We start from the raw sequence: 144,179 nt of genomic DNA on the forward strand, positions 1-144,179 counted from the left end.
AAAAGCACTTGAACACAACACACTGGTAAATACCAGTTCACAAGTGGAAAATATCATCTTTTCCATAGCACGTGAAGGCAGCATTAATACGTAGTATTAATACGTAATTTTCAAAGATAGAAAACGTATATTTTATAGATAAATGGAAGATCCCTTAACCCCACTCCCAAACCTAAACATAACGTTACCCATTTTATACAGAATATAAAAAGGACAAAACGAACAGAGATGTGTGGGAAATGGCAATTTTATTAACAATATAGCATTAAAAGATTTTTTAGCAGCTAATCCCACTCCTACCCCTAAACCTACCCATAACAATTTCTTAAAAACTACATAGGCTACAATTATGAAGAAAAATTACAACATACGTGTAATCACAATAATTTATTTATTGCGAACATGTCAAAACCGGTACCAAAAGTCGTTCACATGACGATGTGTTGCAGACACAGTCCTCTCTTTCAGTATAATAGTTTTGAATGAGGTACAGAGCAGAATTTAAGTTATTAATCCAAGAAAATGTTAATCCCGCTTCGCTCTGTGTGAAGGGCAGGCGCGCGCGCTTCTCCATTTCAAATGTAGTTTACCGACTGAAATACGGCATGTCGCAATCTGTGGCGAGAGCCAATGAGCGTTTGATATCACTGCCGTAAAACATGTCGTAACGCTTCTTGAGGGCGCAATTTTTGAATTTGAATTCATCACGAACGCGGAATTTGACGGTTACGGACTGCGCTGCTGATAGCCTGTGAAATGGAGATGAAGATATCACTCACTGGATAAAGGGCTGAATTTGGATCTCTTTCTTGCAAACGTATGGATTCTAAAGATTTGGATTATCAAGCTAATAAAATTTATGTCTTTTGTGAATTTATGTTGGGTTTTGGTGTATTATTGTTCTATTGGAGAAAACGCATTTTGTGTCTCACTGTAAATAAACTAAATATTACAAAATGGTTAAACGATTAAATAAGGTATTTTTAAGGTTCTAACGTGTATTCTTGTGTAACTGCATGTAAGCTAATCCTCCGAAACGAGTTTGCAGCAGAAGGCACGAACAGAGCGAATGGTTATTAGCCTATTTCTTGAGTAAACTGCATTTAATAATAATAAATGCGACTGAAAACGTAATTGATAAGACATTTGAATGCAAAAGAGTCAAAACATTAATGCCACGATTTTAATATGCATAAATACGAATACGTACAAATATGTACGTCGGTAGAGTTGTTCATACGTAAATAATTTACGTTTTTTTGCTGTTTATACGTAAATATTTTACGTTTTAGAGCTGTAAATACGTCAGTATTATACGTTTCTGTATGTATAAAACGTAAGTAAATGTACGTATGGTAGAATTACACTTTACGTAAAAATACACACGTATTCTCATGAGATCACGTTGGCCAGAAAGAATACTTGTGTTGCCTTGTTGAGCAATGTAATAACGTTGCACTACATTGCTCTTTATATAAATATATAAAACTATATGTGCAAGACAGACCCAGCATGCGAGAGGCAAGTGAATCAATGGTTTCAGTTTTAGTAGGGGAGCGCGGGGCACAACCTAACGCGGGGTTAGTTGTAACACTCTTGTTTTAAATACTTCCGCACATGCTTGGATGACGGAACTTTGTTTATTTACTAGTTGCCATATCAACACTATATAGAAAAAAAAATCCGCCAAAATTATAATTTTTTTTTGGAAGATATCCATATTAAACCATAGCAAAAGTAAATTTCTTACTTAAGTTAATTTTTCATCTCTATTTTTTGTGTTTATTTAAAATAAGACAAATCTAATATTATTTTAATCTCCAAGATGTTATTTAACAGTTGAGATAGTTCTTTAATGCTTCGCTAACTAGCAGAAGACACTAGCGGGGTTTAAATCCCAGTTGTGCAGGCGGGGGCATGTTGTAACACTGCGTTACAATGTGCCCCTATTAGAAATATGCTATTATATTCTATACTTTTATTAATTTTATTGAGAAAACGTGAGAAAAAGGTGAATAAAGACTGAGAGTCAATGTCCAGAAATTACTAATTATTTATTTGTTTTGAATTATGTTGTATAGCTGTGTTTTCATGTGTTCGTAGTCAAAACTCAAAAATGAGTTTCTATTTAATTATTAAAAATTGCCATTATTTTATATGAAAAAGTTTTTTAATTGTAGTTTATTTAGAAAATATTTTAGTTTGTTTTGTATATTTTTTTTATTAGATCAGATAACATTTTAAGCTGTCATATGTTATGTTACAATGTGCCCCAAACATGTTACAATGTACCCCACCTATGGGGCATGTTGTCACATTTCACTTCCATTCTTTCGGGGTATATCAAGAAAAAAGTATATACTGTATTAATAAAACAAAAACACATAATTGTACTAGACATGTGGGAAATTAATGTGGGAAAAAATAAATACTTTGAACCATAAGTAGATTTACACAAACTGAGAAAGTCAAAAAGCGTTAGGTTGTGCCCCGCTCTCCCCTATATCTCTGAAAAGGACAGATAAGAGTACCGTCAGTCAATGAGCACTGCCGGTTCGCTTGAACCACTTCCAGTACTGTGAACAACAAATCAGAAGTGCAGCACTGCCTGCACAAACACCAGGGCGCAGTGTTTTTTTATTTTTTTATTTTTTAGACTGCTTACAAGCATAGTTTGTAGTAGACAACACATGGTAGCATATGTCACCATTCATTCCTCAAGTCTGTGGAAGCATGCGGTTGGTTTGCGCCAAGCTAATCTGGAGGGAATATCTCAAAGAAAAAACATAGGACACTGCCTTGTCCAAATTTCTCTCCCATCTACCAAATCCCTCTCCTTTCCCCCTGATTCAAGTTCACTAAGAATGCCTATATACCACATATGATGTATCTTGTGAATCTATTTGTTTTTTTCCTTTTCATGTTTAGTATCATTTTAAATGTCTCAGTCGATTGATAAAATGTTCTCAATTTCAAAGTAGTTGAATACAATGGATATTTAAAATGTAATGATGTTTTATTAACAAAGCCTTGACAGTCTTTTCTACATCCCATCATAATCTTTATTTGTCATTATACAAAAGAGCACAACGAAATTATATGCAATCCTATTCAGCGCAGAAATCAATCTCCCACTTTACAAATAATAATTCTATATGTGCAAAAAAAAAAAAAAAAAAAAAACATTTCTCCAATGTAACAAATTTTACAAAATAAATGAGAATGATAAACAGTAGAGGCCTGATGAAAGTAATAATAGAATAGAATAGAATAGAATAGAATAGAATAGAATAGAATAGAATAGAATAGAATGGGGCATTTATATAGCGCTTTCATATGTACTACTGTACACCCAAAGCGCTTTACAATCATATCAGGGGATCTTTACTCACTCACCGCCAGTGTGCAGCATCCACTTGGATGATGCGACGGCAGCCACAGTACAACGGCGCCAGTGCGCTCACCACACACCAGATATAGGTGGAGAGAGGAGAGAGAGTGATAGAGCCAATTCAATGTAAGGGGATTATTAGGAGGCCATGATTGTAAGGGCCAATGGTGGAATGTGGCCAGGACACCGGGGTTACACCCCTACTCTTTGCTGATGAAAGTAATAGTTCAGAAAAGTGACTGTGTCTTTGTTTTGATGGTACAACTAGTCAATTCATGTACATCAGTGAGATGAATTAAGTGTTTGTGTGTTAAACATATCACGCAACGATTTTTGTTGCATAATTTTAGCAAGACGGCTGAATGCTACAAGAAGGATTTAAATAGAAATAAAGAACAAAATTAAAACAAGGAAAAGCAAATTCCATTTTTGCACTTCAAAAATAAACTCTGAATGAGCACCACCTAGTGGTATCTATCATGATGAGGCACAAAGTCACTTTCCAGAAGATTCACAATCTTAGAAACATCACAAGAAACAGTGGAGGACAAACCTCTTCCACAAGGACTAATTAATCCACAGCCAAAGGCACTTATTATAACTCCAGTTGTTATAACTTATATATTACTGCTTTTGATGTTTCTTATTTGTTGCTTTGCATACAGGCATTCATTAATCAATGTTACCAACAAAGCATTTATCATGTTAAACAGTTCAAACATTAAGAAAATTTAGAGCATTATAAAAGCACAAGTGCTGATTTACGTCAATGTGAATAATCCTGCAGTAGATACGTGTTGATCTTGTAGGGATCTTCACAAGTCACGTGATCTCCCTCTTTCTCCATCTGTGAGAAAACATCCAATTACAGAATGTAACAAGAGAAAGCATTGTTCCATCACATTTGCACCATTGTTGTAGAAACTAGATGTACCGCATCGCGGTACAAAATATGACCGCCGCTCAGGCCTGCACTGGCTTTCCACAAAAATAAATGACGTGGAGTAATTTGGCTGTATTGCGTGTTTATGTATATACCTAAAAAAAGTAGTAGTATGTGCATGTGTGTGTGTGTGTGTGTGTGTGTGTGTTTGTGTATGTGTATGTCTGTGTGTGTGTGTGTCTGTGCGTGTATGTATGTGTGCGTACATGTGTGCGTGTGTGTGTTTGTGTGTGTGTGTCTGTGCATGTGGATTTGTATGTGTGTGTATGGGTGTGTGTCTGTGCGTGTGGATGTCAGTGTGTGTGCATGCTTGCGTTTGTTTGTATTCCTGCATGTGTGTGTGTGACAGTATCATCCTAAACCAGCAACACTTCGCTCAACAGCACCATCTACAGGCCGATGAGTGTACAGTCACTAAATGTGCACATAAATGAATTTATTTTATACCCCCCCATGGATGAAATTCTACGAAACTTAGCAGAGGATACCCCCAGAGGATGTCAAGTTAATCATACACATGAAATATGGTGCAGTTCTGAACATCTCCACTGAAGATAGGGGCGATTAAAGCAGAATAATATTGCATTTTCATTTTTTATGGGAGGGGCGCAAATCACAAATGAGTGATTATGGGCTAGGTTGATGTGGGCCCTTAAGAGCAACATACCATAAAAATTTCTTCATCCTCACAGCAAATTTGAAAGTGTTAAATTAACACTCATAGTGAGAAAATTAACACTTTTTCGGGGTTTATATAGGTCCACACTAAATAGAGTTAAACTAACACTTTAAATAGTGTTACTTTTTTTACACTTGCTTAGTGTAAAAACAACACTGTAAGTGTTCACCGTTAACACCATTAGTGTTCCCCTACCTCATTTACACCAAGATAGTGTGGAAACTACACTAGGTGTCTCAATATCTTAACACCAATAGATTTATTTCCACACTAATACAGTGTTCATTCAAAACCCTGATTAAGGTCATTCAATTTCACTAAAAATCTGTGCCTTCAATTAAATAAGTCAACAGGCTGTATCAGTTTGAAATTTTATTTTCAACACAGATGTAACAATTATACCAACACAAAAGTACAACATTTTCACCATCATCTGACCCATATACACTGCAGATCAAAAGGCCTGTAGAACTTCAAAGCTGTTGGCTTTTACAAGTTCACCCAACTCACAATATCTCTGTACTTTAAATGCATGACGTTCTGAAAAATGTTTTGTGAAAAGTTTATCGACAATAAAATAGACAGTGCTGCCAATGAAAAGTAACTTCAGAATCTGACTGAAAACAGGAATTTCATTCTCACATTGCATTGAGGTCTTGTCTATATTCTGTCCCATCTATTTGGACCCAGTCCATGAAATGAATGCTTGTCTGTTTGGGATTCTGTTCCTGCCAACTTTTCACCATTGTCAACTGCATTCCAACAAATGTTTTCATTGGTCCACACTCAACTTGACTCAATGATGTTGTTTCCCAAAGATTGACAACTGATGACTAAAGAATTTCAAAAACATTCCCAAATCTGTCAGTGTATTCTTAAAAACTCGCTCGAAACTTGCACTTACGGTTCAATTTTGCGAACACAGGCTGGATAATGCACCATAATGTGTGGTCTGCAGGAAGGTAAAGTTGACCAGGGCTTCCGCGTAGGACAAGTTGAAGACAGTGAACTTTCAAAAGTTCAAAGGCACTCAAGAAGTTGGTTTCAGAGCAAGGGATAAGGCACTTGTCCACAATGACGTAAAAGTGGTCGATCCTGCCCTTTGATCCTTCCTGATCCAAGTATATGGCTGGTGGCACTCCCTCACACTGAGATGGCCTTCAATACTGGTGCAGGACTGAAAAAAAATATTAAACAAGAAAAAAAACGAATTACAAGGTGAAATGATAAATGCATTAAACCTGGTGCTCTTAACTTGATCACATTCAAATGAACAAATAATAGAATTAAAATCAATTAAAAACAAAACAAAAAAAACTATATGACAAACCTTAACCTTATATGTGCCTGACAAAACCAGTTGGTATCATGCTTTGTGTATTACAGTGAAAGGTAATGTCATAAAAAGTAATCCCTTATTCAACAAACCTGTTTTTGATCTTCACCTCATTATGTAAGAGCTCCATTAACTAAACTAAAGGGTTAGTTCACTCAAAAATCCTGTCATTTACACACACTCAGGTTGTACCAAACCTGAATAAATGGGCCGCTTTGGGCAGCCATTGACTTCCATAGTAGGAAAAAAAAAATACTATTAGAGTCAATGGCTGCCCAAAGCGGCCCATTTACAAACTTTCTTTAAAATACCTTCCTTTGTGTTCAGCAGTACAAAGCGAGGGGAGAATTTTTTGAGCAAACTATCCTTAAGTGTGTCAGGTCAGAGAGACAAAATGTGCAGAGGGTTCAGTCCCAATGACCATGAATGAAAACCACTGCATTTTAGGGTTTATAACCCAAATCTTAATTTAAATATTAACAATGACTTTGCAACAGTAATGTGAGTTTACCTTATGGAAATGCACAAGTCTGTCAATAGCCTCTGTTGGACTGATCTTAGTCGTCTTTCTCTCTGGAGGCGGTGGCAGGAGATACAACAGCAGCAGGACAGATGAGTGAAATGGGACAGCGACTCCAAGCAAACACGTTTTGGGATCTTCCTTGAACAAGTTAAGGCACCAGGAGATGAACCCTTTTCCGCATCGTAGAAATGCTCCTGTGAAAAAGACGAGAACACTTTTTGCAAAATCTGAATAGTCATTACATAAATAGATAATAGAAACTGTTATTACATGCCACAAAAAAGGAGTATATAACTTCATGATTGTTTCAAATACACCTATACAAAAGATTCTTACATAGCCCTTTGTTGAAAACGGGTCTCTCTGGTTAGGGAAGAGAGAAATAATGCCCAAAGCATAAGTTTCCCACTGTTTACGGGTGGGGATCCTCCTGCAATATAAAAAAAATATATATATGGTTAATGGTAACTTAACTTTGTCTACATCAAGTGACACATCTGTGTGTATTTCTTGCATCTGTGCATTGAAGTCTTACCCATGAATCTCTGTCATGTGACAATCAACAACTTTAACAAGCTGACGTCTGGTGTGATGCTTTAAATGTTTAGTTGTCTGGTATTCGTCAAGCACTTCCTCACCACCAGATTTTTTTCCCAGTGCATCTTGGACAGTCTGATTAAACATGACCACAATACAGATGAACACATGAAGACTACTTAAATGGTGAAAATTATTATATGGACAAGTTAACCATAATGAAAAACATGCATACATACCCGTTTTGCTTTTACAGCGTCCATGTTAAAACTGTTGCTGACCATTGCTGTTTGATTTTGCATTGCTCTCTCCAACTCTTCATGGTCAGTTGAAGAGTGTGAAAGAGTGTCAGTGCATGTGCTGGGAGTTGAGGATCTTATGGGTGAAAACTCTTGACAGAGAAAAGCAAAACACCATTTTAATGTTTTCTCTGAAGGCATTCAATCAAACACGGCTTTGTCTAAATGTTTTTTACTTCTAAAGCAAGAATTTTCCATCACAAATCAAATTAAAGGGTTAGTTTAACAAAACTAAAAATGATGTCATTAATCACCCTCATTACTTCCAAACCCATAAAGACAGATTGAGATATCTTGATGAAATCAGAGCTTTCTGAACCATTCATAGGCAGCAACATCACTGCAAATTCAAGGCCTAGTGCTGCGCTGTCCTTTACTATGTGGATAGCGACTTTACTATCTGGGCCTTGGTGGTAATTACATTGCTGCCCATGGATGGTTCAGAAAGCTCTTGGATTTCATCAAAAATGTCTTCATTTGTGTTCTGAAGATTAACGAAGGTCTTACGGGTTTGGAACGACATGAGGGTGAATAATTACTGACATTTTAATTTTTTGGGTGAACTAACACTTTAAAATAAAATAGTAAAAATAACTATACACCCTTGTAAGTTCTCATTCTCATGCTCTTAACTGAAAAGTAATTTTAACAATAGCATGAAAAAAATAACGCACTAAGAATGAACAATACTTCTACAGCATTTGTTAATTTTAATCTCAACATTTGCTAATACATTATAAAAATCAAAAATTGTATCTGTTAACATGAATGCACTATGAACTAAAATGAACAAACAAACAGTTCTACTTTTATTAACTAATACTAAAGTTAATTAATGTTAGTTAACACATTAATGTTAACAAATGAGACCTTGTTGTAAAGTGTTAATATACCTCAAGCATATTTCTATATGACTAACGTTAAGTACATTTCTAAGTAGCACAAGCTTCTTAACTTACCTTCATTGAGAAAATCTTGTAATGTACAATCACTGAGCAATTTCACAAATTTCTTTACTCCTTGATGGTACTGAGCTTTTACCAGCATGATGAAAGCTGTTGGTCAAGAAAGATGCAGATTATGACATTGTTAATATTAAAGCAGTTCAAGCGAGCCACTGTTGTCACCCTACAAATGTTAACTAACATAACTAACATAAACTATGCAACTCTTACCTCAGTTTGCCAACGAACAATCAAAACGGCCTCGAGATCCAATCGGTGGTCTGTCGTGTTATCTGAAAGGAAATAACGTTACTCAGGCAATGTTTAAAAACGTAATATTATTCTGAATGGTGAGAAATGTAAACTAAACATGAAAATTGGTAAAAAATAAACTGGTTATAAACTATTATACCTGTTTGAACGCTCCTCTCCTCGTGGTCGTCCGCCATTAAACAAAAAGGAAATAATGTGCAAGGACCGGAAATTGGATCAACTCATCACCAGTGTAAATTATGTCAACTCGCTGTAATGACGCTGACTCTGACCACTGATTTACTCTGCAAGTGTTGATGCCATTCAAATCAACACCAGAATCAACACTTTTTAACTCTGAAAAATTAACACCATAAAAACAACTCTAAACTACACTGGATATTTTGCTGTGCTCGGTGCCACGGTTCAGGTAGTTATTTAGGAAAAACTGCATTTTTTGGTTTTGGGGGGGCCCAGCGCGGGGGGGAGGGAGGGGGGGGGGGGGGCATAGTGGCCCCCGGGACCAAACGAAATTTTTCCGTAGAAGTCTAGTGGGGCTACATGCCCACCAAATTTCATGTTCCCCGGTGTTTCGGTGTCCCTGGTATCGTTGACGAAAAATTTACGGGGGCCCCAGCGCAGGGGGGGAAGTGGCCCCCGGGGACCAAACGAAATTTTTCCGTAAAAGTCTAGTAGACCAACATACCATAAAAATGTCTTCATCCTCGGTGCCACGGTTCAGGTAGTTATTTAGGAAAAACTGCATTTTTTGGGGCTACATGCCCACCAAATTTCATGTTCCCCGGTGTTTCGGTGTCCCTGGTATCGTTGACGAAAAACAATCCCTATACCTTTGACAATCCCTATATGACCGCTTTCGCTAGCTACGCTAGCGGCGGTCATAATAATAGATAATATACGTCCAGGTTATTAATTGCAGAATGATGTCAAGACAGTGTGATCGGACGATCTTGTGTCACCCTGAAGGTTTTTATTATTATTATTATTTTTTTTAGGGGTACATTATTCTGCTTAGCTACAGTACTTGCCACATAAGTTAAAAAATGGATACAAAATACTGATTTGAATAGCACTTTAGTTTAGGGTCCAATTGTCACTATTAAAGTTGCTTATTAGTATGCATATTACTAGGATATTGGCTGTTATTATTAGTATTTATAAAACACATATTAATGCCTTATTCTGCATGACCTTATTCTACATCCCTTAATACTTACCAATACCTAAACTTAACAACTACCTTAATAACTATTAATAAGCAGTGATTAGGAGTTTATTGAGGTGAATTTGTAGTTAATATTAGTTAAAAATGAGAATTAGACCCTAATCTAAAATGTGACCAAATATTTTATTAGCTCTTTAAACGGAAAGCTTCCGTGAAGAAAAAAACTAGCACGCATTTTTAACTCTATTAAAAATAAATTAGTAAATGTTGAGACTGACCAATCAGAATCAAGCATTTCGGAGATCTGCGTAACGGTTTCTTTGTTGTATAAATAAATGACCAGAATGAAGCCACATCACACACAAACACAGTTCAGAGTTCGGTTTGGTATCTTACCTCATCCATGTACTTTCCACAGAAGATCGTTCAACTTGTTTTTCTTATTGGCTGCTATGGAAAAGTCACACATAAATAAACAGAAATTTGGCACAATAAAGGTGATAGTTTTTCTCTCACTATAGTATCAGTAGGTGATACTTTCTCTTTCTGGAGCTCCTGCAGTGACAGTTATTCACACCAACACCAGAAGCCAGAAGAAGAAGAAGAACAGCAACACTTAATCCTGCTACAGCTGAAGATGGACCTGAACCTGGAACAGAGGAAGACAGACAGACATCAGAGTGAATCTGACAGTCTGAACTTTTACAAACTCATGAAATAAAAGCAGGAGATTGTTGTGACAATTGTGTCACTCTGATGTGGCAGTGGAAGTGATAGAGACGATTATATTTTAATATTGAGTCAAAACTCACTTTTTTCAAACAGACTCAATGAATACATTTATTGGGTCGATGTAAAAGTTTCACTGCATTTTAAAATTGGTCAAGACACTGAATGATTAAATGATACTCACCAGTGACAGAAACACTGAAGTTCCTAAACCTGCTGTTGCTTTGTTGATAAGTTGTAGCAAAGGCTACCTTGAAAGATGATAAGGGCTGGTTTCAGGTGTGTTTAGCAGTGTAGGTGTGTCAGTCAGAACATGACAGAGATGTAAGAAATCAACTTGAACTGGTTTATTATGTCAAGTATGTGAAGATGAACATCAGAAGGGGGAGCCAACCACTAACATACACCTTAATAAAGAACTTGCAGGGACGTAGAAGGAGGCTTGTGTGGACTGCAATGGGCTTTAGGTACGTTATGGGTGACAGTGAGTCATTTGGGCCTCCTCAGGGGAAATCCAGGGGGTTTAAAGAGTTCCGAGGAGATAATAGTTGGTGTGAGTCCTTGGAATAGTGTCAAGCGAGCAAGCAATCATTGAGATGTGGGAACAAGAGGCACATATGGTCAAAGAAATGGAGTAATGTCATTGCTTAAATGAGTTTGTGCCAAGTCTTGATCTGATGGTAGTGTAACATACGAATTGTGCTGGTGTTTTGATGTGGTTTCCCTGTAACAGACAAAGAGCAGCACTCTAATAACAACAACACTATTACACATTATACGTCAGCAGTCTTACATATGCCACATTATCATAGCATTAATATACAAACTATTGACACCTCCCCTCATACATGAACATAATAATGCATGAACACAAGATATAATGTCGTATTGACAAGCATAATACTTATGTGACTCACAATTATATCCATCGTTTAACTGTTATTATTTATCAACATGAATTATTTTAACATTATAAACATTATCTATGAACACTGTTGTTACAACCCCCGAGAGTCTAGGGGGTACAGGGGTCTAACATTTAAAAAGAAATAAATAGGAGTGGTGTGCTGTACAACGAATCACAAGTCCATAGGAATACCGTGCAATAAACTGATACATTTATTCAGTACAAAAAGGTTATATAGGTAAGAGTGAATCAAAAACACCCACAAAGAATATAAATATATGTACAGTGGTTATTTACATGATTTTGTAGGATCAACAATACTACAAGGAGGAAGAGGGGACACGGGCAGCGCCAAAGAAAAGAAAATAACAAAACCAAACATAGTCTAACTTTTAAATAACCTCTAAACCTAACTTAGAAAAATTAAGAAAGAAAAGAAAGAAGTCTTCAGCATCCGTGACGCCCTAACTGATTTTCACTGACTACTCCAAAACCGAAAGTACATGGGGTGGCAGTGGCACTCACCCCTAACCTAATGAACTAACACAAATTGAAACCCTTACGTGTTGCAGTGTATGTCACGTGACATTTTACCTGTCTGCCTCTTCCAGGCCTAGTAACATACAGTGTGAACACTGTACAAACTATGTTACAAAGGGGAAGAAACGAATTCAAAAATTGATTTTAACATGTACTCAAGTCAAGCAACACAAACAAAAGGGTTTACAACAATAAACAGCAGGATAATGTGGGAAAATAACAGACATCGACAAAAAGCAGTGTCTCTACAGAGAGGTCTGGCGTGCTCTTTTATCTTAGGTGGTCTTTTCCCATCGGCGATAGATAGACGTCAGCGTCTGATGAAGATTGTCAGACTATTGGACCAATCGGGTACCTACGAAAGTGAAAGTAAACAAGAAATGCGGGGAGAGAAACAAAGAGAAACAAAGAAAAACACGCACATGCAACACAAGGATGTAACAACTGTAGATCGACATATGTTATGAGATAGCACAGATGAATTGGCATCGTGCCTATAGAGAGCCTAAGTCCCTCCCCTTCCGGTCGACCACCATGGGACCTTAGTTCGGAAAAATATTGTATGGTAGGCAATGGCGAGAGACAACAAATATTTTGATCTCGTTTGAATTGTGCCCTGATTTACACATATGATGTTTGTCAATTTAAAATATGCATTTTAAAGTCAAGAGAGTCGCAGCTTGATGTAAAACTGCTGAGGTATAAGACTGTGAAAATACGTAATTATAAAGACTACAAACCCAGAAGGCGCACATGCGACGTCATACCTTTTCTCGCAATGAATGAAGCTAACTTTACTGAAGCTAACGTCTGACATTTTTAAGTCTAACATTATAATCGTAACGTTACGCCGTCATGCCTGAGTGTTTTGAGCCAGAATACACACATACGAGCAACGGATCGTATGTAGAAGCGGTCGAAGTCTCGGACGTGGAGCTCTCGTTTATAAACTGTCTATTGGAGCTCTCGGCATCTCGAAAACACCGCGCTGATATTGATTCTCGTTTTAGTTATCCTTTTTTATCCAAAGTCTGCTTGCCATGGTCCATAATGTTTGAACGAAACAACATTGTTTCGTAACAAGAAGTAACAAGAGGCGAAACTCCGTTGCAGTTTTGACAACAGCCACTAGGTGGCGCTTCGGTAGCGCGGCCGCCATTTTGGACTGAACCAACGGCTTTACCGTTAGCACAACTACTGTACAGCATTAACATTATGTCTGGAAATAATGGGAAACAAAGAAAACAGTGTTCTGCCATCAGCTGCAACAACTACCAGTGTACAACCAATCAACTAGCATTTCATAGATTCCCCAAAGATCCAGAGAGGTAAAGTAGAAAAGGTTTTATTAACTTTAAAGTGAGCTAACGTCAACGATAACAGGTGCTGTAACGTTAATGTAAGCTATCCCATAACCGCAGTAACAGTTTGCTAATGTTATGTATTTGGTCGAAATGGTCAAGACTCGAAATGGCTTTTTAAATCGCATACTTTCAGAGATATATGAACATCTAACCTGGCAAATGACCGCTTTATTAATTCATTGTTATCACTAAATTAACCCTTTAACTGACACCTTTTTTTTCGCATAAACATGAAAATCACTATCCAAACTTAAATGGTTGTAATTCAAGAATGCTTTGGAATTTAGACCTATGGTTGGTCTTGTTTTAATTTGTCAGATTATTGTTGAAGTGAAATAAATTATGAAAGTGAAACAGAAAAAAGTTATATAAGTTTGAGTTTATTAAAATGTACAAATTTAAAAATATAATTATTTATATTTTATATAAAATATATATATATATAACAAAATATATTTTACTCTAGAACTGCAAGAAAATGAAAGCAAAAAAATCTGAACAAGTTGTGTTCCACATTTTAGGTTGATATGTTGATATCTCGCTCCCTCACCCTTTCTGCCGTGCTCTAACGTTCCACGGTTTGGAGCTGCGCGCTCTTGCTCGCTCGCTCTAGATTCCAGGTGATTTTAGCTAATTTGCGGGCATCAGGAAGCCGCTATCAATATGCGGGAGACTCCCGGATCTTCCGGGAGACATGGGATGTCTGCTCTAGAGATATTAAAAACTAGAAACTACTTTTTAGTGCATTTTAACCGCTTTTGAATTTGAACCGGTATCGTTCAATTCTATGACAGCTGTGTTGCGTTCAGTCCAAGATGGCGGAGCTGCAGCTCTGCGCATGGTTGAGTTTGTTGCAATGGAACGTTCTATTGAGTTTCGCCTCTTGGTACTTCTATACTCTTTGATCAGAGGGCTCTGCTCAGAGCTCTTGTTACCATGGCAGTACGAGCGGAAACCATAGGCGGAAACCAGGGACAACGCGGATATGACGCCATTGACTGCGACAAAACGGAAATAAAGACACGGTCCGTGTCTTCGAATTAAAATATTAATTTCTCTGGATTTAGAAGTTAATTGGAACTGTCGGGATAATGTAAATACACAACTTTAAAAAATATATAACATAGATATAGTGATTTTTTTATATTTTTAAAGCAAAAAAAATACATATTGTGCCTTTAATTTAGTAGATAAATTTAATTTAAAACTTAAGCAGAGTAGACCAATCACAACAGACTGGGCCATCTGACCAATCAGAGCAGAGTAAACCATTCACAACAGACTGGGCCATCTGACCAATCAGAGCAGAGTAAACCATTCACAACAGACTGAACCATCTGACCAATCAGAGCAGAGTAAACCATTCACAACAGACTGAACCATCTGACCAATCAGAGCAGAGTAGACCAATCACAACAGACTGAGCCCTCTGACCAATCAGAGCAGAGTAGACCTGACCAATCACAACAGACTGAACCATCTGACCAATCAGAGCAGAGTAGACCAACCACAACAGACTGGGTTTAGAGAGAATGAATGAACAGTTTTCAGCCTCTTTGAGAAATTATGTAATGTTCAATGTTCCTGTGTTTTTTGACATTGGATGCTTGTGAATCTATTGTAGGAGACTCCAAAACAAAACAATATAGAAACCTTTAAAATAGCATAATAGGGCACTTTAAGCAATACAATTTGCAGAATGACAGTACATTTAATTTCATGACATTTTTAATGTATTTTTACAGTATTGTATTCTACAGGCCTCATTTTCGTGGAATATGAATGTAGTTTCATCTGTTGGATAGAGAGTGTGTGCATGAGCAAAGGTGTCAAGTAACAAAGTACAAATAATTTGTTACCTTACTTAAGTAGAAATTTTGGGTATCTGTACTTTACTGGAGTAATTATTCTTCAGCCAACTTTTTACTTCTACTCCTTACATTTTAAAAATAGCCTCGTTACTCCTCTTTCATTTCGCCTTGTTTTCATTCCGGCTTGTCAAAAAAACGTTGCCCTCAGATTCCTGCATCTAAGCTTGGATGTACATTTACATTCCAATAAAGGTTTGATAACATGCCTCTGAAGTTGGACTTTTTGCATCATTACAATACTTATAGGCAACTAGTCATCATATCTTCCGCTCCATGAAACACATTACTGCTCAGTATGGTTCTTTAATGTATTTGCATTGTACTAAAATTTTTCAACATTGACATTTTATAATAACATTATAGTCATTATGGCCTTTATAAAAATGTTTTTTTGAGGAGGTGATGGGATAGTGCACTAAAGGCCCCTGTGGCGCGGCCTAAGCTTTTGTCCTTAATGGCATTTTTTTTTTCCTTCCATTACTTTTACTGATACATATAGCAACAGTTTTAATGTGAAATAAAGTAAATACAGAATCAGTGAATGCTAATGTCTGACAAAAAACTCTCTGTGATATCTGTGAATGTGAAATATTGATATACTGTACATCATACAGTATACTATGGGTATGTGAAAAGAAAAGATTGATGTTCAGCAGCATATGCATCTCTCTATATTTCCATGATTTGCATATTAATGCAGTGAGCTTGCAGATAAGCAAGTTTCAGTAGAAGTTATTTCCAGCTCTAGTTTCCCCTATTCTTGTTTTTTTTTTTAATTGTTTTTTATATATCATATGTTGGTCTGTCAATGACAAAAACAAGTGAATAATTTTAAGAATGTATGTATGCACAAGGTTTACAAGGTTTAATTAAAAACATTTTCTATTATCATAGAGCTTAAGCTTTGTTGCAACCGCTAGCGTGTATCATGACAAAAGCTAACCACCATCATCATGTCATGTGACTGATGCTCTATATTAAAACTTCCTTCAGCAGACTGTGAAAAACACATGATTATCTGACACTATTAAAAGCCTCCAAGAAACATTACTGCTTTTATATAGTCATTAATGTAAAGAGATGCTTTTTGGCAGCAAAAGTTTATAATTACAGTCTTTTTTAAGGCTATGCTAACCAGCTAAACCGTGAGCCCCTGTTGATATGGACGGTTCTTTGAGCCCTGCTCAGGGATTGATACAGTAGTGGTTAAAAGTGATGTCTGGAGGGATGTTTGCACAATATTTGCTTTCAATAACACTTCAGGATGTAGCCTTTGAATTGAGACACAGCTAATGTGCTCATCAGCCCCGCTCACACCGCCAGCGACACGCAGCAACAAAGCAACATGATCTCATTCATTTCAGTGGAGAGCTGTCGATTTACATGAGCAAAAGGATGTAAGCGTGTCCAGAGATGTGAGAAAGTTGAGATATGCTTAACTTTCTGCAAATGAAGAGCAACTGGCAGTTTAATGATAGTTACAAACAGCTTGAGGAAGCAAAATGTAGTATGTTTGTCTTTAAAATGCTAAAGAGGTATGGGACTAATCTAAGAAAAAACAGTCAACGATCAAGCCACAATAGACAAACACTTTTTTCAGAGCATGATTTTGTAAATGCTTGTTCCTTCTCTGGCTGCAGTAACTTATACACCAAATGTTTCCTGTATTTGTAACAAAGTGGCCAGGAGGAATATTGCACCATTTTTCTATGAAAATCTTTCAGGAATATTATTATATTGGCTAAAATAGGCAACTTCAGAAGGTGATTTTTTTTTCTGTTTAATGTAAAAGTTAATTTACTCTCGTGCTTCGTCCATCCACAGAATATCATCGGCTTCTTTTGTGGTGTCCTTCCTTGCTGTTTTAGTTCAGAGATAACCAGATTTTCCATCAGAGATTAAGTCTTTCACTAACACTTTAGCTGAAGATTCTTCTTAACATTGAGCATTAGCCGCTATTTCATCATAAGAGCAGAAGCAGTGCTGAACTTCCTCCATTTATAGACATATTACAGTGGACTGATCAACATCAAGGTTTTTAGAGAAATGTCTAGAGAACTTCTTTAAGAATCCATCTTAATTTATTTTGAATAGAAAACTGAACTGCAACTTATCCATTCTTGATAGGACAGATTTCTGTTCAGTTAACTTTTAAGTCAAGATACTTTAACCAACATGTGCTGTAAACATTTACAAAATATTTTCAGTGAAGTCATGAAATACATGTATTTATTTGTTGTTGTGACTGCAGATCAGATTCAATTCTGTTTCTGGTTTATGCAGAAATTGAGTAGTAAATGAGATTACTAAATTAATGTAGTCCAAACAATAGTGTGAGTGGTCATAAACGATATTGATATCATCAATGCGACGACACACATCTCAACAAAAACATGACAGACTGTGGTTTAGGAGAAAAAAACAAAAAAAAAAACCCAACAGACACAGACTGACACAGACTGAAGCAGTTTTCACATCAGTTGACTCTCTACACGACTCTTAAACATTTCCTCTTTTCTAAACTGATGAAGAAAATGTTTTGCTCATTCGTTTTTTGCTGTTTGTGTTTTTGGCATCTGGTTGGTGAGTTCGAAACATTTTTTTATAGTTTCAATTGTACCAGAATCATGAATCAAACTAAGATATCACTGTGTTTGCTTAGTTTTACTGGCATCTTACTGTAATTATTGAAATCTGAAGTCTTAGTGTTATAAACGTCCCTCGGTTGTTTCCATCTGAAGGAACAAAGTTCTGCAATATAAATAATGGGATTCTCAAACCAGAGACCAGAGAAACCAGAGAAGAGAATAGGCAAAATTTTAAACAAAAATGTACTTTTCTATTTTCCAAAAGCTTAATGTATAACGCAGGATAACTTGCTTTGATTTATATCAGTTTGATCAGGTAATGTACAGTATGTGTGTTTGTAAGAGGACTGTATACTGTAATACTGTTCATTCAGAACCTCTAGAGATTCCGTGAAACGTGTCTTACTTTGATTACTATAATAACTGATCATTATAAATGATGATCTGAAAGATCGTTCTATTGTGTTTTGATGAACACTGAAAAGGCTGTTAGCTCATGTGTTGATACAATAAATGTGAGAGATTAAACATGTACTAACAAAAGCACAACAGCAGAAGAACTAGTTTGTTGTAATTTTAGAGATTTGAAACGTTGCCCCTATAGTGAAAAAGGTACAATTCAGAGATCTGTGTTTTGATTTAGTAAATTGATTTTTGGGCATCAAACACAGAAGGTGTTCATATATAAGATCATGACTGATGATGAGGGTAGGTCTATATTTTTGCAAATCCTCACAATCCTTTATGTATGTCGTGAATGTCCGAGCTTTATGTACCCAAAACAGATCTGTCACCGCTGTCGTATTTTGCCTTGTAACGGCTGCCTGTGGCTTGATTTCACTTCTGATGCTTAAGTTCAACAAGAGACGATGCTAAAGGTATACCAGCTTAAATACTCACTTTTATTTGAAAGGATCTCACTTGACCGCAGTGTCAGAGTCTCACTTTAATATCAAATCCAAAACAAATGTCTGTGATCATTTCACAAGCTAAAGTTAAAACTTGATTAAACCAATGTTAAAGGGATAGTTCACTTTGAAATTAAATTTTGGTATGTTTTAGCTTACCTGAAGGGCATCCAAGATGTAGGTGTCTTTTTTTTCGCAGTAGTTTCAATTTTGATATTTTTAGGTCAAACCGTTCTTGTCTGTTAGTCATATAATGCAGGTATATGGATACTGACTCAAAGAGCTTGCACAAAGTCCAAAATAAAACAGTTCCCCTAGATGTCGCCTTGGTTACTGCAGTTCATTGGAACGAAACCGTAGCCAAGCGACATCTAGTGTATATATCTATACCCGCCGAGCCCTCAGATCATTTGGACACGGCTGTGTTATAAGAGCTAAAAACTATATAAATACTGTTCGTTTTCTCACACAAACCGCTCGTTTCGTGTCTTAGGCCATCAATGTGTACTTACGATGGGGAATTGTTTAATTTGGACGATGGGGAACTGTTTTATTTTGGACTTTGTGCAAGCTCTTTGAGTCAGTATCCATATACCTGCATTATATGACTAACAGACAAGAACGGTTTGACCTAAAAATATCAAAATTGAAACTACTGCAGAAAAAAAGACACCTACATCTTGGATGCCCTTCAGGTAAGCTAAAACATACCAAAATTTAATTTCAAAGTGAACTATCCCTTTAAGATATTTATTTAAACATTAACAAGAACTTCGACGTGTGACTGAGAAACTCTCTCTGTTCTCCAGTGTTTGCTGATGCAGTGAAGAACTTTTCAGTGAAGGAGGGAGATTCAGTCACTCTAGAATCTGGTGTCACTCAAATACAGACACATGATCTGATAAGATGGTGGTTTGAACCTTTAAACACTAAAATAGCTGAAATTGATAAAGATGCTGGAATCTTCAAAACATCTGATGTTCCTGATGGGAGATTCAGAGACAGACTGAAGCTGGATCATCAGACTGGATCTCTGACCATCACAAACACCAGAACCACAGACTCTGGAGAATATAAAGTGACCATCAGTCGCAGCGGGGAAAAGGCCACAATCATATTCAATGTTACTGTATATGGTGAGTCACAATTACAGGTGTGCTTCTGTATACTATTTATTAGTAAAACTGATTTTAAGGGCACTACTCATATTTCCTTTAAAAAATATGAAAATGTAATATGGTTTAAAATAACTATTTACATAAGTTTTAGAATACTTAATGGAGTCATGAACTGTTTTATAATGTTGCCTGGGGTGCACTTATAATGTTAGTATGATTTTTACATCAAAAATTGAACGCTCTGTTTGAAGAAATGTGTCTGTGTGAGACTTCAGTGTAAACACCCACTGCTGTGATTGGCTGACAGCTTTGCTTATGAAATATCTGGAACTCTCTCAAAAACTTTTAGCATGTTTTTTACTATTACAGCTAACTAATTGTGAAAAGTGTTGTTAATAGCATTATATTTAGATCCAATTCTGAAGCATTATATGTAGATAGTGGCATTTTAGCCGATCATCAGAGATAGAAAGAGTAATAAAATATTGTACTTAAGTAAAAGTAAAATTGCTTAAATTAAAATTGAAAATGCTCATTAGGCGTTCTCTCAGAGCATCTTTGGAAATGTCAATGTATTCATGTCCTGTTTGTGAGATGCTGAAACACCATGAGTCGCGTAGCCTACTTGAGAATGTATATGAAATGGCGGCTTTATGCGAGTTCACACTGCACGATCTTATAGCCTTAGTCACGAATAATGCAAGATGGAAAGCAATATTGGCATTGAATATTGATTTATAGGCTACAGTTTTTTACCAGAACTTGAATGTGTGACTGAGAAACTGTCTTTCTCCAGTGTTTGCTGATGCAGATGCAGTGAAGATCGTTTCAGTGTCAGTGATGGAGGGAGATTCAGTCACTCTAAACTCTAGTCCTACTAAAATACAGACACATGATGTAATACCGTGGATGTTTGGACCTCAAGGGACTAAAATAGCTTATGTTGGGGATACAAGCTTCTACACATACGATGATGTTCCTGATGGGAGATTCAGAGACAGACTGAAGCTGGATCATCAAACTGGATCTCTGAACATCACAAACACCAGAACCACAGACTCTGGAGAATATAATGTATTCATCAAAGGCAAAACAACAGACACCAAATACAGATTCATTGTTACTGTCTATGGTGAGTAGAGAATAACAGGAATGCTTGTTCTGTCAACTCTTTATTAGTAAAACTAATGTTAAGATGGGGTTCTTACCTGTTTTAAAACTATGATGATTGGCCTTTAGTTCAAAAACACTTGATGGACCTCTATCCCACATCTTTCAAGAACAAATGCAAATACATGAAAATATAACACTGTAATTTGGGGTTTACAATCCCAAGCTGGTGGTCTCTAAGGCATGAAAGTTCAATGTGTTTGAAGTTTGTCCTTATATAATATCTCTGAAGGAATTGCACAAAATATATAATACTTTTTACTTAAAATGAAATGTTGAACTCTGTTTTAGCTAAATTTGGGTTAATTATATAGCATTTTTCTCAGTAGCATGATTATTGAGTTTAGCTATAAGAACAAAATGGCTGATGAGATGAGAGTATATAACAGTAAGATCAGGCCTTTTCATCATTTATCTTAGATAAGACAGTGGGATTTACAGACATAAACCTGCCACATTCATTCATTAATGTGTTGATTTATCGATACTTAGGCTATAACTTAAGATGCCAGACATGATGAATGAGCTCATGTCATCTCATGTTTTTAAAACTGTTTTATTTAATTTTTTTCTTGTGTGGAGCAGAAAATTAGATTTTTTAATTCACGATCTAAGTCAGCTTGTTGAAAATCTTAATTTATTTTATTTGTTTCATTATTTTCTCCAGAAGGCCACGCCCCCTGTTGTGATTCAGTTAAGGCTGTGCTGCGATTGGTCGCTACTGCGCTGATGGGCGTGGCTTCTGCGGCTGCTGTTGTTCTCCTGGTCAATGACGACAGAGGCAGAGCTTCAAGATGTAAAACGGAGAAAACAGAAGAAATATCATAAAAATGGTGGCATATATTGGATTTTTAATGGTAATTAAAATATGTGTGGTCTAATTGTTTAGTGATGGCAAAACGAAGCTTTGCTTTCCTATTATCTCCATCTGAGGCTAAAACTGAATATTCTTTAATATTTCATTTTATTCTTTAAATCAACCCATTTTAATTTCCTTTCATAAATGCATGCAGCAACTCCACAAATACAAATGTACAAATATTTGTCACACTGATAAATCACTAGAGTTTAACTGATACCGAACTGATATACAGCTGTGATCATAAATATGCCTATATTATAACTAAAGGGGAGTCATAATAAGAATAAACTATGAATTCAGATTCAGAATGAATGACGGTTGAATAAAAACACATTTACAGCATTTAACAGTTTATTTCATAAAACAGTGTAAATGTACACATCATAACACATGGGAGCAAATACAGTGTAAGAGATCAAGAATCCTGAATATATTTTTTTTTTTTTTTTTTTTTTCTCCATAAGGATTTCACTCAAATAGTTAAAAGAAATTAACCAAACAACCAACCTTCAATATGAATCAGTACAAAGTTTGGTATAAAGCAAAAAAACAAAACACAAAAACTAAAACAATGCATGCACTGAGACAAAAATGCATTTGCCCACCTATCTAACTTTAGGAAAGAAGGTGAATAAGCCCTATTTCTAAAAACGGTGGAGTGTTCCTTTAAATTGACTTTGCCACAAGCAGAGAATCAGAACCAAATATTTATTGTGCACAAGTTTTATGAACTAAATCACGAACCCATAGCTTACCTAAACAAAACACATACACACAATCATACAGTGACTAAAAAATTGGAACAGAACAGAGGAATGAACCTAAGGGTCATTTAAACATGAAAAAAAGCAACCATCATATGAAATATATTACAAAAATGTATGTCACAAACAACAAATAAATATTTTAGACCAATGCTCGCTGGATGGAGAAAGAGGAAACATAGATGCATGCTACGTCCGCTTCTCCATTGAATACATGCCAGGACAGACTGGTAAAGTTCAAGGCTGTTGATATGGGAGATGAATGAGATGATTGAAAGGAGAGAAACATCGGGGAACTGCATGTTATATGCAAAGTGGAATCCTTTGAAACATCTCCATGCAGTCACATAGGATTGGATGGTTCTGGGTGAAACTGAGCTGGCCGGCCGGCCGGGACTGAATCTGCAGCGAGGCTTACTGAGGGCCTGCTGCGGAAGTCTGATGCTGTAGGGAGGCCTGTTCCTTCGCGTGAACACTGAAGAGGCGGCATTGTCCGAGACGGGAGCGTGGTTCATAATTAGTCATAGCATATTTCCAGTATGTGCCTCAGGCTTGCATAGTTCCTCTACTCACTCATCAATCCTCGGTAGTCCTTGGCAAACTTTGACAGTTGGTTGAACCATTCGTCATCAACCCGGTTTGAGTCAGTTCAATTAATGGCTCGAACGGTTCCTTCCCTAGAACTGGCTGAAAAGAACATTTTGTTCAAGTATTGGCCATCACTAGGATAGTTCCTTGTCTGGTATTGTTTGTATCAAGTATTCTGTTTCTCCTGCACGTTTATGTTGCTGATTAAAGGTAGGGTAGGTAGGAATTGTCTAAAAAACTTATTTTCCAAATTTGTTTAAATTTTATTTATACATCAATACATAATTAAAATGTAAGTACTCTGAAAAAGAAAGTATAAAAATCGAGTGTCTGTAGACCTCTCACGACTGTTTTAAAGACAGCTCATTATTTCCATTCATTCCACCCCCTCCCTTCTGGGCTCCATCCAAAGCCACGCCCCCAAAACACATGAACGCGCGACTCCGACCGCTGAGCTGAAGACGCATTATTTACCTGAGACGAGCAGAGAGGAAGGAGCGCAGTGCATGTAGTGACATCAAGTCAGAATCACATGTAATAAAAAAAAATCTAATGCTAATTGCTTATGAATATAAACAAATAAGATGTATTTTAGTACTCACTATCAAGCTAGCATATTGATTTTGGTAAAGTTTAAATTTAAAATATATATTTTTTGATTCGCTAACGAGCTAGTTATATAAGCTAAAAACAGGTTGCATTGAAACATGTTTTTCCATTACCATCAGTACATAACTTATATGGTGTTCTGCATGTAGGGGTGGGAGATATTGACAAAAATGAATATCTCGATATTTTTTTTCCAATATCTAGATATCGATATTCAGGCGATATTTTTGCCATCCTTCAAAGAAATGTGTGCAAACTGGCAAAGAAGGTCCAGTTGGTCTTTTGACTTGCTGCATTTGACCTATATTATTGTAGGCTATAGAAAAAAACAATAAAGGAGCTAACTAAACAGAATCTGTGGCAGCCCCTACTTTTTCCACTTACAAAAAAAAACTTAACTAGGCACTTCTTGCAACAGTGATTATTAAATCAAACAACAATATTGTTGATGATCAATTCAAAGTAAAAAAAAAACATTTTCAAAACGGTATAAATCCATCCATTTTTCCCCAAAACGTTATAAATCCATCAATTGTTTTTCCAAAAATGTATGGTTTGTCTTTTAAAAAAAGTCTTTTGTCTTTTATTTTTCGTGTTTGCATTTATGAGGAAAAAACAATATTAGGCTACTTGACAGTTCTCCATCATGGACGCGAGCGCTCTGATAGCGGCACTAAGACTTTCAAACTTTCACAGAGACCTCAAAACAGAAAGCACAAAGCCTTTATTTAAAACGAATTTCGTTTTGTATTAATTGTATCTTAATTTTAATATTTTTTTCATTAACCAATTTCCTGGATTAAATACATATGTAGCCTAAATATAGGCTATCAATCACAACACAAGGTGCTTGAACTGGAGATTATATCATCGTGAACCGAAACGTAGCCTCGCCTCACAGGCCTAAAAAATGTGAAATATATTTACAGAAATCTGGTTCTAAACAAAACCATCCAAAACAAAATAAAACTATGTAGCCTAATAAATGTGCATTTCTCCGGTGCGTTCACTAGCCTACTGCGAAGTTCGCGAGTCAATAGCCTATCGTCAACTTCATCTTTGCAGCCGACACAGAAATTAATAAACAATTAAAATGTCTTATTGCAATATTTTACATATTCATAATCATTACTTTTGCTGGTTCTTTGAGGCAGCTTTTTAGGTTTATGGCGTTTTGGAAAAGAGCTCTTCACGTGGCTACAAACACCGTTTCACCAAGGCACAGCGGCCCTTCAGCACATAAGAACAAAAAGAGAAAAAGCACGGACTTACTAATTACGAAACTTTGATGAGGTTGAACTGGTGAAACAGTCACAAATTCCTCTGCAACTCAAACCTTCTCAGTATGAGTTATGAAGGAAGAGAACAGCATTACAGTTTTCAGCGCGTCCTCCTTTGATTGCTGTGTTGTGACTGGAAAAGTGCGTGCAGGAGCACATGCGCAAAACGTAGGTTTGTAAAATGTACTTTTGTAAAATAAAAATAATTTTAGGGCGAAGCAGAGGAGGTCGTGCAAGAGCCCGTGGCGTGCAACTAGAGTCCGAGGAAGTAGAGGCCGAGGACGGGGTGGTCGCTGGAAAGCCACGCCTGACACACGTTTTATTTCTTTGTTTATCCAAAGACTTTTTGTTCATTACCTTTTCTTGTACTGTCTTCTTTTTTTTGCCTTGTTTGCCTTCGCTAACTGCATATGCCGGTAATGTGAATTTTGATTGCTCTTTCTCTGCCATTGTTTTGCTATTCCTAGGTTCCGTGCCTCTTGAATTCCTCAAATCAAACGTGCGCGCGCAAGTGGGCAGATCCCGTGGCAAAAGGGTGGTTGCCATGGTTGCGAGAGAGAGTGACAGTCGCCTAAGCCAATCCTTTGTTTCGTCCCGAATGGAAATAATGAGCTGTGTTTAATGCAGATTAAACGGTCTAGAGTCACTTGATTTTTATACTCTTTTTTTTCAGAGTACTTACATTTTAATTATGTATTGATATATATAGAAAGTTTAAACAAATTTGGAAAAAAGTTTTTTATAAATTCCTACCTACCCTGCCTTTAAAGCTCTCTGTTTATTTCTGATTCATGTGTGTGAATAGACTGCACATGACAATGAGAAACTCTCATTTAAAATATTTGTGAACATTCTGAATATTTGTGATTTATTAAACTTTGACCCCTGAAATCTTATTATTGCATCAAGTTGGTTATCAACTATAAACATCCAACAAATAAAAAATAAATGACTTGGCAGAAAAAATATTTCATCTTAATGTTTTATATATATATTGAAATTTGCTGTTCTGAACCACTTTAATTACATCACAAATATTTTATAAAGACAATTATCAAAAAGACAGTATACTTATACTTTATCTCTAAATAATGCTGCAGTTACTTTTATATTTTTATTTATTTAATTTGTGAAGTTGCTTTGTGTTTGTTTTGACTGTCTCACCTGTGAAGTTCTGCTTCCATGTGGAAAAAAAAACTTTTTTGGTGTACATTTATCACACCATGACTGAAAAAAATATATTTACAAATCTTTTAAAACTTTTTTACAGAGTAAATCTCATTTTCCTCTTGTTATATTAGCTGTATGTAATACTTGCCATTTTGCTTGTTTCTAGGTGTTAAGTCCTGCGGCGACAGTAATGACTAGCAGACCAACAGCAACACATATTCCTGATGCAGCTGAAGACAAACCTGAATCTGGAACAGATGAAGAGAAACAGACATTAGTCTATCTAAAGAGAAATCAGTCATCAATTTGACCTATTTACAACTTTCTGCTTCGGTTATTGGTTTTAAAATAAATGGCATGGTAAATCTTTAATGATAATGGTCAAACATCATTAAAGTAGGGACACACCTAAACAACACCAAAGAACTAGCACTGATAAAAGCCAACTGTGTTGTCACCTCATGTTGCCTGCGTCACAGAATGAAATATGTACTTGAACACACCGAAAGGACTGCAGGCGACTGTCAACAAGCAGCAAGCTTGTTCTGTGCCTGCGTGTAAAAGATATAACTCTCTATTAAGCAGATATTTTAATCTATATCCGTTATTAAAAAATGGAAAGTGAAACTAACACTGCAGGTGCAGCGCTTGTCTGAAAGATGAAGATGAGACAACAATACAAGGGTATTTAATGAAAACATAAACTCAGGTAATCTACAAAGCTCAACAGAATTGCACTTTGAATTGCCATAATGTGAAATTAATTCCTTTCTATGTAAAGCATTTTGAAAAACGTTTTTAATTTTCTTTGCTTTTGGGATTATTTTTATTCCTTTCCATGTAAAGCACTTTTCACTGCCTTGCCAACAGTGTACACAAACAACAAACAACAACTGAAGAGTGAACAAGGAGGAACTTAAATAGATAATGAACTAAATGATAATCAGCTGTGACAATTAATCTGTGTCCATGGAAACTAATGATTGGTGGGAAACTAAGACAAATGCTTGCTTGGCTTGCTCAGTTGGGGAAATTTAATTTAATATTCAACAATATTATTGATCTGCCTGCTTTAACACCATTACATGAGAACTGAACTGAGCAGGACGATGACATTGCGGTTTTGTCCAGAGCGGCTATATATAGTGTTGTCAAAAGACCCGGTACTTCGGTACCAAGTCTCGTAATAGAAGCGGCTCGCTCGTTTTTCCATGCGCGCCTATGTACATGGATGCATAGCAACGACAGACGCCACGGGAGAACAAGCGCTTGTGGAAAGGAGAAAGCGCTGCGAACTGCGCTCTCCATGATGACGAGGAAGTATTAGCAAATAACACGTTTTATCTCCTGTATAGTTTGGTAACGCTACAATAAGATACCATTCATTAACATCACTTAATGCGTTATCTAACATAACACATTGGGTCTCATTCATGAAACACGAGCAGAACAAATTTTTGTGTAAATCGTGTGTAAAGTGGTTCTGGCGTAAATTTTCAGATTCATTATAATGTTCGTATTTTCCAAATGTTAGTTGGGACGAAATAAATCTACACCTGCTCCCAGCCACGCGTAAATAGTGCGTTTAACATCCGAACGTTTTGCTCATTAATAAGACTGCATTTTAATTCACCTTAATCGGGTACATATTTACACAGCATTTTGAAAAAATATTATATATATGTAGTGGGATTGCCCCTTTAAGGATAGTGGCATGGCCCCTTTAAAAATAGTGCCCAGATTGCCTAAAGTGCCTAAAGAGATTTGGTACGTCAGGTAATCATGTAGCTATATAAACACAGGTGAGATTTGGTTTCTTCATGACCATATGCTGATGTGGCTTGCTGGTGTAGGTCCTGTATCTCCTTCACTCCTCAAGAAAGGTATGTTCTGTTAAATTGAAGGATCAAAGATGGGAGGGAATTATACATTTAGAATATGGGTGTTTGTGGGGATTTCATTTAATTCACTTCTTTGATTAATTTGCTTGTTTGGTATAATTTTAGATTAGTTGGGTGTGTCCATGCATTGTTAGTGAGTGTCCTGCACAGGAAAGGTAATTTTATTTTTCCCTTACTTTATTTGTGTGATTTAAATGTGAGGAGTGGGGAGGGAGAAAAGACCAAACAAAAATATTTATTTGTCTTGCAGAAGTTGCCAGCTGCTGCTTTGCTGCTGTTTAAATAGCGTGTCCAGTTTTGGGACGCGGGATTTGCATTTGTGCAGGTGTTTGCACGGAATGTCTTCAGTTGCTCGTGCCTGTGCCGCGCTCACGTGGTTGTATTTAACACATGAGCGAGCATCGTCAGTTCGCTATTATTTATACCACGCCCGCGTGGTTCATTGAACGTCTTCAGCCGTTATTCCCATTACAACTCTCGCGATTGCATTGAAGATCCTCGTCTGCACAACGCTCACGTTGTAACGCGCTGTACATCCGTGGCCTTGTTTCTGGCGCCACACTTTTCACTGGTGAAAGTACAGTGGGTTGTATATCAATGCATTGTCTGTGTATTTCGTGTAAGTGTGTGTGTGTAATGTTTAATTGAAATTGTTTTTCCTTTTGGTGTGCTTCATTTCTTTATTGTATTGTTATGATTTTTGTTATTGGGTTTTGATTATTACCCAACTTATTTATTTTGTTTGTATGTATCAGTTTTTTTCTTGCTCTACATTGATACTGCTTGAATACAGATCTGGTAACTTTGGTTTCTTTTGGTTGGTTGTATTTATTTGTCTTGCTCTACATTTAATGCTGCTCCCATACAGAGCCGATTAACTTTGGTTCATTTGATTGGTGTTGAGTGGGTTTAAATTATTTGATTTCTGGTTTGGTTGGTTTGAAGTGCTTGTGATTTGTATTTATTTTTGGTTTAGTTTGAGTAGCAAAATATTTTAGCAAGGAAAGAAACCACCTTGTTCAATTTGTATTTTATTTTTTTTTGTGATATCTTGTTTTTTTGTTTTGTGTGCTTGACCAGCGTATGGCCCCATGCAAATTGACCAGAACGAAGCCCATTGGGCTGACTTATTAAAGTGTCTTTTTATCATGAATGTTGAGCTCAGCTGTTTTAGTGTTTAATTGATAGATAAAATTGTAGACTGTGGTATTGTCTCTGCTTGTCCTTTTCATTTATTTGAAAGCCTGTTATTGAGGAGGCTTGAAAATTTGGTGTCTTATTAGTGAGCTGATACTCTCATATGGTCACATATAGTAATTACATGCGTTTTTTCTTTTTACTTTTATTATGAGAGCCAGTAATAGCATAAACGGAACACTTTAATCAAATAATTCTTTCAATAGGGCCTCCTCCAGTTTGAATACGATTTTTTTTCGAAGTGAACTAATTAGTTTTTTGCAGTCAAGCTTCATGTCGAACCATTTTCTTTTCACTTCTGGGACTGTTCGATTAACAGATGAAACTCCATTAACTGCATCTGTAATGTGCTGCCAATCTTCCTTTTTTTTTTTTTTTAGGACCTGATACGCCACTATGTAAGCTTGAAAATAAAATGTGGCGTTTTGAATGAACTTCTGATAATAAAACTTAAATTTCTGCATCTGAGAAATTTCTCCTCTTCATTTGCTTTTAAGAAGACATGTTGAAATCCTTCGTTTGGTGTCATAATAGGTGTGTTCGACATCGGCTGCGGCTGGATGCAACCGATCGGCGAGAGTAGCCGCGTGCAGGCGGGGAGGAGCTGCAAACGGAGACGTGAAGTCGGACACTTTCTGGTTCCCGTAGTGGCCGCTCACGTGGTGTTCGCATACTTTACCACAGCTGAAGTGAAATAAATGCAGTACTGCCAATTTGTGCCAAATAATACACAGATGTTTCAGAGACATTTTAATTCAATTCTTTACTGCTTCATACAGCGTCTGTTTGAACAAGAATAAAGTTCATCATACTATCAATGAAGTGGAGTCTACGTTTTTTAAGCAGTTTTAATTTGATAAACATGACACAATATAACATGACAACGACATGAAAAGAGTGTTCACTGTTATAATAAACTGATTTGAGAGCTTTAGAGGAACTAAAGGTTTTCGAATAAACACGAAACACACGTGATCGTTGTCATGCGGTGAATCCGGCCAATCGTGGAACAGCTGTGTCGTCATCAGAGCTCCTGCAGCCCAGTGCAGCCGCTCTTGAGAAGCTGCACTGGCTGAGTTCTCCGGCTACTCTCGAATTGCTCTCGCGGTACTTTGATGGCATACGTCACAGTCACTTGGCGTCGGCGCTGTATCAAGTCGGACAAAATTTCTAACCGGCATGCACTGCTTTAAGTCAGCCGCCGATCGGTCTGCGCAGAGCTGCATGAAGTCGAACAAGCCTAATATGATGCCCATATGTTGTCAGTCGGATTTAATGGGCGGGATTTATGGTAATTGAGAATGAGCGTGCACACGCGTCCCATTTACGACTGATTGGAATTCGAATTCACACACGCACACGCACACACACGCGCGCACACGGATCCCTAAAGATTCTGAGAATCCTCTCAGAGAGCTCCTAACTTAACCTAAAAATTCCTTGCCAGGAGTTTTAGCTTAGAAGTGATTCCAGAACATTTTCAGTGAACTCTGAGCAAGGAATGGATGGAAAATCCTATCTTAGTGAGGATGTGTGGTTGACACCGTTGCTAGGTATGAGTCATCATTTCAAAAGCCATGATTGGTTGATCCTACAAGTTTGATGAAAATGAACTTTTGGTAATAATGTGCAAAGGATGTACCCTCAAATCAATAAACATAATTATACACTCTAATCTTAGGCAGACTGTAATTGTAAATAATATTTCACATTCAAGAAAATATCTGGAAAATTAATAGTAAGCTGTAGGGGTTATAGCCTAACATTAGAATCTAAAATATGTGAAAACTTAAGCTCATTACACCCTGTTCAAATAATGATTTGTGTCTTATTTGCTCATATTAATATCCTAGCTGGCATATTTTGTACTTTCACTCCCATATGGACCCCATTGAAAACAAGATGGCCTATCTCAAGGGGCTGTCCTTAATGAAGTAGAAATTGCAACTGTCATCCAGTGTTTGCAGGACATCTCTCCTGCCTCCTCTGTTGGCCATTTTGTGCAGCTGCTTAGGGGAACTCCTAAGCCACTAAAAGTCCTCTTCCCTGCTCTTAGCAGATCTCGCTTTAGGAGCCCTTTTAAGCGCTAGGAATCTTGAGGAATAGCTTTTATATTAACTGGGATTTTCGTGTCACTTTTAGGGGAAATTCTAAGAAAACGTCATGACTCTGAGAATTTTCTTAGAATTTGGCCGCTAGGAGCCACTTTTTGCACAAAAATTCTTTAGGGATACGGGCCCTGATGTTTACGAAGTATTTGTGAATCAGGAGAAGAGTTTTCGGGAAGGTCTCTTTACGCGCAAATCACTCACATATTTATTCGTAAATTTACGAATGTTTCATGAATGAGACCCATTGAGTGAACAATATATTTTTACAACATTAATTAATGTTTGTGAATGTTATTTAATTCAAACACTTGATTGGTCATGTTTGTTCACTTCATTCATTGTGCATTAAATAATGTTAACAGAAATAATGTTAACTTTTGATTTTAAAAATGTATTTTTAAATTAACCCCAAGGAGAATACTTGCGACAATTATATAATTGTTTATTGTTAGGTCATTTTATCTAATGTTATCTAACAAATGGAATCTTATTGTAAAGTGTTTTTAATACTACAGTTTCCATCTTTGTAACTGTCAAGTCAAGTCAACTTTATTTATATAGCGCTTTTCACAATACAGATTGTATCAAAGCAGCTTCACAGTATTAAATAAAATAGTACATCAGTGTTTGTTTCTAGTGTAAAACGTCCACGTTTGGTAATGCTGATCATACTATTGTATTGTTGTATTGTTGATTGATTAATTAAATTAAGTATCCCCAACTGAGCAAGCCAAAGGCAACAGTGGCAAGGAACCGAAAAACTCCATCAGGTGACCTAATGGAGAAAAAAAAAAAAAAACCTTGGGAGAACCCAGGCTCAGTCGGGGGCCAGTTCTCCTCTGGCGTTTATGAACTAACTATGATATACACTTTAATATAATTATGTAAATTTAATCTAAATTAAGCTTTGGTACCGAAATTGGTACCGAGAACCATGGATTTTCACTGGTATTGGTAGCGAATACTGAAATTTTGGCACCGTGACAACACTAGCTATATACAGTGCCTTGCGAAAGTATTCGGCCCCCTTGAACTTTTCGACCTTTTGCCACATTTCAGGCTTCAAACATAAAGATATAAAACTGTAATTTTTTGTGAAGAATCAACAACAAGTGGGACACAATCATGAAGTGGAATGAAATTTATTGGATATTTCAAACTTTTTTAACAAATAAAAAACTGAAAAATTGGGCGTGCAAAATTATTTAGCCCCTTTACTTTCAGTGCAGCAAACTCTCTCCAGAAGTTCAGTGAGGATCTCTGAGTGATCCAATGGTGACCTAAATGACTAATGATGATAAATAGAATCCACCTGTGTGTAATCAAGTGTTCGTATAAATGCACCTGCTCTGTGATAGTCTCAGAGGTCCGTTTAAAGCACAGAGAGCATCATGAAGAACAAGGAACACACCAGGCAGGTCCGAGATACTGTTGTGGAGAAGTTTAAAGCCGGATTTGGATACAAAAAGATTTCCCAAGCTTTAAACATCCCAAGGAGCACTGTGCAAGCAATAATATTGAAATGGAAGGAGTATCAGACCACTGCAAATCTACCAAGACCCGGCCGTCCCTCTAAACTTTCAGCTCATACAAGGAGAAGACTGATCAGAGATGCAGCCAAGAGGCCCATGATCACTCTGGATGAACTGCAGAGATCTACAACTGAGGTGGGAGACTCTGTCCATAGGACAACAATCAGTCGTATACTGCACAAATCTGGCCTTTATGGAAGAGTGGCAAGAAGAAAGCCATTTCTTAAAGATATCCATAAAAAGTGTCGTTTAAAGTTTGCCACAAGCCACCTGGGAGACACACCAAACATGTGGAAGAAGGTGCTCTGGTCAGATGAAACCAAAATCGAACTTTTTGGCAACAATGCAAAACGTTATGTTTGGCGTAAAAGCAACACAGCTCATCACCCTGAACACACCATCCCCACTGTCAAACATGGTGGTGGCAGCATCATGGTTTGGGCCTGCTTTTCTTCAGCAGGGACAGGGAAGATGGTTAAAATTGATGGGAAGATGGATGGAGCCAAATACAGGACCATTCTTGAAGAAAACCTGATGGAGTCTGCAAAAGACCTGAGACTGGGACGGAGATTTGTCTTCCAACAAGACAATGATCCAAAACATAAAGCAAAATCTACAATGGAATGGTTCACAAATAAACATATCCAGGTGTTAGAATGGCCAAGTCAAAGTCCAGATCTGAATCCAATCGAGAATCTGTGGAAAGAACTGAAAACTGCTGTTCACAAACGCTCTCCATCCAACCTCACTGAGCTCGAGCTGTTTTGCAAGGAGGAATGGGCAAAAATTTCAGTCTCTAGATGTGCAAAACTGATAGAGACATACCCCAAGCGACTTACAGCTGTAATCGCAGCAAAAGGTGGCGCTACAAAGTATTAACTTAAGGGGGCTAAATAATTTTGCACGCCCAATTTTTCAGTTTTTTTATTTGTTAAAAAAGTTTGAAATATCCAATAAATTTCTTTCCACTTCATGATTGTGTCCCACTTGTTGTTGATTCTTCACAAATTACAGTTTTATATCTTTATGTTTGAAGCCTGAAATGTGGCAAAAGGTCGAAAAGTTCAAGGGGGCCGAATACTTTCGCAAGGCACTGTATATAAATTAACTAAAATGAATAACTTTTTTACAACAAAAATGAACCATCACTGAACTTACTTAAAGGAGAAGTTCACTTTTAAAATGAAAATTCTGTCATCATATACTCACCCTCATGTTGTTTCAAAGCTGTATGAATTTCTTTCTTCTGCTGAACAGAAAGGAAGATATTTAGAAGAATATCAGTAACCAGACAGTTTTGGGTCCCATTGACTTCCATAGTAGGAAAAAAATATACTATGGAAGTCAATGGGACCCAAAACTGTCTGGTTACTGATATTCTTCTAAATATCGTCCTTTCTGTTCAGCAGAAGAAAGAAATTCATACAGGTTTGAAACAACATGAGGGTGAGTATATTATGACAGAATTTTCATTTTAAAAGTGAACTTCTCCTTTAAGTCAGACTGTGATGCTATTTTCTTCTAGAAACAAACTTTTTTGCATTATTTTCCTGTTCTCTCTGTAAAGCTGCTCTGGAACAATCTGTATTGTAAAAAGCAATATATAACTAAAGGTGACTTGACTTGAAAGGAAAACATGTGACTGAGAAAAAACAAACTAAAAGTCTATGAAAATTAAACTAATAGAACAGAACTGTGACATCTGACATCGTCTCCATCTCCGTCGGTTGTCACCCAGATGTCGACTCCGCCGTGGGCTGTCGTCCCAACTGCGCTCTTGGTCTCATCCATCAGATCATTCATGCCACCATCTCCTCCTTGGCAACTACCTCCATCTGCTCCTCCCTGGTCGTTATTATCCAATCATCTGCCAGTCTGCCTGCCCTTTTTTTTTCAGCCCTTCACCCACTCCTTTTACTATCCCTGAGCCATCTTCTCCTCAGTTACGCCGGTAGGTCACGCCTTCCGGGAGGGGGCGTAATGTCACGGTTCTGTTCTGTTAGTTTAATTTTTATAGACTTCTAATTTGGGTTTTCTCAATCACATGTTCTGCTTTAAGTCAAGTCACCTTTAGCCTTGTGGAGCCCCAAGACTGGGGGTTCTCTGGTGAAGCCGAGGGTGAGAGGAGCCAAAGTGGCACCGATATGTTGACGGGTCGAAGGAGAGCAAAGGAATCGGTGGTTGGAGGCGGAGACGAAAGATTCTCTCTCTTAGAATAGAAAGATTCTAAGGCGCAGCTGGAGAGTGCACAAACTGAGGCTTGACCACATCGCAAGGTGTTACAGGGGAAGGCGAAGGACTGAAAGCATAAAACAGCATAAGCAAAAACTAAAACATGTTTGTTTTTGATTATTATCTCTATCGCGGTCATGCTCACGTACAATGGCAGTTCTTTATCATCATGAAAGTTTATCATCTGCAAGCGTTTTAAAGCCATATCAATCTAAACTTCTGGGGCCGTATTCACAAAGAATTTTAAGGCTAAAAGTAGCTCCTAACTGGCGAATTTAGGAGCAACTCCTAAAAATAATGGGCGCGTCACTCGTAACTTTAGGACTCATAATTTTTTTTTTACTAAGACTAAGAGTAATTCACGAAGCATTTTAGCCCTAAAAGTAGCACCTAAGCCTGGGACAGCTTAAAAGAAGTCGAGAGGACTCCTAACTCACTAAGACCTATTCACAAACCGCTTTTTGTGGCATTTCACGTCGCGATGTTTTGAAATGCGTATGCGGCGGCTACAGGAGCTTCCAATCGCGAGGGAACAATTTTGCATTGTAGGCATAACTAGGGATGCAATAACGCCACCAACAACTCATTGCTACTCATTGCATGTAAACTAATTGTAACGTTTCATTGTGAATCAAATTAAAATGTTCTTCTCTTTGCAAACGTGCTCGTGCATGAGTAATGATGTCATCCATAGCAATGAAGACTCACTCTTAGTTTAGGAGTTGTCATTTTTCTTTACTAAGAGTAGGTCTGAAAGGTGTTGTGAATAACTGGGGGCAGTCATGGCCTAGTGGTTGGGGAGTTGGACTGGTAACCCAAAGGTTGCTGGTTCGATTCCAGAACCGGTGGGAAATGACTGAGGTGCCCTTGAGCAAGGCACCTAACCCCTAATCGCTCCCCAGGCGCCACACAAAGGCTGCCCGCTGCTCTGGGTGTGTGTATCCACGTTTGCAGTGTGTGTGTGTGTGTTAACTACTCACTACTCTGCTCCTAATGTGTGTGCATTAACTTGGATGGGTTAAATGCAGAGGTCAAATTCCAAGTATGGGTTACCATACTTGGCCGTCACGTGTCACTTTCACTTTCACTTTTAAGAAAAAACTCCTAGCTAAAATCTTTTAGTGCGATTTAGGAGTACTCCTAGTGGGAAGATAATGCTTTGTGAATACGGCTCCTGATGTATAATTTTCTGAGCGCACATCTGAAGCACACACATGAGCATTAAACACATCCCGTGAGCATTAAACTAAGTTCTCTTTCACATGCTATTGTGCTGAAACTGTCAAGTACACACAAGGTTGTCAAAAATTAAGAGTAGCGTCAGTTCTGGCAGGTCATGTTAGTCAAGCTCACATCACATCAGCTGACTCTCAGGTGTGTACCTGAATCAGACTAAAATTCTCTAATTATGTTGTACATTAAAATGAACTAATTATATCTGCAATACATTCATGTTGGTTCTGTTCTGTTTACCCTAAGGGGGGTTATTGCTGCTCTTATCCATGCTAGGCTGCAAGGATGCGCAGGGAGTTCTCGCCCAGAACAGAACCATACCGCCAATCCTAAATGTATGTCAATCGAATTTGACCATAGTGGTCTTGACAGAAAACACACAACATTCACAAACACGTCCATGTGTGTGAATGTAAACAGCAAGTAAAGAAATCGCATGTGTATATTAGATCTGTGTATTAAAGTGAGAGCAGTGTACTATACAGTGCCTACTGCTATATATGCTGTTAATATGTATCAAACAACAAAAGACAAATAGAAAATCCCTCACTGCTCTAGGCTGAATAACTTTAGTAGCTATTAATTAAGTAGTTAATTAAAATACATTTCTCAATTGAATGCTGCTGTTAAATACTCTGGTGAGGAGATAAACAGGGCAGGGTCTATGCTAATATTGTGTGTTCACACCAAAAGCGAAACGCATATTCGCATCGTGTTACACGCTCTAGATTACCCGAGGGATGTTTCTTGTTTTTCGCGTCACTTGCCATGCTCATAAAAACATTGTGCGATTAGGAGTGTCTTCACTACATGCCAATAGGACAGAGTCCGTCAGCAGTCGTGGGCATGGTGTGACGTCACACTGCTAGAATCTGCAAACACTTGTTCTGAGACACTACTTATGATTTATGGGGATTAAAAAGGACGAGTGGGTGGACTTTTACCATTATAGGGTTGTTGTGTCAACACACATTTATGTTCAAACACCATGTAAAAGTGAATTTTTCATAATAGGTCCCCTTTAAGAAAGCCTAATAAAAGCATCTGATCATAGTGATGTGGATATGTTTGCACGAGCTCTGCAATTTGGCACTCCATTAAATCACGTCACATTTGTTTTAACACAGCACTTTATACAATAGATTGCTCATTATACTTCTGGATGTACTCCTGCAGACTTGTTGCACATGGTACAAACATGGTAAAACAGAAATCTGTCATTATATCTTTTGCTTTTTAGCCACTGAGGTAATCTAGACTGATAAAAACGTTTAAGACTTGATTTTCCTGCTAAGACAAAAGCTGAGATAAAACTCACCCTACAATAAAGCAATAAAACGCACCTGGACAGAAGATCTCAAAGACAGAGCACAGGACATTGCCTTGTCCAAACATTTCTCCTTCCTTATCTCTGTATCCCCCTCTCCCTCCACCCTTACTCCCCCCTGAGTCGTCACTAAAAGTTCACTAAGAAACTACATTCAACATATTATGTATCTTTTGAATCTATTGTTTTTTTTTTCCTTTTTATGTTTGGTATCATTTGAAATATCGCAGTGCGATTGGTAAAATGTTCTTAATTTAGAATTTAGAAATAAAAAGATTGAAAACTTAGGAGAATCCTGTTCTCCTCTTTGGGTGATGTCTCTTCAAGATATCTGATAATTCTCCCCTCTCCCCCAAACCCAGGTGTCACCCCCTGGGGTACATGAATTAACCAAAACAACTCTAAGAAATATTTGTACAAGCCTTTTGTTCTGGTCTGTGCATATAAGGGTAAGTGGCAGAGCAGTCTTGGGGAAACTGTAACCAGAAAAAAACCCTATGCTCGCACTCGGAAAACACTCACACACTGTGTGTCTTTGTCAGGAACATTTCTTACTCTTAGAGTCATTTTTGAGCAATTGATGGTATGTATTTATTATTTCTGAATTGGATTTTAATTGTTTACTTGTGGAATTGACATGATACATTTTTACCTAACAAATAAAATGTTATATTTGAACTACTCTGCATTATTCTGAAATCATTATTAGTAGTAGATTAATGTGTAGTCTGGTGTTTCCGCAAAGCTACTCCAGGATAGATCAAACCGAAGGCACTAATGAATGGAGCATGGGGCACATCATTAAGGAGACCTTCTTATTTCTGACTATCACTGACTTAGCACGTTGCTATTTTGTGACTTGAAAAATTACACCTTTTGTTATGAGTCAGCAGTGAGCCACCACTTAAGTGTCAAATAGTTCGCACTGCATCCTCTGACTATTTCAGAACTGGCTAGTTTTTGATTGTGAGTGCACAATCGCGACGTGACTCCTCAAAGCGACAACGGGTCCCTTAATGGACGAATAATTGAAAATATGGTATGGGATACCCAGAATAATCAAAGATCTAAGTTAATAAGAAATGAATTATCTAATAAGACACACAATCTAAATTTGATTATCATTTGAAATTGGAGTCAGATTAAGCGTAAAGCTAAAGTAATATTGAAACTAAATTCTAATAAATGAAGTGAACTTCACGGGAGCGCTGAAAAGACATACACGCATTATACCTTCGCCCAGACCGTTGGATTCCGTCATTGGGCCAATGGGTGGCCTTTACAACATTATTATTTAGATGTTTATAATAATAATAATAATACATTTATTTTTCATAGCGCTTTTCATGACACTCAAAGACGCTTTACAGTTAATTGGTATACATTGAAAGAAAAATTAAAACAAAAAACAAACAATGTATATAGACAGGGTTACATGGATAACACAAGAAAATAAGAAGAAACTAAAAAAAAACACATAGGACCAAGGGCAAGCAGAAGCAAAGCAAGAGAGGAGGCGATGTTAGGGATGACGATGAAGAACTGGAACAGTCTGTTAACAGGGAAAAGCAAGCTCAAAGAGGTGAGTTTTGAGTGCCTGTTTGAAGGATGTTAAGGTGCTTGACTGTTTGATGTGGTCGGGGAGGGCGTTCCAGAGGGTAGGTGCAGCAGCGGAGAAGGCTCTGTCTCCCCAGGTCCGGCGCTTAGTTCTGATGGTCTTGAGTGTGTCAGCACCAACGGACCTGAGGAGGTGCGTGTGAGTGTGGCGGGTTAGTAGGACGGAGAGGTATGAAGGGGCAAGGTTGTTAAGGGCTTTGTATGTGAGGAGAAGTATTTTGAAGTTGATCCTGTATTTGACTGGGAGCCAGTGGAGGTTATAGAGGACAGGGGTGATATGATCACGGCAGCGGGTGGAGGTGAGTAGGCGGGCAGCTGAGTTCTGTACATATTGAAGTTTATGGATGGTTTTGTTTGGTAGTCCGTAAAGAATGCTGTTGCAATAGTCCAATCTGGAGGAGATAAGGGCATGGATGAGTGTTTTAGCTCTAGTAGCCGTGCAATGTTACGAAGGTGAAAGAAGGCAATTTTGGTGATGTGGTTGACGTGTGGTACAAAGGATAGGGTAGGATCAAAGATGGTTCCAAGGTTACGGATGTAGGTGGAAGTGGTGACATTGGAGCCGTCGATGTTGAGGGAAAAGGTCTGGGCATGTTGAGTGAGGGAGTTAGGACCAATTATGAGAATCTCTGATTTATTGCAGTTGAGTTGGAGAAAGTTTTCTTCCATCCATGATTTAATGTCAGTGAGGCAGGCTGTAAGGGTTGAGTGGGTGGAGGCTGTGATGGTCTTTGAGGAGAGATAGAGTTGGGTGTCATCAGCATAGCAGTGGAAGTGGAGACCATGTTGACGGAGGATCTGTCCAAGGGGGAGCATGTACAGGATGAAGAGGAGGGGCCCAAGAACTGAACCCTGGAGGACACCATGAGTGACTTGAGTGGTAGAAGACGTGCAGTTGTTTATAGAGATATAATGTTGTCTGTCAGAGAGATACGAGGTGAACCAGGTTAGGACGGAGCCAGTTATTCCAATTAGGTGCTGAAGGCGTGAAAGGAGGATGGAGTGTTTGATGGTGTCAAAGGCTGTACTGAGGTCTAGGAGGATGAGGATGGTGAGGAGACCAGAGTCGGCAGCAAGCAGAATGTCGTTGGTGATTTTGAGGAGGGCAGTTTCGGTGCTGTGTTTAGAGCGGAAGCCAGATTGGAATGGTTCATATAGATTATTGGAGTTGAGGTATGTTTGAAGTTGAGTTGCAACAGCGCGCTCCAGGATTTTTGACAGAAATGGGAGGTTTGAGATGGGACGGTAACTGTTGGGAATGTCTGGGTCCAAACTTGATACTTCAGTTTCAGTGATTGGAGAGAATGAAGAGAGAGAGTGGGATGGAGGGGAGGGTGGTGGAGGTCCAGGGGTTGGGTAGGGGGTGCTATGGGGCTATTGGCTTTGAGGAGGCGGAGTTGGTTAGTGTACCAAGGGGCGGAGTGTGTGAAGGAGACAGATTTGGTTTTAAGGGGGGCGATGGTATTGAGACAGGATGAAAGTACATCATTGTAGGCATTGACAAGCACAATTGGGGATGTGTTTAGGGGGTCAATGGATTTTGCAATGGTGGTTGTCAATATGGAGGAGAAAGATGTGGTGTCAATGGATTTGAGGTTCCTGAATGTTATCGTGCGTTTTTGCTTGGTGGGTGGAGATGGGATGTCGATGTCAATGGTAATCGCCAGGTGGTCGGAAATGGTGAGGTCAGTTTGGGTTATATTGTTAATGGTGGTACCAGATGAACAAATCAGGTCAAGAGTGTGTCCTTTTTTGTGGGTGGGAAAATCAATATGTTGGCTGATATTGAAAAAGTGTAAGATGTCCAGGAAATCGGTGGTTGTTTTGGAGTCAGTGGAGTCAATATGGATGTTGAAGTCACCTAACAGAAGAATAGATGGTGATATGGCACAGAGTTGGGATAGAAATTCAGATAGATCAGAGAGGAATGCAGGGTTTGTTTTGGGGGGGCGGTAGATGGTTGCAATGACCAGGGGTTTAGTGCCAGACAGTTTGAATGATAAGTGCTCAAATGAAGCAGGAGTGGGGATGGGTACTGTGGTCGTTTTGATATCATGTTTGTGTATTATTGCAATTCCGCCGCCGCGCCCCTCATGTCGTGGTTTGTCTATGTATGTAAATCCAGCTGGTGTAGTTTGGTTGAGAGAGAAGTATTCAAGTGGTTTTTGCCAAGTTTCGGTTAAGCAGAGGAAATCCAGATTATTGTCCAAAATAAATTCACTGAGAATGGAGCCTTTGTTGCTGAGAGAGCGGGTGTTAAAAAGGGCTAATCTGAGGAGTGGTTGGTTTTGTATAATCTGATCGGATTTGACTAGTGTTTGTAGGCAGGCGGAGCGCACGTGCTGTTTGTTGTGATGACGTAAGCACGAAGCGACAGGGCGAGCACTGGACCAGATGGACGGAATGTTGTGGTTGAACCCCGAGTAAACAATCTTTCTACGGGAGCTTCGATGGATGTAGCGGGGGCGACATAGAAGACAGAGTTTTTTGATGGTGGAAATACAGAATGGAGATATTGGGGTATTCAGCTTGTACAGTTGTAATATAGAGTATGTAAATGACATAGTTAGCTGGTGAGGGTGAAGACTACAGTCACACGTTAGCTGATGGGACAGTTTCGACACGACAGGTCAGTCGGCAAAACTGACTGAAAGCCACGGTGGACGAAGCTTGGTGAACGTGGATGATGAGCAGAGGAGACGGGGATTGAGAGGTCGACTGTGTAAGCCACTGTCAAGTAGCCAAGCCGAAGCCAAAACTGTCGTTCGGTAACGTTATCTAGCCGCCTACTGACTTGGTAGCGGCTAGCAGATTCTAACTGGAGGCAGCAGTCCCAGGCAACGAAGCCTAACTGCACCCGGACAGCAGCAGGCTGTCCAGGGGTCTACCTCGCAGTAGCAGTGCTGGAGAAGAAGATGAAGTGGTGAGGAAATCCAGGTTGTAAGCGTCAGGCAAGCAGCGGGCGATTTAAAATGGCGATAGCTGAGCCAGCTAGCGTTTCCCGTTGAGAAGGGCAAAAGTTTGTGGAGTTACCCAGAGATGAGCTGCCAGTAGCGGTGATGTTACAATGGAGAAATCCGGATGGCAGCAACGTGAGTGCTGGTGGTGTTGGTCAATGGTAGAAGCCGTTGAAGCTGATGACAGGTAAGTTGACATCCAAATTGATATAATCCATGTACAGATGGAGAGGTACTGGATTACAGTTGACAATCGTGGTCAGTAAAGTTGAAACGATAATGCCAGTTTTAGTATAGGGATAGACTTTTAGACGGAGAAGCGGTGAACAAACAACGCCAGCGTCCTCTCACGCCCAGAGTTGCAGTGATAATTTGTTTGATAATTCAGTGATCTAGTCATAGTCTCATAAATAACTAAGCGTTTTTAAAATGCATGTATATTTGCATATAGGCTACGTGTGTGTGTGTGTGTGTGTGTGTGTATAATGCATAAACAACTATAGTCTATATATACATGATTGAGATTATCATACAAACCCGATTCCAAAAAAGTTGGGACACTGTACAAATTGTGAGTAAAAAAGGAATGGAATAATTTACAAATCTCATAAACTTATATTTTATTCACAATAGAATATAGATAACATATCAAATGTTGAAAGTGAGACATTTTGAAATGTCATGCCAAATATTGGCTCATTTTGGATTTCATGAGAGCTACACATTCCAAAAAAGTTGGGACAGGTAGCAATAAGAGGCCGGAAAAGTTAAATGTACATATAAGTAAAAAGCTGGAGGACCAATTAGGACCAAACTTATTAGGTCAATTGGCAACATGATTGGGTATAAAAAGAGCCTCTCAGAGTGACAGTGTCTCTCAGAAGTCAAGATGGGCAGAGAATCACCAATTCCCCCAATGCTGCGGCGAAAAATAGTGGAGCAATATCAGAAAGGAGTTTCTCAGAGAAAAATTGCAAAGAGTTTGAAGTTATCATCATCTACAGTGCATAATATCATCCAAAGATTCAGAGAATCTGGAACAATCTCTGTGCGTAAGGGTCAAGGCCGGAAAACCATACTGGATGCCCGTGATCTTCTGGCCCTTGCATCACATCCACTGCATCACATACAGGAATGCTACTGTAATGGAAAATCACAACATGGGCTCAGGAATACTTCCAGAAAACATTGTCGGTGAACACAATCCACCGTGCCATTCGCCGTTGCCAGCTAAAACTCTATAGGTCAAAAAAGAAGCCATATCTAAACAGGATCTAGAAGCGCAGGCGTTTTCTCTGGGCCAAGGCTCATTAAAAATGGACTGTGGCAAAGTGGAAAACTGTTCTGTGGACAGACGAATCAAAATGTGAAGTTCTTTTTGGAAAACTGGGACGCCATGTCATCCAGACTAAAGAGGACAAGGACAACCCAAGTTGTTATCAGCGCTCAGTTCAGAAGCCTGCATCTCTGATGGTATGGGGTTGCATGAGTGCGTGTGGCATGGGCAGCTTACACATCTGTGGCACCATCAATGCTGAAAGGTATATCCAAGTTCTAGAACAACATATGCTCCCATCCAGACGTCGTCTCTTTCAGGGAAGACCTTGCATTTTCCAACATGACAATGCCAGACCATATACTGCATCAATTACAATATCATGGCTGCGCAGAAGAAGAATCCGGGTACTGAAATGGCCAGCCTGCAGTCCAGATCTTTCACCCATAGAATACAATAATTGGTGCATCATAAAGAGTTATGATTTGCATCATAGTTGAGCAACTAGAAGCCTGTATTAGACAAGAATGGGACAACATTCCTATTCCTAAACTTGAGCAACTTGTCTTCTCAGTCCCCAGACGCTTGCAGACTGTTATAAAAAGAAGAGGGGATGCCACACAGTGGTAAACATGGCCTTGTCCCAACTTTTTTGAGATGTGTAGATGCCATGAAATTTAAAATCAACTTATTTTTACCTTAAAATGATACATTTACTCAGTTTAAACATTTGATATGTCATTTATGTTGTATTCTGAATAAAATATTGGAATTTGAATCTTCCACATCCTTGCATTCTGTTTTTATTCACAATTTCTACAGTGTCCCAACTTTTTTGGAATCGGGTTTGTAAGTATGTTTTAATATTGAGTGAACACAAATTTTCAAACAGTCCACAATGAAAGTCTTTATTGCCTCGATTTAGAGGTTTTGAACAGTGCTTAATGACTAAATGATACTCACGATTGACAGTAATACTGAATCTCCTGATGCTGTTGGAGCTGATGCTGAAGAATTGCTGGTTGCTGCTGCAGCTGTTGGTGATCTCTAGTTTATAGAGTCCAGAGTCTGTGATTCTGATGTTATTGATGCTGAGAGATCCAGTCTGATGATCCAGCTTCATACTGTCTTTAAATCTCCGAGGAGATCTCCATATTACTGGACCTCCACTGATATAAGCGATGCGACTGCCATTAAAATACCACATCATCAAATAATTTATGTCTACTATTACACCAGTTTCTAATATGACATATTCTCCCACTTTCACTGACTTCATCTTCACTTCATCCTTCTCTACAGCAGACACTCCTGAAATACAAATGAAGAGTTACATGTAGGTTCTTTCTGTAAAAAAACAAATCAAAATCAAAAAGAGAAAATCAGGAGAAACAAAATCAGCACATGAATATACTGTAATCTGTCGGAATACTAGGTTCTGACTAACTAGAATAGTGGCTAAAACAGTTTAATATTCCAGTCAGGTTTAATTAACGTTCAACATTAATCTCTTTGTCCCATCACAGAAAAATTCATGCACACATAAACTTGTCAACGCTGCTCTACGACTTTTATCAATAAAACAGCTATCAATTTCATTTCTCAGCAATGAGGTGGTCGCTATTTTGGAAGTAATTAAACATCAAAAATCAATGAAAGATTTTACTTGTTTCATAAAATTAAATTAAAAAAGATTGATTTATAAATAAGCTCTGCACCGCCTCTCTTCATCTTCATGCCTGACCCGATGTGACAAAAGGCCCTCATGTCCAGTGAAAAAAAAAAAAAAAATGTCATCAAAGAAAGTGGAACTGTTAGAGCAGAGGTTAAAAAAATGATTTACCTCAAAACTGAAGAATGTTGTAGATCTCAAGAGTTTTTTTCTGTAATTAATGCTATAAAGCATATAATCCTACAACTTCTGGAGCAGTGTTGGGAAGAACTTCCTTAAAAATATTTGATTACCACTGCAGAAATAATGACACAAGTGTGTTCAGCCCTAACTTCTGACTAATTTAAACCCCATGATCTCTTTTTTATTTAATTTAGTACATTGAGACATTAAACTGAATAAATTCCACTAAAGCCTGAAGAGGTGTTCTAAAAAAAATTATTGTTATGCTTTTAATAATTGAATAAATGACTCACCACGGATAGAAACTCTGAACATCTTTTTATTGATGCTGATGACCTCTAGATGATAGAGTCCAGAGTCTGTGTTTGTGATGTTTGTGATGGTCAGTGATCCAGTCTGATGATCCAGCTTCAGTCTGCCTCTGAATCTCTCAGTATCTTCATTACACTGAACATCTGTACAGATCTTACTCTGATCTCCATTTATTCGAGCGATGAGAATGCCATTAAAATACCACCTGATTTTGTCTTGTTGGTTTGCTTGAACACCAGTGTTTAGAGTGACTGAATCTCCCTCCATCACTGACACTGACACTTCATCTGTACCAGACACACCTCGAGAAGAAGAGAGAATAGTGTGAACATGAGTCTTTATATCATGGGTGATCTTTGATCTTACAACAATTTTTATTGTTATTTTGTTATTATTATTTTATTGTTATTTATTTATTTTGAGCTCAGATGCCTTCTCATGGCATAATGCCATATTAATTTTTATAGCAACTAAGATTTTATACCAAGTCCTTTTGAATAATTTTCTGAGCAATTAAGTAAACTCTCTCACTGGCACTCACTCACTCTCTCAAAAAGGGTTATGCATAAGCAGATCGAGAACAGGAACTGCTGTATAACTCTATTGAGAGTACTGGACTCAAAAAAGTTGCAAATTGCATTCAGATCTGTCTTCAGTTTTACATACATTTATGGGACACTCTTGTATCAATAACAGAACAACCTATTTTGATAATCAAAATTATGTTTTAACTAGGGGTGTCCATGGTTAACCGATTAACCGATTAACCGTTAAAAATTGCGTAACCGAGTGAAACATTTTGCTCGGTTAAGTGGCGTCAATGGCGTGCACTGAATTTAGTTGTAATACATTTTTGCACCACCAGAGACCGCTAGACCAGTTTTCTAATATGAAGCGGGCAAAGAAAGCGCGCGTCCGAGAGTGAAGGCTGTGCGAGAGTGAAGGCTGTGCGCGAGCGTGCGCGAGCCAGAAACAAACATAGTATCCGCGCCACTGATGGCAGCACAATAATATCTGTCTGCAGAGCCACAGCTTTACCCCAGCAGTTTTACCTCGAGCATGCGCAATTTCATCACAACAGTTTTACCCGCAGAGTCCGTTTACCGTTACATTAACCCATACAATTTGTATTATGCATTTCCTAAACATGTACTTGCTAATCAAACACTTTATCTGAACAAACTACTAATCTATAAAACACAATCGGTCTTCCGACCTTTTACTATTGTGTTGATATGCGCGAGGGAGAGAGAGCAATACAGCGCTCGTGTTGTTTGAAGGCGGTGAGAGTGCGCGCGCGCGGCCGGGGCTCTCTCACTGTTTGTTCTTGCGCCCTGTCCACTGATCTAAATAATTATACGACGACTTATTTGTTCCCTCGTTTTAATAAATCGTGGACACGTTGAACAAATTCCCTCCCTCATTTTGATTTAACGAATTACAACGTGGCCAAAAACAGTTTGATACTTAATTAGTGAATGCTAAAGACCTATTTTTTGTGAATTGGTGAATATTCAGGTGAATTATTTCGTGGCCACGAATTAATAATAATTATTAAACTGTTTTTCTTACCTGTGAAGATAGCTCTTCAGTGAAGGCCGACTATTCTCGTACAGCTTTTTATTCCTTTTTTTGGTGTGTGTGTGTGTGTGTGTGAACGGGTATTCAGGTGAATTGTTTCGTGGCCACGAATTAATAATACCTCCGCACGTTTTACAAGACCCTTCTCGATCGCAGCAGCAACGAGCACTTTGATCACTTGATTTAAAAAACAAAACATTTCAGCGCTAGATCGCCAAAAAAAAAAAAACGAACGAAATGAATGCTCTGCTAGTTAACTGGAGATGTTTTGTTTATTAAGTTGGCTTGAGAAAGCCAACTTACTGATATTGTACTTAAACTTATTATTATTAAGTTGGCTTGAGAGAGCCAACATATTGAAATCCTATTTAAACTTATTATTATTATTATTATTAAGTTGGCTTGAGAGAGCCAACATATTGAAATCCTATTTAAACTTATTATTATTATTATTCTTCTGAGCGGAAAAAAATCTGACTCAAACTCCTCCTAGAGCTTTAACTCTACATACTCCAAACTCGGCTCAGACACTCAAACTGATCTGACTCGAGTTGCTTTATCTTTTCAGACTGATCGGACTTACGGTTTTCCTAAAATTGACGATCAAAACTCGAAAAAACTCATTCAAAAACTCTCATTGACTTACATTGGGGAGTTCTAAAAAATTCAAACCGACAAAAATTTAAATCTAAACACCTTGAAGACTAAACCAAACTGCCGTTCTATATACTATATGAGCCATTGAGACTCATTTAAACTAATAAACTCTAAACTATAAACACTTATAAACTAATTAACTTATAAACTCATGAATTCATAAACTTATGAACTCTTAAACTCATAAATTAATAAACTCTGAACTCTTAATCTCATTTAAACTTATAAACTCTAAACTGATTTAAATGTATTAAAAGAACTCATACACTTATAAACTCATCAATTTATACACTTATAAACTCTAAACTCAGACACACACACTGAGTTTATGAGTGAGTGTGTGAGCGAGTTAGTGTGTGTGTGTGTGTGTGTGTGTGTGTGTGTGTGTGTGTTTGTGTGTGTGTGTGTGTGTGTGTGTGTGTGTGTTTGTGTGTGTGTGTCTATCTAACTTATTTATCTATCTGTCAAACTTCAAACTACTGTAAACTTCAAACCACTATAAACTTCTTAAGTTTAAATCTTCCAGCTCCCAAGCAACTCCATAGCAACCAAACTCGAGTACCCTAGCAACCGTTTTGTAAGACCTATATCTCTGTATCAGAACATCGTATAGAGATGAGGTTTGGCTCTTTTGACTCATGCTAGCAAACAGCACTTCCAACATACTACACATGCTAGCAGTGAATAGCTACATGCTAATAGTGATTAGTTAAGTGTTAAATCATGCCAAGATCATGCTAAGAACTCTATAAAAACTCCATAGTAACCATCTGTGACAACTACCAGCCACCTAGTAACACCATATCAACCACCTTTAATACCTTAGCAACCGCCTAGCAACACCATAGCAACCACCCATAACACCCTAGCAACCGCCTATCAACCACCCAGAACAGCCTAGCAACCACCCATAACACCCTAGCAACCGCCTAGCAACCACCCTAGCAACCACCCAAAAGACCCTAGCAACCACCTAGCAACCACCCAAAATATCCTAGCAACCACCCAAAAGACCCTAGCAACCATCAAAAATATCCTAGCAACCACCCAAAATACCCTAGCAACCGCCTAGCAACCACCCAAAAGACCCTAGCAACCACCCAAAATATCCTAGCAACCGCCTAGCAACTACCCAGAACACCCTAGCAACCGCCTAGCAACCACCCAGAACACCCTAGCAACCACCCAAATTACCCTAGCAACCACCCAAAAGACCCTAGCAACCACCCAAAATATCCTAGCAACCACCCAAAAGACCCTAGCAACCACCCAAAACACCCTAGCAACCGCCTAGCAACCACCCAAAAGACCCTAGCAACCACCCAAAAGACCCTAGCAACCACCCAAAATATCCTAGTAACCACCCAAAACACCCTAGCAACCGCCTAGCAACCACCCAAAACACCCTAGCAACCACCCAAAACACCCTAGCAACCGCCCAAAACACCCTAGCAACCGCCTAGCAACCACCCAAAATATCCTAGCAACCACCCAAAACAGCCTAGCAACCGCCTAGCAACCACCCAAAATACCCTAGCAACCACCCAAAAGACCCTAACAACCGCCTAGCAACCACCCAAAAGACCCTAGCAACCACCAAAAATATCCTAGCAACCACCCAGAACACCCTAGCAACCACCTAGCAACCACCCAAAAGACCCTAGCAACCACCAAAAACACCCTAGCAACCACCCAAAATACCCTAGCAACCGCCTAGCAACCACCCAGAATACCTTAGCAACCGCCTTGCAACACCATAGCGACCACCCATAACATCCTAACAACCGCCTAGCAAAAAACTTTCCGGTCCAAACTTTCTCAAGCCAACTTAAAGTTTGTCTCGACGAACTTTCGCATCTAGTTATTATTATTATTATTCCGAGACTAAAATTTCTATATGAAACTCGTCCTAGAGCTTTAACTCTACATACTCCAAACTCGGCTCAGACACTCAAACTGTTCTGACTCGCGTTGCTTTATCTTTTCAGACTGATCGGACTTACGGTTTTCCTACAAATGACGATCAAAACTCGGAAAAACTCCCATTGACTTACAATGGGGAGTTCTAAAAAATTCAAATCCAGATTCAAACTCACCAACCGACAAAAATTTAAATCTAAACACCTTGAAGACTAAACCAAACTGCCGTTCTATATATATTAGCCAATGAAACTCATTTAAACTAATAAACTCTAATCTCATACATTTATAAACTAATTAACTTAAATTTAATAGCTAATTAACTAATAAACTCATGAATTCATAGACTTATGAACTCTTAAACTCATAAATTAATAAACTCTGAACTCTAAACTCATTTAAACTTATAAACTCTAAACTCAAAAACTCGTACACATATAAACTCTAAACTCATAAACTCTGAGTGTGTGTGTGTGTGTCTGAGTGAGGTAGTCTGAGTGTGTGTGTGTGTGTGTGTGTGTGTGTGTGTGTGTGTGTGTGTGTGTGTTTGTGTGTATCTATCTAACTTATTTATATATCTATCATAAACTTCAAACTACTTTAAACTACTTTAAACTTCAAACCACTTTAAACTTCTTTAGTTTAATGCTTCCAGCTCCCAAGCAACTCCATAGCAACCAAACTTGAGTACCCTAGCAACCGTTTTGCAAGACCTATATCTCTGTATCAGAACATCGTATAGAGATGAGGTTTGGCTCTTTTGACTCATGCTTGCAAACAGCACTTCCAACATGCTACACATGCTAGCAGTGAATAGCTACATGCTAATAGCAATTAGTTAAGTGTTAAATCATGCCAAGATCATGCTAAGAACTCTATAAAAACTCCATAGTAACCATCTGTGACATCTACCAACCAGCTAGTAACACCATATCAACCGCCCTGAATACCATAGCAACCACCCAGAACACCCTAGCAACCGCCTAGCAACCACCCAGAACACCCTAGCAACCACCCAAAATACCCTAGCAACCACACAAAAGACCCTAGCAACCACCTAAAACACCCTAGCAACCGCCTAGCAACCACCCAAAAGACCCTAGCAACCACCCAAAACAGTCTAGCAACCACCCAGAACACCCTAGCCACCACCTAGCAACCACCCAGAATACCTTAGCAACCGCCTAGCAACACCATAGCAACCACCCATAACACCCTAGCAACTGCCTAGCAACCACCCAGAACACCCTAGCAACCACCCAAAATACCTTAGCAACCGCCTAGCAACACCATAGCAACCACCTATAACACCCTAGCAACTGCCTAGCAACCACCCAGAACACCCTAGCAACCACCCAAAAGACCCTAGCAACCGCCTAGCAACCACCCAAAAGACCCTAGCAACCACCTAAAATAACCTAGCAACCACCCAAAAGACCCTAGCAACCGCCTAGCAACCACCCAAAAGACCCTAGCAACCACCCAAAATATCCTAGCAACCACCTAGCAACCACCAATAATACCCTAGCAACCACCCAGAACACCCTAGCAACCACCCAAAATACCCTAGCAACCGCCTAGCAACCACCCAGAACACCCTAGCAACCACCCAAAATACCCTAGCAACTGCCTAGCAACACCATAGCAACCACCTATAACACCCTAGCAACTCCATAGCAACCACCCAGAACACCCTAGCAACCACCCAAAAGACCCTAGCAACCGCCTAGCAACCACCCAAAAGACCCTAGCAACCACCCAAAATATCCTAGCAACCACCCAAAAGACCCTAGCAACCGCCTAGCAACCACCCAAAATACCCTAGCAACCACCCAAAATATCCTAGCAACCGCCTAGCAACCACCCAAAACACCCTAGCAACCACCCAAAAACCCTAGCAACCGCCTAGCAACCACCCAAAAGACCCTAGCAACCGCCTAGCAACCACCCAAAACACCCTAGCAACCACCCAGAATACCCTAGCAACCGCCTAGCAACCACCCAAAATACCCTAGCAACCGCCTAGCAACACCATAGCGACCACCCATAACATCCTAGCAACCGCCTAGCAAAAAACATTCTGGTCCAAACTTTCTCAAGCCAACTTAAAGTTTGTCTCGACGAACTTTCGCATCTAGTTATTATTATTATTCTGAGACTAAAAATTTCTATATGTAACTCCTCCTAGAGCTTTAACTCTACATACTCCAAACTCGGCTCAGACACTCAAACTTTTCTGACTAAGTGTGCTATCTATTTTCAGACTGATCGGACTTACGGTTTTCCTAAAAATGACGATCAAAACTCGAAAAAACTCATTCAAAAACTCCCATTGACTTACATTGGGGAGTTCTAAAAAATTCAAACCGACAAAAATTTAAATCTAAACACCTTGAAGACTAAACCAAACTGCCGTTCTATATACTATATGAGCCATTGAGACTCATTTAAACAAATAAACTCATCCATCTATCTACTTCAAACTACTTTAAACTTTAAACTATCTATCTATCTCTTTTTAACTAATCCATCTTTCTTTCTAACTTATCCATCTTTCTTTCTAATTAATCTATCTTTCTTTCTAACTAATCCATCTTTCTTTCTTTCTTTCTTTCTTTCTAATCTATCTATCTTTCTTTCTAACTTATTCATCTTTCTTTCTCTCTAATTAATCTATCTTTCTCTCTAACTAATCCATCTTTCTTTCTTTCTTTCTTTCTTTCTTTCTTTCTTTCTTTCTAACTAACTAATATTTCCTTCATTCTTTCTAACTAATCTATCTTTCTTTCTTTCTTTCTTTCTTTCTAACTACTCTCTTTCTTTCTTTCTTTCTTTCTTTCTTTCTTTCTTTCTTTCTTTCTTTCTAACTAATCTTTCTTTCTAACCTTTTTATCTTTCTAACCTATCTTTCTTTCTTTCTTTCTAACTAATCTTTCCTTCATTCTTTTCTAACTGATCTTTCTTTCTTTCTTTCTTTCTTACTACTCTTTTTCTTTCTCTTTCTTTCTTTCTTTCTTTCTTTCTTTCTTTCTTTCTAACTTATCCATCTTTCTTTCTTTCTAATTAATCTATCTTTCTTTCTAACTAATCCATCTTTCTTTCTTTTGTTCTTTCTTTCTTTCTTTCTTTCTTTCTTTCTTTCTAACCTTTTTATCTTTCTAACCTATCTTTCTTTCTTTCTTACTAATCTTTCCTTCATTCTTTCTAACTAATCTTTCTCTTTCTTTCTTTCTTTCTTTTTCTTTCTTTCTTTCTTTCTTTCTTTCTTTCTTTCTTTCTTTCTTTCTAACTACTCTTTTTCTTTCTTTCTTTCTCTTTCTTTCTTTCTTTCTAACTTTCTTTCTAACTAACTAATCTTTCCTTCATTCTTTCTAACTAATCTTTCTCTCTTTCTTTCTTTCTAACTACTCTTTTTCTTTCTTTCTTTCTTTCTTTCTTTCTTTCTAACTAATCTTTCTTTCTAACCTTTTTATCTTTCTAACCTATCTTTCTTTCTTTCTAACTAACTAATCTTTCCTTCATTCTTTCTAACTAATCTTTTTCTTTCTTTCTTTCTTTCTTTCTTTCTTTCTTTCTTTCTTTCTTTCTTTCTAACTACTCTTTTTCTTTCTTTCTTTCTTTCTTTCTTTCTTTCTTTCTAACTTTCTTTCTAACTAACTAATCTTTCCTTCATTCTTTCTAACTAATCTTTCTCTCTTTCTTTCTTTCTAACTACTCTTTTTCTTTCTTTCTTTCTTTCTTTCTTTCTAACTAATCTTTCTTTCTAACCTTTTTATCTTTCTAACCTATCTTTCTTTCTTTCTAACTAACTAATCTTTCCTTCATTCTTTCTAACTAATCTTTTTCTTTCTTTCTTTCTTTCTTTCTTTCTTTCTTTCTTTCTTTCTTTCTTTCTTTCTAACTACTCTTTTTCTTTCTTTCTTTCTTTCTTTCTTTCTTTCTTTCTTTCTTTCTTTCGAACTAATCTTTCTTTCTAACCTTTTTATCTTTCTAACCTATCTTTCTTTCTTTCTTTGTGTTAAATAATGCCAAGATCATGCTAAGAACTCTATAAAAACTCCATAGTAACCATCTGTGACAACTAACCAACCACTCAAAATACTTTAAACTACTTTTAAATACTTTAAACTTCAAACTACTTTAAACTTCAAACTACTTCAAACTAATTTAAACTTCAAACTAATTTAAACTTCAAACTTCTTCAAACTTTCTGGTCCGACTTTATCAAGCCAACTTAAAGTTTGTCTCGACGAACTTTCGCATCTAGTTTGTATTGGTATTCCTGCCGCGAGATGTTTCAAAAGTGGTGGGGACAATACAATATCGACCTTAGAAAATAGTGGTGGGGTCGTGGGGATATGTGACTCACCCGCAAATTACGCCTATCTCGGGGTTGCGGCGCGCACACTATGGTTAACCGAGTATTAACCGCTAAGGGCCTCGGTTAACGGTTAATGAAAAACTTGAAAACGTGCAGCCCTAGTTTTAACTTACATGTTGCCAGAGCTGTTGGAGCATATTTTTAATTTTTAAATGAAATAAATCTGGGAAGAACTGTATATACTGTATTTTGTAAGATAACAGCCTTCCCCAACTCATTCTGACATCAATCAGGTGGTTCAAGCTGTTGTAAAATAATAAAGTAGAATCCAATATTGTTCATTGTCATAAATTCACACTAACAAAGTTGATTTTATTACACTAAAATCAAGTTAATATGTGTTTGTCCTCTAGACATTTGAAACAGTGTGTTTATGGACTAGCCTTCATGTCTGTCCATAACCCTGATTAATGTTTTTAATAAAGACAAGGAGGGATGAGTAAAAAAATAAATAAAAAAAAGGTGGTAATTTTACCATAAAACTGCCAAAAGCAGTTTTAACATAGTAAATAGTTTCTGGCATAATTAAAGGTATAGCGGAGGATCTTTCCGAATTTTAGATAAGAACCGCCCTCTCCACTTTTTGAAAAAATGCACATGCGCAACACCTGCTCCCGAGAGGGAACGCCTATTAAACGTGTGCGAGGTTCTCCTCGTGCACGCTCTGTTTACAAGTTGCTGTCGGCATCGCTCATACAAGATTACTTTACAAAAGAAGATTTGCACTTTTTCTCCAAATAGCATGCCAAACTTTACCTGTCGAGTAGAAACTTCGCGACTGAGGCATCAGTGGGAAGCCCAACCTGTGTTTTCAGCGCACGCCATCGTGTGAAACAATCTCCCAAAAACACTCTGATCTTGTTTCTCTCTTCTGAGGCCTTTCTCTTCTTCTCATACAGTTCGTACAAACTTTTTCTCTTGCGACCCTCAGACATTTTCAAAGGACCCGGTGAAACTGCGAGCTTCAATGAATGGCTTAGCTCTAGCTCACCACACATAAACACCTGAAAGTGCGCATGCGCAGAAAGCGAAAACTAAGGGACGAGCACGTACGACGGCCTTACGTAAACATATCACCAGAATGATTGACACTTAGGTGGACCAATAGTTTAGACTACCCACCCGGAAAAAGAAAATCCTCCGCTATACCTTTAATAAATTATAAATTCTATAGATTCTTAGAAATAAAATCGTCATTTAATATTGGATCTTTTCATCTAATACCACTTTACCACAGTTTGTAACAAATGATTCAATGTCAGTTTAGTTCAGTTATTTCTGATAACAATAATCAACTATATGCATTACACAACATCAAAGCTTCAGAAAGCTGTCCAGAGGGCACTGTACGTGCTGAAGAAGATCCAAGAACAAAAAGCATTTTTTCAGTTCTCCATTATTTACACATTCTGTCAACTGTCACTGCCACTCATTCAAGCACTGTTTGTCAGTCAATCTACATAGTCCTAAATTTAGCATAATGCTAAATGCTCGTTGTGTACCAGTCAGCATACATAGGCTACTCACCTCTAAACTTTCTAGCGATTTGCACTTTGCTTCTACATCAACTTTTGATTACTTTGAATAGATTTAAAACAATGCTTATGCAAAAATAAACAGATTCGATTGGAAATAAAATAATAGATATCATCCATGTTTAAAAAAGCGAATCAAAATAATAGGACCTTCATATTTCTCACCTGTCCTTCTTCAATTCGATCATGGTGACACGATAGCCTCAGAAAGCTGTCTAAAACTATCTGACACTTAAAACAGTTATTAACCTACGAAAGAATGTATGTATTTCTTTCGCGAGTGAAATGATCAACACCTCTCCTTCTTTTATACCGGAAAAGGGATTGTAACAAATAAATGTCTTACCATACACGAGCGAAACACACACTGTGAGGAAAACAAAGTAGAGCTTCATTTTCACTGCTGTCCTTCTGAAAAAAATAATGTAGATTTGGTTGACATAATAGCAATTATGTTCTCTTCACTACTACACAATCGATTACGGAAGTTAAAAGCGAAAGTATACATCTATTACAGCATTTGACCACTAGAGGAGCACACGATAAACGTGCCTGGATGTGCTTATAGGCAAACATCCCTTTTCTTTTGCTGAGGGACTGTTCGTTTTTTATTTAAGGGGCCACCGGAGGAGTTTTGATACCTGTTGTCAAAAAAGACATGACCCTCCCTTCGCCAGCAATAAATTTTTCTATGACCCTCCAAAATGATTGTGAAAAAAGGCATGACCCTCCCCGATAATTTATTGATTAGCCTACTTCTGTAGGCTACTGGTTTGCGCTTGGCAGATGTTCAGATAGCCATTGTTTGTTTGTTTTTAAACCATAAACTCTTGCTTTCTCATCTTACTAGGGCTGTAACGATAGACCAAATCTACGATTCGGTTCGTATCACGATTTTTGATTTTAGATTTGAAAAAAAAATCATGTTTTCGGTGCTGATGCGGTGTGACTCGTTCAACAAGTGGGTGGCGCTGCCAACAAAGCATCTAAAAGCTGTCACAAAGAACCGGCAAAAGTAATGATTATTAATATGTCAAATATAGCAAGGAGACATTTTGCCAGAGGAGAACTGGCCCCCGACTGAGCCTGGGTTTTCCCAAGGTTTTTTTTTTTCTCCATTAGGTCACCTGATGGAGTTTTAGGACACCATTAGGTCACTTGATGGAGTTTTTCGGTTCCTTGCCACTATTGCCTTTGGCTTGCTCAGTTGGGGATATTTTGGGGATATTTAATTTTATTTTATCAATCAATAAATTCAGAAACAAACCTTGTTGTATTATTTTAATTTAATACTGTGAAGCTGCTTTGATACAGTATTGTGAAAAGCGCTATACAAATATACCTGACTTGACATTTTAATTGTTTATTAATAAACAAGTGTTTTCTGTGTCGACTGCAAAGATGAAGTTGACGATGCGTCGCGCGATCTTCTCAGAACGCGCCAGAGAGAAATGCACATTTCATAAGCAGAAAGCAGTCTGTTTTCCTTCGTTTTGAATTGTTCTGTTTAAAAGTAGACATTTCAAGCTTTCTATATTTCTCAGGTCTGTGAGGCAAGTAGCATAGCCTACCTTACGCTGAACCTTTCGGTTAATTTATGAGACAAGAGTCCAGTTCACTCGCCCGCGCCTCCGTGTCATGATTATCTATTTTCTACTATATTTACTTCTTATTTATTAAATCCAGATGAAACATTGATTAAAATTAAGATACAATTAATAAAAAAACGAAATTCACTTTAAAGAGAGGCTTTGTGCTTTCTGTTTGAGGTCTCTGTGAAATTTTTAAAGTCACTTTCAGAGCAGTCATGTCCGTAATGGAGAACTGTCACGCCTGTAACATTTTTTTTTTTTTTCTCACATAAATGCGAACACGAAAAATAAAATAAAAATAATATTTTATGTTCTGTGGAGGCCGATCTTTATTCATCCGGTGGGTATATATCTTTTGGTTTGCACAGTGTAATTCATAGAATTACTAAAAAATATTTGGTAACACTTTATATTACGACCCGCAAACAACTTCGTAAGTAAACCGAAATTATGGTGTACGTTTCTGTAATTATAGTGTACTTCCGTGTAGGTATAAGGGAACAATATGTTAAGTTTTGGGTAATAAAGGGGTAACAAGCAGATATACAACCTGCAAAGAACTTCGTAAGTAAACCGAAATTACGGTGTACGTTTCTGTAATTATAGTGTACCTCCGTGTAGGTATAAGGGAACAATATGTTAAGTTTTGGGTAATAAAGGGGTACAACCAGATATACAAGCAAATTATTTATAATGTAATTATTTTAAAACGAACAGGTACCTATTCTGTTAATATATTCCAGGCAAAAATTGTACGTCTGTTGTATATAAAAGCTTTTATCACATTTCTGGAAAAATATGTTCTTGTGCAATGTAGTTACAGGGTAATTTTGACATCTGTGGGTTGTAAATTATATATATATTTTTATCATACTGTGCTTACATACAGCCATATATATATATATATATATATATATATATATATATATATATGGCTGTATGTAAGCACAGTATGATAAAAATTTAATCTGAAACAATTTTTTAAACAGCTGATTTCGAAAAACATTGGCAATGCTATTTATTGGCTTTTCTTACTAAACTACTTAACATTTAGCCCCCCAAAAAAAAATTCTGCTATGACTTTAATTTAGAACGTTCCATGTAGTACTTAGTACTTACCTTATCACATTGTATGCAATGCCACTTAAATGTCAGGGCAAATTTACTGTGTAATTAAAAATTTTTTTTTATTTTTTTTATAAGAGTAGCTTACCTTTCTCTGTAATTACTGTGCAAATAGTGTTGTTTCGTATTGTTACATAGTAAGTAGTGTTTGTTACCCGTTTCAACTGTGAATTTACAGGGTAAGTGTAACTCCTGCGGGCTGTAAATTAAAGTGGCGCTTGTTACCCCCTTGTTCTGTGTATTTACAGGGTAAGTGTAACTCCTGCGGGCTGTAAATTAAAGTGGCGCTTGTTACCCCCTTGTTCTGTGTATTTACAGGGTAAGTGTAACTCCTGCGGGCTGTAAATTAAAGTGGCGCTTGTTACCCCCTTGTTCTGTGTAGTTACAGGGTAAGTGTAACTCCTGCGGGCTGTAAATTAAAGTGGCGCTTGTTACCCCCTTGTTCTGTGTAGTTACAGGGTAAGTGTAACTCCTGCGGGCTGTAAATTAAAGTGGCGCTTGTTACCCCCTTGTTCTGTGTAGTTACAGGGTAAGTGTAACTCCTGCGGGTTGTAAATTAAAGTGGCGCTTGTTACCCCCTTGTTCTGTGTAGTTACAGGGTAAGTGCAGTAAATATACAATAAAGGATCCAATTTAATTTCTGACTTTTATTTTACAAAAACATTTCAAAACACTTTTTCATCTTAATAAAACATTGTCTTTTCTACAGTATACTCAAACAACAAAGTAACACATTATACCCCCCAACCCCTTTATTTGCTTCTCTTGCTTTTCTTCTTCTTTCTTTTCTTGCTCTTCTTTTTCTTAACTTCCACTGGGGACTCTGAAGTTGAGGAGTTGATGGAGTCCCATTGGTCTTGCTGCACAGCAAAAATATGAATATACAGTATATACATGCTCTTAGCAAGCTACACCTTCAATTTTAAGTTGTCGAACAATCCTCCACTCTAAAACATTTTGTGACACCTGATATTACTGTAGTAACTGTAATTTTGAAGAAAACACATTTTGGTGAAGTTTGAGGCAGATCATGGGGGGGTTGTGATATTTTATAGTGATAATGACTGTAGTGCAGCAGAAAATGTTTTTAAAAAAGGCATAGTTCTGACAGCAACAAAAAAACAAAAAAGCATGAAACACAAACATGAGGGCTGTGCCACTATAGGAACAGCATATCTTTGTGTCATTGCAGATGGGACAGCAGACTTCATCTTTTCAATTTCCTTTTTCAAAAAATCACACTCATCTTTGAGCAAGGTGATCTCTGCTTTAAGAGTGATAATCTTATCTTTGAAAGAAAGAAAGAAAGAAAGAAAGAAAGAAAGAAAGAAAGAAAGAAAGGTTAGACGTTTAAATTTTACTCCTGCCCTACTCCAGGGCTTATACTTGTGACCACTTTCCTATTTTTTAAAACATCAAATTGAAGAACTAAACATCACTGGTACTGTACATTATAAATGCACTTGTTAAAGGATTAGTTCACCCCAAAATGAAAATTTACAACGGACAACGGTAACAAACATTGGTCACCATCGTTAAGTCCAAATCAATGCAGTTTCAAAAGTATTTTAAGTGTTTAAACGGGCTGTACGCGATCACAGCTGAAGAAGAGGTTGTTATCTAGCGAAACGATAGGTCATTTAAAAAAAAGGAATATATAATTTATAGACTTTTTACCTTCAATAGTTCGGATTGAGCTGATCAACAAACGAACAGGGAACTACGTCATCACGTTGAAAGGTCACGCCTGCGCCGGCAATACTATTTGAACTACTAATGCGCCTTTCACACAGGACGCGGTATGCGCGGCGCTTGCCGCTGGGTTCAGCGTTGCCCTTCAGATACAACGCGATTTTATATACTTTAATATCTGAATCAAAACAAGAATCATGAAGTCAGCTCTTTTTTAGAATAAAACATTTATTCAAACATTAAACCTGAAACTAAAAAACAAATTATATATATACACACTACTAGCCGTTCATCCATTTTGATTTCCGTGCTTGTTTGGATCCCCCGATTCTATTGGCCGCGCTGGTAATCGTCACAGAGCGCAGCGGCAAAAGTTGAACTATTTTGAACTTTGACCGCGGCGTGCGCGTGAGCACGCCAATGATGCGCACCGCTGCGCTTGCGCTTTGGTCGACGCAGCAACAAAACGTCCTTGCGCGGCGCAGGCCATTGAAATGAATGGGTTTTATAGCGCAGCGCCGCGCATACCGCGTCCTGTGTGAAAGGCCCATAACTTATTCATATTCATCAGAATGTTATTCATATACTATTCATATTTATATTCACTGAATACTATTTCTATATATATAATCGCAAACAATACTATTTGAATTATCCTCCTACGTACGGTCGCATTGTAAACAGTGGGGCGGTACTTCGGCCGGCGCAGGCGTGACCTTTCAACGTGATGACGTAGTTCCCTGTCCGTTTGTTGATCAGCTCAATCCGAACTATTGAACTATTGAACTATTGCCACAGCCCTCAGGTTTGTGTTTCATGCTTTTTTGTTGCTGTCAGAACAACTATGCCTTTTTAAAAAACATTTTCTGCTGCACTACAGTCATTATCACTATAAAATATCACAACCCCCCCATGATCTGACTCAAACTTCACCAAAATGTGTTTTCTTCAAAATTACAGTTACTACAGTAATATCAGGTGGCACAAAATGTTTAGAGTGGAGGATTGTTCGACAACTTAAAATTGAAGGTGTAGCTTGCTAAGAGCATGTATATACTGTATATTCATATTTTTGCAGTGCAGCAAGACCAATGGGACTCCATCAACTCCTCAACTTCAGAGTCCCCAGTGGAAGTTAAGAAAAAGAAGAGCAAGAAAAGAAAGAAGAAGAAAAGCAAGGGACGCAAATAAAGGGAAGGGGGGGGGGGGGGGGGGGGGGGGTATAATGTGTTACTTTGTTGTTTGAGTATACTGTAGAAAAGACAATGTTTTATTAAGATGAAAAAATGTTTTGACATTTTTTTGTAAAATAAAAGTCAGAAATTAAATTGGATCCTTTATTGTATATTTACTGCACTTACCCTGTAACTACACAGAACAAGGGGGTAACAAGCGCCACTTTAATTTACAGCCCGCAGGAGTTACACTTACCCTGTAAATACACAGTTGAAACGGGTAACAAACACTACTTACTATGTAACAATACGAAACAACACTATTTGCACAGTAATTACAGAGAAAGGTACTCTTATTAAAAAAACTAAACAAAAAACTTTTAATTACACAGTAAATTTGCCCTGACATTTAAGTGTTATTGCAATACAATGTGATAAGGTAAGTACTAAGTACTACATGGTACGTTTTAAATTAAAATCATAGCAAAAACAAATTTTTTTGGCTTAACGTTAAGTAGTTTAGTAAGAAAAGCCAATAAATAGCATTGCCAAAAAGTTTAATATACAACCCACAGATGTCAAAATTACCCTGTAACTACATTGCACAAAGACATATTTTTCCAGAAATGTGATAAAAACTTTTATATACAACAGACGTACAATTTTTGCCTGGGATATATTAACAGAATAGGTATCTGTTAGTTTTAAAATAATTACATTATAAATAATTTGCTTGTATATCTGGTTGTACCCCTTTATTACCCAAAACTTAACATATTGTTCCCTTATACCTACACGGAGGTACACTATAATTACAGAAACGTACACCGTAATTTCGGTTTACTTACGAAGTTCTTTGCAGGTTGTATATCTGCTTGTTACCCCTTTATTACCCAAAACTTAACATATTGTTCCCTTATACCTACACGGAAGTACACTATAATTACAGAAACGTACACCGTAATTTCGGTTTACTTACGCAGTTGTTTGCGGGTCGTAATATAAAGTGTTACCAAATATTTTGCCACCTAAAAGTTAACGATTTTTTGTGTCACGTCACGTGTATTTCCCTCATATTAAATATAAAACGCATGTGTAGACTGATATTTTTCTAATGTCTTGACTCCTTTCAGACGTTTCAAAATATTGGTATTAAATGCATTTTCTGAGAATTTAGATTTCAAGTTTTGACTGCAAACGTCCATAACACTGGAATCGCCCAATTTTAACGAATTTATCCTCAACTAGTTTTTGTGGTGTTGGTCTACGTATTTTATTAGGCTATGTTAACTTAAATAATACTAATAATAATTTAAAGATGTGGTAGCCCTACATCTTACACATCGTGGAAACAAAATAAGAAAAGAAACTATAATATGGTAGTATCGCGCTACAGCGCACATTCTATCAGCTGCAGTTCTGCCCTCAGTCCCAATACTGTAAAACTCGACGACGTTCACATCACATGTTAATGCAGCGGTAGAGTTACACTCACAGACAGGACACTGTGCACTTATTCGCAATCACAAAAGTTCATTATTTGCTCGTGCTTTAAAGCTTTGCCGGGTAAACATTTCTTTGGCATTCTGTTCTGACCAACACAGTCACTTTTTCTAAGCGCGAACTGAAGTGAGTTTTGAACAGCGCCAAACTGGATTTTTGTTGGGTCAGACCCATCTTGATATCGAAGGGGGGCTGATAACGCGAGATCAACATGGAGCTAAATGGAAAAAAATAGCACCAAACAAGCCACTTTGAAATGTTGCTGTTTTCATGAATATAAAAGTTGGGTGACCCTAAAAAAAGTTGGATGACCCTCCCCTCAACAAAGAATAAAAACAGGGGCGTCATGCAAGCCACAATCTGAGACGTTGCAATTGTTTTCTGACGGGTGATATGGATCATGTTAGGAGGGGTCAGGGGGTTTCTCCCCCTGAAAATGTTTACATTCTGGCTGCTAAACATACCATTTCAATGCAGTTTGGGAGGGACAGAAATACCTTAACGGAGCTAGCAGCAACCCTCCTCTATCTGAGGACTAAGTTAAAGTATCTATTTTGTAAGTTGTAAAAGACAGGTTGATGAAAGAACTGTAAGCTCAAATTCAAAAGCTTTTGAAGTCTACTTCATTAAAGCATGTTTACACACACACTTACTGTACGCCTACTACACATGATTTTAAAAACAGTACCATTGCAGTTTTTATGTTATGATTTTAAATTGGTATGTGACCTAAGAACGATCTTACATTAAAGGTACATAAAGGTGCTGAGGTCTGACTTTGTGGTGCTCTGAAATTAAGTTATTTTAATATTAATATGTGATGAAGGACTTTGAAAGAAGTTTGACAGATTTCAGTGCTGAATAAGGTTAACACTACCCCGTTTATTTGAAAATGGTTAATATTTGACAGAAATGTAAAAAAGTAATCAACGATGCCTTGATAACGTTAGGCTGGATTTTGCAGTTAGCCTACAACAAATTTAACACCCTCGTTTCTATGAAACTGAAAACAATTGAACCAGCTGGAGACTTTGACACAAGACAAAACAGAACAGATGTTTCAAAACCGATCAGATAACGTTACTATGTCTTTGTATGGCAGTAACATTAGCCAACTAGTTTACGGTTAGACTAGGCTAGCTATCGATAACGTTACACTGACACAACTTAAGTTAATGCTCTGAATTCGCAGCTAATATCAAATCCATAACTTTTTGATCAAGTTAAAATTTCCAGGTCAACCACAAATAATCCCACTACCTTTTAATATCATCCGATAACTAATTCAATGCCGATTTGTTGCTTTGCCCACTACCACTTCAAGACCATCTGTAAAACATTGCCAGCTCAACGTGCGAGACGAGTGAGTTGCTTGAACATACACAGCAAAGATTCTAGAGCGCTACGCGCGTATATACGCTCTAGATTTGATACACAGACACCATATTAGGAAAAAGGGCTGATGCTGACCGATTTATTACACATCCAGAAGAATATATTTGAGTCGTTATAGGCTCTGGTATATTATGGAGCATAATAGGAATAAAGTTGTGACAAAAAAAAATTATCAGGGAGGAAAAATCTGAGGGGGCACTTTGAATGGGCATGACGCCACTGAATAAAAAGACATGACCCTCCCCTATTTTCCTCCGGTGGCCCCTTCCATATATACCGAATGGTCCCTTATATTTGAGTTTTTAATGTCCATTACCTTTTTATTTTTTAAAGAAAATAATACATTACCACATAACTGCAGTTTGTAACAATTACTACTTTATTTATTTTTATTTATTTATATATAATTTATTTAACCAGGTAAATACCATTGATATCACTATCTCTTCTTCCAGGGAGACCTGGTCAAGACGGCAGCACATAGAGTTTCACACAGAGATAATCATAAAAATCAGGACCCACCCCATCGGAGGGTTACCCCGATGCAATGAGCCTTACAATGTAATTTATTGAGTTGATTTATCTGCTTTTTAATATGGCTCTGGTCATTAGAGCTTTTTAGATTGATGGGTATATGGGTAGCTTTTTTATTTTTAATTTTTTTAGATAAGGTATAATCTGCGGTCTGGCCTTCATGGCTTACTATGGCAAGCCGTTTTAACATTTAATCCTTACTAGTCCCTATTTTCATGCTACTAGTATGCCTACTTATTTTTTAGAGATTAGTATCTATTCCATTAAGTGCTAGTACTTATTCATTAGCTACTAGTGCTTATTCATTAGCTACTAGTGCTTATTCTTTAGCTACTAGTGCTTATTCTTTAGGTACTAGTACCTATTAAAAATACACTAGTACTTATTCATTACAGTGCCTATTAAAGTCCCACTCCGATCATATTTTGAGCTATTTTTAAACATTCTCAGTGGTCTTTAAATGATGATTATGCCGTTTTTAGCCAAAATCACAAAACCTGTGCCGTTTTCTGGGACTTTGCTTCAGCAGAGCGGCAGTAGCTCATTAGCAATTCGCCTCTGCGTTGTGGGCGGAGCCGTTGGCACGGAGACGACCCTCCCCCTCGTTCACACCGCCGCCGATTTGAGCTTCCGAGAAAACGGAGGAGAAGCTGATCATCGCCGTTGCTGGGTTTCCTATCATTATCGGATTAATTGCAGTTTAACCATCAGAGTGAAAGTTTATCATTTGCATGTGTTTTTAAGTCCTGCCAGTTTAACAGGGCGCGCTTGACAGGGCATATAAGAACGCAGAGAGATGACAGAGAGAGAGAGAGCCTCGGCCGCGCGCGCGCACTCACTATTAATAATAATAAATAATAATGTGACCAAAACGGTTATACAAATGCTGTCATTATAAAAGGTTTCTAGTGTCAATGTATTGCTTGTTTATTTTGTTTACTTTTCATGGTGTGACACTTCTCTTCTCCCATGATCGAACATAGAATGCTGCTACGTCAGAGCGGCCAAAGCGTCAACAAGCTTCCTCGTACTTTTTGACAAGCGTCCTTGACAGGGCGGCCAGAGCTTCTTTGCCGCTCAAGTCGGCGGCGGTGTGAACGTACAGTTAGCATTGCAACCCGCTACCGCACATAGGTGTTGATCCGCCATCGTCTTCTCTACTCCTCAGAACCTGAGCCGCGCGGGCGGGGGCGGAGGGGAGTATGAGCTTGTGGCACCGCCCAGTGGAGTTACTACGTCACAACTCCAGTCTATTTTAGCTGGCATTTTAGCGTCTGCTACTGATTCACAGCCATTTGAATGCAGAAATACTCAGAAATACAACTTTGAACTTATTTTTCTCAAGATATGTCCTCTAACATCAGAAAAATGCCACAAGAACATGTTAACACCTAGAAAAACATGATTTTCATCGGAGTGGGTCTTTAAACTAGTACTAGTACTTATTCATTAGCTACTAGTGCTTATTCTTGTATGGCAAGCCGTATTAACATTTAATCTTTAAAACTTACTAGTATCTATTTTCATGCCACTAGTACTATTTTTTAGATACTAGTATCTATTCCATTAAGTACTAGTACTTATTCATTAGCTACTAGTACTTATTCAATAGATACTAGTACCTATTTATTAGATACTAGTATTTATTCCAAATGTTACTAGTAAGATTTTTTATTTTACTAGTAAGATTTTTAATTGAACTCTCCAGTGGCCGTTCTGACTGGTCATAACATAAGACGAGTAAAAAAGCAGTTGTGACTAGTAAAATAAGAATAGTTACTAGTAACAATTACAAAACATACTAGTATCTAATTAATAGGTACTAGTATGACTTAGTACTAGTTAGGGTTGGGTTCCGAAACCCGGTTCCAATAGGGAACCGGTTCCGACGTAAACGGTAGTAACCCGAATAAGAACAAAACTTTCGGTGCCTGACGTTTTTTACCGCCCCCTATAAAACATCTCGCGGCACGAATGATCCAATAATAAAACATCTCCAGTTAACCAGCAGAGCATTCATTTAGTTCGTTTGTTAAATAAGAGATGATCTAGCGCTGAAATGTGTTTTTTTAAATCAAGTGATCAAAGTGCTCGTTGCCGCTGCGATCAGTGGCGCGGATACAGTGTTTTCTCTTGGCTCCCGCACACCGCACTGTCTTCACTCGGACGCGCGCTTCAATACGTTGTGGAGATCGATCTATTTATGAGGCGCTGTCTATATGATTATGTGCGCGGAGAGTTTGTGTGTGCGTGCTCGCGTCTCAGATGAGTATGTGCGTGGAGAGTTTGTGTGTGTGTGTGTGTGTGTGTGTGTGTGCGCTTGCGTCTCAGATGAGTATGTGCGCGGAGAGTTCCGCGCGTCTCGTGTGTGTAGAGTTTGCGTGTGTGTGCGTGAGCATTGTGCATTTCATATGTATTAGTTTTGAGCATTCAGCAGTATACATGTACGTGTGACTGTATATGCAAGGGTTTCATATGTGCGTGAATGAAGTTTGATTTAAGCCCTAGACGGCGCCTCATATCTATTCGTTCTGGTGAAATCTCAAAATATAATGGACACAAAGTGTCCCTGCTTGATATACAACCACTGATGAGCATAATCGGTTTAAAAAAAAAAAAAAAAAAAAAAAAAACTACGAATGCGGATTAGAACCCAAAACCTCTGACACGCTTGACTAAAGTTCAAGTTCAGCTGCCAGTGTTCCTCTTCGGGTAAGTCTAGTATTTTAATGCCAACTGCAAATCTTGCATATCAAGTATGAAGTATATCAATATCAAGTATATTTATATGAGGCTATACTGTGTGTGTTAAATATTTCTGCTCAGTGTCAGATATTTCTCTGTTTTGTAAAAGTCATAATATGAGAAGACAAAATTTTGATCTTAACTCAAGTGTTTTGTGCTACATCAGTAGCCTTTTAAAGGGCACAATTTTTCATTTAATCAGAAAATCTTTTTCAGAAAATCACACACAATTTTTCATTTAATCAGAAATCAGAAAATCTTTTTCAGAAAATCTCACACACACACACACACACACACACACACACACACACACACACACACACACACACACACACACACACACACACACACACACACACACACACACACACACACACACACACACACCTTTGTGGGGACTCTCCATTGACTTAATGGTCTTTATACTGTACAAACTGTATATTCTATCTCCTTACACTAACCCTACCCCTAAACCTACCCATCACAGAAAACTTTCTGCATTTTTACATTTTCAAAAAAATATAATTTAGTATGTTTATTAACCCATTTCCCTCATGGGGACCGCTGGCTGGTCCCCACAATGGAGGTGATCTCAGGTTTTACCATCCTTGTGGAGACATTTGGTTCCCACAATGTAATATAAACCAAAACACACACACACACACACACACACACACACACACACACACACACACACACACACACACACACACACACACACACACACACACACAGAGAGGTATTTATTTATTTTTTGATAAAGTGTGTGCGGTTTAGTTTTCTTAAGTACCGTTTCAAGAACCGTTTAAGCACCGGAACCGTTTGAAAAATACCGAGTAGGTACTGGTATCGGATAAAACCCAACCAATACCCAACCCTAGTACTAGTATATAGTACTAGTATGTAAAAAATAAGTACTAGTACCTAATAAATAACTACTAGTATCTAATAAATACGTACTAGTCACAATTGGAATACATACTAGTCAGAACTGAATAGTTGATATCTGATTGACAAATCCCCATAGAAGTCAATGGCAAAAAAAAAAAAAGTCACTAGTAACAAAAGAATAGTTACTAGGCAGTATTGAAATAAGTACTAGAATCTAATGAATAAGTACTAGTAACTATTTAATAGGTACTAGTATCTAATGAATAAGTACTAGTATCTAATGAATAAGTACTAGTATCTAATAATAAATACTAATATCTAATGAATGAGTACTAGTATCTAATAATAAATACTAATATCTAATGAATAAGTACTAGTACCAATTTAATAGGTACTAGAATCTAATGAATAGGTACTAGTGTATTTTTAATAAGAACTACTATCTAATGAATAAGCACTACTGTATCTATCAAAGCAATGGAAAGTTTCAAAATGCTTTGTTTCTCCAACCACTAAACAAGACTGCCCAGGTGACTTTTTGAAAAGACAAGCACAGGGTCATTTATAATAAGTAGACTACTGTAGGCTATGTTAGTGAAGAAATGTCTTTGCACTCACACTGTGTCCCATTGTGAAAGACACTATAATATTTAGACAATGCCCCCTCAAGGACATCAGGACTGCCAGCATTGAATGACTGACGTTGCAATAAAAACATGTTTTGATTTTTCTCATGTTTTCCAGCTTCTCTCCCTGTTCCTGTCACCAGAAGAGACTCATCATCAGGATAGTCAAAATGTGAACATAACATCACTGAACTCTGTCAAACATGTGCAGGTACCTCAGTGGTCATGTGAGTTTTATTATTATTATTATTATTATTATTATTGCTAATTTAGAATGCATTAAAGAAAGTTGCTGTCAGAATAAGCTTGTTGAAAATCTAGTTTGTGTTTTAACATTGCTCAGTTTCTTCAGAAGGCCACGCCCCCTGCTGGGCTGCGATTGGTCGTCACTGCGCTGATCTTCTGGTCAATGACGTCAGAGCTGCAAGAGGTTAAACAGAAAACAGAAGAGATGTCATACATTTTGTAACATATATTGCAGTTTTAATCCGTAGCCTGATAATGTAATAATATACAGCCCTAAAACATATATGACACAATTACGACAATGACAATGATAGTTATCTAACTCTCTGACTCTGACACTACAACTGCTTCTACTACTCCTGACAACATCCACGAGGTGGCGCGTGTTTGTCATTAGTCATTTTCACATAAACAACACAAGCCTCGAATCGCGGCTTCATCTGGCACGCCCTTTTTTTCTCGACACAAGCTTCGACGCCTCGGTTCAAATGTTACATCAATGACAGAACGGGGAGGGGCCAGCAAGACGATGACGACGTCTATGCGATACACCGAAGCAGTTTGTTTAGTGTGAATTGATGGATTTTTTTCTAAATCGTTTACATAGATGGGCCTATTTGAGGTGTAAAGCAAATTTATCCGTGCAGCTTTTAGTGGGCAAGAATTATTGGAACGTTGGAGTGGTAAAAGAAGCACTGATGAATGATACACCACAAAAATCTATTAATTTTATTGTTCATTAAAAAAGAAAAAAGAAAAAAGGGGGTAAATAGTGTCAAATGAATCTAAATTATTTCTAATTTTACATTTTAGATAAACTTTCTAATGTTAATAAATGTAGAGAAACAGATAAACTTTACATAAAATGAACATAAAATTACCTAAAAAGCATTAGACTACCTACAAAAAAAAAAAAAAAAAAAAAAAAAAGAGTTTGAAATTCAGTTTATGCTGTGGAATCAAAACTGATATTGAGAATTGTGAAACCATGATATTGTTACTGTGAAGTATAGTTGAGATTTTGGTCATATCGCCCATCCATATTCTTTGCTAGAGAGCAGAAAAGGTTTCCACAGTTCGTCTCACTATAGTATCTGTAGGAGTATCTGTAGGTGATGCTTACCCTTTTTAGAGCTCCTGAGGCGACAGTGAAATCACACCAACTGAAGCTATAAACACCAGCAGAACAGCAGAAGATATTCCTGCTACAGCACCTGAAGATAGACCTGAACCTGGATCAGCTAAAGACAGACAGTCATTATTGTGCAAGTCAGTCTGACAGTGAGGTTTTAACATTTTCATTGGATTTATTCTCTAATATAGACATCATTACAGGTCCAAAGTGAAGGCATGAAGATTTATTCCTTTATTAAAGGGATTATTCATCCAAAATGTTTAATTCTGTCATCATTTACTCACCCTCATGTAGGTCTTTCTTTAGTTGCTCTAGTGGACAAAAAAAAGTTCTCTTTATTCTATTTGGAATATATTCCCTTTTTCAATAGTACATTGCAAATATACAAACACCTACAGTATGTCACTTTCATTGTTACAGTACTCTGCTACTTTTTGGAGATCCACTGGACTTTTACATCAGCCCTAAAAGTACTCTTTTTGTGAAGAAAAAGACGATAGGCCTACTTTAGAGTGTGTAGTAGGCGGAATTAACAAAGATAAATTAAGAAATTAAGTTTACTTAATTATTCAGTAAAACAATATGTTATTGTGAATATTATTGTTACTTGTTCAATGTTGTTTGTTGCTGTTATTTGATTGTGTCAGTGTATTATTCGCTGACTTTAGCTAGCTTCTTTGCACAAAGAACAACAGTGACGAAACTCGTTTGTCCGTTTAGGGCCACTGTAGACACGTTATGGCAAGCCTATTTAACATTTAATCATTTAAACCGACTAGTCTCTATTTTCATGCTACTAGTACTTATTTTTTAGATACTATCTATTCCATTAAGTACTAGTACTTATTCATTAGCTACTAGTGCTTATTCTTTAGCTATAGTGCCTATTCTTTAGATACTAGTGCTTATTATTTAGGTACTAGTACCTTTTTAAAGATACTAGTACTTATTCATTAGATACTAGTTCTTATTTATTAGACACTAGTACTTATTCATTAGTTACTAGTACTTATTATTAGATACTAGTACTTATTCATTACATACTAGTACTTATTCCAATAGTGACTAGTAACTATTCTTTTGTTACTATAGTAACAAAATTATTTTTTTTGCAGTTGACTTCTATGGGGATCTGTCATTCAGATATCAACTATTCAGTTCTGACTAGTATGTATTACAATTGTGACTAGTACATATATATTAGATACTAGTACATATTAAATAGATACCAGTACTTATTCATTAGCTACTAGTACTTATTCAATAGATACTAGTACTTATTCTTTAGATGCTAGTACTTATTCATTAGATACTAGTACCTATTAATAAGATACTAGTACTTATAAATTAGCTACTAGTACTTATTCAATAGATACTAGTACCAAAGGGTCATGAAACCCTAAACCAAATTTTCTGAGATTTTAACAGAGGTATACAGTAGGGCTGTTGGAACGAATTCCGAAATTCGAATATAATTCGAATATTAAAAAAATCAATACTATTCGAATGCTGAAGTTCCTATTCGAATATTGCTTTTTTATGTTTTTTTTTTTTTTTTAAATGCAATCTTGCCTTTCTCGCCGCCTTGGCACACACATGTGAAAATTAAATGCTTTTGTTTCGTCTGATAAACAATAAAGTTTTTGAATCGTAACACAATTGTGCACGTTATCCACGCTGTATCATCATAACAACTGTCAAAAGTCGCGGAGAGGAATGTTTCCACGGTAACGGAGATCAACAATTTGATTCTCAGTCCACACTACAACGTGAAAACGGCGTCTTCAAATATATCCACTTTGGAGTGCGTTTTCATTAATAAAAACGCCGTCTCATTGTGGACGGTAGGCCAAAACGGAGAGGAAAATATACGTTATTTTTTTTATGACAACTTACAACCTGACAAGCTAGGCGATCTGTCCGAGGAACCGCCGCTAAAACAGGCAAGAATTACTTATGTTCTGCCTCTCTCTCTCTCTCCTCATCACGGGGCTCAACTGCTACCAGATGTCCGCCAAAAGGCAATAACTACGGTGGCCGAGAGGTGCAAAACAAATCACAATTACAAAAACAAAATAACAATTCAGAAAACAAAATAACAATTCAGAAAACAAAATAACAATTCAGAAAACACAACGACAATTTAGAAAACAAAATAACAATTCAGAAAACACAACGACAATTCAGAAAACACAACGACAATTCAGAAAAAAACGGAAAAGGTAGGTATATTTTGAGAATGACGTACTTATCGCTGAATGGACGAGATACCTGTCAATCAAGCCAGAACCGGAATCAAGCGATACTGTCTGGAAGTACCGGTAGAAACAAATCGTACCCATCAACGTGCCATGGAGCAAAGTTCGGTCCCGTGGAGTGATAGGTACGCCTAACGAATCTACGACGTGTCCTTGTTCTGTCCCTGGTGGGTTGAGATCTTGCAGCAGCCGCATATGTCATCACGTTTAACACGCAACTTCTGCAGAAGTACTAACCACATTGTCCAGTAGCCGAACAACTGTCCTGGTCGACGCAGCTTTTAATGTCGTGGTATGTCGAAAAATGAAATAAAAGAGAGCATTGCAGTGATGGCTTCTTTGTTGGTGTATTTACTCAGAATGAAGCATAAGAGAATATGCATAACAAAAGCTCAAAACATACATTCTCAACATGTATATCACTTTTTTTTACAGTAATGACCGTTGTACACATAAGTGACTTTAAACATTCCATCACACTAGAAGGAAAAATATTATCAACAAGCTATTTAACACTCTCTGTGCAGTTCTCATGCTCTAGCTAGCCCCAAAATGACGTGTGGCAGCTTGTAGTGAGTAACACTCTAATCTCATGCTTTTTACAAACAAAATAAGACCGAAACAACATCATGTACTCTCATACACTCAAATAACATCGACATAGCATGACCAGTTATAATGACTAGCGGGCTATCGCGCTAATCGCGAAACACTCATGCTAACCATGTGCTCAGGCATACTAAACTCATGACACACTATTAATATAGTAAATATTATGTGGTATGTCGCCACTCGCCAGCATGTCCACAATCACGGCACATGAATGTCCTTCTTCAAAGTAAAGTTTAATGTGTTCTATTTTCGCATTATTGCATAGCAAAACAAAGTTGATCACAAATTTCTTGATTGACAGGTATCTCGTCCAATCAGTGATAAGTACGTCATTCTCAAAATATACCTATCTTTTCCGTTTTTTCTGAATTGTCGTTGTGTTTACTGAAATGTCGTTGTGTTTTCTGAATTGTCGTTGTGTTTTCTGAAATGTCGTTGTGTTTTCTGAATTGTCGTTGTGTTTTCTTAAATGTCGTTGTGTTTTCTGAATTGTTATTTTGTTTTCTAAATTGTCGTTGTGTTTTCTGAATTGTTATTTTGTTTTCTGAATTGTTATTTTGTTTTTGTAATTGTGATTTGTTTTGCACCTCTCGGCCACCGTAAATAACAGACAAACTGACGGTTTATCTGTGAAGATATGAGACCGATCAACATCATGCATTGGCGATCCATAAGACTGTGTAATGTCGTAAATATTAATAATAGGATGAATTTGAGCATTTAATATTCGAATATTATTCGAATATTAAATAAAATAAGGAATGGAATTCGAATAGTATTATAGAGGAAGATTGACAGCCCTATATACAGTATGTGTTGAACACCATTGAAGACAATGTAGCATCGTTAGATTTAATAGTAGGGGGAAAATTGTTAAATTTGAGTTTTTTTCCGCTATTTTTGTCTTCCGGGTTTAAAATCTTCATCGTGTCCCAGAGCACTATAGTACTTTGATGACTCATCGGTGTCTCATAATTATTCATGACTGAGTTTTCTTATCCAATGAGAAGACACTGCCTCTTAATTATTCATGACACCACGTGGAACTTTCCAATGACAGACATGTCAAACTGTGATATCACAGTAGATGACAGAGGCAATGATGGGACGCGTGTTTGTTTTTGTGTTGCAAAAGTTGCAGTGCATCTTTCCCCGCGATGCTGCCCGGGCTGGACTCTGACTGCGGGCGGTTGGTTGGCCATCAACCACGGACACATCTAATTCTAAACTATGTGTGTGTGTGTAGCAACCAATCAACGGGAGATTGGTGGACTTCAGCCTTGTACACCAATGCAGGTAGCGTCTTGCGAGTGATGCGGTCCCGAGGACTTTTCTATTGCTTCCGAGGTGTGTGTGTTAGTGATGGCCGGTTCGTGAACGAATCGTTCTTTTGAACCGGTTCTTTTTAGTGAACTGGTCGAACCAGTACACTAAATCGGACTGAATCGTTCGAAACAGTTCGCGTCTTGCGTCAGCGCTGATCCACAAGTTAAGTTACTCACTTTCGGACATGAGTCCTGACTGTCCCTTCGACTCAAAATAAACCAATATCCCGGAGTAGGCATATATGTTACTCCAGTAAATCCAACAGTTCACTGAACTGACATATGTTGTGCTGAGAGAAGTGATGAGCACGAGCAGATACTGAGCATGCGCGCACTACCGAACGTACAGGTACAGCGGTTCTCGGATCACCAGTACAGAACTGTGAACTGTTTCTTTCGGACGCGTTCGATACGGAGAACCGATGAGCTGATGAGCTGAGCATGCGTGCAATTTTTTCAGAGGGACGAAATGCATGTTTCTTAAGTATTTTATTGAACATCAAGAAGTGTAACAAAATAAAACATGTTAGAAACATGTTTATCACATAGGCTACTGCCTTTTCACTGTATTATTTTAAAGATTGGAAACAATGAATGGATTATAAAACTAAACATTTATTATTATACTAAAACATTATTTTCAGGAACAGATAATTTAATTTCTAAGTAAGGTGATATACGTTTTTGACGTAGCCTAAACTCTTTCCAAGGTTTTAAAGGGTGCAAATGTTTATAATGTGTTAATCAAAACATAACGTAGCCTATTAAACATACTGGAGACATGCATCGAGTTTTTAGTTTTGTCGACTGATTTAGCCTAAGGTTTCAGTAGTTTTCAGCTCACACACAGGCATGCTACGGTTCTCGAGTCAAGAACTGGTTGTTGCAGCAGTTCTCGGATCACCAGCACAGAACCGAGAACTGTTTCTTTCGGACACGTTCGATACGGAGAACCGATGAGCTGGAGAGACTGCGCATGCGTGATCGCACCGTCTCTGAACCGAACTTTCTTTTGGCCAACTGATGCTGTGTTTATATACTGTCTGTGCTGTGCTGTTACATGAGCACGGGTGATCCAATGACTTGAATGAGGGGCCGAATTCGGCGAAATGTAAGTTTATTTAATTGCAAATAAAATAAAAATGATGAAGACCAGTTTATTCACTTTAAGACATGTAAAACATCCGCGTTTGCGCATTGCCTTAGGCCTACTACAGGGTTCATTTTCAAAACGTAAATGTAAGAAACCTATCCAAGATGATTATGACGATGAGTACTGAAGTTATGATTACATATGCCTTTATTTGAATGTATATTTATACGCCCGGATGATAGAATTGACGTCATTACGTGATGACGTAAAAGAACTGGTGAACCGGTTTTTTGAACCGGTTCATTGAAACGAACTGTCCGAAAGAACCGGTTCGCGGAAAAGAACCGGACTTCCCATCACTAGTGTGTGTGTGTGTGTGTGTGTGTGTGTGTGTGTGTAAAATGTAACCCTGACCATTTTACTTGCCTTTTGTTAAATAATCACTCGTTATTAAAATTTAGATATTATGCTTAGTTTGTGCAAATTTCTATGTCATTGTCCATCTTTATTATGTGGGTTTAAGGGGGCGCGTAGGCTATGTACGGAACGTTTTTTTTTTTTTTTTAAGCGGAAAATGTATTATTTTCAAATATATGCATTTATAGTGTGTATATAAACAAATATATATTTTATAATGGCATAATTATACATATGCATGTACATTTATATGTTTTAATAAGGTGTCAGTGTATTTCATTAGATTTGAACTTTGCCAGCTATAAAAAAATCTAGCATTTCCTCGTTTTACTGCTGACTTTTAGTGACAGTCTTGTGTACTGCCGTGAGGTGCTACTGGATGCATCTAGGCCACTGACTTTGACCACACCCACACCCACACCCACTCCCCTCCCTTCTTCTCACAGCCACCATGCCCATTTAAAGGTGAACTAAGTAACTTTTTTACCTTAACTGAACAGCTTCGGAGTCATTGGACTGGTTATATTACTTATTTCGGGTTGAATGGTGGTCGTTTCGCACCCCCCTGGTGCCCGTGAGCGGAAAATACGCACTTGTAACTTTGAGCCGGCGGGCTGCCGGCCGCCGCGTCAGGAAGTCTCACGTGATATCAGGTCTCGCGATGTAAACAATTACTTTACGGCCAAAATAAATCTGCTAAAATGCTGTCATTATTGCGCTCCCTCACTCTGTTCGAACCCGAATGAAGAAGACGTTTTAAAGAATGTTCCATCTGCTTTGATGTTGTTGATCTACTAGCCTCTGGTGTCTGAGAATCACCAATGAGTTTTTACAACAGTGTTGTCAAATATCTATTCCGAAGCTGTGGGGGGAGCTCTAGAGAGAAACCTGCGAGCAAAAAGCGAGAATACAGCGAAGAAATCCCGAAGCTACTGAGTGCTGCTTTAAGTTGCATTTTTCAAAACGATTGTGAGCTAGACTTGAGCTGAAAGAGGGGGGTGTCATGACCCTTTAAATAGATACTAGTACTTATTCAATAGATACTAGTACTTATTCCTTAGATACTACTTATTCATAGTATCTTATTCATTAGATACTAGTATATATTAATTAGATACTAGTACTTATTTAATAGATACTAGTACTTATTTATTAGATACTAGTATTTATTCCAAATGTTACTAGTAAGATTTTTAATTGAACTCTCCAGTGGCCGTTCTGACTAGTCATAACATAAGCCGAGTAAAAAAGCAGTTGACTAGTAAAATAAAAAATCTTACTAGTAATATTCGGAATAAATTCTAGTATCTAATAAATAGGTATCTATTGAATAAGTACTAGTAGCTAATTTATAAGTAGTATCTAATTAATAGGTACTAGTATATAATGAATAAGTACTAGTATCTAAAGAATAAGTACTAGTATCTATTGAATAAGTACTAGTAGCTAATGAATAATACTAGTATCTACTAGTATCCATACACGTCGATGTAAGGACACTCGCGGTGTGTGTAGATAGAAATGCTGCCCTACAAAGGCAAAAGACCTTAAGTCGCTAGAGTGTGGAACTGAGAAAAATGACTTTAAAGATTTTTAGTTGTCTCGCCAAATTAATTATAGGTAGGACACTGGAAATCTGGCAAATAGATGTTTTAGTAATGGAAATTATATACATAAAAAAATCTTGAGCTCAAACTTGACTTTTGACCACTATTTTAAAGTTACTGTACTCTGCCTTTGTATTGTCAGCAAAAAGTGAGAAGTCATGCCAAGGCAAAAGGCAGTAACTTCCACATTATCAATATTTAGTTGCTGATCACCATTAACAAAATCATTATAGTAACACCTGTATAAAATCTAGTGATCATGGCATTTTTTTTGTATGATTTACAATTATTTATAGCCATCTACTTATTGCTATCCTGTGCTTTGGTTGCATTCTGATGGCATTATTAATACATTTGACATTACCTCCTATTAGTCCAGCGTTGACTCGACCGCGTTTAGGGCGGGGCTGAAGGCGAAGTTTTGGTACTCTGCCAGCTAGTTTGCCGAGCTTTAATTCTTGGTTGTATTCATCTGATATGGCAATGTGTAACGTTTTTCTGTCAACTCTGCATAATCCTTCGCGATCGATATTGCACATTTGTCGATGGAGCAGACCATACTAAATGTTCTGACCGCTCTGAGGACATCAGAAGTTAGAGCGACTGATGGCAGCTGTACAAAGTACACAGGCTACACCGTAATTTTAATTTTAATGGACATTAAAACAAAGGCAGATAACCGTACAATCTGGTAGGTAGCATTATTTGATTGAACACCGGCACAGTAACTTCATATTGACGCGCGGCTAAACAAAGGCAGAACACCGTAACTCGTACTTTGAGCGTTCCAAAACAAAGGCAAAGAGCCGTAACTGATGTTACGGTGTTCTGCCTTGGTTTCTCACGGGCTTTTGGAAGTTACTGTTAAGACAAATCATTATTTTTTCGATAAAAAAACGGAATTGATTCAAGATACTTATCCAGATGATAAAGAAGGTCTTGAATGTGCCAAAAATATAAATAACTCATTTTCGACCAAAAACGAAGTTACGGTCTTTTGCCTTTGCACGGCAGAATGGCTCATTCTAAGGTAATAAAAACATAACGGTTCATTCAGTACGATTTTTATACACCACTGAAAACATAGTTATGTATATGATATTGCATTTCTGTCAACAGATCCACCTAAATATTACAAAATGCACCTTTAAGACTGCTAACTCTATATAACAAATCAAAATCCCTACCACTATTTGGAAAGCTATAAACACAGACATGTAGAATAATGCAGTAAATTATTATCAAGCAAAATTCATATTCTCTCCTGCCTGATGGCCCTGTCACGGATCACACACAAAAGAGAGAGATCCAAGTGCAGTTAATTTATTGGGGTAATCCGTACTCACAATCAGTTCAGGCAAATGGTCAAAATCCAATAAGTCAATCCAAGAACATAAAACACGAACAAGAACAGGCAGCAAACAGGAACAGAAGTGTGAGGACATTAAACAAGGACTCCGTAAACAAACACTAACACAGACAGGGCATATATACACACAGAACTAACAAGGTGATGGGAACCAGCTGAGTGCAATAATCAGATAATTGACAAAACAGAATGCTGGGAAATGTAGTCTAATGTGAATGACACTGTGAGAACGAGGACCTCTAGTGAACCCCAGGGAAACACAACCAGACACTGTGACAGGCCCAGTATCTGAACCCAGAGCGATGTTTATAACTTTTTTTAACTCTCTTTTTCTACATGCTTCTAGATAATTCTGCAAACACAAATGTTTTGTAATTCACCAGACATTTAAATTTAATTCTCTCTTAAGATCTTAAAATTTGGTTTAAATTTCTAAAATTCTTAATTGGTTTGAGTTTTGTTGCTGTAATTAGAATTTTGAAGATGCTTTAATTCGATATTTAGTTTAATATTAGAACTAGACTGAATATATTAAACTTTAAATTTTGATGCTTAATTATAATACATACTGAATATTACATTAATAAGACCTTACATTTATATATATTTGAGTAATTGAAATGAAATTTATTGAATTGATTCTTTGTACTTATGTCAGTCATACATATTGTTTTGAAATCCTATACTGCTGACTACATTTAGAATTACTTTTATTGTTCATTTCAGTTTTTCAGTCTTGACTCAACTTAAGAAATGTCTATTTTAAAAGAACTTGAAAAGTAATATCTTTATTTAAAACTTACTTTTATAATAGTGTATTGTTCCCTTACTATCATGTAATTTATTGACCACTTGTTTTTCATTGTATTATTTCTAGATTGAATTTTGTAAAGTCTTAAAAGTTTCATAATACTGTTAGTGAGAAGTTAGTAAACATTGGTAACAGTAAATACATTGCATTTACTTTTTACAGGGGTGGATTCAAATGGAATGTTGTAATAAGATTTAGATTTTTCATAATCTTACAAAACACTAGAGAAACACTAAGAGAACATTAATATAATGAAAGAAAATATTTTTTGCATAACGTTCTTAGAATGTTATTATGAGAAAATGGAATGTTATAATAAACGTTCTTGTTTGAATAGCGTTCTTGGAACTGGAATTGGAATCTAATAACGTTTGAATAATGTGCTTATAACAAAACAAGAACATTAATACATTTTGAAAATTCTAAAAACATCCAGAAATAACATTTTTATAACTTAAGGGGAACGTTAAGGCAACGTAAAGTAAAACTGTTATCAGAATGGGTAAATTAAATTGAGTGACTCACCAGTGACAGACAGAATGACTACTTTTGAGGAGCTGTCCATGCCCAGGGTTTTTTTGATGATTTTTGTACTGTCACAAATGCCGACTTTGTCCAGTGTTTGGCTTTTACCTGATCTTTCGCTTCTGATAATCTTTCCTTCATAACGTCCAGCATGTTCAAGTCTGATGTTTTCGATGGTCATAAATCCGGTCTCATAGTCCACATCCAGTCTGTTTTTGAATCTTCCATCAGGACCATCGTATACACAGCTCGTACTGGGATCTCTATTGATCAGAGCTATGCGAGTGTCTTCATAATTCCACAGCACTGTATCCTGTGGCTGTTTTTCAATATCAGTGCGTAGCGTGAAAGACTCTCCCTCCACCGCTGACTCTTCATCTGTGACACCAAAAATACCTGGAGACACAAATATACAGTTAGGCTACTAGACTACTTTACTTTTTTTTGAGGACACTAAAGTATGAGATCCAAAAGGGTCTTATGCTCATCACGACTGATCAAAAATACAGTAAAAAGAGTATTATTGTGAAATATCAATACAATTTCAACTCTTTTCTATTTTTATGTATTTTACAGTTTTTCTCAATTGTTTACACAAAAACTGGTACTTGAGACATGACTACAACATGTAACTCATTCACCAATCCCCTGAACCAATTCTGCTAAACTACAAGCACAATTGCAGTTCTAAAACACACTTTTTTCAAAACACTGCACACAATTATCTGCTTTTGGCACAATTTTCATGCAGAAAATCTCTTGTTTTCACAAGGAAAACACTTGTCGTAGAAATTTTAAACTGTATATTAAACTAACCATGTCTCTAACATCTAACCTTACTTCTCTTTTCAGGCCTATGAGAACACTTTGAAACACAATGTACTAAAACATTCTGTCCTGTGTTTTTGGATATTGTATTTTTACCATACCCCTCTGACTTTGATAGTGTGATTTATTTAAAAATAAATAACACATTTGGGAAATGAAACAAGATGACTAAATTTGAACCTTGTGATTACAGTTTTTCTTGATTGTTTACACACATTTTCTGGTACTTGAGACACAATGACCACAACATGTAACTCATTCACCAACCCCCTGAACCAATTCTGCTGAACTACAAGCACAATTCCTGCTTTACACTCAAATTGCAGTTCTAAAACACACCTTTTTCAAAACACTACACACAATGCTCTGCTTTTGGCACAATTTTCATGCAGAAAATCTCTTGTTTTCACAAGGAACACACTGCCATTCAAATATGCACACTGACTCATCACATGGGCAAACACCCGTCACACAGTTTTACAATTAGCAATCAAAGCGTTATCATAAAAGGGCAACAGGTGAGCTCTTCAATGAGCAATGGATGCCAACATTGGATTTTTTTTTTTTTTATCACTGTAACTGTATACAGTAAATTCTTCTGTTGTTTTGTATGTAGACCACTGTATGTCCTACTTTGTGTTGGTTGGGATGTACACTGTGTACATTGTTTTTGTGGGAAAAAAAATATATATATTTGTTACTGTGTATTTGTGTGTTCTGAGTATAAAAACAATATTCTCAAATATTTTACAACACACTTATGTATGTACTGTCTGTAGAAAGTGTAACACTGAACAAAAAAAGGCCTAAATCATTATGATGAATGAGAAGAAGTGTTTTCCACTCATCATAGTGTTTTACATTGAGCACATTAGTGTTCAACTGGTTCTTATAAATGTCTATTCATATGATGGTTTGTGTATGTCATTTGATAACAAAATACCATTTTGAGAAGAAATAACATTGTTTTGAATGTAAAGTTTCATTTTGCAGGAGAATTGAGGGGTTTTGCCCATTGTGTGTGTGTTTTTGGATTTGTGTGTAGAGTTCTGAGAATATGAGGCATGCTTTCAGAAAAATGTGTGTAAACAATTGAGAAAAACTGTAAAACAAAGTTTGCTTTACCTGGTAACAGAAGGGTTTGTCTATGAAAACCAATCAAATTGTGGGGAAATTATGTAATGCAGCATGACATTTTTGCCATACCTCCTTATTCTATAAAAACTGTTGTATTCTTCTGTACTGTGGGATTCTCAATGGAATTTGTCTGAGATCCTCCGTCCTTGCTTCTTCTTGAAGGAGATTCTCTGAGAACTGCTCGAGAGATCCTCCGGCCGTGATTAAAGCATTTAAAGGACATTTGCTAAAGTCTGTTTGTAAATTATTCCTGCGCAGGAAGAAAGCTAGTTAGGGAAGCAAGTTAGTTAGGTAGACTATATATTACAGTTTTTCTCGATTGTTTACACACATTTTCTGAAAGCATGCCTCATATTCTCAGAACTCTACACACAAATCCAAAAAAACACACACAATGGGCAAAACCCCTCAATTCTCCTGCAAAATGAAACTTTACATTCAAAACAATGTTATTTCTTCTCAAAATGGTATTTTGTTTTCAAATGACACACACAAACCATCACATGAATTGACATTTATAAGAACCAGTTGAACACTAATGTGCTCAATGTAAAACACTATGATGAATGGAAAACACTTCTTCTCCATTCATCATAATGATTTAGGCCTTTTTTTGTTCAGTGTTACACTTACTACAGACAGTACATACATTAGTGTGTTGTAAAATATTTGAGAATATTGTTTTTATACTCAGAACACACAAATACACGGTAACAAATATATTTTATTTTTCCCACAAAAACAGTGTACATCCCAACCAACACAAAGCTGCACATACAGTGGTCTACATACAAAACAACAGAAGAATTGACTGTATACAGTCATATGACCTGTTGCCCTTTTATGCTAAAGCTCTGATTGCTAACTGTAGAACTGTGTGACGGGTGTTTGCCCATGTGAAGAGTCAGTGTGCATATTTGAATGGCAGTGTGTTCCCTGTGAAAACAAGAGATTTTCTGCATGAAAATTGTGCCAAAAGCAGAGAATTGTGTGTAATGTTTCGAAAAAGGTGTGTTTTAGAACTGCAATTTGAGTGTAAAGCAGGAATTGTGCTTGTAGTTCAGCAGAATTGGTTCAGGGGGTTGGTGAATGAGTTACATGTTGTGGTCATTGTGTCTCAAGTACCAGAAAATGTGTGTAAACAATCGAGAAAAACTGTAAGCGTCGATTGAAGACGTTAGGGAATGTCGATTGGAGACGACCCAGTAGAACTGAAAGGGAATGTTGATTGGAGACAACTCAAATAGTTAGGTTTAGGGAAAAATCTACGACACACTGCCATTCAAATATGCACACTGACTCATCACATGGGCAAACACCCGTCACACAGTTTTACAATTAGCAATCAGGGCCCGTATCCCTAAAGATTCTGAGAATCCTCTCAGAGAGCTCCTAACTTAACCTAAAAATTCCTTGCCAGGAGTTTTAGCTTAGAAGTGATTCCAGAACATTTTCAGTGAACTCTGAGCAAGGAATGGATGGAAAATCCTATCTTAGTGAGGATGTGTGGTTGACACCGTTGCTAGGTATGAGTCATCATTTCAAAAGCCATGATTGGTTGATCCTACAAGTTTGATGAAAATGAACTTTTGGTAATAATGTGCAAAGGATGTACCCTCAAATCAATAAACATAATTATACACTCTAATCTTAGGCAGACTGTAATTGTAAATAATATTTCACATTCAAGAAAATATCTGGAAAATGAATAGTAAGCTGTAGGGGTTATAGCCTAACATTAGAATCTAAAATATGTGAAAACTTAAGCTCATTACACCCTGTTCAAATAATGATTCGTGTCTTATTTGCTCATATTAATATCCTAGCTGGCATATTTTGTACTTTCACTCCCATATGGACCCCATTGAAAACAAGATGGCCTATCTCAAGGGGCTGTCCTTAATGAAGTAGAAATTGCAACGTTACAACTCAGTGTGGTCTTAACGAGGGTAACACGGCTCAGCTTTTATCAATGTCTGTGATTGCTGGCTGGTCTATTTATGAAGGCTTGTTAACAAATATCCTACAAACACATTTTGTGCAGCTGCTTAGGGGAACTTCTAAGCCACTAAAAGTCCTCTTCCCTGCTCTTAGCAGGAATCTTGAGGAATAGCTTTTATATTAACTGGGATTTTCGTGTCACTTTTAGGGGAAATTCTAAGAAAACGTCATGACTCTGAGAATTTTCTTAGAATTTGGCCACTAGGAGCCACTTTTTGCACCAAAATTCTTTAGGGATACGGGCCCAGAGCTTTAGCATAAAAGGGCAACAGGTGAGCTCTTAGCAATGGATGCCAACATTGGATTTTCTTTTTTCCTGTAACTGTATACAGTCAATTCTTCTGTTGTTTTGTATGTAGACCACTGTATGTACAACTTTGTGTTGGTTGGGATGTACACTGTGTACATTGGTTTTGTGGGAAAAATAAAATGTATTTGTTACCATGTATTTGTGTGTTCTGAGTATAAAAACAATATTCTCAGATATTTTACAACACACTTATGTATGTACTGTCTGTAGAAAGTGTAACACTAAACAAAAAAAGGCCTAAGTCATTATGAAGAATGGAGAAGAAGTGTTTTGCATTCATCATAGTGTTTTACATTGAGCACATTAGTGTTCAACTGGTTCTTATAAATGTCTATTCATATGATGGTTTGTGTGTGTCATTTGAAAACAAAATACCATTTTGAGAAGAAATAACATTGTTTTGAATGTAAAGTTTCATTTTGCAGGAGAACTGAGGGGTTTTGCCCGATGTGTGTGTTTTTTTGGATTTGTGTGTAGAGTTCTGAGAATATGAGGCATGCTTTCAGAAAAATGTGTGTAAACAATTGAGAAAAACTGTAAAAGGTATTTTTTCCCTGTTACTCAAGTCTTCATTGTCACATGATTCTACAGAACTAATAGCTAATATGCTGATTTGCTGCTGAAGAAACATTTCTTCTTATTAAGTTGGCTTGAGAAAGCCAACTTACTGATATTGTACTTAAACTTATTTTTAAGTTGGCTTGAGAGAGCCAACATATTGAAATCCTATTTAAACTTATTAAGTTGGCTTGAGAAAGCCAACATATTGAAATCCTATTTAAACTTATTATTATTATTCTTCTTACCAAAAAATTACACTCAATCTCCTCCTAGAGCTTTAACTCTACATACTCCAAACTCGGCTCAGACCTTCAAACTGTTCTGACTCGAGTTGCTTTATCTTTTCAGACTGATCGGACTTACGGTTTTCCTACAAATGACGATCAAAACCCGGAAAAACTCCCATTGACTTAACATTGGGCATTCTAAAAAAATTCAAATCCAAACCGACGTTTTCACACACACAGACACAAAGGGCCTGACACCCCTGCATTTCTCTCCCTCTCTCTCTCCCTCAGAGGATTTATTATTATCAAGCAGCCAATAAGTAATGGCCTAAAATCTTCATAGCAACCACCCAGGACACCCTAGCAACCGCCTAGCAACCACCCAGAACACCCTAGCAACCACCCAAAATACCCTAGCAACCGCCTAGCAACACCCTAGCAACCACCCAAAACATCCTAGTAACCACCCATAACACCCTAGCAACCACCTAGCAACCACCCAGAACACCCTAGCAACCACCCAAAATACCCTAGCAACCGCCTAGCAACCACCCAAAAGACCCTAGCAATCACCCAAAATATCTTAGCAACCACCCAAAATACCCTAGCAACCGCCTAGCAACCACCGAAAATATCCTAGCAACCGCCTAGCAACCACCCAAAAGACCCTAGCAACCATCCAAAAGACCCTAGCAACCGCCTAGCAACCACCCAAAAGACCCTAGCAACCACCGAAAATATCCTAGCAACCGCCTAACAACCACCCAAAAGACCCTAGCAACCACCAGAAATATCCTAGCAACCGCCTAGCAACCACCCAGAATATCCTAGCAACCACCCAAAACAGCCTAGCAACCACCCAGAACACCCTAGCAACCGCCTAGCAACCACACAAAAGACCCTAGCAACCGCCTAGCAACCACCCAGAACACCCTAGCAAACACCCAAAAGACCCTAGCAACCGCCTAGCAACCACCCAAAATATCCTAGCAACCACCCAAAACACCATAGAAACCGCCTAGCAACCACCCAAAAGACCCTAGCAACCACCCAGAATACCCTAGCAACCACCCAAAACAGCCTAGCAACCACCCAGAACACCCTAGCCACCACCTAGCAACCACCCAGAATACCTTAGCAACGCCTAGCAAAACACCATAGCAACCACCCATAACAGCCTAGCAACTGCCTAGCAACCACCCAGAACACCCTAGCAACCACCCAAAATACCTTAGCAACCGCCTAGCAACACCATAGCAACCACCTATAACACCCTAGCAACTGCCTAGCAACCACCCATAACACCCTAGCAACCACCCAAAATATCCTAGCAACCACCCAAAACACCCTAGCAACCGCCTAGCAACCACCCAAAAGACCCTAGCAACCACCCAAAACATCCTAGCAACCACCCAAAACACCCTAGCAACCGCCTAGCAACCACCCAAAAGACCCTAGCAACCACCCAAAAGACCCTAGCAACCGCCTAGCAACCACCCAAAATATCCTAGCAACCGCCTAGCAACCGCCTAGCAACCACCCAAAAGACCCTAGCAACCACCCAAAACAGCCTAGCAACCACCCAGAAAACCCTAGCAACCGCCTAGCAACCACCCAGAATACCCTAGCAACCACCCAAAATACCCTAGCAACCACCCAAAAGACCTTAGCAACCACCCAGGACACCCTAGCAACCACCTAGCAACCACCCAGAACACCTAGCAACCGCCCAAAATACCCTAGCAACCACCCATAACATCCTAGCAACCGCCTAGCAAAAAACGTTCTGCTCCAAACTTTCTCAAGCCAACTTAAAGTTTGTCTCGACGAACTTTCGCATCTAGTTAAGTTGGCTTGAGAAAGCCAACATATTGAAATCCTATTTAAACTTATTATTATTATTAAGTTGGCTTGAGAAAGCCAACTTACTGATATTGTACTTAAACTTATTTTTATTATTATTATTCTTCTGTGAAAAACTGTTGACTCAAACTCGTCCTAGAGCTTTAACTCTACATACTCCAAACTCGGCTCAGACACTCAAACTGATCTGAAGTTAGTTGCTTTATCTTTTCAGACTGATCGGACTTACGGTTTTCCTACAAATGACGATCAAAACTCGGAAAAACTCCCATTGACTTACATTGGGGAGTTCTAAAAAATTCAAATCCAGATTCAAACTCACCAACCGACAAAAATTCAAATCTAAACACCTTGAAGACTAAACCAAACTGCCGTTCTATATATATTAGCCAATGAAACTCATTTAAACTAATAAACTCTAATCTCATACACTTATAAACTAATTAACTTAAATTTAATAACTAATTAACTAATAAACTCATGAATTCATAGACTTATGAACTCTTAAACTCATAAATTAATAAACTCTGAACTCTAAACTCATTTAAACTTATAAACTCTAAACTCAAAAACTCGTACACTTATAAACTCTAAACTCATAAACTCTGAGTGTGTGTGTGTGTGTCTGAGTGAGTGTGTGAGCGAGGTAGTCTGAGTGAGTGTGTGTGTGTGTGTGTGTGTGTGTGTGTGTGTGTGTGTGTTTGTGTGTATCTATCTAACTTATTTATATATCTATCATAAACTTCAAACTACTTTAAACTACTTTAAACTTCAAACCACTTTAAACTTCTTAAGTTTAATGCTTCCAGCTCCCAAGCAACTCCATAGCAACCAAACTCTAGTACCCTAGCAACCGTTTTGCAAGACCTATATCTCTGTATCAGAACATCGTATAGAGATGAGTTTTGGCTCTTTTGACTCATGCTAGCAAACAGCACTTCCAACATGCTACACATGCTAGCAGTGAATAGCTACATGCTAATAGCAATTAGTTAAGTGTTAAATCATGCCAAGATCATGCTAAGAACTCTATAAAAACTCCATAGTAACCATCTGTGACAACTACCAACCACCTAGTAACACCATATCAACCGCCCTGAATACCATAGCAACCACCCAGAACACCCTAGCAACCGCCTAGCAACCACCCAGAACACCCTAGCAACCACCCAAAATACCCTAGCAACCACCCAAAATATCCTAGCAACCGCCTAGCAACCACCCAAAAGACCCTAGCAACCACCTAGCAACCACCCAAAATATCCTAGCAACCACCCAAAAGACCCTAGCAACCACCAAAAATATCCTAGCAACCGCCTAGCAACCACCCAAAAGACCCTAGCAACCACCGAAAATATCCTAGCAACCACCAAAAGACCCTAGCAACTACCCAAAATATCCTAGCAACCGCTTAGCAACTACCCAAAAGACCCTAGCAACCACCCTGAACACCCTAGCAACTGCCTAGCAACCACCCAGAACACCCTAGCAACCACCCAAAATACCCTAGCAACCACCCAAAAGACCCTAGCAACCGCCTAGCAACCACCCAAAAGACCCTAGCAACCACCTAGCAACCACCCAAAATATCCTAGCAACCACCCAAAACACCCTAGCAACCGCCTAGCAACCACCCAAAAGACCCTAGCAACCACCAAAAATATCCTAGCAACCGCCAAGCAACCACCCAAAAGACCCTAGCAACCACCCAAAATATCCTAGTTTCAACCAGAACACCCTAGCAACCGCCTAGCAACCACCCAGAACACCCTAACAACCACCCAAAATACCTTAGCAACACCCTAGCAACCACACAGAATATCTTAGCAACCGCCTAGCAACACCATAGCAACCACCAAGAACACCCTAGCAACCGCCTAGCAACCACCCAGAATACCTTAGCAACTGCCTAGCAACACCATAGCAACCACCAAGAACACCCTAGCAACCGCCTAGCAACCACCCAGAATACCTTAGCAACTGCCTAGCAACACCATAGCAACCACCCAGAACACCCTAGAAACCACCTAGCAACACAATAGCAACCACCCAGAACACCCTAGCAACCGCCTAGCAACCACCCAGAATACCCTAGCAACACCATAGCAACCGCCTAGCAACCAACCAGAATACCCTAGCAACCACCTAGCAACACAATAGCAACCACCCATAATACCCTAGCAACTGCCTAGCAACAACATAGCAACGACCCAGAACACCCTAGCAACAGCCTAGCAACTTTTTTAACTTTAAACTACTTGAAACTTTAAACTGCTTTAAACTTCAAACTAATTTAAATTTTAAACTACTTTGAACTTCAAACTACTTTAAACGTCGAAGTACTTTAAACTTCAAACTACTTACAACTACTTTAAACTTAAAACTACTTTAAACTTTAAACTACTTTAAACTTTAAACTACTTTAACCTTTAAACTAAATTAAACTTCAAACTACTTTAAACTTCAAACTAAATTAAACTTCAAACTACTTTAAACTTTAAACTAAATTAAACTTCAAACTTCTTTAAACTTTAAACTAAATTAAACTTCAAACTACTTTAATCTTCAAACTACTTTAAACTTTAAACTTTCCAGTCCAAACTTTCTCAAGCCAACTTAAAGTTTGTCTCGACGAACTTTTTAATCTAGTTATTATTATTCTTCTGAGCGGAAAAAAATCTGAGACTAACTCCTCCTAGAGCTTTAACGCTACATACTCCAAACTCGGCTCAGACACTCAAACTGATCTGACTCGAGTTGCTTTATCTTTTCAGACTGATCGGACTTACGGTTTTCCTAAAAATGACGATCAAAACTCGAAAAAACTCATTCAAAAACTCCCATTGACTTACATTGGGGAGTTCTAAAAAATTCAAACCGACAAAAATTTAAATCTAAACACCTTGAAGACTAAATCAAACTGCCGTTCTATATACTATATGAGCCATTGAGACTCATTTAAACTAATAAACTCTAAACTATAAACACTTATAAACTAATTAACTTATAAACTAATGAATTCATAAACTTATGAACTCTTAAGCTCTTAAATTAATAAACTCTGAACTCTTAATCTCATTTAAACTTATAAACTCTAAACTGATTTAAACTTATAAACTCAAAACTCAAGAACTCATACACTTATAAACTCATCAATTTATACACTTATAAACTCTAAACTCAGACACACACACTGAGTTTATGAGTGAGTGTGTGAGCGAGTTAGTGTGTGTGTGTGTGTGTGTGTGTGTGTGTGTGTGTTTGTGTGTGTGTGTGTGTGTGTGTGTGTGTGTGTGTGTCTATCTAACTTATTTATCTATCTGTCAAACTTCAAACTACTGTAAACTACTTTAAACTTCAAACCACTATAAACTTCTTAAGTTTAAATCTTCCAGCTCCCAAGCAACTCCATAGCAACCAAACTCGAGTACCCTAGCAACCGTTTTGTAAGACCTATATCTCTGTATCAGAACATCGTATAGAGATGAGGTTTGGCTCTTTTGACTCATGCTAGCAAACAGCACTTCCAACATGCTACACATGCTAGCAGTGAATAGCTACATGCTAATAGTGATTAGTTAAGTGTTAAATCATGCCAAGATCATGCTAAGAACTCTATAAAAACTCCATAGTAACCATCTGTGACAACTACCAACCAGCTAGTAACACCATATCAACCGCCCTGAATACCATAGCAACCACCCAGAACACCCTAGCAACCGCCTAGCAACCACCCAGAACACCCTAGCAACCACCCAAAATACCCTAGCAACCACACAAAAGACCCTAGCAACCACCTAAAACACCCTAGCAACCGCCTAGCAACCACCCAAAACAGTCTAGCAACCACCCAGAACACCCTAGCCACCACCTGGCAACCACCCAGAATACCTTAGCAACCGCCTAGCAACACCATAGCAACCACCCATAACACCCTAGCAACTGCCTAGCAACCACCCAAAATACCTTAGCAACCGCCTAGCAAAACCATAGCAACCACCTATAACACCCTAGCAACTGCCTAGCAACCACCCAGAACACCCTAGCAACCACCCAAAAGACCCTAGCAACCGCCTAGCAACCACCCAAAAGACCCTAGCAACCACCTAAAATAACCTAGCAACCACCCGAAAGACCCTAGCAACCGCCTAGCAACCACCCAAAAGACCCTAGCAACCACCCAGAACACCCTAGCAACCACCCAAAATACCCTAGCAACTGCCTAGCAACACCATAGCAACCACCTATAACACCCTAGCAACTGCCTAGCAACCACCCAGAACACCCTAGCAACCACCCAAAAGACCCTAGCAACCGCCTAGCAACCACCCAAAAGACCCTAGCAACCACCCAAAAGACCTTAGCAACCGCCTAGCAACCACCCAAAATATCCTAGCAACCGCCTAGCAACCACCCAAAACACCCTAGCAACCACCCAAAACACCCTAGCAACCGCCTAGCAACCACCCAAAAGACCCTAGCAACCGCCTAGCAACCACCCAAAACACCCTAGCAACCACCCAGAATACCCTAGCAACCGCCTAGCAACCACCCAAAATACCCTAGCAACCGCCTAGCAACACCATAGCGACCACCCATAACATCCTAGCAACTGCCTAGCAAAAAACGTTCTGGTCCAAACTTTCTCAAGCCAACTTAAAGTTTGTCTCGACGAACTTTCGCATCTAGTTATTATTATTATTCTTCTTACCAAAAAATTCCACTCAATCTCCTCCTAGAGCTTTAACTCTACATACTCCAAACTCGGCTCAGACACTCAAACTGTTCTGACTCGAGTTGCTTTATCTTTTCAGACTGATCGGACTTACGGTTTTCCTACAAATGATGATCAAAACTCGGAAAAACTCCCATTGACTTGCATTGGGGAGTTCTAAAAAATTCAAATCCAGATTCAAACTGACCAACCGACAAAAATTCAAATCTAAATACCTTGAAGACTAAACCAAACTGCCGTTCTATATATATTAGCCAATGAAACTCATTTAAACTAATAAACTCTAATCTCATACATTTATAAACTAATTAACTTAAATTTAATAACTAATTAACTAATAAACTCATGAATTCATAGACTTATGAACTCTTAAACTCATAAATTAATAAACTCTGAACTGTAAACTCATTTAAACTTATAAACTCTTAACTCATAAACTCTGAGTGTGTGTGTGTGTGTGTGTGTGTGTCTGAGTGAGTGTGTGAGCGAGGTAGTCTGTGAGTGTGTGTGTGTGTGTGTGTGTGTGTGTGTATCTATCTAACTTATTTATCTATCTATCTCTCTGTCATAAACTTCAAACTACTTTAAACTTCAAACCAATTTAAACTTCTTAAGTTTAAAGCTCCCAGCTCCCAAGCAACTCCATAGCAACCAAACTTGAGTACCCTAGCAACCGTTTTGCAAGACCTATATCTCTGTATCAGAACATCGTATAGAGATGAGGTTTGGCTCTTTTGACTCATGCTAGCAAACAGCACTTCCAACATGCTACATATGCTAGCAGTGAATAGCTACATGCTAATAGCGATTAGTTAAGTGCCAATCATGCCAAGATCATGCTAAGAACTCTATAAAAACTCCATAGTAACCATCTGTGACAACTACCAACCACCTAGTAACACCATATCAACCGCCCTGAATACCATAGCAACCCCCCAGAACACCCTAGCAACCGCCTAGCAACCACCCAAAAGACCCTAGCAACCACCCAGAACACCGTAGCAACCACCCAAAAGACCCTAGCAACCACACAAAACACCCTAGCAACCGCCTAGCAACCACCCAAAAGACCCTAGCAACCACCCAAAACACCCTAGCAACCGCCTAGCAACCACCCAAAAGACCCTAGCAACCACCCAAAATATCCTATCAACCGCCTAGCAACCACCCAAAAGACCCTAGCAACCACCAGAAATATCCTAGCAACCGCCTAGCAACCACCCAGAATATCCTAGCAACCACCCAAAACAGCCTAGCAACCACCCAGAACACCCTAGCAACCGCCTAGCAACCACCCAAAAGACCCTAGCAACCGCCTAGCAACCACCCAGAACACCCTAGCAACCACCCAAAAGACCCTAGCAACCACCCAAAAGACCCTAGCAACCACCCAAAAGACCCTAGCAACCGCCTAGCAACCACCCAAAAGACCCTAGCAACCACCCAAAAGACCCTAGCAACCGCCTAGCAACCACCCAAAACACCCTAGCAACCGCCTAGCAACCACCCAAAAGACCCTAGCAACCACCAAAAATATCCTAGCAACCACCCAGAATACCCTAGCAACCACCTAGCAACCGCCTAGCAACCACACAAAAGACCCTAGCAACCGCCTAGCAACCACCCAAAACACCCTAGCAACCACCCAAAATACCCTAGCAACCGCCTAGCAACCACCCAGAATACCTTAGCAACCACCTAGCAACACCATAGCGACCACCCATAACATCCTAACAACCGCCTAGCAAAAAACTTTCCGGTCCAAACTTTCTCAAGCCAACTTAAAGTTTGTCTCGACGAACTTTCGCATCTAGTTAAGTTGGCTTGAGAGAGCCAACATATTGAAATCCTATTTAAACTTATTATTATTATTATTATTCTTCTGAGCGGAAAAAAATCTGACTCTAACTCCTCCTAGAGCTTTAATGCTACATACTCCAAACTCGGCTCAGCCACTCAAACTGATCTGACTCGAGTTGCTTTATCTTTTCAGACTGATCGGACTTACGGTTTTCCTAAAAATGACGATCAAAACTCGAAAAAACTCATTCAAAAACTCCCATTGACTTACATTGGGGAGTTCTAAAAAATTCAAACCGACAAAAATTTAAATCTAAACACCTTGAAGACTAAACCAAACTGCCGTTCTATATACTATATGAGCCATTGAGACTCATTTAAACTAATAAACTCTAAACTATAAACACTTATAAACACTTATAAACTAATTAACTTATAAACTAATGAATTCATAAACTTATGAACTCTTAAACTCATAAATTAATAAACTCTGAACTCTTAATCTCATTTAAACTTATAAACTCTAAACTGATTTAAACTTATAAACTCAAAACTCAAGAACTCATACACTTATAAACTCATCAATTTATACACTTATAAACTCTAAACTCAGACACACACACTGAGTTTATGAGTGAGTGTGTGAGCGAGTTAGTGTGTGTGTGTGTGTGTGTGTGTGTGTGTGTGTGTGTGTGTGTGTGTCTGTCTAACTTATTTATCTATCTGTCAAACTTCAAACTACTGTAAACTACTGTAAACTTCAAACCACTATAAACTTCTTAAGTTTAAATCTTCCAGCTCCCAAGCAACTCCATAGCAACCAAACTCGAGTACCCTAGCAACCGTTTTGTAAGACCTATATCTCTGTATCAGAACATCGTATAGAGATGAGGTTTGGCTCTTTTGACTCATGCTAGCAAACAGCACTTCCAACATGCTACACATGCTAGCAGTGAATAGCTACATGCTAATAGTGATTAGTTAAGTGTTAAATCATGCCAAGATCATGCTAAGAACTCTATAAAAACTCCATAGTAACCATCTGTGACAACTACCAACCACCTAGTAACACCATATCAACCGCCCTGAATACCTTAGCAACCGCCTAGCAACACCATAGCAACCACCCATAACACCCTAGCAACCGCCTAGCAACCACCCAGAACAGCCTAGCAACCACCCATAACACCCTAGCAACCACCTAGCAACCACCCTAGCAACCACCCAAAAGACCCTAGCAACCGCCTAGCAACCACCCAAAAGACCCTAGCAACCACCAAAAATATCCTAGCAACCACCCAAAATACCCTAGCAACCGCCTAGCAACCACCCAAAAGACCCTAGCAACCACCGAAATATCCTAGCAACCGCCTAGCAACCACCCAAAAGACCCTAGCAACCACCCAGAACACCCTAGCAACCGCCTAGCAACCACCCAGAACACCCTAGCAACCACCCAAAAGACCCTAGCAACCACCCAAAATATCCTAGCAACCACCCAAAACACCCTAGCAACGCCTAGCAACCAACCCAAAAGACCCTAGCAACCACCGAGAACACCCTAGCAACCACCCAAAATACCCTAGCAACCACCCAAAAGACCCTAGCAACCACCCAAAACACCCTAGCAACCGCCTAGCAACCACCCAAAAGACCCTAGCAACCACCCAAAATATCCTAGCATCCGCCTAGCAACCACCCAAAACATCCTAGCAACCACCCAAAAGACCCTAGCAACCACCCAAGACCCTAGCAACCACCTAGCAACCACCCAAAAGACCCTAGCAACCACCTAAAATATCCTAGCAACCGCCTAGCAACCACCCAAAATATCCTAACAACCGCCTAGCAACCACCCAAAAGACCCTAGCAACCATCATAAATATCCTAGCAACCGCCTAGCAACCACCCAGAATACCCTAGCAACCACCCAAAACAGCCTAGCAACCACCCAGAAAACCCTAGCAACCGCCTAGCAACCACCCAGAATACCCTAGCAACCACCTAGAACACCCTAGCAACCACCCAAAATACCCTAGCAACCACCCAAAAGACCTTAGCAACCACCCATAACATCCTAGCAACCGCCTAGCAAAAAACGTTCTGCTCCAAACTTTCTCAAGCCAACTTAAAGTTTGTCTCGACGAACTTTCGCATCTAGTTAAGTTGGCTTGAGAAAGCCAACATATTGAAATCCTATTTAAACTTATTATTATTATTATTATTCTTCTGAGCGGAAAAAAATCTGACTCAAACTCCTCCTAGAGCTTTAACGCTACATACTCCAAACTCGGCTCAGACACTCAAACTGATCTGACTCGAGTTGCTTTATCTTTTCAGACTGATCGGACTTACGGTTTTCCTAAAAATGACGATCAAAACTCGAAAAAACTCATTCAAAAACTCCATTGACTTACATTGGGGAGTTCTAAAAAATTCAAACCGACAAAAATTTAAATCTAAACACCTTGAAGACCTAAACCAAACTGCCGTTCTATATACTATATGAGCCATTGAGACTAATTTAAACTAATAAACTCTAAACTATAAACACTTATAAACTAATTAACTTATAAACTCATGAATTCATAAACTTATGAACTCTTAAACTCATAAAATTAATAAACTCTGAACTCTTAATCTCATTTAAACTTATAAACTCTAAACTGATTTAAACTTATAAACTCAAAACTCAAGAACTCATACACTTATAAACTCTAAACTCAGACACACACACTGAGTTTATGAGTGAGTGTGTGAGCGAGTTAGAGTGTGTGTGTGTGTGTGTGTGTGTGTGTGTGTGTGTGTGTCTATCTAACTTATTTATCTATCTGTCAAACTTCAAACTACTGTAAACTACTGTAAACTTCAAACCACTATAAACTTCTTAAGTTTAAATCTTCCAGCTCCCAAGCAACTCCATAGCAACCAAACTCGAGTACCCTAGCAACCGTTTTGTAAGACCTATATCTCTGTATCAGAACATCGTATAGAGATGAGGTTTGGCTCTTTTGACTCATGCTAGCAAACAGCACTTCCAACATACTACACATGCTAGCAGTGAATAGCTACATGCTAATAGTGATTAGTTAAGTGTTAAATCATGCCAAGATCATGCTAAGAACTCTATAAAAACTCCATAGTAACCATCTGTGACAACTACCAGCCACCTAGTAACACCATATCATCCGCCCTGAATACCTTAGCAACCGCCTAGCAACACCATAGCAACCACCCATAACACCCTAGCAACCGCCTAGCAACCACCTAGCAACCACCCTAGCAACCACCCAAAAGACCCTAGCAACCGCCTAGCAACCACCCAAAAGACCCTAGCAACCACCAAAAATATCCTAGCAACCACCCAAAATACCCTAGCAACCGCCTAGCAACCACCCAAAAGACCCTAGCAACCACAGAAATATCCTAGCAACTGCCTAGCAACCACCCAAAAGACCCTAGCAACTACCCAAAATATCCTAGCAACTGCCTAGCAACTACCTAAAAGACCCTAGCAACCACCCAGAACACCCTAGCAACCGCCTAGCAACCACCCAGAACACGCTAGCAACCACCCAAAAGACCCTAGCAACCACCCAAAATATCCTAGCAACCACCCAAAACACCCTAGCAACGCCTAGCAACCACCCAAAAGACCCTAGCAACCACCCAAAAGACCCTAGCAACCGCCTAGCAACCACCCAAAAGACCCTAGCAACCACCCAAAATATCCTAGCAACCACCCAAAACACCCTAGCAACCGCCTAGCAACCACCCAAAAGACCCTAGCAACCACCCAAAACATCCTAGCAACCACCTAGCAACCACCCAAAAGACCCTAGCAACCACCTAGCAACCACCCAAAAGACCCTAGCAACCACCTAAAATATCCTAGCAACCGCCTAGCAACCACCCAGAAAACCCTAGCAACCGCCTAGCAACCACCCAGAATACCCTGGCAACCACCCAAAATACCCTAGCAACCACCCAAAAGACCTTAGCAACCACCCAGGACACCCTAGCAACCACCCAGAACACCCTAGCAACCACCCAAAATACCATAGCAACACCATAGCAACCACCCATAACATCCTAGCAACTGCCTAGCAAAAAACGTTCTGCTCCAAACTTTTCTCAAGCCAACTTAAAGTTTGTCTCGACGAACTTTCGCATCTAGTTAAGTTGGCTTGAGAGAGCCAACATATTGAAATCCTATTTAAACTTATTATTAAGTTGGCTTGAGAGAGCCAACATATTGAAATCCTATTTAAACTTATTATTATTATTATTATTATTATTCTTCTGAGCGGAAAAAAAATCTGAGACTAACTCCTCCTAGAGCTTTAACGCTACATACTCCAAACTCGGCTCAGACACTCAAACTGATCTGACTCGAGTTGCTTTATCTTTTCAGACTGATCGGACTTACGGTTTTCCTAAAAATGACGATCAAAACTCGAAAAAACTCATTCAAAAACTCCATTGACTTACATTGGGGAGTTCTAAAAAATTCAAACCGACAAAAATTTAAATCTAAACACCTTGAAGACTAAACCAAACTGCCGTTCTATATACTATATGAGCCATTCAGACTCATTTAAACTAATAAACTCTAAACTATAAACACTTATAAACTAATTAACTTATAAACTAATGAATTCATAAACTTATGAACTCTTAAGCTCTTAAATTAATAAACTCTAAACTCTTAATCTCATTTAAACTTATAAACTCTAAACTGATTTAAACTTATAAACTCAAAACTCAAGAACTCATACACTTATAAACTCATCAATTTATACACTTATAAACTCTAAACTCAGACACACACACTGAGTTTATGAGTGAGTGTGTGAGCGAGTTAGTGTGTGTGTGTGTGTGTGTGTGTGTGTGTGTTTGTGTGTGTGTGTGTGTGTTTGTGTGTATCTATCTAACTTATTTATATATCTATCATAAACTTCAAACTACTTTAAACTACTTTAAACTTCAAACCACTTTAAACTTCTTAAGTTTAATGCTTCCAGCTCCCAAGCAACTCCATAGCAACCAAACTTGAGTACCCTAGCAACCGTTTTGCAAGACCTATATCTCTGTATCAGAACATCGTATAGAGATGAGGTTTGGCTCTTTTGACTCATGCTTGCAAACAGCACTTCCAACATGCTACACATGCTAGCAGTGAATAGCTACATGCTAATAGCAATTAGTTAAGTGTTAAATCATGCCAAGATCATGCTAAGAACTCTATAAAAACTCCATAGTAACCATCTGTGACAACTACCAACCACCTAGTAACACCATATCAACTGCCCTGAATACCATAGCAACCACCCAGAACACCCTAGCAACCACCCAAAATACCTTAAAAAACCCTAGCAACACCATAGCAACCACCCAGAACACCCTAGCAACCACACAAAATACCTTAGGACACCCTAGCAACACCATAGCAACCACTCAGAACACCCTAGCAACTGCCTAACAACCACCCAGAACACCCTAGCAACCACCCAAAATACCTTAGGACACCCTACCAACACCATAGCAACCACTCAGAACACCCTAGCAACCACCCAAAATACCTTAGAACACTCTAGCAACACCATAGCAACCACTCAGAACACCCTAGCAACCACCCAAAATACCTTAGAACACCCTAGCAACACCATAGCAACCACCCAAAACACCCTAGCAACCACCCAAAATACCTTAGAACACCATAGCAACACCATAGCAACCACTCGGAACACCCTAGCAACCACCCAAAATACCTTAGGACACCCTAGCAACACCATAGCAACCACTCAGAACACCCTAGCAACCACCCAAAATACCTTAGAAAACCTTAGTAACACCATAGCAACCACTCAGAACACCCTAGCAACCACCGAAAATACCTTAGGACACCCTAGCAACACCATAGTAACCACTCAGAATACCCTAGCAACTGCCTAACAACCACCCAGAACACCCTAGCAACCGCCCAAAATACCCTAGCAACCACCCAAAATACCCTAGCAACCGCCTAGCAACCACCCAGAATACCCTAGCAACCACCCAAAACAGCCTAGCAACCACCCAGAATACCCTAGCAACCACCTAGCAACCACCCAAAAGACCCTAGCAACCACCAAAAATATCCTAGCAACCACCCAAAAGACCCTAGAAACCACCCAAAATATCATAGCAACCGCCTAGCAACCACCCAAAAGACCCTAGCAACCACCAGAAATATCCTAGCAACCGCCTAGCAACCACCCAGAATACCCTAGCAACCACCTAAAATACCCTAGCAACCACCCAAAAGACCCTAGCAACCACCCAAAATATCCTAGCAACCGCCTAGCAACCACCCAGAACACCCTAGTAACCACCCAGAACACCCTAGCAACCGCCTAGCAACCACCCAGAACACCCTAGCAACCGCCTAGCAAAAAACATTCTGCTCCAAACTTTCTCAAGCCAACTTAAAGTTTGTCTCGACGAACTTTCGCATCTAGTTATTATTATTATTCTTCTTACTAAAAAATCTGACTCAAACTCCTCCTAGAGCTTTAACTCTACATACTCCAAAATCGGCTCAGACACTCAAACATATCTGACTCGGTGTGCTATATCTTTTCAGACTGATCGGACTTACGGTTTTCCTAAAAATGACGATCAAAACTCGGAAAAACTCCCATTGACTTACATTGGGGAGTTCTAAAAAATTCAAATCCAGATTCAAACTCACCAACCGACAAAAATTCAAATCTAAACACCTTGAAGACTAAACCAAACTGCCGTTCTATATATATTAGCCAATGAAACTCATTTAAACTAATAAACTCTAATCTCATACACTTATAAACTAATTAACTTAAATTTAATAACTAATTAACTAATAAACTCATGAATTCATAGACTTATGAACTCTTAAACTCATAAATTAATAAACTCTGAACTCTAAACTCATTTAAACTTATAAACTCTAAACTCATTTAAACTTATAAACTCTAAACTCAAAAACGTGTACACTTATAAACTCATCAATTAATACACTTATAAACTCTAAACTCAAACTCTGAGTGTGTGTGTGTGTGTCTGAGTGAGTGTGTGAGCGAGGTTGTGTGTGTGTGTGTGTGTGTGTGTGTGTGTGTGTGTGTCTATCTAACTTATTTATCTATCTATCTCTGTCATAAACTTCAAACTACTTTAAACTACTTTAAACTTTAAACCAATTTAAACTTCTTAAGTTTAAAGCTCCCAGCTCCCAAGCAACTCCATAGCAACCAAACTTGAGTACCCTAGCAACCATTTTGCAAGATCTATATCTCTGAGTCAGAACATCGTATAGAGATGAGGTTTGGCTCTTTTGACTCATGCTAGCAAACAGCACTTCCAACATGTTACACATGCTAGCAGTGAATAGCTACATGCTAATAGGGATTAGTTAAGTGTTAAATCATGCCAAGATCATGCTAAGAACTCTATAAAAACTCCATAGTAACCATCTGTGACAACTACCAACCACCTAGTAACACCATATCAACCGCCCTGAATACCATAGCAACCACCCAGAACACCCTAGCAACCGCCTAGCAACCACCCAGAACACCCTAGCAACCACCCAAAATACCCTAGCAACCACCCAAAATACCCTTGCAACCACCCAAAACACCCTAGCAACCGCCTAGCAACCACCCAAAAGACCCTAGCAACCACCAAAATTATCCTAGCAACCACCCAAAATACCCTAGCAACCGCCTAGCAACCACCCAAAAGACCCTAGCAACCACCGAAAATATCCTAGCAACCGCCTAGCAACCACCCAAAAGACCCTAGCAACTACCCAAAATATCCTAGCAACCGCCTAGCAACTACCAAAAAGACCCTAGCAACCACCCAGAACACCCTAGCAACCGCCTAGTAACCACCCAGAACACCCTAGCAACCACCCAAAATACCCTAGCAACCACCCAAAAGACCCTAGCAACCACCCAAAATATCCTAGCAACCACCCAAAACACCCTAGCAACCGCTTAGCAACCACCCAAAATATCCTAGCAACCACCCAAAACACCCTAGCAACCGCCTAGCAACCACCCAAAACACCCTAGCAACCACCCAAAACAGCCTAGCAACCACCCAGAACACCCTAGCAACCGCCTAGCAACCACCCAAAAGACCCTAGCAACCGCCTAGCAACCACCCAGAACACCCTAGCAACCACCCAAAAGACCCTAGCAACCGCCTAGCAACCACCCAAAAGACCCTAGCAACCACCCAAAAGACCCTAGCAACCACCCAAAAGATCCTAGCAACCACCCAGAACACCCTAGCAACCGCCTAGCAACCACACAAAAGACCCTAGCAACCGCCTAGCAACCACCCAGAATACCTTAGCAACCGCCTAGCAACACCATAGCGACCACCCATAACATCCTAACAACCGCCTAGCAAAAAACTTTCCGGTCCAAACTTTCTCAAGCCAACTTAAAGTTTGTCTCGACGAACTTTCGCATCTAGTTATTATTATTCTTCTGAGCGGAAAAAAATCTGAGACTAACTCCTCCTAGAGCTTTAACGCTACATACTCCAAACTCGGCTCAGACACTCAAACTGATCTGACTCGAGTTGCTTTATCTTTTCAGACTGATCGGACTTACGGTTTTCCTAAAAATGACGATCAAAACTCGAAAAAACTCATTCAAAAACTCCCATTGACTTACATTGGGGAGTTCTAAAAAATTCAAACCGACAAAAATTTAAATCTAAACACCTTGAAGACTAAACCAAACTGCCGTTCTATATACTATATGAGCCATTGAGACTCATTTAAACTAATAAACTCTAAACTATAAACACTTATAAACTAATTAACTTATAAACTAATGAATTCATAAACTTATGAACTCTTAAGCTCTTAAATTAATAAACTCTGAACTCTTAATCTCATTTAAACTTATAAACTCTAAACTGATTTAAACTTATAAACTCAAAACTCAAGAACTCATACACTTATAAACTCATCAATTTATACACTTATAAACTCTAAACTCAGACACACACACTGAGTTTATGAGTGAGTGTGTGAGCGAGTTAGTGTGTGTGTGTGTGTGTGTGTGTGTGTGTGTGTGTGTGTGTGTGTCTGTCTAACTTATTTATCTATCTGTCAAACTTCAAACTACTGTAAACTACTGTAAACTTCAAACCACTATAAACTTCTTAAGTTTAAATCTTCCAGCTCCCAAGCAACTCCATAGCAACCAAACTCGAGTACCCTAGCAACCGTTTTGTAAGACCTATATCTCTGTATCAGAACATCGTATAGAGATGAGGTTTGGCTCTTTTGACTCATGCTAGCAAACAGCACTTCCAACATGCTACACATGCTAGCAGTGAATAGCTACATGCTAATAGTGATTAGTTAAGTGTTAAATCATGCCAAGATCATGCTAAGAACTCTATAAAAACTCCATAGTAACCATCTGTGACAACTACCAACCACCTAGTAACACCATATCAACCGCCCTGAATACCTTAGCAACCGCCTAGCAACACCATAGCAACCACCCATAACACCCTAGCAACCACCCAGAACAGCCTAGCAACCACCCATAACACCCTAGCAACCACCTAGCAACCACCCTAGCAACCACCCAAAAGACCCTAGCAACCGCCTAGCAACCACCCAAAAGACCCTAGCAACCACCAAAAATATCCTAGCAACCACCCAAAATACCCTAGCAACCACCCAAAAGACCCTAGCAACCACCGAAATATCCTAGCAATCGCCTAGCAACCACCCAAAAGACCCTAGCAACTACCCAAAATATCCTAGCAACCGCCTAGCAACTACCCAAAAGACCCTAGCAACCACCCAGAACACCCTAGCAACCGCCTAGCAACCACCCAGAACACCCTAGCAACCACCCAAAAGACCCTAGCAACCACCCAAAATATCCTAGCAACCACCCAAAACACCCTAGCAACGCCTAGCAACCACCCAAAAGACCCTAGCAACCACCCAAAATACCCTAGCAACCACCCAAAAGACCCTAGCAACCGCCTAGCAACCACCCAGAACACCCTAGCAACCACCCAAAAGACCCTAGCAACCGCCTAGCAACCATCCAGAATACCCCAGCTACCACCTAGCAACCACCCAGAACACCTTAGCAACCCACTAGAAACACCCTAGCAACTTTTTAACTTTAAACTACTTCAAACTTTAAACTACTTTAAACTTCAAACTAATTTAAACTTTAAACTTCAAACTACTTTCAACTGTAAACTAAATTAAACTTCAAACTACTTTAAACTTTAAACTAAATTAAACTTCAAACTACTTTAAACTTTAAAGTAAATTAAACTTCAAACTTCTTAAACTAAATTAAACGTTAAACTAAATTAAACTTCAAACTACTTTAATCTTCAAACTACTTTAAACTTTAAACTTTCCAGTCCAAACTTTCTCAAGCCAACTTAAAGTTTGTCTCGACGAACTTTTTAATCTAGTTATTATTATTCTTCTGAGCGGAAAAAAATCTGACTCAAACTCCTCCTAGAGCTTTAACGCTACATACTCCAAACTCGGCTCAGACACTCAAACTGATCTGACTCGAGTTGCTTTATCTTTTCAGACTGATCGGACTTACGGTTTTCCTAAAAATGACGATCAAAACTCGAAAAAACTCATTCAAAAACTCCCATTGACTTACATTGGGGAGTTCTAAAAAATTCAAACCGACAAAAATTTAAATCTAAACACCTTGAAGACTAAACCAAACTGCCGTTCTATATACTATATGAGCCATTGAGACTCATTTAAACTAATAAACTCTAAACTATAAACACTTATAAACTCATAAATTAATAAACTCTGAACTCTTAAACTCATTTAAACTTATAAACTCTGAACTCTTAATCTCATTTAAACTTATAAACTCTAAACTGATTTAAACTTATAAACTCAAAACTCAAGAACTCATACACTTATAAACTCATCAATTTATACACTTATAAACTCTAAACTCAGACACACACATACTGAGTTTATGAGTGAGTGTGTGAGCGAGTTAGTGTGTGTGTGTGTGTGTGTGTGTGTGTGTGTGTGTGTGTGTGTGTGTCTATCTAACTTATTTATCTATCTGTCAAACTTCAAACTACTGTAAACTACTGTAAACTTCAAACCACTATAAACTTGTCAAGTTTAAATCTTCCAGCTCCCAAGCAACTCCATAGCAACCAAACTCGAGTACCCTAGCAACCGTTTTGTAAGACCTATATCTCTGTATCAGAACATCGTATAGAGATGAGGTTTGGCTCTTTTGACTCATGCTAGCAAACATCACTTCCAACATACTACACATGCTAGCAGTGAATAGCTACATGCTAATAGTGATTAGTTAAGTGTTAAATCATGCCAAGATCATGCTAAGAACTCTATAAAAACTCCATAGTAACCATTTGTGACAACTACCAGCCACCTAGTAACACCATATCAACCACCCTGAATACCTTAGCAACCGCCTAGCAACACCATAGCAACCACCCATAACACCCTAGCAACCGCCTAGCAACCACCCAGAACAGCCTAGCAACCACCCATAACACCCTAGCAACCACCTAGCAACTACCCAAAAGACCCTAGCAACCACCTAGCAACCACCCAAAATATCCTAGCAACCACCCAAAACACCCTAGCAACCGCCTAGCAACCACCCAAAAGACCCTAGCAACCACCAAAAATATCCTAGCAACCACCCAAAATACCCTAGCAACCGCCTAGCAACCACCCAAAAGACCCTAGCAACCACCGAAAATATCCTAGCAACCACCCAAAAGACCCTAGCAACTACCCAAAATATCCTAGCAACCGCCTAGCAACTACCCAAAAGACCCTAGCAACCACCCAGAACACCCTACCAACCGCCTAGCAACCACCCAGAACACCCTAGCAACCACCCAAAAGACCCTAGCAACCGCCTAGCAACCACCCAAAAGACCCTAGCAACCGCCTAGCAACCACCCAAAAGACCCTAGCAACCATCAGAAATATCCTAGCAACCGCCTAGCAACCACCCAGAATACCCTAGCAACCACCCAAAACAGCCTAGCAACCACCCAGAAAACCCTAGCAACCGCCTAGCAACCACCCAAAAGACCCTAGCAACCACCAAAAATATCCTAGCAACCGCCTAGCAACCACCCAAAAGACCCTAGCAACCACCGAAAATATCCTAGCAACCGCCTAGCAACCACCCAAAAGACCCTAGCAACTACCCAAAATATCCTAGCAACCACCTAGCAACTACCCAAAATACCCTAGCAACCGCCTAGCAAAACCATAGCGACCACCCATAACATCCTAGCAACCGCCTAGCAAAAAACGTTCTGGTCCAAACTTTCTCAAGCCAACTTAAAGTTTGTCTCGACGAACTTTCGCATCTAGTTATTATTATTATTCTTCTGTGAAAAACTGTTGACTCAAACTCGTCCTAGAGCTTTAACTCTACATACTCCAAACTCGGCTCAGACACTCAAACTGATCTGAAGTTAGTTGCTTTATCTTTTCAGACTGATCGGACTTACGGTTTTCCTACAAATGACGATCAAAACTCGGAAAAACTCCCATTGACTTACATTGGGGAGTTCTAAAAAATTCAAATCCAGATTCAAACTCACCAACCGACAAAAATTCAAATCTAAACACCTTGAAGACTAAACCAAACTGCCGTTCTATATATATTAGCCAATGAAACTCATTTAAACTAATAAACTCTAATCTCATACACTTATAAACTAATTAACTTAAATTTAATAACTAATTAACTAATAAACTCATGAATTCATAGACTTATGAACTCTTAAACTCATAAATTAATAAACTCTGAACTCTAAACTCATTTAAACTTATAAACTCTAAACTCAAAAACTCGTACACTTATAAACTCTAAACTCATAAACTCTGAGTGTGTGTGTGTGTCTGAGTGAGTGTGTGAGCGAGGTAGTCTGAGTGTGTGTGTGTGTGTGTGTGTGTGTGTGTTTGTGTGTATCTATCTAACTTATTTATATATCTATCATAAACTTCAAACTACTTTAAACTACTTTAAACTTCAAACCACTTTAAACTTCTTAAGTTTAATGCTTCCAGCTCCCAAGCAACTCCATAGCAACCAAACTCTAGTACCCTAGCAACCGTTTTGCAAGACCTATATCTCTGTATCAGAACATCGTATCCACAACTTTCCTGCGAGTCTTAATGGGCGTCGCCATGACACTCGATACTTCCTGTTGCCGGTATCTCAGTTCCGGTTTAGCGTAACGCTCAATGAAGCTTGCACACAAGGGATACTTGCGTCGCGGTACAAACGGGTGAAACTGATTACTGACAAGTAGTAATGCTGACAGATAAGCAATGGCTCCTTGTGGCTCAACGTGTACCGTTGTCAGGTGCACAAACAACACGCGAAAACTGAAGGATTTTATGAATGGGAGTTGTTTCCAACATAAACGGACCCTCTACGCAGAAAGAGTGTTTCTTGTAACTCTACTTAGAAAAAACTGCAGTACAACTGTATATATTTTTATGTATGTTTATTGTTTTCAATAATGTGAAAATTAATTCGAGAATTAACTTGAATGTGCAGCAATTTGTACAAATAGAGAGTATGTAGGCCTACTATATTTGTTGTAGCCATTAAATAAGAGCATTTAGTTTCATATTTGTTCAAATATTATAATGTAATTTTTTCCATCTATGTTGATTATGAAAAGTGAACACCATGATCATCTTCATCTTTGCAGCAGACACTGACAGAAAACACTAGTTTATTAATAAAAATCAATGCACGCCTGTCACTGGATTTACAAATGCACATCTTGCTTATTGCACGCACACTCGGCACACATTTGATGTCGAAATAACGAGATATTGTGTTGAAATAACATTATTAATAATAAATCTTGAATAATATTTGATTGAATGCCGAATGTTGTGCTTGTTCAATTTAATAAAATTAATACTTTAATTGTGATCATTAAAATAATTGAATATTAAATATTAAGTGGCCAATTTTTGCTCATTTATTAAAAGTATTTATATATATAATATATATAGCACCCCCTCAGCACACGTTAAAAAATTATCTGGCGCCGCCCCTGGTTATAACGGCCCACGTATTAAAAATGATTGGGTCTAAATTGGGCTCGGCTCATGTGTCGGGCCGGGCTCGGACACAACGGGCTCAGGTAGGGTCGGGCTTGATTTTTTGGGCCCGATCTAAGCTCTACTCCTCATTATCCAAGCAAATTGTTTGGGCTTGTTGAGGCTCTCTGTTAGCGGTATCTTCAGGATAACGTAAACCGGAAGTTCGTTACCGGCTTGTTCTACGTTGCCATAGCGATCACGGGAAAGGTCAGAGTTCGGGAAAGTCGTGGATAGAGATGAGTTTTGGCTCTTTTGACTCATGCTAGCAAACAGCACTTCCAACATGCTACACATGCTAGCAGTGAATAGCTACATGCTAATAGCAATTAGTTAAGTGTTAAATCATGCCAAGATCATGCTAAGAACTCTATAAAAACTCCATAGTAACCATCTGTGACAACTACCAACCACCTAGTAACACCATATCAACCGCCCTGAATACCATAGCAACCACCCAGAACACCCTAGCAACCGCCTAGCAACCACCCAGAACACCCTAGCAACCACCCAAAATACCCTAGCAACCACCCAAAACACCCTAGCAACCACCCAAAACACCCTAGCAACCGCCTAGCAACCACCCAAAATATCCTAGCAACCACCAAATAACCACCCAAAAGACCCTAGCAACCGCCTAGCAACCACCCAAAAGACCCTAGCAACCACCTAGCAACCACCCAAAATATCCTAGCAACCACCCAAAACACCCTAGCAACCGCCTAGCAACCACCCAAAAGACCCTAGCAACCACCAAAAATATCCTAGCAACCGCCAAGCAACCACCCAAAAGACCCTAGCAACCACCCAAAATATCCTAGTTTCAACCAGAACACCCTAGCAACCGCCTAGCAACCACCCAGAACACCCTAACAACCACCCAAAATACCTTAGCAACACCCTAGCAACCACACAGAATATCTTAGCAACCGCCTAGCAACACCATAGCAACCACCAAGAACACCCTAGCAACCGCCTAGCAACCACCCAGAATACCTTAGCAACTGCCTAGCAACACCATAGCAACCACCAAGAACACCCTAGCAACCGCCTAGCAACCACCCAGAAAACCTTAGCAACTGCCTAGCAACACCATAGCAACCACCCAGAACACCCTAGAAACCACCTAGCAACACAATAGCAACCACCCAGAACACCCTAGCAACCGCCTAGCAACCACCCAGAATACCCTAGCAACCACCTAGCAACACAATAGCAACCACCCATAATACCCTAGCAACTGCCTAGCAACAACATAGCAACGACCCAGAACACCCTAGCAACAGCCTAGCAACTTTTTTAACTTTAAACTACTTGAAACTTTAAACTGCTTTAAACTTCAAACTAATTTAAATTTTAAACTACTTTGAACTTCAAACTACTTTAAACGTCAAAGTACTTTAAACTTCAAACTACTTACAACTACTTTAAACTTAACTTCTTAACAAGCACCGGCCCGCCGGCGGGCCGGGGGCGTGGCTATAATTTTATTACATTTTTTTAAATAAGAAATATTCAACTGACTATCATAAACTATACATCATTGGAAAGCTAAAACACTCAAGAATCATGTTCTGAACTTGTTTTTGCAATCAGTACACCAGAGAGGAAAGGGTTAAATGAAATGTTGAAGGACTGGTAATGTAAAAATGACTACAGTGAACGCAATACTTATCTTTCATATCCTATGGTTCAGATCAGTTCGGACGAATCCAAGAAACAACAGCATACATTTCAATGTAAGGGTGTACTCTTCAAAATGCATCCCACTTTTTAATCCAAAACAATGAAAAAATAGGGAAAAAAACTAAATACTCTCCTTTGTTTTCATGAGCGTTTGCAGTTAGAGTGCTCCATCATGTTCATTTTCAATGAAATATCTATTCTAATCTGTATTCCAGCGTTCTAAATCCACCTCTCCCCCGTAGCTTAGACTCTTCCGGATCAAATAAATCATCCCACTTATCTCTCCTTCAATCACAGGCTCTGTAATCGATCAAAATACCAAGGGAGCGCTTTACAGGCTGAGGAACCTGTCAATCTCGCACCTCGGTTTTCGGTTGGATAAAGTCTGGATACAGCCAGCCAATGTATTGTCAGCAAAATTTTGATGGATGGGAGTATTAACCAATTAAAACACGATTACAGTGATTGACAGTTCTCAAGCAGATTTGTCAAATACAAGTGCGCAATGTTGTCACTGGCTCGTGCGCGTCCGCCATTTTACGCACAGAGCGCACAGGCTAGGTATTGGTTTGCTACACGGAGCTCCTGTAAACTCACAGATTTTCTCCAAAGTTATTTTTGACCATCTCCATCATGGATCGACGTCTACAGAAGGGTTTTTGTGGTGTTGAGAGTATTTTGGAGGAAGTGATGAGAAGCAGCGACGAAGAGCAGCAGAAAGACGCTCAGAGATGCATCTCAGACACAGATAGCACCGTGTCATGTGTCGTCGATTCGGCAAAAGAGGAGATGTTTGTTCATGGACTCGATCCCGTTTTAGATCGGTAAGTTTCAACACATTGTCTTGAATTATGTTTATCAAGTATTGGCTGTTTTTCTGTTCATGTCATGCTTTTGATTATAAAATGACAGTGGACATTACTAGCAAAGACGGCTACACGAGTAGCAGCTAGGTGATAGAGCTGTAACGTTATATTATACATAAAAACAAAATATTTATATCACACACACACATTATATTTATGATGCATTGAATATAACAATAATGGAAGGAAAGGATTATAAGTCAGGTGAAGATGTTTTGATTATAAAATAACAGTGAAGATGATTAGCAAGTGTGTTTATATGAATGAATGGTGCATTGAATATAACAATAATGGAAGGAAAGGATTACAAGAAGTCAGGTGAAGATGTTTTGATTATAAAATAACAGTGAAGATGACTAGCAAGTGTGTTTATATGAATGAATGGTGCATTGAATATAACAATAATGGAAGGAAAGGATTACAAGAAGTCAGGTGAAGATGTTTTGATTATAAAATAACAGTGAAGATGACTAGCAAGTGTGTTTATATGAATGAATGGTGCATTGAATATAACAATAATGGAAGGAAAGGATTACAAGAAGTCAGGTGAAGATGTTTTGATTATAAAATAACAGTGAAGATGACTAGCAAGTGTGTTTATATGAATGAATGGTGCATTGAATATAACAATAATGGAAGGAAAGGATTACAAGAAGTCAGGTGAAGATGTTTTGATTATAAAATAACAGTGAAGATGACTAGCAAGTGTGTTTATATGAATGAATGGTGCATTGAATATAACAATAATGGAAGGAAAGGATTACAAGATGTCAGGTGAAGATATGATAAATATATATAATTTTATATACATAGAAAATATATAATTACAAAGCATTTATAATGTTGAGCATTATAATAAGGTATTTGACAAACAGACATTTTTTGATATTGTAATATGATGGAATATTGATGCTGCTAATAGTAAAATGTGACTCAAACTGAAATCCTCTTTTTGTGTGTGTGTGTGTGTGTGTTTTCCTGTGCTGTAAAATAGGCCCTCAACTGAAACAGATGAGGAATGGAATCCGGAGTCCAGTCCTGAGCGACGAAAGAGACGCCGGCAGGTGTACACACACTAACATTACCAAGTTTTCATATTCTATTTGGACTTTGTTCTGCTTGTTTGTTTGCTCTCTCTCTCTCTCTCTCTCTCTCTCACAGTGGGTGTCTTCTGAGTTGGCGCAATTCGAGCATATGTGACATGCTGGTGTGAGGCAGTACTAGGTAAGTACACACACATACATACACAGTGCTGCGAAATGTATTTATTCTGTTTAGACACCTTTTTTTTCTCCCCTCTTATTTGCAGTGGTTGTCTTCTGAGTCGGCGCAATTGGAGCAAATGTGACATGCTGGTGTGAGGCAGTACTAGGTAAGTACTCACACATACACGCATGCATACACAGTGTTGAAAATGTTATTTGTTCTGCTTGCACATTTTATCTCTCCTGTCTTTCAGTGGCTTTGGTTTCCAGAACAAACCTTGGTAGTGACTGCCTTGATCAACATGTCTTCCACTTTGTAAATACTGTAAGCGGTTGCTTTTTGTTTTAGTAATTGGATATTCAGTATAATTGTTTATTGTAATTTATTTGAGTAAAAACCATTGTTGCAATTACAAATGTTATTTTTTTTCTTTTTATATATTTTATTCATTAGTTGTAAAACAATCACTTTTGGAATGTATAAATGAAGTGAGTTTTTTTGTTTCACTGTTTTTGCTATAAGAATTGTTAAAAATAAAGAGTATTTTGTTAAAATGTTAAAATGTTGTGCTGAAATCATTATTTCTTGTGTAGTTTGATGGGCAGAATAGTTCTGAATTGATATACATGCATGTAGTATGTAGTGTTTACTCCTTATGTCATTTGGTAACCAGGTGTCCATTTGGAGTCTCCAAGTGGCCTTTTGGAAAGGACGCCTAGACTTTTCTTGAATAAAAGCTTACAGGAACTACATTTTTGGGAGTATCATCCTCAAATTTGAATCAAAACATGGTCAGACATTCAGTTTTATCTTTATGGTGTTTTCAGGCCTTTAACATAACATTCTGATCATTTTTTCCCTAAGTGAAGTTTATTCAAAGAAATCGGGAGTCACTTTCATGTATATTTTACCTTGTTTTACTCTGTTCCTATGCTACTTTGAGTTATAATGACTCTTGGGTAACAAAGTTTCAAGTGTCTAGTTTAAAAAAATATCAGAGTAATGAATGTGGACCATAGGGTTCAAGAGCTACAGACATTTGTATTTGGGTATGTCGTTTTCAGAAAATTCTCAAAAATAGGGGCGCTGGTTAAACTACTTTAAACTTTAAACTACTTTAAACTTTAAACTACTTTAACCTTTAAACTAAATTAAACTTCAAACTACTTTAAACTTCAAACTAAATTAAACTTCAAACTACTTTAAACTTTAAACTAAATTAAACTTCAAACTTCTTTAAACTTTAAACTAAATTAAACTTCAAACTACTTTAATCTTCAAACTACTTTAAACTTTAAACTTTCCAGTCCAAACTTTCTCAAGCCAACTTAAAGTTTGTCTCGACGAACTTTTTAATCTAGTTAGTACTATTAGGCTATTATTAGAAAGATGGAATGTATGGTGTTTTTTTATTTTTTTGATGAATAGAATAAAGTTTTAAAAAATATGAAATATAAAATATAAACAAATATTTTAAATGATTTAAAATGGAAATGTTTAGCATTATAAATCTCTTTAAAAAATATTGCACATTTACAAAGAAGGACAGAGAGCAAAACTATTTCATTAGTCACAACATCCCAAAAAAATCAGGACAGCTGAGGATTCAATATATTCTTCACAAATATAATATTTTAATATAAAAAGGATTTTCTAAAAATATACCATTGGGGCCGACAGGGTATGTCAAATAGAAATTTAAAGAAAAATCAACGTCACCAAAGGCTATATCACTGAAAATCACCAACAATACTAAATGTGAACTTTGTAAATCAAATAATTGCACTTATTGTGGAATCAATTTAATGGATCCTTGCTGAATGAAAATTTCAGAATTTTACTGACCACAAACATTTGACAGGTAGTGCATATAATAATAGGTCTAAGTATAATGAACACAAAATAATATAGGCCTACATTACATTTTCTCAATTGCTAAAACACAATTTCTGAAAGCTTGCTCCTTTTTCTGAAAACATTAAACACAAAATCTCATCTACAAGCATTATTTACAAAACCTCTGACTCCTCTTGCAAAATGAAACTTTCGCCTCAAAACAGTTTTACCTGTGTTCAAAATTAACACTGCATAGACAAAGTGATCAAAATGATATACACTATCAAACAGTCAGTAAACAATACACCAAAAAATAGAAAACACATTGTTCAAAACATATAGTTCTCGAAAGATATCTATGGACTGCTATTCTGTTTGTAGACTTACCCGTGACACCTTACTGTACCATCAAAATGTTCAGGGAGAAGTACATTTTTAATCTCAAAACAAATTTCATATTTTTCCGTCATTGTCTTTTGATGAACGAAAACTAGTAGCTCAAAACTGATCAGAAATGACTACTCTGGGCCGGGTTTCCCGATAACGATGTATCTTAGCTCTTAAGAGCGCTTTCTACGTGCAAAGTTACGAACGCTCGCAGCAATTCCACGAGCGTTTCCCAAAAATGAACTTAACATGAACGCGCGAGAACGCGCTCTACGTGCTACTTAAGAGTCGCTGTCCATTCGTGAAGTGCTGAAACATAACCTTATATGGAATCGTATTCTGAACGTTCAACCTAATAATTGTCATCTGTTGTGGATTAGCAATCAAGACAAGTCTATATAAAGCACCTACAGGCAGAGGCACTGACAAAATGGCTGGGAAAAAAAAAACACACGAAAAGATACCTTTCAAAAAGATTAAATTAATGTCCTTTTAGAGGATATAGAGCGAAACAAAGATGCAATTTTTAGCAGATTTAAAGGATTTCTTTTTTTTTTTTTTTGTTCATTCATTTAATTTTGATTAAAATTATTAGATTAAATGATTTCAATTTTTTTGTTTTGTTTTCTGATCTTTTTAATTATTTAATTTATACATTAATTTAACTAACAACAAAAAAGATTAATAAAGTGTACAATAAAGTACAATAAAAACCTTCTATTATAATCACATACTTTTGAATAAAGTTAAAGGTGTAATCTGCCGGTTGTCCTGCAGGTGTCCTCATAAATCTGTCTTCTTACGATGAACTTGAGGATGTACGATTACTCCAGAGCACTCGTAGATCTACGAAGATATCAAGTGCTACTTAAAGGTATAGCGGAGGATCTTTCCGAATTTTAGATAAGAACCGCCCTCTCCACTTTTTGAAAAAATGCACATGCGCAACACTACCTGCTCCCAAGAGGGAACGCCTATTAAACGTGTGCGAGGTTCTCCCAGGGGGGCATGGATTTCTATTATTTTGAAGGTACCCCCGGGCGCCGCCATTGGCTAGCGGACCCCCACCTGCTGTTAGCATCCCATTGACTCCCATTCATTTTGGCATCACTTTGACAGCGAATAACTTCACATCTGAGGCGTTTAAAGACTCCATTTGTCCATTATTTATTTCTAAAGAAACACGAAAATGTATAAAAGGCTTCATTACCTTGTATCTTACGTTACGGCCCCGTAGAAGCAATTTTTGTAAAAATAGGCTAACGATTGCGTCATAGCCACGCGACTCTCTGTCGCACAGTAGGAAATTACCGCATGGACAGGAGCAGAAGCTCGCGGGCAATCGGGAGGACGTGGAGGCAAAATGACAAAGTAATTAATCAGAACACCTACTAAAAGTTTCTCCTGCTCCTATCTCATGGACTGCTCATACTCACACTCTCCGTCTCTGCAAGTCTCGGAAGGGAATGATTCAGATTTCTCTTGGCACAGCTACTAGAAGACAGACGGGTTGCTCACGTCACATCTACGTAGTCAAGCTCAGTTTGAGTCTGCGCAGTACGCTCGACCCCCAGGAAGTAAGAGTTTCTAATTGGCTTCACTTTAGCTGTGTCCCAAAGTGAAGGCTGCGTCCTTCGAAGGCCGTATTTGAAGGCCGGATGGCCGTATTTGAAGGCCGATTGCGTCACCGTGGCACGACGAACGTCACAGCGGCGCGACTAAGGACGTCCCAATTCAAAGGCTGCATCCTTGGAAGGTCGCATTTGAAGGCCGATTGCGTCACCGCGACGCAATGAAGGCTGTCCCAATTCAGTTCTGCATCCTCCGAAGGCCGTATTCGAATGACGGTTGCGTCATCACGCCGCGACGAAGGCTACCCTGATTCAAAAGCGACGCCAAATGCGCCCTTCGTTTCCCTGTGAAAGGAAGGATACATAAATGGACACGTAGCGGCCTATTGTACCCCATAAGTCATTGCGCGCCGTTGACGACAGGATTTATTTATTTATTTTTAAAGGCGGCCGAGACTAGAGATCGATGGTGGACAGCAAATTCACATTTAAATGTAGGCTAAGTATTATGTTTTCATTTACTCAAATAGCTAGCGAAACCAGAGTTAAAGTTTATTATAAACTTCATCTTAACTCCTTAGTCACTATTGCATGGCTTCATTTGTCAGGTAGTTTTAGGCAAAACTTGTGGTAATAACGTTATTAGTTTAACGACCTATTTGTAACATTTGCACTAGTCTATCTCACTTGTGTATTATAAGAAATATCACTCACCCTATAAAGCCTAAAACAATAAGAAAAGCAGTAGATAAGGCAATGGGGTTTCACTTTTATGTGTTTTTGTAGTGCTGTCATGCAAGCTATGTGTTTTTAACCAAATTTGAGTATACAGAAATATTAAGTATATTTTGCATGTCTTGATGTGTCATATTTTGCAGTGTTAACAATGCACTTAAGATTGCACCCCTGTGTTAAGTACCCTTTTCTGCTTTTTTAGAACAATTTGGGAAAAATGGGTCTGGGGAACGTAACTCCCATACAGGCACAAAATAATATATATTATTTTGTGCCTGTATGGGAGTTACATTCTCCAGACCCATTTTTATATATATATATATATATATATATATATATATATATATATATAAGAACATTAATACACACATCTTTGCTGAAATGTATTGTGCTGTTGTTGTTAACAAGCCATGGTTGATTTACTCTGCCTTAGGATTGCACGTGTCCTGGGACAGGTGAGGGTGTGAGTGGGAAACCCACTGCTGAAACTTGGCCCTGGTTTGTCCTCATGGATGAGGTGTTGAGACAGAGGCATTGCACCAACCCCCTGTCCTCATTGCCTCAGTCCCTGAGGACAGACCAGGGCCGAGTTCAGCAGTGTGTGACCAAGAAGAGGAGGAGCCAGGGGCAGCACCAGCACCAGCACCAGCACCAGCACCACGAAGAAGGCGAGACAGAGAGAACGAGTTTTTGGACTTGATTAGAGAAGACATGGGACTTTGGGACTGCAGAGGCGAGGAGAGCACAGGAGAGTAGGGAGAGGATGGACAGGCTGTTTTCCCTTCTGGTTTAACTTTTTTTCACCTATATTTTTTAAAAGGAAAAAAAAATCTGTACATTTATTTATTTTTATGCAACTTTAAATGTGTAAATAAAAGAGAATTCATTGCTCTGGACATTGTTTATTTTTGTAATAACAGTCATAATTTCTACATGAAACAAATTCTTCTATACCTTTTTTCCCCCCAACTATTTACAACATACGTTAAACATATCAAAATCAACATAAACATTTAAATTTACAGTACATAAAATAAGAAAAAATGATGTAGACTTTTATTAAGCTGAGTGGGAGACCCTGGTGTGATTAGCAATTTTTTTTTTTTTTTTTTCATTATCTTGCATACTCTAATGTACTTAAGGCATCAAAGCAAAGGAATTCTGCAGGAAAAAAAAAAAAACCTTGTCAGGGTTTTTATGATGTTTTACATTTCTATTACCACATGTTGCATTTTACTTCTGAATATTTTCAAGGTTGGTACATTTAAACTATATACTTTTGTGTAGTTTAATGTAAAACAATGCATCATATTGTAAAATAACAATTTTGTAGTGTTGCTGTCCCGTGTGGGAAAATTACTTCGAGTATTAACGAAGTATGTAGTTCCTTACATACCACCACTGGTTATTTTGAAAATTAAAGTAACAAAATGTAGGCCTATTGTCACAATATTAACAAATTGTTGCTAACTACAGCTCCGTCCCATTTCAAAGGGCGCATCTGAAGCGCTCGGACCGGTCTAGCCTACGGACGATTGTTCTTGTCGCCTAGCAACAGTGACTGACAGCTGCCGATGAAGAGCGGGAGTAACATTCGCACTGGACTTTTTATATTCAACTGGGTTTTATATTCAAATGGGGTTAAAAACCTGTGTAAATATATTTACCATGGTCAATTTATGTGCATAATAAAAAGAATACACTAGCCTACAAAATCGCATCAAGGTAAGATATAAATGAACATTTGAATCTTCGGCTAAGCCGAAAGTATGACCTGAAACATCCTTAATACCATGTCCTCCAGTAAAATATAAAACATAAAAATGACAATAGCCAATTCTGGCTCCATAGCATATCAAATGAATTATCAGGATAGCAGCATACTCTCGCACCGTTGCTTGGCGCCTGGAGCGGTAATCGGGAACACCTGGCTGCGCAATTAGGAAATCCTACGGAGGCTACATGGTACGTCCTTCGGAGGACGCATAGGCTGCATCCTTGAAGTCTTCAGTCCTTCGAAGGATGCAGCCTTCACTTTGGGACACAGCTTTTGTCTCCGTTGAATCCAATGGGGTCGCTGTGTCCATTTCTTTTACTGTCTATGGGTTCTCCTCGTGCACGCTCTGTTTACAAGTTGCTGTCGGCATCGCTCATACAAGATTACTTTCCAAAAGAAGATTTGCACTTTTTCTCCAAATAACATGCCAAACTTTACCTGTCGAGGAGAAACTTCGCGACTGAGGCATCAGTGGGAAGCCCAACCTGTGTTTTCAGCGCACGCCATCGTGTGAAACAATCTCCCAAAAACACTCTGATCTTGTTTCTCTCTTCTGAGGCCTTTCTCTTCTTCTCATACAGTTCGTACAAACTTTTTCTCTTAAGACCCTCAGACATTTTCAAAGGACCCGGTGAAACGGCGAGCTTCAATGAATGGCTTAGCTCTAGCTCACCACACATAAACACCTGAAAGTGCGCATGCGCAGAAAGCGAAAACTAAGGGACGAGCACGTACGACGGCCTTACGTAAACATATCACCAGAATGATTGACACTTAGGTGGACCAATAGTTTACACTACCCACCCGGAAAAAGAAAATCCTCCGCTATACCTTTAAGCTACGATGCTTTTGGGAAACAGACCTAATATTAAGATAAGTCGTACGATCGTTTTTACGATCAACTTACGATGCTTTTGGGAAACGCAGCCCTGCTTTGCTCTTTGCATTTTTTGTTGTTGTTCTTCCTCCTCTTTGTACCCCTATTTTACAGTACTGTACCCTGCATCTCACAAAATTCTCTCTGTGATACTGTAATTCTTGTTCTTTGTTGATATGAACCAGCAACCAGTCAAACTCTATTGAGCAGTCAGTGCTGTAAACAAATGGAAAGCACGACATTCAGGGTAATTCAATTTGTTCATTGTACAGTATACAGCCTACAATGCACTGTACTACAGTATACAATACTCAAAAGGACAAAAAGGGACAAAAATCAAAGGAGTAAACATGATCATTGTGCTTCTTCTTGTCTTTGGGCCTCATTTGAAACAGGTTAAATCAGTTTTGAGTGGTTGTGTTCAATCAATGACATGTGTTCTCTATTTGTATTTGATCGTTGCCACTTGTGTTTACCAGTATGGATGACATGTGCATTAGAGTGCAGAATATGTTTTGAGAATGAGAATGTGTTTAGAGTTTTGCTGAAAAGTGAGATCTGCAAATTGTGTTTTACCATGTGAAATGGTGTAAGGTATAGACAACAGACTGCACAATTAGCTAAATGAGTTCAGGCAACTGAGAACTTTATTCAGCCAATGGGTTTTAGTGTTTTAGCAATTGAGAAAAACTGTAATATTAAGGGAATACAGTTCTTGACATGATCACAGTGGGCCAATAAAGTCAGTGACAGTAACAAACATTTGCAATTGCTTATTTGTTAGATAAATAAACAGATTGAATCATCGTAAAGCATGTCCAGAACCAGCATAAATACAGCACTGTAAATACTATACGTACCAGCCACGATAATACACCATACGTACCAGGCACGATAACACACCATACAGTGAACACAAAACACACTGAAAAAAATTATTAGTTGAATTTAATCCATTTTTTTATCGTAAGTGGTTGCACACAATTGATTTTAGCTACATTTAACCAAATGCATTAAGTTGAACTTAATACATTTGTTTAAATGTAGCTAAAATCAATTGTGTGCAACAATTCAACTAATCATTTTTTTCAGTGCAGTTTGCTTTCATGTTTTCACTCTCGAGCTGGTATTCCTCTTCTCAGCCAACAAAGGGTAAACCCTAACGCTCAAATAATTAATTGGTTTGAGTAGGACAAACTTAAACTAATTAGTTCAGTCAAATGAACTTTTATGAGTATTTAGCACTTTCTTTTCCTTTCAAGTTCACAGAACTGATATATTTTAAGTAAACTGAACTGTTTCATTGTTTTGAGTTTTATGAAATGATTTATTTTAATTTACACAAACTTAAGTTTAACTGAAATGGCTGGGATGTCTATTTATTTTTTTGTGCAAGATTAATATTAAGTGGGAGATTGAGTATTGATTACAGTTTTCTCAGTAGCTTTGGAGTGTTTTTCACATCATCCCTAACATGTGCAAAATAATAAGTGCATTTCTCAGAACAATTTGTACAAACTGCAATATACAATAGATATGTTTCTAAAGCTAGTCAGTCACTAAAAATCCTTAGTACATCTCTCAAAAGTAAATATTCATGCCAATGATCATGTCAGTGTCATCAGAATGATAAATCATTTAGTCATTGTTCATGAACAAGCTCGTCAAAATGTTTAGGCATGTTGTCAATGTAACTGTGTACTTTGACACTATTACCAGATGTAAACTTAGGCTACAGTTTGGATGACAGTTACTGTATTGAAAATGCACAAGGCTGCACTTCTATGGCATATATCAATTTCAAAAGTACTATTTACATATTACTGTATGTGGGTTATTGATTGAAAGAGACAAAAGAGATTTTGTTTTTCACAGCTTTTACTAGTGCTACTTTATGAAAGAAAGCAACAAAATAATTTACAGTAAGAAAAAGACAAGGGGCACAAAGGAAAATAAAAACTAAATTAGAAAGAAACACAGGAAACCCCCCTAAGGCACAACTTTGCCCGCATCACTGTCCTAGTGCTGTCTCTGCACAAGATGCACCTTTGAGCAATTTAGACAACTGGTTGATTGTTGGTTGAACTAATACTTTACATTCCTTGAGTGAGGGTCAATTTCACCTGCACGAGTCATCAATTCACGTTTTTGTACAAAAGGTCTAATAGAAATGTGTAAAACTATGCTTGACAGTTTATGACAAATAGTTAAACAATTTTGCATGTAATGGCTTATGCAAGGAACTAATGCCTAGTTATTTTGAGGGGTAAGACTATTCAACAAAGAACCATCTACTATATTTTGAAAATATGGAAAAAAGCTGACACTTGTACATTATTAATTGCAATAATGTACAAAAGCAATTGCAATTTGTTCAAAGGAATAAGAAATTGCTTTAACAATGTGCACAAGTGACTAGATGATTTGGAATTTGTACAAGTAGTATCAAGAATTGCACTTTTGATCTAAGAAAAGCGACTGAGAAAAACTGTAATGTTTTGTTATGCTAATTTAGAATAATTTCTGTTAATGTTGGTTTTAGGATAGTTACCATCATGTTGACAAGTGGTGCATGCGGCTTGATTTGAGAGCAAATAAAATCTTTATATTGTTGCACTCATACAGCAAGTGCTGTATAACATACTATTGTTAGCATGATAACATAATAGTATGCTAGCAAAGTAGCTTGTTAAAACTATAAGTTAATACTAATGAAAGTGTTCACATTGAGATTACATGAAGGTTTTAAGTTATGTATGAAATAGTGTACTCTGATTTTAATTGTTCTTAACTTGAAATGTTTAAGTACAAACTTAAAATCTGCCAGTTCTGCTTACTTAAACTTCGAATTTCAAAACTTAAAAAATTGAGGCAATCGATTGCCTTACATTTTTTGAGTTCTGCTAACTTATTCGGTTTTATTGATAAGCGATGATGATAAGCGAATTGATAAAGTTATTATTTGTTTTGATTGTTTTGAGAGAGAGAGAGAGAGAGAGAGAGAGAGAGAGAGAGAGAGAGAGAGAGAGAGAGAGATTGTATCCATTTCAGAAAGTTAGGTCCAGATTTAAACCCCTTCACGTTATGAAAATGGCGATCTCTCTGAAGTAGCACCGATATCGAGGTAAAGCTGTAATATAAATATTGTCTTAATAATATTGTCTTAATAATAGATAGACTATATTGTCTTATATACTTATATTCTTTTATAAATGTTATCATTGAGAGAATGTGTTTAATCTCCACTGCCTGGATATCAGTCACTGTCAAAGGAGCATAGAGTGTAATAGGCTGTATTTTGTAATTGTCAGTTGTTGTAATTTGATATTACACATTCTAGGGAGAGCTAAGTTTAGATTCAGCTGCCTTTCCATGTACTGGGACATAACACAAACAAAGTCTCCACACTCCAAGAGGTTCCATTTACTGTATTGCAAGATATCAACAAAGTCTGTTTTCATAAAAGATAAAAAAAAAGTGTCTTCATTTGGAGCATATAGAAATGAAACATCTAATCCATCTATCACTCCATTTTACAAATCTGCCTTCTGTATCTTTATGAACTGTAACAGATTTAAAGTTCAAATATATATGAACTGAAGTACAGACTCTCCTCTTTCCTAATTTATGGGATGTAGAAAACGTTGTCTGCTTAAGACCTTTTTAATTTATCATGTTCTGAATATGTCAACATACATTTGTGCTTTTTAATTTCTTTAGTCAGAAGCAGTTTGCTATAAAAACATGAATTTGTGCAAGTTAGTTTGACATTTGTTAGATTATGTTCAGTTTCATGCATTAAACTCTCATTTCATGCTTTGAGGCCAAACCAATTTAGATATACATACATAATGTATGTATATCTAAATTGGTTTGGCCTCAAAGCATGAAATAAGAGTAGATACATATTCTTTTGCATTAAAGCTATAGGTAGGATTTTTCAAAAAAAAAAAAACATACCAAATTTGTTTAAACTGTCTTTATATACCAATACATAATTAAAATGTAAGTACTCTGAAAAAGAGAATATAAAATCGAGTGACTGTAGACCTTTTAATCTGCAATAAACACAGCTCATTATTTCCATTCACTCCCACCCCCTCCCTTCTGAGCTCCTTCCAAAGCCACGCCCCCAAAACACATGAACGCGCGACGCCAAACGCTCAGGCTCAGCTGGAAGACGCATTTATTACCTGAGACGAGTGGAGAGGAAGGAGCGCAGAGCATGCAGTGACATCATGTCAGAATCACATGTAATAAAATACCTAACTTTATCACTATGAATATTAACAAATAAGATTTCTTTTAGTACTCACTATCAAGCTAGCATATCGATACTGGTAAAGTTTGATTCAGTAACGAGCTATATTTATAGGTAACGAGCTATATTTATAAGGCAAAACTAAAAACAGGTTGCATTGATACACGTTTTTCCATTACCATCAGTTACACTGTGATGAAGGTGAATTTCGTGTAAGATTCATAACATACAGTGTTTTGCATGTAAGAGTTTCCATGATGAAAACATTGTTGACTCTAATGAAGACTAACGTTACACTCCGAGTCCGGAGACAAGTAGCCTGCTACCGCATCGTCGGTTCGAGGACAGGTCCGGGGTTGAGGGCGAAGCAGAGGAGGTCATTCAAGAGTGCGGGCAGGGTCCGAGGAAGTAGTTTTTGCCTTGTTTGCCTTCGCTGACTGCATATGCAGGTGCTTTGAGCTGAATATTTCCGGGAACGGTGACATGTGATGAGCGCACGCAGGCCAGCGCACGCAGTGGGGCGCGGGCACGAGACATGAAGGCATCTGATTGGTTCTTTACACTCAGACCGAGTGGCAGTGATTGGTCAGAGTTTTTACTGTCCTGCAGCTGCTACAGAGGTCTGATTGTTTTCATTCCTTTTTCTGAACACATAATGTATTGACTACTCTCAGGATGGAAGGACCATTTCACCCAGTATAAAAAAAAGTGTTTCTGAACAGGATTACCTACCCTAGCTTTAAAGCTTATATTGTGGAAATATATATACATATATTATTTAGCCAAATAAATCAATTAAACAATTTAACTGTATGACATTTGAAGTAAAATGTGACAAAATATCCCTTTTATAGCACAAGACTCTGGGGAATATACATTTTATAATTTAAAACTTTAAATGTATGTATTATTTTCATTTAAACCTAATAAACTCCAAAAGGGCAAAAATATTCAGAACATAATTCCCTAAAAACAAGCTTTGTGCTAAATAGGGAATTGGGCTATGAATTGGATATTTTATGAAGTTTTCAGTTAGTGTGATATCAGAACATTACAGTATATAGTTACATTTCTTAATTGATTTATAGGGCTAATTAATTGTTTATTAACTTTTATCTTTTATATTTCAACTGTCATTCAATGCTTTTTAAAGTAACAACTTAGCCAGCAGGCTGGGAGACAAACTGAAACCAGCACAGCAGGTTAGGCTGGTTTGACCAGGGAAACGTCTACTAAACGTTTCTAATGACTATTTAGTCATTAGTTTTCCTTGCTGACCAGAAAAGAGATTTAAAAATAAATATCTTACCGTGCATGAAGAGTGCAAACACTGGGAACAAGCTAACAAAAACAATAGTTTTTGCCATGTTTCTTCTAACAATCGGCCTGTTTCCCCATAGGCATGTACCAGTGTTACAATGTATTCATTTCCTGAAACAGTTCAGATTTGTACCTGTGTGGGTGTGTCCCTGTGGGTGTGTGCTTGAGACAACATTCAAAAGAATGGAAATTAGAATGAGGCCCACAAATTTGTCTTAAAGTCCCCCTGTAGTGAAAATAAAGTTTTTACACATGTGGTAAAACGCCCCTTTTTACAATATGTAAAATAAGTCTCTGTTGTCCCCAGAGTGTGTATGTGAATTTTTAGCTCAAAATACCCCACAAATTAATTTATAACAGCATGTTAAAATTGTACCTTTTTGAGGGTCAGTAAAAACGCTTTGTTCCCTGTGTGTCCCTTTAAATGCAAATGAGCTGCTGCTCCGGCACAGAGGGTGGAGCCTCAAGCGTGTGTGTGTGTGTGTGTGTGTGTGTGTGTGTGCGTGCGTGCGTGCGTGCGTGCGTGCGTGCGTGCGTTAGCAGCTCCATTACCTAACGCAGACAAGCACTAAAATGTCAGAAATTGTTCTGCCTTTTATGTTGAAACTGGAGTCGGACAATAATGTTGTTACTGATGTGGAATTAACTATCTTCAATTAGCATATTCTTTCATGATAATCTATGCAATTTCTCGTGTGGGAATTGTTGTAAGATGCATACAGAGTGACATTTTGCAGTTGTGTTACGTGCATGTGAAAAGACGGATGCGACAGTTTGAGCTGACTCACAAATGTGCTTGACTTCAACAACTCTTCTTCTTCTCAACATGGACTGCGTGTTCCCGGGGAAATATAAATATATATAAATATATTTTATATATTATATATATTAATATATTATATTATATTATATTATATTATATTATATTATATTATATTATATTATATATATTAATTATTTATTAAATAATAATAAAAAGTGCAAAAACTGGGATTATTTATTTATTTATTTATTTATTTAATATAATTATTTTTTTTTATTTATATATATTTTTTTAGGTTTATGTAAACTCTAGGGTTGGTGATGTCACTAACCCGGGAGGAATGTCGTGTAGTCCTTACCAGCCTTTTGTTGAAGTCCTTAAAAAAATATTTCTTTAAAAGCAAATATCTCCCTTTGTTTGTAACTTTGCAGATGTTGTTTATGCTCAAACAGCAACATTACACATTACTTTATGACAAACTATCTGCAAATTCATCATCCATCACCACTGCTGAGTATTTTCTCCTAAAAACTGCAGTGAACCAAAGAAAAATGTGGTCTGAAACCGCCCGTTTCCTACTGTCATAAACATAAGCAGGACAGGGCTTTTCCTATCATCATAATCATTGATGCTGTCTACACTGGATGAGGCGCAACGCGAGCGAAAAATCCCAGTCAGTAAACTGATGTCCTGTTCTATTTCTGTCGCACGTACTCCAAGTACTAATTCTATCATGAAGAACAAATTTATTTGGAACGTCCGCTTTTTCGCATTCAGTGTAGACCGATTCTAGCTTCTGGAGCGCAGTGCAACACGAACGACAATGGTCGCGTTCGGTGTTGACACGATGTAAGGATGCTGATTTTTAGAAGGCAGCAGTCTGACTCTGAGATGGCAAACAGGAACATAGTTTGTGCAACATTAGCAACACATTATTAGCTGTTTGATAATGTTGTCAAGCCAAAGGCTAATTATATCAATTACAGTTATGTTTAATGGTAATTGATATTATACATAAAATGCATTACCATTCTGATACATCAACTTGTAGACGACCCTGTATAATTCACTCTTCCACTTCTTCTGAATCAGTTTCTGGTTTAAACATATATGCCTGAATTAAACAAATTTTTCCAGTTGAGCAAGTGGATCATGTAGTCAGAGCTGGTGTGATTATATGGAGGCGGGGACTAATTTGGAGATTACATTTCACTATTTTAAAGTCCCAGTGACCCAGAAGTTGCAAGTAAAAAAATGCTGAAATAGCTAGCCTAGTTTATTTGTTAAATGCTGGACACTGAAATGGCATTACTAAAGTATTTCAAAACAATCCAATTTTAGAATGAGCTCATCATGATCATCAACATGATGTTCCAACCCAGTCTCTTACTTCTGCGTATCTATACCACGAGTTTTCATTTTCATTTGGCGTAGTATTTACACGCCAAAGTCACATTTCGCGTTCATATGGTACGCAAAACCCTCCCGTTAAACTTCTATTGATGGAAAATGCGTATGCATTGCACGCAGAAATGTATTATAGTTAACGTCATCGTCCCGCCCCTTAATCGTACGAAGATTCACGATTCCATCTCGTGCAGATGCCGAAGGTGCATGCAGAAATACGTGTTATTATTTTATTTTATTTTATTTTATTTTATTTTATTTTATTTTATTTTATTTTATTTTTACAGAAACATAACTCATAATCTCTAATGGGGGGCGAATGGTCACATAATTTAATCTATTGATTCGTGACACGGGCACGTTTATTTCGTTATTTTCGTAATACCAGCACGTTTTTTAAACTAATGTATTTTAAATGGGAAGCGTCTTGATTCTTTCTGCCTATCGGGCTGCAGCAGAGAACCTGTTTAATCAACATTAATTCACGAGATTTGATCTTATCATGGACCATGGTTTATGAATTTTTTTATGTTATTTTTTCGATCTTATTGCCAGGGAAGCTGGATTGCTTTGCTGTTTATTGATATTTTAAAAATCATATTTTATCAGTAGGAAATCGCGCTGAAGAAGTCTCGTTCCGAACACATCGCGATATTTGGCATCAGTTCACGTGTGCCAGATGTTGGTAAGTAGTAATAAATACGCTGTCCTAATAATGTGTGATATAATGTCTTTTCTGTTTGTCGATATTAATAAGATTAGCTCACATTCAGTCACTGCATTATATCTGTCATCGCCACGGAGGCTTTGCGTTTCATTGCTTTCTAATTCTAAACAGGGTGATTAAACACCGTCTGTCACGTGACGTGCTGTTGTATTTGTAGTAGAAGCACAGTAAAAACAACACTTACCATGCTTTTACCACATTAACATTAGTTTTACTGTGATAAGTGTAGTAAAAAGACAGTAATCACAAAACTGACCATGCGTTTACCACACTATTGGTAGTTTTAATGTGATACGTATTGTAAATGTACAGTAACCACAATACTTACCATGCTTTTACTACAGTAACCCTAATTTTACTGTGATAGGTGTGGTAAAAGGACAGTAACCACAACACTTACCATGCTTTTACCACAGTAACCCTAATTTTACTGTGATGGGTGTGGTAAAAGGACAGTAACCACAACACTTACCATGCTTTTACCACAGTAACCCTAATTTTACTGTGATGGGTGTGGTAAAAGGACAGTAACCACAAAACTTACCATGCTTTTACCACAGTAACCCTAATTTTACTGTGATGGGTGTGGTAAAAGGACAGTAACCACAACACTTAACATGCTTTTACCACAGTAACCCTAATTTTACTGTGATAGGTGTGGTAAAAGGACAGTAACCACAACACTTACCATGCTTTTACCACAGTAACCCTAATTTTACTGTGATGGGTGTGGTAAAAGGACAGTAACCACAACACTTACCATGCTTTTACCACAGTAACCCTAATTTTACTGTGATAGGTGTGGTAAAAGGACAGTAACCACAAAACTTACCATGCTTTAAACCTCAGTAGCCTTAGTTTGACTGTGATTGGTGTAGTACAGGGCAGTAATCACAAAACTTACCATGCTATTCCCCAGAATTGGTAGTTTTAAAGTGATATTTGTTGTAAATGCATATTAAACACAACACTTGCCATGCTTTTAATGCTTTATAATGTAACATCCAATATTTGTAAGGCAGTACTTTGTCCTTTAAATAATCCTATATATTATTAATTATACATAATGATATTTTCTTTTCTTTTTTTTTTTTTCAGATGAAAAGACCAAAAGGGCCCTTCGGACCCAGTCAGCCCCATATTGTTTGAGGACAAGTAAACGGAGGAGACGGACAGCTGCATAGGTAAATATTTGCAATGTATGTATTGTTTTTAACCCTAAATCAAATAATTTATCAAGCATTTGTTGTTTCTTAAACCTTTTCTCACAAAACCCATAGCCCAATCAGTATGAACATAGTCTGAAGGTCTTAATAACTCAAAAGATTTAACAAGTTGTCAAATTCGTACGATACTCGTACATATTTGTATACTCCTACATAATCCTGCAGCCTTTACTCCTAGTGCTGTCATTGGCTACTGCCTCAATTCCTGTACGCAATTATCGCGATATTTGTAAATCAGTTGAGCCCCTTCTTGGAAAGTAGTCGGATGTCCCACACACTGTCAGAAAGTTGATATTAATTGCATTGTATTTATTACAATTATTACAAATTGGTCCCCGTCTATGTTCCAGTGATACATGATGTCTCTCCACACCTCATAACCTACCTCTGTTTGCAAGAGGGGAGAAGCTTATCTGACATTATCATGTCACATGACATCAGATACTCAATTATTTTGTCGTAATCAGATCAGTTACACTGCCCTACCCGTTTGCATGTAAATCATTTTCATACGATTATTGCTTGCTATTAAAGACATACTTTTATTCATAGAAATGCCCACATATCAGTGAACTTATAACATAAAAATGCTTTTAACATTTAATTATGCAACACTCTTTACAGAAAAATATCCCACAGTTATGGATAAACTCACAACTTCATCATCAAGTGCTGTGCTGGGCACATTGGGCAACAAGTGTCCTCCAACGTATTCGATCCGTGGCCAAGTTCTCCACATCTTCCCATGGGACACTGACATTCTTCAGGTCTTCGTGAAACATCTGTCTCCGTGTCTTCCTTGGTCTTCCCTGTCTCCTGCATCCTCCTGGTGGTGTCCTCTTCATCACTGTGTTTGGGTGTTGTTGTTTGGGCATGTGTAGGATGTGTCCAGCGAGATGAACCCTTTGCTCTGTCTCAGTTTCTGAAAGTCTTCATGTGGAGTCCCACTCCTCCTCGTGATCTCTTTGAAATATGCAGAACCAATGTTGAAAATAGTGATTTATCTTTTTCCATATTGTTAAAGCATTTTGTTTTCTCTTTACTTGATTTCTGCCTAATGCCTTTATAAAAAAGGGTCAGTGCTCATCAGGTGTTTTGCTATTATTGCTATTTGTTATGTTTTGGACATATTCATTGCATAGTTACAATAAAAGTGACCAATAATCACAAGGATGTAGAATGAAAGTTGAGAATGTAAAATGTTGTGCTTATGTTTTTGCCTGTTTGTTCTTTAAAGCAAAGAAACAAAAGTATTTTCACATGACAAAGCTGAATCTCATCTCTTGGTTTGTAAATACATAACTTCATCATAGCAATTTTTTAACGTTAATGTATGTGTCACTATAATAGATTGCCCCTGTATCTGGATATTTTTAATTAACTGATTTTTATACTTTTGTGCTGTAGTTTTGGCGCTACATTTGTCTTTAAACAGTTTGACATTAAATATTGGAATAAAATTTCAAAATTGGGTCCATTCATTTGTGCTTTTGTTACATTTATTTGAATATAATTGATATACCTGTAATATACTATACATACACTGTAAATGTTAGAAGCACTTTAGAACATGCAATTATCTTTAATTAAAATACTGCAAAACTACCCTGATGTAGGCCATTGCTTAGAAAAAAGTTTCTCTTTCAAATGTATGCATCAGTCTAATCAAAAAGGCAAATTTGTAGCATAGATCATTTGAACTCGTTTTTGGATGGTAACCACACAACGGAGTATTCTGTTTTTAAATATGAGTTTTATAATTTAATTAGAAGGAATACATATCCCTGCAGGCGGAACCAGAAGAGATCTGTCATCATTTATCATAAATGGGCATGTAAGTGTGACGCATCTGTTCAGCTGGGTTGTTATTGGCTGTGACTTTATCGCAGAACTCGCTGTGATTGGACAATCGTTTAACACATATAAAACGGCGCTTCATGTTACAAAGTATGTTTTGGTGTTATTATTACGTTAGTTATAGATTAAGCTAACTATAAAGTGTCTCTATGTTGTGAGAAATTACTCCTTTACCGAGATCCTAACCCTAACCCTAAGCATGTCTGCACATTTCAATGAACTACAGCTCCATGCTTCCTGTTCTATTGATAGAATGACAGAGACACGTGGGTAATGTAGTTTAAAACGTTTAGTAATGAAACAATAAATGTTAAATAAATAATATATTTAATGGACAACTGGATATCTAAATTTGTTAATTGTGCAAACCTTTATGACATATATGAGGGACAGACTGAAATTTTATATTTTACTGTGTGCACTTTAAAAATAACCTTTATGCCAACTTTCCATATATGTCTGAAAACTGTGGCCAACATTATTTATTAAACATAGCATAAGCAGTTGTCCTGCCGATTTTCTCTTTGATACACGAACCGGACTTTGAGTTACAGCCATTTAAAATGTGCATTTTTTTTTTGCTCTTCTGGGGGCCGTTGCTGGGCCCCTGGGGGAGGAAGGGCAGTACAATCTACACAGATCTACACACACTATTACTATTACACAAGGATAATGCACCATTCAGTAAAACAACAAAAAAACAGTGCCAGAATTTCCTTTTTACCCCTTCTGATTGCTGCTTATATGCCTGACATCAGTAATGTCTATGCTTTCGTTTGAAAAGCAGTAGTAGATGTACTAGAATGATCAACATGGATCATCTTCAATTATGCTTGAAGTGTTTATAGGAAGATAGCCCACTGCAGCCTCTTGTAATTTAGTTTCCCTTTATTTCACTGAAACGTGACATACATGCAAGTATATGCAACTTATGTTGCATTGTTGTCCCAAATTAACCAGATCTAAGTTTTTATGTCCTAAGTAAAATAATCATGGTCATTATTTATATGTAGTTGTTTTTAAATTATGAATTTAAAACTAAATTACTAAATTACTAAAGTACTAAAGTACTAAATTACTAGTACTAAATTACTAAATTAAAATTAAAACTACTAAAACTAAATTAAAAATAAATACTAAATAAATAAGAAATTAAAATTTCTAAAATAAAAAATTATATTTACTGTACAAAACACCACTTTCAATACACAATACACAATATTCACCATACTTTATTAAACAACACATTATTGGAGGACTTTATTAAACAACACTTTATCAATAAAGTTGATAAAGTAGCATAAAGACAAATGAGATTCAAGATAAATTAAAATGTGTCTTCAAAAATACATTAACATCATATTGATCCATTCACATCTGCTGAAGCCATAAACTGAGTGCCAGAGAATCATATTCAGTCACCTACAGAATTTTATATTGTGTTGGAATATAATGATTCATTATTACAGCTAAACCGGTTTCTTGCTCTTGATGTACGTATCGTGTTCATGTTCTTCTTCCTCGTCTAAACAGTTTGTTCAGTTGATCCCTACAGTACATGAACAGAAGATGTGATCACTGATGTGGTTTAGCTTTTTCTCAACCAGAGGAAGAAGTCTCAACATCTATTATTTAACATTTATTGTTTCATTACTAAACGTTTTAAACTACATTACCCACGTGTCTCTGTCATTCTATCAATAGAACAGGAAGCATGGAGCTGTAGTTCATTGAAATGTGCAGACATGCTTAGGGTTAGGGTTAGGATCTCGGTAAAGGAGTAATTTCTCACAACATAGAGACACTTTATAGTTAGCTTAATCTATAACTAACGTAATAATAACACCAAAACATACTTTGTAACATGAAGCGCCGTTTTATATGTGTTAAACGATTGTCCAATCACAGCGAGTTCTGCGATAAAGTCACAGCCAATAACAACCCAGCTGAACAGATGCGTCACACTTACATGCCCATTTATGATAAATGATGACAGATCTCTTCTGGTTCCGCCTGCAGGGATATGTATTCCTTCTAATTAAATTATAAAACTCATATTTAAAAACAGAATACTCCGTTGTGTGGTTACCATCCAAAAACGAGTTCAAATGATCTATGCTACAAATTTGCCTTTTTGATTAGACTGATGCATACATTTGAAAGAGAAACTTTTTTCTAAGCAATGGCCTACATCAGGGTAGTTTTGCAGTATTTTAATTAAAGATAATTGCATGTTCTAAAGTGCTTCTAACATTTACAGTGTATGTATAGTATATTACAGGTATATCAATTATATTCAAATAAATGTAACAAAAGCACAAATGAATGGACCCAATTTTGAAATTTTATTCCAATATTTAATGTCAAACTGTTTAAAGACAAATGTAGCGCCAAAACTACAGCACAAAAGTATAAAAATCAGTTAATTAAAAATATCCAGATACAGGGGCAATCTATTATAGTGACACATACATTAACGTTAAAAAATTGCTATGATGAAGTTATGTATTTACAAACCAAGAGATGAGATTCAGCTTTGTCATGTGAAAATACTTTTGTTTCTTTGCTTTAAAGAACAAACAGGCAAAAACATAAGCACAACATTTTACATTCTCAACTTTCATTCTACATCCTTGTGATTATTGGTCACTTTTATTGTAACTATGCAATGAATATGTCCAAAACATAACAAATAGCAATAATAGCAAAACACCTGATGAGCACTGACCCTTTTTTATAAAGGCATTAGGCAGAAATCAAGTAAAGAGAAAACAAAATGCTTTAACAATATGGAAAAAGATAAATCACTATTTTCAACATTGGTTCTGCATATTTCAAAGAGATCACGAGGAGGAGTGGGACTCCACATGAAGACTTTCAGAAACTGAGACAGAGCAAAGGGTTCATCTCGCTGGACACATCCTACACATGCCCAAACAACAACACCCAAACACAGTGATGAAGAGGACACCACCAGGAGGATGCAGGAGACAGGGAAGACCAAGGAAGACACGGAGACAGATGTTTCACGAAGACCTGAAGAATGTCAGTGTCCCATGGGAAGATGTGGAGAACTTGGCCACGGATCGAATACGTTGGAGGACACTTGTTGCCCAATGTGCCCAGCACAGCACTTGATGATGAAGTTGTGAGTTTATCCATAACTGTGGGATATTTTTCTGTAAAGAGTGTTGCATAATTAAATGTTAAAAGCATTTTTATGTTATAAGTTCACTGATATGTGGGCATTTCTATGAATAAAAGTATGTCTTTAATAGCAAGCAATAATCGTATGAAAATGATTTACATGCAAACGGGTAGGGCAGTGTAACTGATCTGATTACGACAAAATAATTGAGTATCTGATGTCATGTGACATGATAATGTCAGATAAGCTTCTCCCCTCTTGCAAACAGAGGTAGGTTATGAGGTGTGGAGAGACATCATGTATCACTGGAACATAGACGGGGACCAATTTGTAATAATTGTAATAAATACAATGCAATTAATATCAACTTTCTGACAGTGTGTGGGACATCCGACTACTTTCCAAGAAGGGGCTCAACTGATTTACAAATATCGCGATAATTGCGTACAGGAATTGAGGCAGTAGCCAATGACAGCACTAGGAGTAAAGGCTGCAGGATTATGTAGGAGTATACAAATATGTACGAGTATCGTACGAATTTGACAACTTGTTAAATCTTTTGAGTTATTAAGACCTTCAGACTATGTTCATACTGATTGGGCTATGGGTTTTGTGAGAAAAGGTTTAAGAAACAACAAATGCTTGATAAATTATTTGATTTAGGGTTAAAAACAATACATACATTGCAAATATTTACCTATGCAGCTGTCCGTCTCCTCCGTTTACTTGTCCTCAAACAATATGGGGCTGACTGGGTCCGAAGGGCCCTTTTGGTCTTTTCATCTGAAAAAAAAAAAAAGAAAAGAAAATATCATTATGTATAATTAATAATATATAGGATTATTTAAAGGACAAAGTACTGCCTTACAAATATTGGATGTTACATTATAAAGCATTAAAAGCATGGCAAGTGTTGTGTTTAATATGCATTTACAACAAATATCACTTTAAAACTACCAATTCTGGGGAATAGCATGGTAAGTTTTGTGATTACTGCCCTGTACTACACCAATCACAGTCAAACTAAGGCTACTGAGGTTTAAAGCATGGTAAGTTTTGTGGTTACTGTCCTTTTACCACACCTATCACAGTAAAATTAGGGTTACTGTGGTAAAAGCATGGTAAGTGTTGTGGTTACTGTCCTTTTACCACACCCATCACAGTAAAATTAGGGTTACTGTGGTAAAAGCATGGTAAGTGTTGTGGTTACTGTCCTTTTACCACACCTATCACAGTAAAATTAGGGTTACTGTGGTAAAAGCATGTTAAGTGTTGTGGTTACTGTCCTTTTACCACACCCATCACAGTAAAATTAGGGTTACTGTGGTAAAAGCATGGTAAGTTTTGTGGTTACTGTCCTTTTACCACACCCATCACAGTAAAATTAGGGTTACTGTGGTAAAAGCATGGTAAGTGTTGTGGTTACTGTCCTTTTACCACACCCATCACAGTAAAATTAGGGTTACTGTGGTAAAAGCATGGTAAGTGTTGTGGTTACTGTCCTTTTACCACACCTATCACAGTAAAATTAGGGTTACTGTAGTAAAAGCATGGTAAGTATTGTGGTTACTGTACATTTACAATACGTATCACATTAAAACTACCAATAGTGTGGTAAACGCATGGTCAGTTTTGTGATTACTGTCTTTTTACTACACTTATCACAGTAAAACTAATGTTAATGTGGTAAAAGCATGGTAAGTGTTGTTTTTACTGTGCTTCTACTACAAATACAACAGCACGTCACGTGACAGACGGTGTTTAATCACCCTGTTTAGAATTAGAAAGCAATGAAACGCAAAGCCTCCGTGGCGATGACAGATATAATGCAGTGACTGAATGTGAGCTAATCTTATTAATATCGACAAACAGAAAAGACATTATATCACACATTATTAGGACAGCGTATTTATTACTACTTACCAACATCTGGCACACGTGAACTGATGCCAAATATCGCGATGTGTTCGGAACGAGACTTCTTCAGCGCGATTTCCTACTGATAAAATATGATTTTTAAAATATCAATAAACAGCAAAGCAATCCAGCTTCCCTGGCAATAAGATCGAAAAAATAACATAAAAAAATTCATAAACCATGGTCCATGATAAGATCAAATCTCGTGAATTAATGTTGATTAAACAGGTTCTCTGCTGCAGCCCGATAGGCAGAAAGAATCAAGACGCTTCCCATTTAAAATACATTAGTTTAAAAAACGTGCTGGTATTACGAAAATAACGAAATAAACGTGCCCGTGTCACGAATCAATAGATTAAATTATGTGACCATTCGCCCCCCATTAGAGATTATGAGTTATGTTTCTGTAAAAATAAAATAAAATAAAATAAAATAAAATAAAATAAAATAAAATAAAATAAAATAATAACACGTATTTCTGCATGCACCTTCGGCATCTGCACGAGATGGAATCGTGAATCTTCGTACGATTAAGGGGCGGGACGATGACGTTAACTATAATACATTTCTGCGTGCAATGCATACGCATTTTCCATCAATAGAAGTTTAACGGGAGGGTTTTGCGTACCATATGAACGCGAAATGTGACTTTGGCGTGTAAATACTACGCCAAATGAAAATGAAAACTCGTGGTATAGATACGCAGAAGTAAGAGACTGGGTTGGATGTTCTGGGTTCATTCTGATGCCGGTGAACCCAAGGTGCTTTGTGTCCCTTGCCACTGCTATTGCTGTAATAAACTTCATTTTTGAGATCTTCGACTTCCACATAATTTTTTCTTACAGATAGTTCACCCAAAAATGAAAATGAGCCCATGATGTACTCATGGAAAAGACGCATTTCGGACTCAGTGTGCAATGGCCTTGAGTGTGACATTGCGGGCCGTAAATTAAAGTGGTGCTTGTTACCCTTTTGTTCCAAGTAGGCCTAGTTACAGGGTAAGTACAATCAAAAATACATACAGACAATCTTATAATACTGACTGATTAAATCCAGAGGCGGACAGAGTACACAGCTTAATTACTTGAGTAAAAGTACAGATACCCCTTGCTAAATTTTACTCAAGTACAAGTAAAAGTACTACAGTCAGATGTCTACTTAAGTAAAAGTACTGAAGTACTTGTTTTTAAAAGTACTTGAGTATCAAGAGTACAAGAGTACATTTTCTAAATATTGCATTACTACTGCCACAGTGCTTACATTGGTAAACACAGCAAACACTTGAAGCGAAAACTATCATTAAATTGTTCCGAAAATTGAAATATTCTGGCGAGGTGGGGCCACGGGTTGACACATTCCCGGGAGCGATATTTTTTTTCCCAGGATGGTAGGGGAAGACTCATGAATATTCATTAGGGAAGTCATCCCTGATTGGTCTGATGACCTACCCCTAACCCCACCCCTAAACCTACTCATCACTGGGGGTCTTATGACCTCCCTAAACCTACCCGTCACTGGGGTTAAGACCAATCAGGGATGACTTCCTAATGAATATTCATGAGTCTTCCCCTACCATCCTGGAAAAAAAAAATCGCTTCCCGGGATGGACCTGCGTGTGCGTATTTACTGACCTGATCTCTGTCTTCTGTTGGAGATCAGACTGATGCGTTCACTTCTTTCTTTATCATTACAGAACTGGACGGTCAGTCTACTCCACAGCCAGAATCAACTCAATTCTGTCACACATGTGCAGGTACGACAGCACTGTTGATATATGTGATTGTTTATTCCATACAATGAAACTTTCTGGTGATTCACACTGTGTAATCAACAAAGAAATCCCCCATGTTTTAATTTTTTTTTTTAAATTGGGACTGTTTTTATAACATTAACAGTACCTGTATATTTGTGCAGTTTGGAGTTCCTGACAGAAACTAAAGTCGTCTTGTTGAAAATCACCTTTTTTCAGAAGTCCACGTCCACTGTTGCGGTTTTACTGAAGCTGTGATCCGATTGGTCATCTCTGCACTGGTGGGCGTGGCTACTGTGGCTGTTCTGGTTTATGACATCAGATCCACTAGCCTGGGAAAACCCAGACAACTTCCGGAAATTCTGGAAATTTAGATTTGCTCTGCAAGTAGTCTGGCAAAGAGCTCATTCAGGTCCATTTCCATGGCCCAGAAATCGCGGCACCAAACAGAGACGTTGAGGCGGGCTTTACAAGATGACGATCGCTCTGATTGGTTTTAGGTCTAGCCTATCCAATTGTGCCCAGAGGCATTTGAGCGACATCCACTCCGTTGGTGAAGTGCACCAACTTTTAAATGCAGCATTATTATATTCAAATTGCAAACACATGAGGACAGTCTCCATGAAAGACCCACTTGCAGATGAACGAGCTACTACATTTCTCTCCGAAACGGTAGGAAATTAAATTAGATTTAATAGAGGATTTTAACTGTGACAAGATGATTGATAGGGCAGTTTACATGACAGGATGCACGCGACAGATCCGTCCGATAAAGATGATGAAGTAGTATATCCCAAAGTTCCCTACTTTTTTGCTACACATTCAAAAGTAAATACATTTTCTTCACAAAAAGAGTACATACTTTTATGGCGTAGTGTAACATAGGCGAATTGGGACGCAGCATATGGCTTTACACGATGACTATCGCTCTGATCGATTTTAGGAGTTTTAGATCTATCCAATTGCGCCCAGAGGCATTTGAGCGTCCATTGGTGACGCCCCTTTGGAAATGAGTTATTAAAGAAGCTTTGCCAGACTTTAGGCTTGTTCGACTTCATGCAGCTCTGCGCAGACCTGGCTGACTTAAAGCAGTGCATGCCGGTTAGAAATTTAGTCCGACTTGATACAGCCACGTGACTGTGACGTATGCCATCAAAGTACCGCGAGAGCGAATCGAGAGTAGCCGGAGAACTCAGCCAGCGCAGCTTCTCAAGAGCTGCTGCACGAGGGCTGATGACGACACAGCTGTTCCACGATTGGCCAGATCCATTGCATGACAACGATCACATGTGTTTCATGTTTATTCAAACACCTTTAGTTCCTCTAAAGCTCACAAATCAGTTTTTTATAACAGTAAACACTCTTTTGATGTCTTTGCGATGTTATATTGTGTCATGTTTATCAAATTAAAATAAAAAAAATTTAATTAAAAAACATAGACTCTACTTCATTGATAGTAGCTTATGTTGAACTTTATTCTTGTTCAAACAGACGCTGTATGAAGCAGTACATAAGTATTGAATGAAAATGTCTCTGAAACATCTGTGCATTATTAGGCAAATATTGCATTTATTTCACTTCAGCTGAGGTAAAGTATGCAAACACCACGTGAGCGGTCACTACGGGAACCAGAAAGTGTCCGACTTCACGTCTCCGTTTGCAGCTCCTCCCCGCCTGCAGCCGATGTCGAACACACCTTATAACTCAGTTACTACTGAGAATGGTCTGGTTTTAACCAGGCTACAGATCCACAAGAGGAGGAGATGAGAAACTGACATCATAAATATTGTGACAAAACTTGAAATTTTAATCTGTAAATCAAGGATTTAAATTCAAAAACAGTTATCAAAGAAAAACAAAAAAAAAGCTTTAATGTGTGGATGCGAATAGAATTGTAAAGTTTACTTTTTTAAAGTTTATGATTTTTTTTTATATGAAAAAAATAAACCACACAATTTAACAGGATGAACGTAAATAAAACTGTAAAATGAAGTTTCAGTAGTCATGTCAAAGCAATAACTAAATCAGCATACTATCATCTGAAAAATATTGCAAGAATTAGATGCTTTGTTTCCAGACAAGACTTAGAGAAACTTGTGCATGCTTTCATCACCAGCAGGGTGGATTATTGTAATGGACTCCTCACTGGCCTTCCCAAAAAGACCATAAGACAGTTGCAGCTCATACAGAACGCTGCCGCCAGGATTCTGAGCAGAACCAGAAAATATGAACATATCACACCAGTCCTCAGATCTTTACACTGGCTCCCAGTCAGATTTAGGATTGATTTTAAAGTATTATTACTGGTATATAAATCATTCAATGGCCTAGGACCTCAATATATTGCAGATATGCTCACTGAATATAAACCCAACAGATCACTCAGATCACTAGGATCATATCAGCTAGAAATACCAAGGATTCACTCTAAGCATGGTGAATCTGCTTTTAGCTATTATGCCAGCCGCAGCTGGAACCAGCTTCCAGAAGAGATCAGACGTGCTCCTACAGTAGTCACTTTCAAATCCAGACTCAAAACACATCTGTTTAGCTGTGCATTTACTGAATGAGCACTGTGCCACTGTTCGTCCGACTGTACTGTACTGTATTTTATTTTTATTTTTTTACTGTTTTAATTTTTTATTATTTTAATTTCTTCTATGTAAAGCACTTTGAATTGCCATTGTGTATGAAATGTGCTATATAAATAAACTTGCCTTGCCTTGCCTAAAGCGGCCCGTTAAAGACGCAATTAAGATGAAGTATGTCTCTTGCCCTTTCTTCTGCTACACACTCAAAAGTATCGACTACTTTTTCTTCACAAAAATAGTAAGCCTACATACTTTTAGGACATAGTTATTTTAACTTTAGCAAAATTAAATTACAGCAATAATATTATGTAATATTAAACTGTAACAATATAAATTCAAGTGACTTAAAAATTTCAGCATGAAATCAGCTGTGCTCAAGCATCTGTCTAAAACAAGTCTGTATTTTCTTATATATATATATATATATATATATATATATATATATATATTTTAAACTACAAACTGTTTTGACATTTTTTTTCTTTTGTATGGTAGATAATAACAACATATATATATATATATATATATATATATATATATATATATATATATATATATAGTATATATATATATATATATATATATATATATATATATATATATATATATATATATTTTAAACTACAAACTGTTTTGACATTTTTTTTCTTTTGTATGGTAGATAATAACAACATATATATATATATATATATATATATATATATATATATATATATATATATATTTCCTTGTCCTTTATTTAAAATTATGAATTTATTTTTGGGGTGGTGGTCACTGATCTATATAATGACATTATATAGATCAGTGGTGGTGGTTAGTGTTGATCTCAATGGAAACACCATAAACAACCGTTACTTTTGCGCATTTGTGGCCCAAACTTAACTTCCAGTAGACTTCAGCAAATAATTAATACCAATAGAGACTGCGTTATCTGTTGTATGCGTTATCATTTTTCATTTTAATTGTGCAACAGTATCTGAACAACATCATTGTCAGCAATGCTGGTGTGAATCAGTAGTGAGATCTAAATGAAGAGCTGCGGGCTTATACATGTAAACTTTATATATATATATATATATACAAGTTATACTGCCAGAGGAATATTGAGACGCATGCAAATAACTTATATTGACAAGAAGTGAAAGCCAATAAAACGTTCCATTGCAACACCAGCCCCCAGCAGCAGCCCTACACTCCGCCATTTTGGGGTGAAAGCGACCAGAGCCCGTCTACGGAGAGCCTTGGCACTTCCTATCAGCCCCATTGTATCGATCTTGGTTGCAGTTCCATTAGAATGCAGAATTCCACTGGAGGTGATCGCGGGCGAGCGCAGACTGAATGGGAGTCTATGGAGCTAGACGGCTAAATGTATCTCTTTCTCCTGCTTGTCGTTGAATCAAAGTAGATTTTATTGTTAATTCCGCAAGTTCAATATAGACTATAGTCCAAAAGTCGAATGAATGAGTACTTATGTCCTTTCGATTTCTTACAGGTTGGGCCGTTGTTGGCCGGAACACGCTAGCATTCTGCTAAAGAATGCTGCTTGGTCAGTGACAGACATGCGACTGATTACGACCAAAGACCCCGTTTGATGGCACCTGAAGCTAAAGCAGAATCAGAAACATTATCTAAGGAGGACTTTCTGTCGAAGTTAATTTTTGTGAACTGTATTTATATTTTCCTGCGGGCACTTTTATTTTCATATCGTTATATAGCCTATGTATTGTAAAAAGAACATGGGTATAAATGGAATTTGATTGTTTTTTTCTATTCTTGTGTTCAATGTTAAATGTGTTTATATACTGTACATGGTACGGTATGACAACCTTAAATAATCCAGTCAATATTCCGCTCAATAACATTTCATTGATCATAGCATAAATTAGAAATAAAGATTGAAAATGCCTCGTAGGTGTGCAGCACATTGTTCCAACAGTGGGAATGGATTGTCCTTCTTTTCATTCCCCAAGGACAAAAAAGGTAATGTTCTTTCTTGCTCCTGTATTTTGAGAAGTGACTCAGAAATTGCCGTAAAGCAGCACCTCTGGCAGTATGAAAATATGTGACATCATCACATTTTTTGAACGGATTTTTAGAACAGATAAGTGAACTTGAAAATGCAATTTTCAGCTGAGTGTATTATCTTAGCCCCCCTTTTGCATGCAACTTTCAAATTACTTGACAAAAAATTACATCCTGAGAAAAGTGGATTCTGGGGGTTAAACCCCTAGACTCCCATTCATTCTGCACTCGCCTGCGAGCGCCCCCGCATGGACAGAGATGTGTTACTGCAGCTAGTCCAGAAACCGGAAGTAACCAGAGAGTGCCAATTCCTATTCATAGATGCCACCTACGTCACTACAAATAGAACGCCGCCATGTTTGCGACCGACTCGCCCGGTATGGCCGCCCAAACTGCCCATTTGAATGAGAGAGAGAGACAGAGAAAATTTCTATTTTAGGCTCCGATCCTTATTTTTTACCCCCAGTTTTCTTTAGTCCATTATTATCTGCCCCAGGCTTGCCCCAATTGGCCTTTCATGATATAGAAATACTTAAGTCATAGACTCATAGCGCGCGTTCATGAGAGTCGAGGCGATGTCATGAATGAATCTATGAATCTGCAGCTGTTCGGCTGGCATGAATGAATCTATCTAATCCGTCCATCAGCACAGCCAGAGACAGCCAGAGACATCAGCCGAATTATCATAAAAGACTGCCATATCTGTCCGAAAGAACAGATGTTCAATTACAGACAGAAGGTTTAATACACACAAATATCGAAATGAAAGAATCTTTCGAGTCGAATCTTTTTGAATGATTCGGCTGCGATTAAAAGCTATCAAGAGGTTAAGCTCAGTGATTATAACGACTTAAATTGCAGTTTGTTCGTCACATAAAGCTATCATATGAATAAATAACGATATTAATATAACGGACGAGTCGTATTAGATCACTTTTATGATACTTTTGTGATGTTTTTTGTCTTTTATTATTATTATTTTTTGCGCGTCAGCCCCCAGTAGGCTAATGTTACTCATTCACTTTCATTACATCGACAAGAATCTCCATTAGGCTACATATTCAAAAATGTCCCTTTGTCTTCCACGGAAAGTAAACTTAAGGATTTGCACATGAAGGTGAGTAAATGACGGCAGAATTATCATTTTTGGAAGAACTAGTCCTTTAATATACATTTCAAGGCTGAGATTATGCATCGTCCGCAGAGCTAACGTTAACGTTATTTACACAAAATAACATCTAAAGCGCATGTGACGAAGACAATATCTTTATGAACTTAATAAAAATATTTATTAGATTTAGGTATTAACTAACAGACAGACAGACAGTTATATTCAAAACAATACCAAATCTTACTAACTTACCATGATAAAGTGCATTTAAACAGATCCAACAATAAAATGAAGACAAAACATTAATTATCTGTTGATATCTGTCTATAATGTTGGCCACTGAGAGTATAAAATATAATTAACCACAAACCAACATGACTTCAAGTCTTTTAAATAAATGATTCTCTCTTCTCTCTTCTTTTGGCATAGAATAAAATACCAGTTCAGGGTTCCTCTTTCGGCTGTTGCAGCCAACTGCACAACATTGCAGGCATTACTGAGACCGCCGCGGTCGCAAAGATGGCGGCGCAAAGCTACAGTGACGTCTTCTTCTTCTTCTTCTTGTGTTTAATGGCGGTTGGCAAACCATTTAACGGTGCATTACCGCCACCAACTGGACTGGAGTGT

General features: G+C 37.9%; 3 protein-coding genes and 1 long non-coding RNA gene across 7 annotated transcripts; 2 read left to right on the forward strand and 2 right to left on the reverse strand.

Moving 5' to 3' along the window:
• Positions 1 to 5,372: 5,372 nt before the first annotated feature.
• LOC311296230 (uncharacterized protein) lies at positions 5,373 to 9,310 on the reverse strand. Its single transcript, XM_084417905.1, has 8 exons — positions 9,065 to 9,310; positions 8,884 to 8,945; positions 8,668 to 8,763; positions 7,649 to 7,800; positions 7,408 to 7,544; positions 7,209 to 7,302; positions 6,861 to 7,066; positions 5,373 to 6,190 (listed from the first exon to the last, which is right to left on the reverse strand). Exons 3-8 carry the CDS (start codon positions 8,753 to 8,755, stop codon positions 6,157 to 6,159), a joined length of 711 nt encoding a protein of 236 aa, XP_084274031.1. The 5' UTR covers positions 8,756 to 8,763; positions 8,884 to 8,945; positions 9,065 to 9,310; the 3' UTR covers positions 5,373 to 6,156.
• A 9,471-nt stretch (positions 9,311 to 18,781) lies between these two features.
• On the forward strand, positions 18,782 to 22,498 carry LOC311295589 (uncharacterized protein; the record flags this gene model as incomplete). The annotated part of the gene is made up of 4 exons (XM_084417054.1): positions 18,782 to 18,797; positions 19,807 to 20,133; positions 20,912 to 21,247; positions 21,953 to 22,498. 4 exons carry the CDS (start codon positions 18,782 to 18,784, stop codon positions 22,111 to 22,113), a joined length of 840 nt encoding a protein of 279 aa, XP_084273180.1. The 3' UTR covers positions 22,114 to 22,498.
• LOC311294941 (uncharacterized protein) lies at positions 22,485 to 83,306 on the reverse strand. 4 transcript variants are annotated; one of them, XM_084416055.1, is made up of 9 exons: positions 80,859 to 83,306; positions 71,126 to 71,152; positions 70,830 to 70,947; positions 69,795 to 69,881; positions 56,529 to 56,593; positions 46,090 to 46,410; positions 44,905 to 45,252; positions 27,017 to 27,109; positions 26,727 to 26,806 (listed from the first exon to the last, which is right to left on the reverse strand). In XM_084416055.1, the coding sequence occupies exons 5-8, from the start codon at positions 56,575 to 56,577 to the stop codon at positions 27,018 to 27,020; spliced, it is 810 nt and encodes a 269-aa protein (XP_084272181.1). In that variant the 5' UTR covers positions 56,578 to 56,593; positions 69,795 to 69,881; positions 70,830 to 70,947; positions 71,126 to 71,152; positions 80,859 to 83,306; the 3' UTR covers positions 26,727 to 26,806; position 27,017. The 4 variants fall into 4 exon arrangements, 3 of the variants coding, with proteins under 3 accessions (XP_084272183.1, XP_084272182.1, XP_084272181.1); XR_014628147.1 differs by lacking the exons at positions 27,017 to 27,109; positions 69,795 to 69,881; positions 70,830 to 70,947; positions 71,126 to 71,152; positions 80,859 to 83,306 and adding exons at positions 22,485 to 23,598; positions 26,553 to 26,615 and having other exon boundaries at positions 26,707 to 26,806; positions 56,529 to 58,162; XM_084416057.1 differs by lacking the exons at positions 27,017 to 27,109; positions 69,795 to 69,881; positions 70,830 to 70,947; positions 71,126 to 71,152; positions 80,859 to 83,306 and adding an exon at positions 22,485 to 23,598 and having other exon boundaries at positions 26,707 to 26,806; positions 46,090 to 46,395; positions 56,529 to 58,162.
• Positions 83,307 to 110,736: 27,430 nt separating this feature from the next.
• LOC311296116 lies at positions 110,737 to 112,831 on the forward strand. The gene is made up of 4 exons (XR_014628499.1): positions 110,737 to 111,021; positions 112,058 to 112,287; positions 112,373 to 112,435; positions 112,523 to 112,831. It is a non-coding gene; the product is annotated as an uncharacterized lncRNA (long non-coding RNA).
• The last annotated feature ends 31,348 nt before the right edge of the window (positions 112,832 to 144,179 follow it).

This window comes from Rutilus rutilus (genome assembly GCF_951802725.1).
Source record: "Rutilus rutilus genome assembly, chromosome: 8".
NCBI lineage: Eukaryota > Metazoa > Chordata > Actinopteri > Cypriniformes > Leuciscidae > Rutilus > Rutilus rutilus.

What these genes read in the sequence shown, in the direction of transcription:
- LOC311294941 (XM_084416055.1), bottom strand. Translation starts at nt 56,577, where the DNA reads ATGAAGCTCTACTTTGTTTTCCTCACAGTGTGTGTTTCGCTCGTGTAT. An exon ending in GTGTGTTTCGCTCGTGTATG is followed by an intron (nt 46,411 to 56,528) that starts GTAAGACATTTA and finishes CTTCTTCTCGAG; the next exon opens with GTGTGTCTGGTACAGATGAA. An exon ending in ATTCAGTATTACTGTCAATC is followed by an intron (nt 27,110 to 44,904) that starts GTGAGTATCATT and finishes TTTTACACGCAG; the next exon opens with GCACAGAACAAGCTTGCTGC.
- LOC311296230 (XM_084417905.1), bottom strand. Translation starts at nt 8,755, where the DNA reads ATGCTGGTAAAAGCTCAGTACCATCAAGGAGTAAAGAAATTTGTGAAA. An exon ending in ACGCTGTAAAAGCAAAACGG is followed by an intron (nt 7,545 to 7,648) that starts GTATGTATGCAT and finishes ATGTTTAATCAG; the next exon opens with ACTGTCCAAGATGCACTGGG. An exon ending in CACATGACAGAGATTCATGG is followed by an intron (nt 7,303 to 7,407) that starts GTAAGACTTCAA and finishes TTTATATTGCAG; the next exon opens with GAGGATCCCCACCCGTAAAC.